The 111,579-nt window shown below is 42.7% G+C and overlaps 1 protein-coding gene and 1 long non-coding RNA gene across 3 annotated transcripts; both read left to right on the forward strand.

The window, feature by feature from the left end:
* The first annotated feature begins 15,690 nt into the window (after positions 1 to 15,690).
* Positions 15,691 to 75,675, forward strand: TNFRSF21 (TNF receptor superfamily member 21). Of its 2 annotated transcripts, XM_037013750.2 has the most exons (7): positions 15,691 to 16,186; positions 34,247 to 34,898; positions 36,311 to 36,802; positions 39,352 to 39,432; positions 55,222 to 55,487; positions 72,735 to 72,963; positions 74,281 to 75,675. In XM_037013750.2, the coding sequence occupies exons 1-7, from the start codon at positions 16,100 to 16,102 to the stop codon at positions 74,508 to 74,510; spliced, it is 2,037 nt and encodes a 678-aa protein (XP_036869645.2). In that variant the 5' UTR covers positions 15,691 to 16,099; the 3' UTR covers positions 74,511 to 75,675. The 2 variants fall into 2 exon arrangements, with proteins under 2 accessions (XP_036869645.2, XP_017501344.3); XM_017645855.3 differs by lacking the exon at positions 39,352 to 39,432 and having other exon boundaries at positions 15,693 to 16,186.
* LOC140846860 (uncharacterized) lies at positions 16,193 to 31,885 on the forward strand. The gene is made up of 3 exons (XR_012126368.1): positions 16,193 to 17,379; positions 18,283 to 18,374; positions 20,764 to 31,885. It is a non-coding gene; the product is annotated as an uncharacterized lncRNA (long non-coding RNA).
* Positions 75,676 to 111,579: the final 35,904 nt, after the last annotated feature.

The following is a 111,579-nucleotide window of genomic DNA, read 5'->3' on the forward strand; positions in this document are numbered from 1 at the left end:
AGATGAGACTTGAACAATGATCACAAATTGGACAGGTGGTGGTAGTAAATTAGAGGCATTCCAGGGTTTAGTTCAGTAGAAGGAATATAGTTGGGACTGGTATTTTATGAGGGCAAATGCCCATTTTCTTTACTCTGAGAATTGCCATGCAGAAATAAGGCACGGAGAGTGAAAGCATCCCAGCGGCCTTCTCCCCTTGGAAACTCTCCTAATGATCTGATGCCACAGAATTTTGCCTAGACAGCCTTTGTGGAGACAGTCCAACCAATGCTATAAAATTCCAACAGCCTCTCCATGATTTTATGAGCAGATGGCACCATTTGGAGCATATTTTAGGACTTAACAGGTTTTGTCCAGGAATTCTTTTATTTTCATTTTCTGTGAATAATTCATATGAGCTTTGACAGCTTACCTTGCTGAAATATTTTCTTTTTAAACTCGCCCTCCCAGGTGGTCTCTACATGACTGAGACACTGGCCAATTTAAACAAATAAATAATAATGTTTATAATAGTAATCCATGTCTAATTTTAGTCACTTACCATATATTACCTCATTTCATCATCATCATTAATTTATGGGGCTCTCAAACACACAGAATAGGACTGACAGGACCAATCACACTCCTTAGTTTGAGGCACATTATCAACAGCACTACCTGCATAGCTCATTTTTAGTTTAATTTTATGCATTTTTTTTGTTATTTTCACTCCCCATACCCAGTGCAATTTGTCATCCTCTCCTACCACACACACCCATGCTCTTGCATTTAATGCATATCATTTCATCATCTGTACCTTTATTCACAAATCTGTGTAACAGTGAACAACATAAAGCATTGTTATGTTCTACATCAGTTGCATTTTGCTCAGCATTTCATTTTGCTTTTTATATTCAATATTATGTTTATGAACTATCTATTTTTGCTTGGTACATAGTTTTTGATAATATGCATATACCACACTATGTTCATCCATTCTCTGTTAATGAACTTTTAAGTTAGTTATAAATCTTCACTCTTACAAGCATTAATAACAATGCTGCTGTGAATCACCTTCCCACTGTTTCTTTGCAAAAGATTTTCTAAGGTATTTACCCAATTTTGGAATGTCCCAGGTTGGGTCATAGGCTAAATGCATACTTAATTTCACTAACTAACACCAAATTGTGCTGCAAAAGCTTATATTTTCACCAATATTATGTGAGGCTTTTTGGTCCCCATTTTTCATTAGCATTTCATAGCAAATAACTTAATTTTTGCCTATAATTGAAAGTAAAGTAGAATCTTATTTTAATGGCATTTTTGAGGCTAGCTCTCCCTTCATGAGCTTATTAGCTTTAAGAGATTTCTCCTTTTGTGAACTGTCTATTCACATCCATTGCCCATTTTTCTATGGGGTTGCCCATCATATTCTTGCAGATATATGGAAATTCCTATATATTGTAGATGTATACCCATTAACGATAGGCAACATTTTATTATCAATATACATTGTAGATATTTTATCTCAGTCTTTCACATGGAAGTCACGAGTTAAGTTCATATATGCCACCTATTCTTGAACAAAGGTCTTTTATCTTAATAGAGTAAAAAAAAAGACAATAAATTTCCCCCTTTATGGTTTTGCAGGTAGGAAAGGTTAAATCAGGAAAAGACAATCCTATCTGGATCAAAAAATGCATTGTGAGAAACATCTGCCCTTGCTGTGAAGAGTTTTTATATGAAGTCCTCTTTGTGATGGAATTCTTAGAGTGAAAATTATGTGGCCAGCTCAGTAAAAGGGAATTTTTCCACGTCTGCTAAGAAGTTTGGGGAATGGTCATGTAAGTACAGGGCTTAAATTCTTATGAGGAGACAGAAAGTGATAAGCACAGAAAGATAAAAAATCATGCCAGGTAGAGAAAAATGCTGATAAAAATAGAAGAGGATGGAGAATAACAAGGATTGCTATTTTAGAAAGAGAAGTTAGAGAGGGCTTCTCTGAGGAGGTGGCAGGTGAGCAGCAGATGCAGCAACGGAGTGGGGACAGAGATTGGCAGGCTGGGAAGACAGCAGGTGCAGAGCCCCTGGGATTTGCTTGCTGAGTTTGAGGAACAGCATGGAAGAATGTGACTAGAGCAGACTGAGCATAGAAGGGAGTGGTGGATTAAGTTGGAGGGGTCTCCAGGGAGGGTTTTATGGGGCTCTTTGTTTATTCTTCTGATAGGGAGACAGAAGCCCCATTCCCCATCTGCACGGGAGAACCCTGCTGCCTTCAGCTCCTCACCTGTCATCTCTGCAGAGAAGCCTTTCGGATCCCTTGGAGGCACACCTGGGCACAGCCTCCTGCATACTCCATGGCTCTGGGAGGACCCCCCCTTGGGCAAGCCATTACTTCTCCAGATCTCCGTGTCTGCATCAAATCAGCTCTGCCTTCCTGTCAGAGCCGAAATGACCCGTCCTTTCCGAGTCCCAATATCTGAGCCACCACCACATGGCAGGTTCTTTTAGAGGATTTTGCTTCTTTCAATTATATCTGAAAAGCAATTGTGCTTTCTTCTCCATTGTCTAGTTTGTTTACTTCTCATATTTTTCCTTTGTTACACGATTCACATCTGGGATGTGGCATATGGGATGAAGAGGGACTCAGAAGTGTAGGAGGGACCAGGGAGAGGTGAGAGGAGAGGCAGGAGGTTGGAAGAAGTTGAGAGCATATGACCCACGGAAGGGTGAAGAAACAAAACGAAACATAACAGGATAGTCTGACCACCGCTGGGAAATCAGCTTCCATCCCATCGCTGCTCATGCCTTTTCTCTGATCCAGAGCTAGAGTGCTGTCCTTGACTGATCCCAACCAGGGGTGGCTCAGACCTGCCTGGATCCCATAGCTGAAGTACTAGAGGAACGGGGAGCTCATCCCTGAGAATGTGAAGAGTGAAAAATGAGCCTCGAGGTTTTGTTCTGTGTTTTTTTTTTGCTTGAAAAGTCTTAATGGTTTATTGATTTTTATGTTGCTCCATAGCTTAGCAGAGGAACTAGTAACTACATAAACGCAGACATTCTGAGCAGTGTTTCTATAAGAAACTAAAAAAAGAGAAGCTGCCAAAGGAACGTTTTAAGCTCCTGATCTGATTTCAGATCTCTTCTAATATTAAATAATTCATTAATGATGAGGGGGAAGACAGCTTTAGACACTACCCTTCTCCCTATGTGTTCTTAATAATTTTGGTGCTTTGCATCATAGGTCTATTTTTAACTTTTTGTAGAACCTCCATACTGTTTTCCATAGTGCCTTCACCAATTTATATTCCCACCAACAGTGCACAAGGGTTTCCTTTTCTCCGCAGCCTCAGTAATACTTATTATCTCTTATCTTTTTGATAATAGCCACTCTAACACTGTGAGGTAATAGCTCATTGTGGTTTTGATTTTCATTTCTCTGATGATTAGTGATGTTAAGAACCTTTTCATGGGCCTGTTGGCCATCTGAATGCCTTCTTTGGAAGAATGTCTATTCAAATTCTCTATCCATTTTTGAATTAGATTTTTTGTTATTGAGTTGTATGAACTCTTTATAAATTTCAGATATCCACCCCTTATCAGATATATGAATTACAAATATTTTCTCTTTTTCAGTAGGTTGCCTTTTCATTCTTTTGATAGTTTCTACTGTACATAAACTTCTTAGTTTGATGTAGTCCCACTTGCATATTTTTGCTTTTATTGCTTTTGTTTTTGGTGTCAATTCCAAAAAATCATTTTCAAGACTGATGTGAAGGAGCTTATTGCCTATACTTCTTTTTAGAAGTTTTATGTTTCAAGTCTTGCATTTAAGTCTTTGATCCATTTTGGGTTAGTTTTTGTGGTGTAAGACAGTGATCCGGTTTCATCCTTTTGCATCCTGTCCAGTGTTCCCAACACCATTTGTTGAAGACACTATACCTCACTGTATATTCTTGGCTCCATTGTCATAAATTAGTTGCCTATATATATATATGCATTAGTTTATTTGTGGGCTCTCTATTCTGTTCCATTGATCTATCTGTCTGTTTTTATGCCATTACCATCCTGTTTTGATTACTATAGCTTTACAGTATAGTTTGAAATCTGGGAGCAGGATACATCCAGCTTTGTTCTTCTTCTCTAAGATTTCTTGGACTATTCAGGGTCTTTTGTGGCTCTCTAGAAATTTTAAGATTACTAATTCTATTTCTGTGAAAAATGCCATTAGTGTTTTGCTAGGGATTGCATTGAATCTATAGATTACACTGGGTAGAATGGACATTTTAACAATATTAATTCTTCCAATCCATAAGCATGGAATATCTTTCCATTTATTTGGGTCTTCTTCAGTTTCTTTCACCAGTAGTTTGTGGTTTTCAGTATATAGATCTTTCACCTCCTTGGTTAAATTCATTCCTAGGTATTTAATTTTTTTAGATGCAATTGTAAATGGGACTGTTTTTTAAATTTCTCTTTCTGATACTTCATTATTAGTATACAGAAATGCAACAGATGTCTGTATATATGGCCCTTAGGTTTTAAATTTGGTCACTATACTGGTCAAAATTGTTCACTGAAGAGGCAAAGCCCAATATTAATAATAACAATAACAACAAAAACAAAGCATAACTTTTTTGGAGGGAGCAGATGTCATCACTCTGATATATCATCAAAAGGGTATACATAGTAGGCCAGTTATATAAGCCTGGGTTCAAGTCTGGATTCTGAAACTTAATAGCTGTGTCACTTTAGGTATATAGTTACTTTCTTCACATCTGAGTTGTTCTCATGTGTAAATGTGGATTAAAATCAAAATGCCTAGCTCACAAATGCCCAAATCCGTGCATCCCACTACGGGGATGTATCTGGCAAGTTGCCTAACCTATAGTGAATGCCCATTCTCCCTCCTTTTTCCTCCCTCCCTTCCTTCTTTCAGATTTTTAAAAGAGCTACATGGCATTCCAAAGATACTTAAAAGGTACAAATATACCAAATGAATTTAATAAAAATGTAGACATTTTCCAAAGGAAATGTTTCAGTGGTTATAACAGGTGTCATATTAAACCGAAAGCAAGAAGAAGTGGGAGAAGAAAAAGAAGAGAAGAAAGGGAAGGAAGGAAGGAAGAAAATAGGAAGGAAAAGCCCAAGTAATTTTCTCCCTTTCCTTCCCCTCTTCTTCTCTCTCTAAACTTTCTTTCCTTTTCGGAATATAAATTTCTAGAAGGCAATTTTCCAAACATATTTTTTTTAACTTAAGTCAATGTATTCCAGAAAAAAGGTTGGATTTACTGCTAATCTTGAATGAGTCAAAAAGACAAATGTTTTCAAGCCTCTGTGTGGAGAGCATTAGTCCAGTGCTGCAAGGTGAAACAAACACGGATAAGGAGGGTCTCTGCTTTCAAGCAGCTTGCACTCGAGCTGGAATACATATTATCATCTGAAAATAACCATAATAACTATAATGCAAATCAGACATTCATGCATAAAGCAAAGCATGTATTTGCCACCAAGTAACTTAATTGTCTTTTTTACACGTGTTTGAGGTTTTCATATCTGAGGAGAATATGAGAATGCAAGGCAAGGTTGCTACTATCAACTCCAATCCTGGTCCAAACCACTGTCTTCTCTAGTCTGGGTTACTTCAGTAACTTCCTAACTGGTCTCCCAGCTTCCCGACGGTCTGTTCTCCACACAACTGCCAGAAGTGATCCAGATGAACACATATCAGATCATGAAACTCTGTTCAATGGCTTCCTAATTCCCTGGGAAAAAACCCAATGTCTTAACCATGAATTGCAAGGCCCTCCAGGGTCTGGTATCTGTTATCTCTCTGACCTCATCTCCTTCCACTCTCAAGAACTTGGGTTTCTTGGGGTTCCTCTAAATCCGCACAGACATTTCCACCCATGGTTTCTGTAGGTGGGCTTTGTCCCAGACACCTGCATGGCTTCCTTCAGCCTTTCTCAGATCTTTATGCAGATATGGCCCTCAGTGATCACCCTATTTAAAATTGCACCTCTCTATTCTTTGTCTTTTCGCTATTATACTGTATAATATCATCAGTTTGCTAGGGCTGCCATAGCAAAGGCCCACAGATTGGGGGCTTGTACAACAGAAATGGATTTTCTCCTAGTTCTGGAGACTAGAAGTCAAGGATGAAGGTGTCCACAGGATTGGTTTCTTCGGAGACCCCTCTCCTTGGCTTAGATGGCTGCTGTCTCCTTGTATTTTCAGATGTCTTCCCTCTACACATGTCTGTGTCTTTGTCTCCTCGTCTTTATAAGGGCACTGGTCATATTGGAGAAGGGCCCACCCTAATAACCCCATTTTAATTTCATTTCCTCTTTGAAGACCCTTCTCCAAAGACAGTCACATCTGAGGTATTAGGGGTTAGCACTTTAACATATGAATTCTTAACTTAAGAATTTATTTTTATCTGTCTCTTAGTAGGTTCTGTGATAGCCAGGGTTATTCTCTGTTTTGTTTATTGCCATGTACTCAGAACTTAGAACAATAGCTGGAACATAGTGGCTTAATCAATATTTGAAATGAATAGATAGTAAAGGAATGGAAAAGAAAGCAAAAGTAATCTTTCCACAGTTTGGATATGTAATGGCTGGGGACAATGTACACAGTGAATTTAGAGAAATATTTCAGCAAGGGTTGACTAGGAAGTGGGAAGATGGATCTCAGATAAAATCTCTGATCTTGGCTGCATTTCTCAAACTGTGTCTTGGACACCAGCAGGTGTCATATCCAGGCAGCTGTGTAGGACTCTGGCTTTATTGCTTGGCTAGACGTGCTAGTATCAGTCACTTGCCTCTCTGAAGTATGTTTCTTCATCTATAAAATACGGTTAAGGATGTTTGCCTCACAGAATTAATATGAGATGGTATTAGTGAAGATGTCTGGCAAATAGTAATCACTCAAATTAGTATTTTCTGATCCATGAAATTTCAAGTTATAACCTGTAGGTGGAGCTCTACAGAGATAACACTCCACCCCCCAGCCCTGGCTTTTTCATCCTTAAATTCTGTTTTCTGCTTTGCAAGTTCCTCTTACTCAGCCCACCAGAAAGGGGAATTTGAAAAAGAAGCAATAGAAATTAGGGTGTGGTTATATTTTTCAAATCACTAATAAAATAATTATTAGGGAAATAGTAATTTCATGCTTTAAATTCTAATTTTTACAATTATTTCCAACAGAAATTGCATAAAATATCAGTTTAGCAACCAATAAAATCATTTGCAATCCTTACTTTTAAGTATAGTAAACAGCTCTTTATTAAAGGAGTTTAAATGATTTATGGGGTAGATATGTAAGTAGAATAGTTTTTCAAGCAACACTGTTCATAAGTCAGTTCTAGAAATGACTGCTTGAAGATACAAAATCCATTGTGCTCATCATTATGAATTTTTTTTTAGCATTAGTTTTAGTACTGTGAGGAGAGATGGCTCAAATCCTAGCAAATTGACAACCACATTGTTGGTTAATCAAAGCCTTCTAGATATTTTAGATATTTCAGTGAAATGATTGTTTTCCAAAAGCAGGTTTGGATTTTCATGTTCCTTGGAAGTGATTCAAATATAAGTAAGTTATTTCACTTGACCCTAAGATGCAGTATATGCAGGATGTCCCCAAAATCTTAATGTTACTTCTAAGCTTTAATTACTTGAAAAGTGTATATGTTACCAACAATGACAACAAATCATGTGAAAGTGTTCTTATTTCAATTTCTTTACCACTCTGCATTTTGGTGAATATTAAATAATTAGTGTTTGATTAAAATTTTTTTTTATTTTGGTCAATGTTTACCATCTTTCATTACAGAGACAAAAATTATAATTAAATGTGTATTACTCCAAAAGAATTTTAAAAATGTAGTAACTGTACAAAAAAGTTAAAAAATTAAACTCACATGATAAGTTTGTAACAGGCATACTTCTGAAAGCATTAAAGCTTAAAACTGTACAAAGACTTTTGGGGCACCCCTCGTAAAACACTCAATATAGTTAAGTGCCATGGGGCGTAAGGTGAGAAAGATTAAATCAGAAGGGGAAATTCCCTCTCAAGAAAAACATTTCTTTTTCCTTTAATCAGTTGCTGTGGGCAGGTAACAAAACTCCAAACATCCATTAAAACCTAAAGGCCATGGAAGGGGTAAGGCACATGTGCATAGGATGGTGAACTGTGGAGCATGAGATTATTTTGCCTTAATTTCCATTGCTTAAATGACTCTGGATTTAGTTTTCTCTTGCTAACGAAGTTGTTTCTCTGCCCACTTGTAAGAAGGTTTTAATGCTGCCCTTATCATTTACAAAAGCTGAAAAAAATGGCTCAAGGAAGGTGCTGGAGTATCTGTTTATCCAAAGGATCTTCTGCAACCAACAGCCTATTATTGTCAGGGAATCTCTTGTGTATTGGCTAAGCAGGTGAGCTATAAAGCCACAAGACTTCGGTTCAAATCCTGTCTCCACCAGGGCCTAGGTATTGTGATGGGTACATTACAAAAATCTCTGTTTGCCCATCTGTAAAATGGGGATTATGACTCCAGTAATACCCTGTAAGTTTGATATGTGGATCAGGTGAAATAATGTATGTAAAGGATTTATATGGTGCCTGGTATATAGTATATATCCAATATATGCTGCTGACTATTAGTGTTACTTTGATTACAGTGTCCTAAACCCTCTCCTTGTTCCCATCATAGGGGAGGCAGTCAGGTTTCTTTATTTGAAGTTGGCAAAAGGAGAAAACTGCTCCTTTGTTCTGCTAAATGCCTAACTGTAAGACAAGGTCCTTAGTGTTAAGACAGAGAGCTACAGGGCATTACATATAAAATAAAAGCTTTCTTCTCTAGGATTTTGCTATGCAAAATAATTTGACATTTTCTTGGGATAGACACCAGAAAAGTTTGGGGAAGTCAGGAATGCTAGAAAGAGGAAAGATGAAAGAAAGAACTCCATAGAGAGGACTGTCCCAAGAAACAAGGGAGGAATCTTCAGGCGAGAAGCAGCTGTTTTGGCCTAGGCTCCCTGTAACAGGCAAATGGATTTTCAGAACAGCAGCATCTCATCTAATTTTGTTTGTGCCCATGATCTTAACTACTACACTGCAGGACCTCCCTCTGTTGGAAACCCAACTCTTTCTTTAGGCCTTCCTAGATGGGCTCCCAGTTGAAATGAATCTTTACTTCCTATACTCTACTACTGCATTATGTTTGCAATATAACAATGATATAACAATATATATTTAACAATTATTCAGTCATTCAACAAACATGCATTGCACAGCTGTGTGTCAGGCCCTAGCTAGATATTTAGGACAGAGTTTCAAAATCTGAATACATCTATATGTTCTCAATAATATGTTTCTCAATAATACTGACATCCCCTTAAAGGCAGAATGCATCTTTATTCACCATTGTATGATTCATAGTGCATAGAATCAGTCCTCAATAAATGTTTGCTGCATTGTATGGAACTAAATAAGAGAGGCAAAATGTTAAGATGAGTCTTGATTGATGATTTCAGCTGGTAAAGATTCCAGGCAAAGAAAATGGGCTAATCAAAACCATTTAGTAAGATGCATGGTAGGCTAACAGTGACAAGTTTTTGTTCTCTGTAGCTAAGGGGGTGGTGGATGATGATGCAGAAGAGAGAGGCTGAGGCTGTATTGTGGAGATCCTTGGAAGCCAAAATGAAAGTTTTATACTTAATGTCTTGATCACTGGGGACCCATGGAGGGTTCTTCAGCAGATCTGAGAAATGCTCAAAGCTGTGATTTGGGAACCATAATTTGGCCATGGTGTATAAAGGTGACAGGGGAGATAGACTAAAGAGAAGTAGCCCACTGACCACACTCATTAATTCAGCCAAGCAAAGATGTAAAAAATGTCAGTTAGATTGTTTGTAGAAAGAAATGGAAAGACAAAGACATGAGAGACCTTGCTGACGTACGGTTCTTAGCAGCAAAACTGATGCTAAGATGCTGAGACAGGAGGTATGTATGCAAAGGTAAAGAAAAGGGTAAGTCAGAGATGGTTTGAGGAACACAGGCTGTGGATGGGGAGAAATGCGGTCTCACTAAAACACAAAACAAGGCAGTGATCAAGAAGAGAGATGTTGGTTTATTTAGGAAAGAAGGGGAGAATGGCAAAGTTTATATGTTTATGTATTTGTATATTTAAGGATGAAGATCCTTGGATAGCATATGGATTGGGAAAACCAGAAAAAAGATATTTAAGATGCAGGGGGAAAACCAGTTACATTCTTAGACACAGGAGCAGTGAACTCAAGATCATAAAAGGAAGCATCAGCCTTGGCAGAAGGACTGGCACTTCAACCACTGAAACAGAAGTAAGGAAAGAGGAGAGAGATGATAATAACTCAGCCTTGTAAGGAAGGAAGTGCAGGAAGCTTACTTTGCAGAACCGTGATCATCAAGATTATCTGTTGGGAGCCAAGGGGCTAAGGGGCCAAGGGGCAGAGGATTTGAGGAAAAAGAAGCAAAAGAAAAAAGCATGATTGCCATCGAACAGTGAAGGCCAAGCCAAGGTGAGACAACGTGGAGTTCTGCGAGACCGGGCGGCACTTCTTCCACAACGTTGATCTGAAAACAGGCAGGGTTTCTGGAAAGGGGATGAAAGCTGTAAGGTGGGGATGGTAGAGAGGGGGATTGTAAGGGTGTGGACTTCTAGGATGACGCTGGGGCAGATGATGTGACCCTGAGAGAAGGGATGGCAGGCTAGGAGAGCAGGGAGAGGAAACTACAGGGCAGGCTCAGCAGGGCTGGAGGAGAGAGAAAAGCACAGGGTCTTTGGTCTGAAAGGGACCATCTTAGAGCTTGAAATGGCAATGTTACATCTTCCTTATCTCTGTGCCTTTGCTTGTGTGGCCTCCCTGGCTTAGAAACCTGACCAGGTTCTTCCACTACAAATTTCCCCCTTTTCAGGGAATAGCCCATTCAGATAGCCAACAATCTTACTTTCTTCTACACATGTATAGCCACACATTTTGGCGCTACATTGCGGTCTGCTCCTGTGTGCTTCCATGTACATTCTTCTCATTTATCTGATTTTATGATAAACTTCCAGAAGGCAGAGAACTAATCCAATATTCTGTCTGTGTACTTGCCACTTGGCATGGTGCTGAGCCAAAGCACACTCTCCATAAATACATGGTGACTGAGTGGATGAAAGGAGATCATTGAGAGAGAGCAAATGAGGGAAGTGGAGAAACCTATGACCTGCTAAATCCCAAACTGGATGAGCAACTCCTGAATAAAAGCTAGTTGTGCTCTATGCTCCCTCCTCAGCTTCTAGTATCTGCTTGGACTTCTTCCTCCCCAAATACTTCCTTCTTCAATCTCCTCTGCCTTCCTCCTGTAAATAGCTTGGACTCCTCATAGCCAGAAAATATGCTATATGAGCAAATCTGAATCCTAGGGCTTCAGTAGCAGAGAGGATCATAAAAGATCACTTAGTCCATATTTATCATTTTGCAAATCAGGAAGTTTAAACGAACCCAAACAGATACAGAGGACTGTGGTGACTTGTCCAAATTGGCAGAGCTGGCTAAAAACAGAGCCAAGACCAGAAATCTCCCATTATACTTTTCTTGACACCATATTGCATCTTATCAGAGTAAGCAATTTTTCTATCCATCTTAATCACAAATTCTAATGTGTCTATGAAGAAATGTCAAACTTTCCAACCTAATGTTTCTTCTCCAGAATAGTTTATAAAAGATTATCCTTGCAAAAGGGGGGATTGGAGAAGGGAAGTTAATTTGAGTACATACTAAGGGGCAAGCACTGTGCTGGGAATTTTATATATTAAATCTCATTTCATCTTCATACCACTGTAAGCTAGTTCTTACTATCTTACAGAGGAAGACACTCAAGAAGATAAAGGTACTTGATCAAACCCACCTGGTAAAGTAGTAGCATAATGGAGATCCCATATCTGGTGGCTCCCCATTGTCTTTTAATTAAACTATTAAATGAGATCTCTTTTCTTGTCAACTCTCGCATGAAGTAAGAAATGATTTAGAGCCCTGAGAGGAAAAGCTTATGGCAACATGAAAAAATTACAGGGTGGATTCCTGAAACACATAAAGGATGAGCAGTTCAAGGTGAGCACCCCTTTCACAGAGCTGAAGGCTCATCCTTCAGACAGTAACTGATCACCTCACTGTTCTTGGGAGTGAGACAAAGGTGTCATACTGTCCGGCCAATGGGTTTCAGCCCTGGGCAAGTTCACTACGGATTCAATGTGACCAAAGAAAATGACAGTAAAACGTTCTTGGGGTGAAAGGGTTATACCCAACTTTATTTCCATGGTGGCAGGTCAGTCATTAAAATCCCATTCACTCAGAGCGAGTGTGCATGCAGCAAGCCAGTCTCTGGGCCCCTCTGTCCTCACAGCTATCCCACACAGCTGTCCTCTGGGCCTCTCTGTACAGGTGTCCCGCACAGCTGTCCTCTGGACCTCTGTCCTCGGCGCTGCCACCACTCCAGCCTCTGCTCTGCTCTCCTGCAGCCTTGCAGCTGTGCCACCGTGTATCCCAGAGCACTGGGCGGAGCTCCTTATATAGAGTCAATAGCAATGTATTGCCCACACGTGTGCAGTGAGCTAGTCAACCAGGGTAAGGTGAGAATCCTTTTTAAACAGGAACTCTCATTTTATCCACACATACCTTCAAACTATTGGTTATTTTATCTTTTAAACCATTCCTCTCTCATTATCCAAAAGAGAAGGAAGCTTCTGGAACAATGCCTGCTTTGCAATTCTATTCCCATTTGATCTTATCCAAGAGTGCCTTCTTTGTAGAATGTCACCATGGAGACTTGATCAATCTCAGGCTCATGCACTTAATCTTGCAATGTGTTGCTGAATGGCTGGTATTCCTTCTTAGGCCAAAGGACAGCAAGTTCTTAAATGATTCTTTTAAAAAAACAGAACTGTGGACAAAATGTTTAATGAGACATGGTACTTGAGTAACACATAGGATTAAACCTGCTATTGTTTGTATAATACAACTCAGGATGTTTGAATTAAGAGGAGGAAAATGAAAAGGTACATCAAATGTGTTACCCATTCCACTGCTTGTCAAATTTTCCAAGTTTATTTCACTCAACAAATACTTATTGAACCAGGTAATATCTCAATTATGGAGATATGGAGTTAATTAAGACATGGACTTTGTCTCCAAATAGCTCAAAATCTGGCTTAGGAGAGAGGTTAACTATAGTAAAATGTTATAAATGCTAAAACAGAGCCAGGTGGGGGGAAAAAACAGAGAAGGGGAAGAACTAAGTCTTTCCAAATGAGGGTAGAGAAGGTGAAGAGGGCTTGGGAAAGGTTTCTTATGTGAGATCCCACTTGAGGGTGGTCTTAAAAGATGGATTCATAGGAATTCAGTAAGTAGAGGAGAAGAAATGAAAACAGCACCTAACAAAGGCTGGGAAGTATGACAGGGACAAGGTAGTTAAGAGATACGATGTAAAACCTGGGGTTTGTAGGGATTGGCAGGCAGTGGTAGTGGAAAATTAAGCTAGATATAGAATGTAAAGACTCGATGGTCCATATTGATGCATGTTTACTCAACCTTGTAGCGGGGGGGAGGGTTGAATCATAAGCAGGGATCAGAATATGAATAGTTTTATTAGGACTTCTTTGAACTTCAAATTGAGAACAATGAGGATCTTTGTTGGGCTTTTGGCAAGGGAAGAATATGATCAGATTTGTGTTCTAAAAGGCTCATTTTCCTAAGGGAGTGAAGAGGAGATTTACTTCAGGCCTGAGAAGTCCAGGCAAAACTGACAGGCAGGGTTGCCAATCATTGCGTCTTTGTAATCATCTAGGCAAAGAGGATTCGTTTGAACTCCCGGAAATAGCTAGAGATAGTCAAGTCCAAACATTACTGTCTCCCCAAAACTCTATGTTTAGTTGTAATGTTTTCTAGAACTTCTTTGAATTTCACCAGAGGTTATATATTATGGCTGTTAAAAAACAAAATTCAATCAAGTAAATTTGAAGATCTAATTGGTTTTATTAAGTGATTCCTGAGTCAGGCAGCATTCCATCTAACAAGCAGAAAAATGCTTCAAGGAGTTGTACAAAATGGAAGGTTTTTAAGTGATTAGCAAAAGAGATTAGGGATTGCTTCTAGAAAGGTCACTTTCCCTTAGGAGGAGCAGGGGTGAGAGGTCTTATGCAGATGACCCCCTAGGAGGTTCTAAACTGATTGGTTTAAAATTCCTCTCCTAGAAGAGGTTGAAACTGCCAATTAGGTTGAGCATTAAGCCCCAGTTTTGTGAAGTGGCCTAGCAGAAGTGACCCCAGGCTGGGCCTATGTTTTTCTTTTTAACATGGCTCTTCCCCCTCCAACACCTGTGGACAATCCTTTTCTTGACTGGCAGATATTTAAAAGAATAGATTGGATTAATCCTCATTTATTTTTAGCATCTTCCAAGTGTGCATAAAGGCCAAAAAGCATAATACATTAATAAGAAAATGAATAGGTGGCCTCTCTGCCTTAGTAGGTTACCTTCAGGAGTACTAGGCATTAAGTCTTGAAGTGGATAATTGAGAAATGTAATGTCTTGAAGGAGAAGGGGTCAAGGAAAGCTAGAATAAGCCCAGCACCGTAGGGCTCACAAATGAGTGGCGTTGGACCTGATGGCAGAGGGGTAATTTCAATATAATATGTCACATACTGCCAGAACCTAGACAATGAACTCACCACATCGGAAGTGATGGCTACAGTCAGGAGAGTCTACCTCCCTTCAGGTGAAACACAGAAAGGGATGCTAGGTCCGCTGTCACATTTAAAAATGTAAGAGATACCAAGCATCCAAGAGAATGCTGTTTCTTCTGAAGCAGTGTGCTAACTTCCCTTTTATCCACCTACATCCCACAGAGGCATTTGGAACTCAACTCAAAAAATTATAACACTTTTTTTTGAGGGGTGGGGAAGGGTGTTTCTTTATCGCTGTGATAATATAATGCAAAACTCAGATATTTTAATTAGGAAAATGTACTTGCCCTCACATTTCAAGGATTTCCAACGCCTCTTGACAACCGTGCATGGACCCAGCTCCACAGATTCCGGGTTTGAGCTCCACAGATTTCGGGTTTGAATTTCCTTAACTGTATTTATAGGTTCACAGGTTTTCAAACTTTGCCCCATATTAGAATCACCTGGGGTACTTTTTTAACACTCTCAACGCCCAGGCCACCCCTGTTTCGATTAAATCCGAATCTCTGGAGTGAATCAGGCATCAATATATGTTTTAAACTCTCCAAGCGATTCTAAAGCGCAGCCAGGTTTAAGAACCAACTTACTGGTCTCTTTTGGCACGCAGTTGACTAATGCTCTAGGGTCGTTGGGTGCTTTTAATCATTGCGTCAATAGAAAGGCGTCTGTCGAAGAAATAATGCCCTCAGGATCATCTTAGAAAAAAGGAGTACCTTTGGGTCCGGGTGTGCGCGCTTTCCCAGCGTTTTCCCCGGATCAACAAACAGCTGCATTTCCTTCAGCGAACGCCAAGGGGCACCCTCTCCCTCCTCGCTCCACCTGGGACGCCTTCCCCTTTCGGCTCGCACAAAGAGCCCGGCCTCCTCCCGGGTGACATCACAAAGGGCCGATTGCCCGCCCCTTCGGCGCCACCACGTGTGTCCTAGCGCTCGGCGGCCACCCGACTCAGTCCCTCGCCGGCCGGTCGGGGCAGCGGAGGAGGTGGCTGGCAGTGGCTGGAGGCTTCGCTATGGGAAGTGGTTCCTTTGCCCTCTCGCGCCCAGCCCTCCTCCCTGGTTCTCCGCAGCCGCTGTTGGAGGAGAGCACCGGGAGGCGTGGGGTGCAGCCGCGGCTGCCTCTCCCGGCCCGGGCGGCCGCGCCGTTGGGCAGGTGCTGAGCGCCCCCCGGAGCCTCCCTGACCGCCTCCCTCCTCTGCCCGGCTGCCCGGCTGCCGCAGTGCACATGGGGTCTTGGAGGTAGATGGGCTCCCGGCCCGGGAGGCGGCGGTGGATGCGGCGCTGGGCAGAAGCAGCCGCCGACTCCAGCAGCCCGGGGGCCGCGTGCCCTGGGCACCCGTGCGAGCCCCGGGCTCAGCCATGGGGACCCCTGCGAGCAGCAGCACCGCCCTCGCCTCCTGCAGCCGTGTCGCCGGAACCACGATGATCGCAGGCTCCCTTCTCCTGGTGAGCGCGCCGGGGGCTAGGGAAGGGCGCTGCTCTCCCGGAGCCGGGAGGGTCCCCGGGCCCGGGCTGCGGGAAGCACGAGGTCTGGCCGGCTGGGTCGGGGGCTTGCTAGCCGGGGACGGCAGTGCAGCGAAGCGCTCGGACCGACTCATCGGAGGGAGCTGCAGGGTCCAGCCGGGACTCCGGAAAGAAGGCGATTTGTTTGCCTTGCAGTCTGGCTGCGCTGGCGCCAGGCGCTGGAGGTGGCCCCCGCGCTGTCCGCGCACTTCAGGGCTTTTCCCCTGGCTCGGCCCGCCTGGTACCCCACTCCCTACGCACCCCACGCTGCACCGGCCGCTGCCCTCCCCGCGTGGTGTGGGGCTGGGCTGCGGCGTGGCGTGGGGGCCGGCGGCGGCCGCTGCTTTGTGGCAGCCGCAGTGTCATGTCGGGATGCTACCGCAGCGGGAGAGGTACCGGCGCGCGCCGGCCTCGGGCCCGCCGCCAGCGCGGCGCACAGCATTCCCGAGTAGGGCGCCGCCGCCCCTCCCCCGCCGCGCCTCCTGGGCCCGGGTGGGTCCGCGTTTCTGCAAGCCGAGCCAAGAACCCGTAGACCCACTCCCTGGCGCCTCCAAAGCGCCGGTTCCCAGCCAGCCAGCGCGCCGACACTTGGGTGGGGGGAGGGAACGAGAGCGCTACATAAAGGAATATGAATTTTCTCCAGTCTTTCCCATCCCTCTTTACCTTTGGCCAGGCTGGTGACCCTGAAGGGTGGGGCAAGTTCCTGTTAAGCCCCCCAGCTGCCTTCACCTCTATGGAGTGCCCTTTACCTAGTCCTCCCTATTTACCTGGTCAAAGCCCAAAACCACCCTTGACCCCAAACTTCCCCCCAACGCCCCTAGATTCCTTAGCCTTCTTTCCAAATTTAGGGGGAGGGGATGAGGTAGGTGGAAGAAAATTTGAGATCGAATCCTTGAGCTACCATAAGATTCCCATGCCTTTTCATCTGCACAGAGGATGAAAATTCTTAGCTAAATACCAAACAAAAACAAAAAACAAGAACCTATTTTCATGGCAGGGCTATGTAAGGGAATGGCTGGCTTGCTGTCTCCCTCCTGAAAAGGGCTGCACGCCCAGCCAGCCAAGATCTCTCAGATCCCGGGCGCCGCCGTTGCTATGGCCTGGGAATTCATCCTACAGCCACTCGGGTTCCCTGGGTGAGTGTGTGTTTTAAGGGGAAGAGAGAGTAAAGTTTGGTGTTAGCATTTATAATGAGGTAACTCCCAGTCTCCCTTAAGAGTCTCTGCCCATTTATAGTAATGACAAAGTCAAGATTGGTACCCTTGAAGCAAATGTGGGGGATGCCGAGAAGTGGGGGTCTCTTCAAACAGTGAGTCTGGACTGACAGTCTTGACGTGTAAAAAAAAACATCCAAGTCCATGGGAACAATGTTGGTCATAACATTTGTGGAGTTAGATCAATCCTTGAGTTTCCTTCTTGGCTTTAGATCTACTACTCTACGCCCCTACATGCCTATCTAGTCCCTCCAGCCATTCTGATTATTTTGCTCTCCATAGAGTCCATTTCTAGATTAAATCTTAAGTCAGTGAGATATTTTCATTTATTTTACCTTTTTAGCGTGAAATGGGGTCATACAGTAAGATCTCTATGTTGGTGAAAGTGTAGGTTGCTTCAGCCAACTAAGCAAGAGCCCAGCTACTTTTCTTAAATCATTAAACTCAGTTTACCTAAAAATTGTTCACTGGATTTGCAACTGAAGACCTGAGAATTTAGGCTTGACTGTCTTTTTAAGAAATGAAATTTATAGTGCAGCTTAGAAGGAATCTCAACATGATAACTAAAAGAGGAGTCTTATTCTCCTGCTAGCTGTAATAGAAAGGCTCTCCTTATTTGTGGAATGGCCTGGGGTTGAGCCCTTTATCCCGAATATACAAGGGGTCACCAGGGGTTTTTGCTGTAACCCCCAGCCAGGGTGGAGTGGCAGTGTCTTTTGTTTTTCCTATCTCTATTCTGCCAGCTCCAGTCCTCAGAGCAGGCATTGTTAACCTATAAAATGATGATCCCATGACATTGTTATAAAGATTTATTTATCCCATTAGGATTCTTGGCCATGTGAAAATGACAGACAGCGGGTACTAGAATGCAGGTGAACATGGCTGGGTGCTCAGAACACTCCCTGGGAAGTGGAGAGGTTAGTGACCCACCCGGTTAGATTAAGACATAAACCCAATAAATGTCCTATTTATTATGGCTTTCATTTACCCCTCTTGCAGATATTTCCCTTTTTGTGTGACAGTATTTGTTATTGTCATCATTGATACTTTTTTCTTGTGATGATAAGCTAACTGTATGAAAGAGAATTTACTATAAGCCTAAGAAAAACTACCTGTACATGATATCTAATATATATGATTATATATATATACATATATGCATATTATATATGTATATATACTTTGTATATAAATTATGTGAAGCAGGTGGTATTATCTCCATTTTACAGAAAGGAAAATGGAGTCTGCAAAATTGTCATTGGTTTGTCCTGGGCCACACAGCTCACAAGTGCTGGCGCTGGGGCTGGAAGCAGGACTGCCTGACTCATCAGCTCACGCTCCCTCTTTTATGCCACACTGCCCGTTTCACAACTCCAAACTGCTAGATGGTGAAGTGTAACAGCAGGGAAGGCTCACTGGAGGAAAGCCCACCGAGCTGGTGGTTTGGTTTGTTGCTGAACTTTAAGAAGAATCACATGATGGGAATTACATTATGAGAATTACAAATGCCTTTGGAAAAAAGCATTCTTGCTGCTTGCACTTCAGTTTCTGGTGCGTCGAGGTGTCTGCATGATACTGGAAGGTAAACCACAGACCGAAAGACACAATAGTACACATTCCAGGCCAAGAGTCTGGAGAGAAGATAAATGAGACCTTTAGGTCTGTGCCAATTTAAGGGCTTGCCCAGTGTGACACAACACACTCAGATGTCTCCTGCCCTTGGGGAGCTTTGACTAGACAGATAGATGATGGCAATGGGGCAGTCAGAAGAGAAGGGAGCCATCATTGATGAGGAAATGAGGTCTGAAATTTTGGAAACCACTCTTCTGTATGTATTGTGTATTCCAGATAGATGGACATTTGCAGGAAAAGTCTGTTCAGCTGGGTTCCCACCCAAGTAGTATTTGTCACTGTCATTGAGACTGGATGTCCACCTTAGTGCTACCTGACCTTCACTTACCAAAGTGAATTATCTAGCATCTTGGCACTTTGCCTCTTTGACCAGGAGGGCACGGAGTGGTCTGGTGGGGGCTGAAGTCCTCAGTGGGTTTGGGGCAAGTTCAGAGAACTTTGGATTAGAGCTGACATTATATCCAAAAGATTTTCTCCTTTCTAAATGCCGTAACTCCACAATCCTAGACTGAAAGCTGAAGGGAAAATAAATAGGGAAGCGACTTTAGTTTTCATGTTAACCTACATTGAGCACCCACTCTGAGAGAGGGACTGTGCTAGGCAGTGGGGAATCCAGGTAGGAATTAGGATTTGGATCTTACCCCATAGGTAGTTTATATGATCTATAGAATGTGCAATTTACATGATACATAAAATGCACATGGCTCTCAGTAGTGCCAATTGGGTTTCATATGCTTATGTGGAATCATGGATGAATGTATTATACTGAAGGTAGTAACACAGAATATGATTGATGTTAAAAATCTTTAAATTACTTGAAGTAACTCTGTTAGTCTGAAAGTAAAAGAAGAAAAATCTTCTGAGTCTTAGAATACCATCTGTTAGCCTCAGTGGGGACAGGGACTACAGTGGGAATACAGACCTGCCCTGGAATGCAGGACTCCTGACTCTCCCATCCCCATTGTCAGAATGTATAGAACAAGACTGAACTTCCTCATCTGAATGGTTTCTAAAGGCATATGGCTGAATTTGCCTCAGGTCCAAAACAAACCAACCTCTGGTGTAAATAAAATACACAAGCGAACTGAATCATCAAGGAAAAAATTCCTTGTAATGGAATGTATACTACCTCATGTTGAGAAAAAAGCTGAGACTAAATAGGCATAGATCCACCAACTGGCCAAATTATATATTTTAGTGTGGCTTAAAGTCTGTCTAGGTGGATATGGTGAGCACAGTTAATGCCATGTTTTCCAGGACTGTTTGCAGAAGGCCCCTTCCCCAGCTGTGTCCTTCCCGGGTAGGGGCAAGTGGGTGTGGGCTGCCTGGCTGGCTCCAGCCAGGTGGTCTGTGTACTTTCCATGCTGTGGATCAGAGCTGAGACATCACAATTTACACTTGACTCCCTCTGTGAAGATGGGAGGGAAAGCCTCTTTGGAGACTCTGTAGACAGGTTGCAAATTGGTTTTGTACTCAGCCTGCCGTTTATGAAGCATGTAAACTATAATTGGCTTAAGTAAACTTTATTATATTATCATTTTTAGTGATGGGAAGTGGTCAGATGCATCATCAGACTATTCAGGGGCCAGTGTGACTTGAGTGACTTCTCGTTGCATAAACGACAGTGCCTGTTTCCAGTAAGCACTGACATCGTGCTGGTGCTCTTCCCCCAAGCAGGCCTGGCAAGTTCCCGTGATGCCAGATCCCTGGCCATTTCCTGGAAAACTGAGGTGCTCCTGTGACAAGAAGAGCCCAGAGTATCTCATCGCCTTTGGGCATGTGCCTGATGACCATGTGGAGAAGATTCGGGCTGGACCGTCAGGCGCAGATAGGTCTTTGATAGAACGAAAACTGATGCCATATTAGGAGTTAACTCAGTCCCCCAAATTGAATCCCTGCTTAGCATTCCGGATGCTGGGTTTTGTTGCCATTGAAATAGCAGCTGCTGAGCATCGATTCTTTAGCAATAGGGCCGAGATCATGAATAAATACTGACTTTGCCCCCAGTGTTTGTATTTGTCAAATACCAAAAAATAAACAGGAATCCTAAACTGGCTTGTGTGCTGCCACCTGGCTTTCCTACCGGCTCCCATGTCCAGCCCGAGTCCAAGAAGAGAGCAGCTGGGCAGAGGTCATGACTCGGAAGGACCCTGCCTGGTGCTGGGGAGTGTGTGCTACACTTGGGGCTGCAAGGGACAGGGGGAGAGGGCTCACTGACATGTAGGCTGTTGATTCAAAACGGGAGGCACCTTTCTTTTCTTGAGGGGTGCTAAAGGCCGCCAGGAATGGTTCCTTGTCCTGGATTCTGACCTTTTTGTTTTTATTTTTGTTTTTGTTTTTTTGAATGTTAGCACCCTGGCCTTCAAGATGAGAGATGCTTGCAGTGGGGGGAAGACTGTGCTCAGAGGAACCTCAGGGTGGGGTTGGGCTGGGGGTAGGTGGTAGTCAGGGTGCTGATAGAGCCCCATGTTTTTACAAGGACTGAAAATTATGGCTAAGGCTTTGTTCTAAACTAAAGAACAAAAAGACATAAAAACAAAAACAAAACGAGGCCTTCGAAAGCTTAGCGAGAGTTATCATCTGATCTTTACGTAATTTTCTATTTGCTCTTCTGCAGCCAGAAATGGTTGGTGGCTCAGTTGCTTGGAGCCGTTTGCAAATCTGTTTTGGGAAGAGGAACACGAGTAAATCAAGTGGATTTAGGAAAGAGGAGGGGAGTTAGTCTGTGGGTCCTGGAACTGAATGAGAACAGCTGTGGATGCAAGAGGCCTGTGTTGCTGAGAGCCCGAGGGGAGGAATCCTGGGGTCTGTTAATATTAATCAATTCACACTGATATTGATACTACTAAGTTCCTGTTTTTGAGTACTTGCCGCTGACATTTTGTTGAAGACCTTCTAGAAGTGATCTCAATCTTACAAGTCCATGAGGTAGTAGCAGTCGCCCTGTTTTACGGAGAAGGGAATGAAGTTCAAGAGGTTATGGTCAAGCTATGGGCACTTAGTTGCTCACCTCTAGGTCCCTGTGGCTTCCTACACTGGTCTTGTTGCCAAGTTGTGAGGAGGGGATGAGTAACGTGAATTTACCAGAGTTTTGTTTTCTGTTTTGAGGGAGTGATTTTACCTGAGAGTTGAACATTTCTCTTTCCATCCACTGAGCGGTTCTGCTCCATGCTGGTGCTTGGAAATTTAGCCCCAATGGCTGATTATAAAGTAAGAGCAACCCGTACGTGTGTGGATTGAGAGGGGCGGGTGTGGAGTCTCTGGCAAGCATTTTCCTATGGCGTGATTCTGACAGGCAATGGTGCCACGGTTAAGATGGAAAGATACTCTTGCAAATTGAAATGTTATAAATAGGGAATTGATGCTTTACTTTCCTGCTACTTGGGTCATTTCAACAAATATTTGCTTAGTGAGTAACAGTGTGACATGGGTTCTGCTTAGCAATGTAATTTCAACTCATCCCAAGAACTAGAGGACCTTTTAGGGTTTTCTTTTGCTGCCAGCCTAATTATTTGCATAGGATTAGTGCGTGGGTTTGCATCATCTGTGATTAGTGTTTCCTTTGTTAACTTTTCATTTCAGGTCTCTTAGAAATGGGGTAAGCTCCATGATTTGCATGGTCCCATAAGTGATGGGTCTGTGTGTGCTTGTCACAGTCACTCACAGTGCTCTCCTAAGCAAGCTTTTAAACATATGTCTTCATAGATTGTAGGTGCTTGGTAGACTAAAACAGGAAAAAGGTGAGAAATTTAAATGTTGGTGCTGGGAAAGAGGTTGGAATTCTGATTTCCTGAAGAACCCTTGTGAGAAAAGCATTATGTGATTTCATCCTAGGTATGGCCTGGTCAGTTTAACCAGGATCAAGTGAGGCAGGAGGGTGGGAAGGGGGAAAAAGATGCAAAGGCAAATGGTGACAGGTTTTCCCAAAGTAATTTATCTGGTTACTGTTCACTCCTTGCTCTTCCTTTACTTCTAGAAGTCCATGGCTCCTGTGTTTCCCTTTGGTTTAAGTCTTGTATAACTGGTCCAGGAATAATACCATGGCTCCTGTGTTTCTCTTTGGTTTAAGTCTTGTATAACTGGTCCAGGAATAATACCATATTGGACTAGGTTGGGCAGTGCTTCTCAGCTCATTTGGGATGCTCATGGCCAATGTTGTTATTCCATTTCAGCTTCTTAAAGACGATGGACAATGTGTTACTCAACTTTGTGTTTCTGACCCAATGCCCTGACACAGAGTAGTTAAGCAATAAATGATTGTTGAATGAATTCCAGAAGGATCCTGCTCTAAAACAACTATTTGTTTATTCTAGACAAGTTAGAGGGTAGTTGGCGTTTGAGCCACATCTCAGGACTTTGAGCCATAACTGTTAATAACTCAGAGTTATTAACAAAGACCATTTTAAACTTCAGCTTAAGTTGGCTGATGAGGAGAGCCTAGCAGATATGGAATTCTCTTTATGTGGCTTCCAGTTCTGTTTTATTCTTTGGCAGTATATAAACATTTATGTATAGTTAGAACTAATGTGTATGTACTTGCTTGTGTTCTGCTTTTCTTTATGTAGCTATTTTCTGTTATTTTAGATTTATTTTCATTTAATAAACATTTATGGGGCATCTATTACATGTCAGGTATTGCTAGACTCTGGGTGTGTGATGATGATAGTAAAAAGCTACTCATGACCTTCCCTTTGGAGTTAATAGTTTATCAGGGAAGACAGAAGGGGTGATGTTTAAGGACTTTCCTTCTTAAGAGCAGTAGGAAGGGTGTGCCAGTAAGAGAGAACAGCATGTGGAATGGCCCAGAGGTAGGAAGGAGCGTGCATGTTCAGAGAATAGGAGAAGGCTATTGTGATGGATACTCAGTGAATAGGGGCAAAGGGAGTGTGTATTAAAGTTGAAAGGACCAGATCCTACACGACCTATCAAGGTGTGAATGTGTCAGGATATCCCTCCGAGTACAGTGGGAAACAAGCATGTAATATGGTCCGAATTAGCTTTTTAAAACCTCACTCGTTCTGTGGAGAATGGATTAGAAAGGGGAAGTGGAGATGCAGGAGCCAGTTGGAGTATTTTGTAGTAGTTCAGGGGAAGGATGAATTCTGGGGTAGTGGCAGTGATAAGGATTGCCAGTTAGATCTGAAAGATTTTGGAGAGAGATTACTGATCTGAGGAGGTAGGAAAGGTTGACGGAAAGCAGTCATTAAGGCTGACTCCCTGGTTCCTGAGTTGAGTCTTCCGTGGTCTGATTATTTTGAAGAGGAGGCATGGGTCAGATTGGGGAATCCAAAGTTTGGGTGTTTATTAGTAAGTCTGAGGATGTTTCTTAGTTCAAGTCTTCATGGTTGCCATCTATTAACAGCCACCTCTCTTCGGGTTGGCACTATGTTGAGCCATCCTGCTGTCGTTGGCCTCATGGGCCATCGTCACTGCTCCCCCGCTGCAGGCAGGCAGCACTAATGAAGTCATCTCTGTTCAGACCACTTGCTCTTTTTTCCTTTTGGGTTGTTCCCAAAAGTGAGGTGTATTTTGAAGTGTAGTCCCCAAAGTGGAACTGCTGGGTCGCAGGAAATGAATGAACAATTTTATGGCTCTTGCTACATATTGCCAGATTGTCTTTAGAAAGACTGAATTTATTTTAGAGCACTACCAGCAGCCTATAAATATGCCCTCTACCCCGCAAGCCTGCCAACATTGGAGTGTATCATTTTAATTTATTTATGCTGCTTTAATATAGATATGTAAAGATCCTTGGTTGTCCAAATTTACATTTCAGTAGCTTCTAGGGATGTCATAAATTTATCCACATGATAATTACCTTTGCAGTTACTGTATGTCATCCTCTGTCTCAACTCTTGAGTGGAATCTGTTAACTTCATTTGCATTAATTCTTTACCTTTTCAGTTTAAAGCTTTTAGTAGCTATACATGGCATGTAATATTACATATTAATAATTTTTTAACATTACTATATTTAATAACAAAATGTAGGTTACTGTTCTTAAACCCATTCTTTTTTGTGTCTGAGAGGATGATTTTTGTTGTCAATTTTGTTTTAGTGTTCAGAAATTGATCTCTTTACAGATGAGCTAATAAGTAAATTCCAATTACTTTAAAGTTTATATTTGATCTTTTAAATGTTGGGTTTGACATTTGTGGATGTCAGTGTCATGTTGGTGGTAAGAATTACATCACAGTATTCTGCAGGACGTTCACACACCGTGTGTAAGGATTGTATGGTCAAGTTTGGGAAATGCTGGCCCCTGGCACATCACCATTTTCTGCAGTCCTGCTGGGCCACCAGGATCCACCACAGGCTAATAGTAATTGTGCCTCTTAAGAGAGGGCTGCAATCAGGAGCATTTCCTAAACTTCTACACCCAAATTGGTAAAGGTTCGCTGTAGAGCTAGATAGTGTTTTTGGCTTTGTGGGTCTCTGTGGAAACTACTCAGCTCTGCCTTTGTATCTGAAAGCAGTTCTAGGCAACACCTAAGAAAATGGATGGATGTGGCTGTGTTCCAATAAGACTTGATTTGTGGACAGTGACATCTGAATTTCAAATAATCTTCATGTGTCACAAAATTGTGTTCTTCTTTTGATTTTTCCCTCTGAAAAAATGTAAAAGCCAATTCCTAGCTTGTTGACGATAAAAAAGCAGGTGGCCGGCCTAAGATTGTTAACCCCTGTTTTAGAACCTAGGATCATTAACATCTTGTGGGACTAGATCAGGGAAACTCTAGGAAGTGCTTATGGAACTCCTCTCCGTTTGTCTGAAACATGCTTGCTCATGGTGAATCCTTCCTCCTCGCTTGAGTTTTCTTGTTTGCTACATACTGTTTATATGTCATCTTTTAACTCATTGCTGTGTGGTCTGTATTTTGTGTGTATTTTTTTTGTTGTGTAGTATGCTCCAAAGTCTAAGAGGGTATGTTTCAGGATTATAGCCTTTTAAAATCTGGAGTCTTTGATACACTTCTCAGGAATTGAATATTTGCATTTTAATTGCGGGGGTGTTTTAAAGTATTTTTCTAATTCATAAGGGAGTGAAGCTAAAATACACTAAAATGGTAAGTAGAAAGAAGCTAAAATGTAGTAAAATGGTTAAAATCACTAGCATTTATGGACAACTCACTTGTGTCTTGCCTGTTTTACCTGCTTCATCTGTTTTAGCAATTAATTCTGAAGACAATCTTAGGACAGTGGGTGTTACCATTATCTCTATTATACTAATGAGGAAACCGAGAGCTGGGTTGCGGCTTGCCAGGATCCCCCAGCTCTAGGGCCTGGTAGGGCTGGGCCTGCCCTGCATACTCCAGGCAAAAATAGGTTTTGTTTATGCTTTCATGCTAGAGTTGCTGCGCTGGTACCGTTGGTACTTTTGCCCTGGTTTAGATGAGGGTTCTCTCCTTCATAGTGAACACAGAGGCATATCCCCCGCTGAACCTTTACCCCGCTGTCCTGTTTATAACACACAGCTTCTCCGTGTAGGCAGGAGTCTTAGCCTGTAGGAGTGGCCCTTGCCGTGGACAGAGGGAGGTGCAGTCTGTGATCTGAGGACTGAATGCTGAGTGCACGCACTCTTCTGCATTGCAGCTCCTGGGGAAGACAGCATCTGGGTTAAGTCATGCCTGTGTTTTTCCTTTTCCAAACGTCCCCCGAGCCTGCCTCTTTCCAGCGCTATAGTCAGCACTTCCCAGCTTTGGCATTTTCTATGTTCTCCAGCTTTTACAAGTCCTTGCTTTTGCCCTAGCAACAGAAGGCTTTTTAAAATCAGCAGATAGGAGGAGACGTAAGTGCAGACCAAATTTATGTAACATAACTAAGAACAGTTTCTGCCTGTGCCTCGTGGAAGCTTTATCCTTGGAGTTTCCCTGTTTGTACATTTTTTTTCCTCCCTTCAAATCTAGAGAGTTTCCAGCAGTCATTGTCTTGCTATTCTGTATTTGTGATGCTCAAATAAAATGGTCAGGAACTCTTGGGGTGCCTTGCTCTGCCTGGCTTTGCCTTTTGATCATCACTTAGCATGTTTTATCGCCACCATCGCAGGAATAACATGCTTGCCTTCTCTGTTATGACTAGCCACAGTAACTGAGATGCCTCCTAAAATATTAGTCTTAGGGTGCATTACCATTTTCCATAGCACACTCGCACAGTCTTCTTGCTTGCCTGTTATAAATAGACCAAAGTTCATCACTGCCTTGAGTTTACTAATTTTCCATTAAAAATCACTGGCGTTTGATAGGGAAAAAGAATGACAGAAGTATGTTCTACGTGTGAACTGAAGGGAATTTTTTTGTCATTTGTTTGAAGGATGAGGTCATGGGGTAAGAACTGTTACAGATGAATAGACCTCACCATTCTGACATGTATGAGCACATCTGGGTACTCCTTGTCTTCCGTCAGGTCCACTCTGTGCCCTAGAGGAGAAGGGGTGACAGCACCAGTGTGATGTCAGTCACCGAGGGGAGTGGAGCCTTCACAGCTGGTCATTTCAAAGCTACCTCTCACCTCTGAAGTTTGCTGTGGCCTGGGGTTTACCCTGTAGTCACTCTTAAGTATTTATAGTGCTCCCGCATCCTATACAGTTTGGGATGGTGCACTGATATTTGTTCATTTACCCGTTGTGGTCACCGAAGTACATGTCCTGGATGAATGAAATTTTCCAAATAACTAAAATTAAAACTAGGATGGAACATAGATAACTTCTGGAGGATCATCTCATCCTCCTCCTTTTTATTCGAAGCATCAAGTTAGAGTCACTTTTTTAATAAAATTTAAAAAATACTTTTAAGTTCTTCATCATGCTTGCGTGTTGTTTTAAACCCCATGCTGAGCATAATTCTTGTAAAACAGTTACTGTTCTGTTAAAACCAAGTCTTGTCCTTTGGGTCTTTGGAGGCAAAATAAACTATTTGCCCTTACACTGAAGGGTGCCAGGCTGCTCTGTCTCTCGAATTATTGTGGCTATGTTGTGGAGGCTTTTTGGTTTTCTCACACTATGCTCATTTCCAGCAACTTCTTCTACCACCAGACTTTAACTTGCTGCTTCTAATAATTGATGGTCTGCAAATCCATTCACTCATTCCATTAACAAACACTTTTCAGATATATCATGAATTGTATACTGTCCGGTAGGGCTTGGATGGCATCCATATATAAGATAGAATCTATCCTTGGCCTCATGAAGCTTGTGGCCCAGAGGGAAAAACACACTGAACAGACAGGTGTATATTTACACCTGTAAATTGTGGTAGTTACTCAGTAAAAAGGGAACGAGGGGAGAATGTGAAACCTGTTTGAAACTGGGGAGAGAAGGGCAGGGGTAGCCTTCGAGGCAGTCCTATCTCTCTGACGGACTTTGAAATTCATCGTAAGTCATGGGGAAGCCATTGAGTTTTAAGGCGGGGATGGAAGGATCAGATTGGTATGGGAGTGGGAGTCAGCAACGGAGGCCATGAACTCAGTGCCATTGCTGGACTCCAGAGGAGGTCTGAGGGCTCCGTCAGTGTGCTTATGGTCCCTGCACATTTTGATTTCTTTTGACTTGCTCAGCTCAGGTTGTTGACTGGCTTTTTTTCTGTAAAAAGACCAGATAGTAAATATTTTCAGTTTGTGGGCCCATATGGTTTCTTTTGCAACTGTACGGTTCGGTTGTTGCAGCATGAAAGCAGCCATAGGCATTACCTAAACAAATGGCTGGGTTTCCATAAAAAATATTTATGAGGACAAGCAGTGGTTGAAATTTAGTTTGCCAACCTCTGGCTCGGAGGGTGCTTTGTTTATATGACTTCTGCCATCTTTATTATTGAGGGTGTTGAGCGAGGGAGGAAATATAATCTGTGTACAGGTTGTTGTCGCTTGCCTTGGGCTACTTATAATCATCATAGGAAGGTAAATATATATACTTACGAGCCTGCCAATTAACTTTACAAGATAATATGTAATTAAGTAACCAAAATGATAAACAGAAACAGGAAATGTGATAAAGAGTTCACTCATCTGCTTGGAATCTGGGTGTCTAGAAATAGTTGTAAAGGCTTCATAGAGAAGGTGGCAAACACAGACACCTTGAAGGCTTGAGGTGAATACAACCCAGTCTCACCTGCTAATTTTATAAGCAAGTAAAACAAGGTCCAACTGATCTTCAGGCAGAGCCTGGACAGTACCACACATCCCCTGTTCTCTAAATCTTTGCCCTAGTATCCTTTCTACTTCAGATCTGGTCCTCCATGCAGGCTGAGAATACGCATTTATGGATTTGTATCAGGAGTAAGGAGGGTGAGAAGTTCCAAGTTACAGGCTGTTAAGGGACTTTGTCCTTGAAGAAAGCAGTTCTCAAAAGATCGAGAACAGCATACTTGTCTCTGTTATTTGGGATGGGAAGGAGAGAAACGAAAATTTGGGGTGTAGAGTGGGAAGGGAAGGGGGGAGTCGAATATAGAAAATGAATGCATATCTTGACATTTGGACAAGGAGGCAATTTACATTCCTCAGTAGGAAGAATCTGTAAATGAAGGCATGTCCATACTGTTGAAACGAACTTGACTGTTGTAAATAATGAAATAGTCTCTGTGTTCTGATAATGGACAGATTTCAGTGATGCAGTAATAGAAGATGAACAAAAGCAAATCACAGAACAGTGATGTTCTGTATGTATGGCCTGTTCCCTTATATATGCAAAACAGAACACAACAGAGAGCGACTGAAACAAGCAGCTTGAAGGACGTACGTGTGTGTTACGTGTAAGCTCAAAAAGGGTCTGGAGAGATGCGCACCCAAATTAACAGCGAATTTCCCATCTGAGGATGGGTGGATTTGAGCAGAGACTTAGTAAACATTTCACTCTATTTTGTAATCATTGAATTATGGCAAGAGTGTTTTTTTTTAAATTAAAATAATAGTGAAAAAAGAACTATTAAAACAGTAAGAAGTACCAGTGTGGGTAAGAGGAGGAGGGAGAGGCTCTGACAGTGGGCTGCCTCCACAGTATTTCTCAGAATCAGAGGTTAGGGCCAGAGGGGTCCTGTTTTGAGGAGTTCAGGGGGGTTCAAACCTGAATCAGGCATCAGAACCACTTGGAAACTTTAAAAATCAAATCAAATGAAGCAAATTCCTGGGCCCATTGCAGACCCACAGTGATCTCAGGTGCAAGGCCAGGGGATGTGAATTTGTTAAAAAGCTTCCCAGGTCATTTTGATGCTGTGTTTAAGGTCTGAGGCTTTGATAAACTTCTGATTTAGTTTCTCTGCTCTGTACAAATGAGAGAATAAAGGACCTTGATGGGGTAGGACCCAGCCTCAGTGAGTTCTAGGTCTCACTCTCTCACATTTTGCAAGGACCGTGTCCTGATTGAAGTGTTATCCCCTAACATTAGCTTTTCGGTATCATCTAAGCTTGCTTTTGCATTTTATAGAGAACGTTTCTTAAATACTGTTTTTGAACTTGATCCCCCTCCTTGATCCACTGCCCATGGCTTTGCCCCCAGAATCATCTTTGGGAGTGATTTTTACGCGGTTTTAATTTTCTTAGAAATCAGAAAGTTGCCATCAGCTTAGTGGGAAAAGCTCTAGTTTTAGGTCACAGGTCTTCAGTTGACTAAAAGGACTTGGAAAATACCTTTTTTAAGGTGCCAGCTGTGTGTCTATTAAGAGAAGGCAGGTTACCCCTGCTTCCTCGCAGCAGGGTTTCAGTGAGAACCAAGTTCCCAGGGAGCAGTTCCTCCAGCTCAGGGGCTCTGATGGGTTTAGCCGTTCACTTTGGGAGTGGAAGAGATATTAGAGGTCCCTTAGCGCCGTGATTTTCAAGCTTGTTTTAGGCATACACCTTCCTTCAAGTGAATTCTTACTTGGAAACCCCCATAGTAAATTGGTCAATCAGAGCTGCTGGTTTGAGGCAGAAATGGAGACTTCGGAGCCTTACCTCCATCTCTGCCCCTAGGCCCTTAGGTGCACCCTTCTGGCCGAAGAACAGCCCTGAGAACAATGTTGTGTCCTGTGTGCTCTTTAGTCCAGTTTGACAATCATTGATTTCTTCCTCTTTGTCCTTCCACGGGTAATTATTCACCAACTCTAGCTGATCTCATCTCAAATCTCTTTGCCTTCTCTTTCTGTGGCCACCACCCTAGTCCAGGTCACCCCCACACGTCCCGCTTGGCCTCCACCTTCTAAGTGGGTTTTCTCATCTACTCTCCCCGCACATCACTTGCACCTTCCACTCTGCAGCCAGATAACTTTTTTTATTTGCAAATGTGATTATATGCCTCTTTATCCCCACCCCCAATATAAACATGTAGTCACTACTCATTACTCCTTAGGATCAAAGTTCAGAGTTTGCCCCATTTAAACTGTGGCCACAGTGTTGCACCCTGAGGTGGAGCCATACAAGCTTTTCGTTCCTGAGCTGACTTTCCTTTCTGCTTCATTTTTGCTCTGGCCTCCCTCTGCCCAGTCCCCCTTCGTTTCTCCCTGCCCAGAGTTAAATTCTGCTTTTCTCTCCTTCAGAACTTCTCCAAAACATTTCTCTTAACAGCCTGAGCTAGGACGCTCCTGTTCAGCCCCCGTCACAGGACTCTGTATTTCTGCTTCTCAGCAGTCACTCTTTTCTAATGAAGTTATTACTGATGCAGTTAGCTCTTGCTGCCCGTCTCCATTAGTAGGTAAACTCCATAAGGGCTGGACTAGAGTTGGCAAGGTTCAGTCATCAGTCTGGGGTGTGGTGCCTTGCTATACACATAGTAGGTTTTCCATGCGTATTTGCCCAGGGCATTTCGGGTATCCAGTTCATGCCCAAATCATCTTTCTGGTATTCAGCCCAGATGAGACTGCCGAGGCATCATTATTTATTAGCTCTGTTTGTGGGGGCTGGAATCGCTTCCTGGAGCATGAGGTAATGTAAGGTCTGTTTTTAGAGCCACATTGTCTAAAGTGGGTTACCTGGTATGATGCAGTTTAAAAAGCCCTGAGCTTTGCTTTAATTAGAAACTCGACCACTTATTCTAAATGAACAAACTCCTGGAAAATCCATTTAATCAGTGGGAAAGAGTGTGAGACAGTGGGGTTTGGAGGTTTTGTGTCTGCTGGGGGGACCTCTGGTAATTCAGAGGACTGATGCAGCACATAGCATCCCCCAGAAGGGTACATGGTGAGATATAGGAAGGTATGGGAAGCTGAGGCCCAGTTCTACATGGGGACATTCGCAGGCTGTGGCCACTCGCTGTGCCTGGTCTGCAGAGCCACCCCCTGGTATGTGTCTGGCTGATTGACCAGCCACCTGCACAGGTAGGGACCACACTCAGAACCCACAGTGCATCCAAGTTCACAGCCATGACCATCTGGCCAGGTTGCGTCTCTGTTCTCTGCTTTCATTTCATTTGCACCAGGGTGATAACCTGCCATATGGGTTGTTTATATATATTTGAAACTTCCAGAATGCTGCAGCTATCTTAAAATGCTTCTGCATTTAGAAACTAGATATGAAAGAACTCAGAGAAATACAGAGCAGAGCCACTTTTGCAACCTGTTGGGTGGGGTTCTTGGTGTGAAGGAGACCATGACAAGATTTGTCCTTGGGACAGCCTTGCTATATGGAACTTGGGCCCCACAAGATGGTGATGGGCAGTCTTCTCTCAATCTGATGTATCAGCTGTGCTTAGGGAAGGGTGGCCAGGGCTAACTTTGCACATAGAAGGACCAAGCAAAGAAAACCTGAAGTAAAAAAGGAAGCTAACACAGAATTTATTTGTTATCAAGCAGGAGATTCTTGTTCTTCAGAATCCAAGGTGAAGTTAAGTTTCTTACCAAGAAAATCAACCACTACTGTTTTTCTTGGTCTTGGGTTAAAGAAAAGATGAATATATTCTGATACGCTGAAAATTTGTTTTCAGTATTGTCATTTAACTAGAGGCAGCTCGGGGATAGCATAGGAACCTCAAGGGAGTTCCTCTGGGTTTAAATAGTGACATTTTGAGGTGGAGGGGGATTGAATCTTGGGTTAAGTTCTAAGGTGCTATGGAGACGGGAACTATGATCACTTTGAAAAAATTCTTGCCTTATTCTCTTGGTTACTGTTACAAACTTAGAAGGAATTTTCCCTGATGGGTATCTGGTAGTTTGAGACAGCCATGATTTTCTTTCTTGACATATAACCTGTCTCCATTTTGTAGAGGGCAATGGAAGGCTTCTTACTGGAACCTCTCCATTTTCATTAATGTAGCCAAGCTCTTTTTAAACATTCATTCTTAAACATTCCAAACCTCCCTGCCCCTTCTCAGAAGGACCTTAGGGTTCAGTACCACATACATAATAATTTCCTTTCTCCCAAGTTTTCATTCTGGGAGCTCATATAAAAATCCTGTCTAGCTGAGTAAATTTTCTATCCCTTGAATTAAATTTATATCTGTTGAATTCTCTCTGGACCCAGCTTTTTGCTCACGTTTCTAGGTGTCCGCACCTCTGCATGCTCCTTCAGAGGCTGAACAATCAGGTTGTACATCTTAAAGCATCAACTCAGTTGTTTAAAGCACATTAAGAATGCCAAGGGTCTGCCTCTGTTTTGCAAACAAAACAAAACCAAAATAAAAAAAACATTTTGCTTTGCACAGACAGCAGCTTTGAAAAAATTGTGCATGTCTATCATTTCACTCCATCTGGGAGGTATAGGATATATAGCAGCTTGAGCATATGCCATCCTTCTTCTCAGTTGCTTTATTCTGGTCTTAAGAAGCAATGACTTAACATTTGGGTCATGGGAAAGAAATCAACTATTCAGCTAGTTATCTTCCTGTATTAGAATTTGACTTCTATATAGCATTTAACATGTGAACTATAAAGTGCTTTCCTATTCATACTGTCAGTTGATTTTTATAATCAATTTGAAAGGTACTGTCTGCTTCATTTTGTAGATGGAAAGAAAGGGGACTGAGGCAAAGGTCAGGCAATGAAATGCAAGCTTCACAGCTAGTAGGTGAGACCCTAGGATGGACATGGGGTCTTTGTTTCTGTCCTGTTGTCTGGCAGTAGCAGTTTAAGAGGACGCGGTACCAGTCAGATCCTTGGTAGGAATGCTGATGGGAGTGTTGAGATGTTTCCATCCTTTCTTCTCTGTGCCTATGTAACACCTTGGTCTGTGTCTCTTCCCCCTCCCCTTTAATTTCTTTCAGCTTGGATTCCTTAGCACCACTACGGCTCAGCCAGAGCAGAGGACCCCGAGTCTCACTGGCAAATACCACCATGTTGACCGTGCCACCGGCCAGGTGCTGACTTGTGACAAGTGTCCAGCAGGAACCTATGTGTCTGAGCACTGTACCAACACAAGCCTGCGTGTCTGCAGCAGTTGCCCTGTGGGGACCTTCACCAGGCATGAGAATGGCATAGAGAAATGCCATGACTGCAGTCAGCCATGCCCGTGGCCCATGATCGAGAGATTACCTTGTGCTGCCTTGACTGACCGAGAATGCACTTGCCCACCTGGCATGTTCCAGTTTAATGCTACCTGCGCCCCCCATACAGTGTGTCCTGTGGGATGGGGTGTGCGGAAGAAAGGGACAGAACTCGAGGACGTGCGGTGTAAGCAGTGTGCTCGGGGTACCTTCTCTGATGTGCCTTCCAGTGTGATGAAATGCAAAGCATACACAGACTGTCTGAGCCGGAGCCTGGTGGTGGTCACGCCGGGGACCAAGGAGGCCGACAACGTCTGTGGCACACTCCCTTCCTCCTCCAGCACGGCCCCGCCTGCCCCCGACACAGCCATCTTTTCACATCCTGAGCACATGGAATCCCCTGAAGTCCCTTCCTCCACTTACGCTTCCAAAGGTAACTTCTCCTCATGAGTTGTTTATCTGAGGAGGCCCAGTGGAGGTGCCAAGAATGGCCTCATACCAGGGATGTCTTCTCCACATTGTCTATTCCAAACTCATATTTCCCATTGAGGAAGGGGCCTCCATTCTGTGGATCATTAAATCTGGCTTCTTTGGACCTATTAGAAACATTTAGTCTCAGTTTTCTATTAGGGGGGATCAAACATCTAAGAACTAGGTCACATCAAGCTAGAAAATAAGAACCAAGAGAAACAAGGACAGTGTGTGGCCTTATGTAAGTCACTTAAACCTCTTCAGGCCTTGGTTTCAGACTTTTCAAATACATGACTGATGCAGACGTTTAAAGTTCCTTCTAGATTGAGAGTTTTCCGACACAAAACCAGCCCTGGATAGACAGAGTCAGGACAGGAAGAAGGAGGAGGGAAGAAAATAACCATGACCTCTGGAAGGCAGGGTGAATATTGGCCCCAAGATGTAGGGCAAAGAAAGGGGAAGAAAGTCAGAGGCTTCAGAAAACAAGCCAAATCTGTATCACCTTAAAAGTAGCTACTAGCATTCACATCTGGAAAATGTAAGTTTTTTTCTTTCCAGTGATTCTAACTTTATATCCTTCGCCAGGTAGCCCAGTTTTCCTCAGAATTCATTTTGAACCTCAGGGAGACTATAAAATCTAGTCTCTATTTTCAAATCCTTTGGGATTTAATTTAATTTGCATGAGATGATAGCTGACTCGAGTGTGCCTTCTAGCACACTCTTGCATGTGGTTGCATTTGACCTTCATGATAACTGTGAGGAAGGCCTTCTTCCAACTGCCGTTTGGAAATGAAGAAGCAGGCGGCCCACCCAAACCTTGTTTATCTGTTAGTAGCAGATACTGAGAAAGTCCTGCCTGATCGTATTCACTCACCTGCCTCCCCAAACCTTTCCCGGGTCAGACGTGGATTTGAGTTTGAGCTCTTTTCCTTAGGCATAGTCTCCGTTTTACCTTTGCCTAGTGAAATAGTCTAAACGTGGGAGAGCAGGAAGGCAGGAATCAAAGGACAAGGAGTTAAATGTGAGCTAGTTCTTGGGATGACCAGAGCAGTCCGGAGTTGAGTCGAGCTGTGAATATACACCTGTCTGCTCAGTGTGTGATGCCAGGAGGAGCTGCTGTGAAGCTCAGATGTTGGAGCTGTCAGGATGCCCTTGGAATGGGCTCAAGGAAGTGAGGTCAGCTCTTAAGCTTAGTTTTTACCTGCCTTCCACATAAAGGGGCCGTTAAGTTACGAAATGTGCAGTCTAATTTATTCTTAAGCTCCAAAGGTCATCTCTTTGATTATCTGGCCTGGTGTAATGATAATTAGGAAGAGGAGGGAATATCTAGATCCCCAAATATAGAAAAGCTCTTCCCCCCCTCCTTTTTTCTAGGCATGAACTCAACAGAATCCAACTCTTCTGCCTCTGTTAGACCAAAGGTACCGAGTGGCATCCAGGAAGGGACAGTCCCTGCCAATGCGAGCTCAGTGAGCAGGGGGGAAGGCGTGAACAGGACCCTCCCAGACCTGCAGGTAGCCCACCAGCAAGGCCCCCACCACAGACACATCCTGAAGCTGCTGCCGTCCATGGAGGCCACCGGGGGCGAGAAGTCCAGCACGCCCCTCAGAGGCATCAAGCGGGGCCACCCCAGGCAGAACCTACACAAGCATTTTGACATCAACGAGCATTTGCCCTGGATGATTGTCCTTTTCCTGCTGCTGGTGCTGGTGGTGATCGTGGTCTGCAGTGTCCGGAAAAGCTCAAGGACTCTGAAGAAGGGGCCGCGGCAGGATCCCAGTGCCATTGTGGAAAAGGCAGGGCTGAAAAAATCTGTGACCCCAATCCAGAACCGGGAGAAGTGGATCTACTACTGCAATGGCCATGGTGAGCCCCCCGCGGTCCTTATGGGTCCCCCTGCCTCTCCTTGCCTAGTCCCTGTCACCTGAAGGAGGGGGAAATGCAGAGTTCCTGGCATCTCTTTCATATCCCAAGTGTTATTTGACCTAGTTGTGTTACAAAAAATGAGTGGTCAGCTTTCAACAGAAAACATTCAGAATGAATGACCACTCTACCCTTTTCTCCCCCGGCACATTTGCAGGAAAATGGCGCACGATCAGAGCTACCTGAAAGTGACCTTCAGGGACTTTGTTCAACCTGGTCCTTTAACACGTGGGGAGATGTAGTTCAGAGAGGTTTGGCTGTGTCCCTGACACAGGCTGGTTGGTTGTTCAGGACAGATGGGACCCGCTTCCTGTCTCCTGACTGTTGGAGCTCTTACTGCTTCTAGACTTGTAGGCTGTGCAGAAAATGAGGAAAAAAAACAACTTGTCTTTCTTGCCTTTTGGAATTTGACTCTGCTTTTAGATTCCTATAGCTGTTTGCATATACACTTTTCTCCTTATATTTTTAGGATCCTATTTCTATCAGGAGGATAGGAAGGTCTTTAAGATTACAGATATCCAAAGCTTAATATATTGGTGATCATTTGAAGCTGGGCCCTACATCTCCCACTTAATCACTGTGTGTGGAAAGAGGTTGGAATATTTCAGTTTTTTCTCTCTTGAAGACAAAAAGGTAGTTTTAGGGAAAAACTAAGTAAATTATGGCAAATCCATATAATGCAATATTTTGTTGTCATTAAAGATTTTATAAAGTTTTTACTATGATATAGGAAGATGTTTGTATTAGGTTATAGGAACAAAACAAAATGGAAGTAGACTCTACACTTTATACAATATAATCCCAGTTCTCTTAAAACCTTGGAATAGACACTGAAAGAAAATATGCTAAAATGACAATGATCTTTCTTCCAGTTTGGTAGGATTTATGTAGGTTTTTTCTCCTCCTTTATTAGTTTTCCCGCCCTTACCCTGAATTTTCTATAATAAGCACATGCTATTTTATAATCAGAAATACAGAGAAAGTTTTTTAAAAATTTATTTTGCATCCCTTTGCTAATTTGGGTGAACGATAAAACCCAGTGAAAATCAGACTGAGGCAGACATCTGACATCAGAGTCTGCATAGACCTGACAACCCTTTGTTGGCAGCCCCGCTGGGAAAGGAGGGCTTCAATCCTCTCCTTTTTCACAAAAGTTTTTTTTATTTGGACATAATGTTAAACTTATGGGAAAATTTACAAGAATAGTACAAATACCTGTATACCTGTGTCTAGATTGACCTGTTGTTAACATTTTGCCCTTTGGCATTATCATTTATTCTCTTTATATAAAAAATACATGTAGATTTTATATTCAATATGTATGATATAGAATAATTTGCCATATATAATATGAAGGAATATATAATATGCAGGGTGTATATAAATATAGCATATGTTGATGGTCCCCAACTTATGAAGGTTTGTCTTATGATTTTTTGGCTTTACTGCAGCGTGAAAGCTATATGCATTCAGTAGAAGCCATCGTTTTCTTCTTTTCCTGTGATATGCTGCTGTCCGACACTGTGCAGTGGCAGTGAGCCACAGCTGGAGTAGCCACAACCAGCATGCGGGTGAACAACTGATACACTTATTACCATTCTGTGCCCATACAGCCACCCTGTTTTCCACTTTCACTGAAAATTAATAAATTAAAGTTACATGAGATACTTGATATTTTGTTATAAAATGGCTTTGTGTTAGCAGACTTTGCTCCACGGTAGGCTAATGTAAGCATTCTGAGCACATTTAAGGCTAAGTTTAAGGTTCGGTAGGTTAGGTGTATTTTTTTTTTAATTGAAGAATAATGGGTTAGGTGTGTTAAATGCATTTTCAACAGGATATTTTTGACTTACAGTGAGTTTATCGGGACATCGTAAATCAAAGATCTGTACACACGTATGTCCATAAAATAATTTTTCTGCATCATTTCATGGCCCTTTATGCCTATATCCTTCAGTGTGTATTTCCTAACAAGGATATTCTCTTAAAAAACATAGTACCATTTTCAACATCAATAAATTTAATATGAATACAGTATTTTAGTTTATTGTCCATATTCCAATGTTGTCAGTTGGCCCCATAAATCCCTTGATAAATAACACACTTTTTTCCTCTGGTCTAGGATCAGTTATTTCATTAAATTGCCCTTTAAGTGACCAATCAGAATACTTGTTCTGATAGATTTAATTAGCAGAAAATTAGCAGAGAACCTCCTGCTGGATTACCTAAATGTTTGAAACTCTCCTTCATTATTCATATTAATAAGAAGCAGCTCCATTCCCTTAGTAGTTAGGTGTATGGGTTAGGTTAAGGTCAGCTGTATTTCTAAATGCTCCTTTGCAGTGTAGTTTTCAAAACTCTTGCGAGCACAGTGAGTTGTACTAGTAAAAACTGGTCCAGCAACAGAACAATTTAATACAATGACCTTAGACATTCTCATGACCACGTTAACCTTGTAAACTATGTCTGTGTCCTCACAATATCCTATTTAGTAAAAAGAATGGAAGTGCCAAATGAAACAGAGCCCAGCCTTACCTTCTGTGAAAGCAGTGTTCCAGCATTCTGTTTCCCAAGTAAGTCACACTAGCCTCCTTCAGGTGTAATTATCTCTTCCAACAGTTGAACCTTTTCCCCCAGGTGTTTGCATTGGCATGTTTATATTTAAGGTGTTTTTCTAGGGAAGGTCTCTTCTTTCCAAATTGCTGTTCTCAAAGGTACAACCAGGTAAAATCTCATTATAAAGCGGGGTTCTGTTTAGTAAAAACCATTCCAGGTGCTCAGAGCACCTTCTAGAAACAATAGCTGGTTGATCTGATTGCGGTGAGTTCTAGGCAGCAGACAATCCTGTATAATAAGATCTTTTTCTGGTCCTGGTCTATTTCGCACTGAACTGGTCATGAGGATAAGGGTGGGAATAAAATTGCCTAGCCTGGGGGTTCTCTAAATACAGAGGTCACAGAGACCTCACCCGCCCCTGCCCATCTGAAGCAGACTATGCCATGTCCCCAGATGCCTTGTAGACCCTCAGCACTCCCAAGCCAGGCTCATGGTTCATGCCCTGCCGGCAAGAGCCTCTTCTTTATTTGGCTCACCTGTGCAGATTTAGGAAAAGCTGAACACCACAGCACTGCAATCCTACTGTCATGGAATCCTAGTGTTGAAAGCACAATGAGACCTTATTGGCTAGGAGGCTGGAAGACTTCGGTATGACGGTACTGGCATCTTTGGACTTCCTTCTTTCTGAAGTTGTGGCCATTTTATGATTGGTAGACTGGGACTGTACTGTGGTTTCCTGTAATACCTCTATTTCAGCAACTAGAATTGAAGATCATTCAGAATTTTTCCAAACAAAAATCCATTTATGAGTTCATTACCAGGTCCAAGTGTCGTCAAGAGACAGGTTTCTTATTAATGCTCTATTTATTGTATTTCTGTCATTTGTAAAAACTTGATTTCTTTTTGTAGTATAACCTCAACATAATGGGGCAGGTTGCTGGGGGGTTGGGTCCAAAATGTTCAATATAATTTAAAATTAAGATTAATGTGGCTTCACATTAATTGAGAGGTTGTATGGGAAACAGTATTTTTTTGTTTGATCTATCTGGTCACAAAAGACACAGAAGTAAAGATAGTGAAACCAGTTCATACACAGCTGACCATGCATTCACTTCCTTATGTCTGTGGAAGATCCAGAACTATAGCCTGGTCCCATCTGAGAACAGGGGGCGGGCATGGCTGAGAACAGGAACCAGTTGCTGTTTTCTCATTGCCATTTCTAATTTGGGCCATCTCTGTTTACCCTTCCTTTTTTTCTTTCTCCCCTCTCCCCCTTCCCCACATCTCTTTTTCCCCTTCTCTTCTTTAGTCTCCCTTCCCTTTATTTGCAAAAAAGGATGAGGTTGGGTTCCCAGCCACCTGCTGACCTGGAGATTTTGAGGGAAGTGTGAAAAGCAGGCGAGGCGTGGAAATTGCCCTGCAACTACTTGTGGAGGAGGCTCTGCAAGGTGATAAAGGGAGTGACAGACCCACAGTATCTCTCTTGCATCATATTTCCTTTTCTTTCAGACTTCAGGCTATAAAGAAAAAAGAGGACTAAAAGCGTGGATTTATCTCGTTTAAGCTGCACCTAGTTCCCAATTAGTGCATGCAGAGTCCTGTGCCATAGGGAGATAGTAAGCATTTCACAGGGATGGCAGTCCCTTCTGGTGCAGACACAGAAAGCATCTCCTTTAAGCTGACTGCAGAAGGGATTGTGAAAGCTGCTGGCACATTTTCTCAAGCAGGCTGATTGGTTAGCTGCAGCAGCAAAAAGGGAAAGATTTCATTGTCTAAAACTAGATTCTAAGATGCAATTTCTTAATTCCTGTAGCTCTCACTGTCACCATTTAACTGTGTGTATGTGGTTTGTCTCCCCATATTGGTTATAATCTCTTAAGAGTAGACACTGGGTTTATTGTGTGTCCCCTATGCCTGGCCACAAGCACAGGGCTCAAGGAGAGGTGGCTAAAGCTGAGCTGCCCCAGCTGGTAGCCACAAGAGCTATTTAATTTGAAACTACAATGAACTGAAGTTAGAAATTCATTTTCTTGGTTGCACCAGCCATAGTTCAAGTGCTCAAGAGCCCGTGTGGGTAATAGTTATGATACTGGACAGGATGGATAGAGAACCTTCCGTCATAAAGAGTTCTCTTGTTTAGTACTGGTCTAGAACACCCATGGACTGACTAGTCTGCTTTTCCTTTTCAAGGCTGGATTAGTTTCAAACCATTGAACTGTTGGATTTTTTCCTTTTGACTTGCAATGATACGTGGTGTTTGAAATTTACATAAATAACTTAAGGAGGGTTCTTTAAACTAAATTGCCATAGATTGCAAGAATTATTTTTTCAGAGCTAAGGGAGGCTTCCATGACAGCAGTGCTTTAAAATATGCAAAAACTGGCTACAGTGTGCAAAAATATGGCAGTTATTCCTCCATCTGCTTTGCTTCTTTAAAGTGGACCAGAACACTTGGGCCCATGGACACTGGCGAGCGGGGTGATGGGAAGAGAGAGAAACCAGTGAATTCAAAGGCCCGGTGCACCTTCGTAAATGCTTAGGTGTTTGGGTTAAGCAAAATGGAAATGGGTTAGTCTTGTGGGTGGCCTTAAGCAGAGCAGTTTGTGGGAGTCACGTGCTTGGGTCAGAGGTGGGAGCAAGGGAGGCAGTGGGGGTGAGTATGTTTGGAAGGAAGGCAGCACCATAGACTAGAAATTACATCCATGAATCTGGGTTCAGTATTCTGGATTTACCATTCCCTAGTCATTGCAGCTAAGACCTGTTAACGTCTCTGGCCTCTGTTTATAAGCTTAGAAAAAAAGGTGCTAAGATAATGCAGTGAAGAGCAAAGGCTGAAGTCTGGTTCCGCTTACTAGCTGTGTGATCAAAGGTGAACTGCTTACCCATTCTGTGTCTCATTTTCCTTACGTATAAAATGAAAATAATGGTAGCAGCGCAGAGTTCATGGTGGGAGTTAAGTGAAAGTGTGTCGAGTGCTTAGCACATTGCTGGCCGCATGGCCAGTGGTCCGAAAGTGCTAGCGGGGGATGACAGAGTGGATGCCTCATCGTCAGCATCACTGCCATCCTTGCCACCTCCAGCCTCCCTAGTCATCTCTTGGCTTGTTTCCTGTTTCACTCTCAGAAATAACCACCATGAAAAAGAAATATTCTGCTCTACTCATGTAGTATCAGAATTACCATCTTAAAAGAGTAGATTAGGAATGTGGTTTCCCTCTGTACCAGGTATGGCTAATTATTAGCTTAATTAACCTACTGTGGTAGACACTGCCCTCTCAAATGGGCAGCAAGTCTCATAGATAATCAGACAGGACTCCCTATTAGCTTTATATTAGCTGTGGATTTACTCTCTTCACAGAGATATTTATCAGTCTGTATACCAGGGGTCAGCAAACTAGGAAATATCTTAGACTTTGAGGGTCACACAGCCTATGCTGCAACTACTCAGCTCTGCTTTCGTAGTAAGAAAACAGCCATGGACAACATGTAAATGGTGGACGAGGCTGTGTTCCAGTAAAACTTTATTTGTAAGAACACGTGGCTTATCCAGCAAGCCCTAGTTTGCTGGCTCCCGATCTACATCATAGAATCGTCATCTCCAGCAGCAGCTTCTCTCTTGCCCCCTGGCAGCTTGGACAGTTTGATCAAGCAGTCTGGTTCTTCTTGGAGACGTTCTCGAATCCTGGCAATCAATACTCAACCTCTTAGCAGTACCATTTCCAGTTTGCCGACGGGGGGGTAAGTCACAAAGCAGGGCCATCAGATATGTGTGGGAGCTAGGAAAAGGTGGCGGTTATCCTTGAATTTGTCCCACACTGTTCTATCTCCTCCTCATAGAGATCACTTTTTACCGGGAGAGCTTGATCGTACCTTGTGGGTCCACCTCACAAGTGTACCTGCCGTGTACGTGACACAACCTGGCAGACCAGAGTCCTAGAGGAGGAGAGGGAGCAGGTTGGGTTCCAACCTGTCCACCTACCTTTCATCTATTTGCTCAGGGAACAAATAGACTTTGAGGGAGAGAAGGGCCAGGAAGAGTAGTAAGCGGACAGATGCAGCCAGCTGCAGACACCAGCCAGCCGCCCCTGCTTTCCTTACAGAGAAACCGAGGGAATGAATTGTTATGTCCAATATCTTCTTAGCTCAGTGCCCATTGGGTGGCACAAGAGGAGAGTTGGGAGGAAGACAGGGCTCAGGATCTGCTCCATGGGGTAAGGCTCTGCGATGTGGTCCTTTTAAGAGGTGTGAGATGGTTCAACAGAGCTAGGGGCTCATTCCTCAAAGGCTGGCTGGCAGGATGACAAAGGAGCTGCAGGCAGAGTAACATTTGGCTGTGAGAGTTAAATTCGGCCCTGGTTCTGTTGCTAAAAAGCTGGATGATACAGCAAAGCACTTCATCTCTTTGAATCTCAACTTTGTCTGTAAAATGAGGAGAGTTGAACCCATCTCAGGAGGGTTACCCGATTTGGATCAGTGTGACTATTTTGCCAAAACTGAGGGTGCTGCTGTCAGGCTGATGTCTGTCCCCGGAAACCCTGCCCTGCTTGGCTCTGCAGCGCGCTGTAGAGTGGAGTATGGTATGCTGCTGCTTAGAGATACAAAGCCAGGCCTAACCCCACACTGGGGTCAGAGAAGGACTGTGTGCTTATTGCTACATGAAAGCGCTTTCCCCTTTGCTTGCAGTAGAGTAAGGTTAGGAAAGCAAAAACTTCCGCTAAAATTGGAGCACATGGTTGGGGTGGACCAAGAGAACCTGAAATAACTGCATGCTTTCAGGGAGAGTATGAGACATTTTTATGGTGGGGTAGAGATTGAGTAGTTATCCCAGAACTAGTATTTAGAGTCTTTCAATCCCTTCAAATATGTTAGAAGTTCTCTTTGTGACTGGGGCTCCCTGAACCATATGAGGCCATGAAGGTCTCTCTCAGCATAAAAACTGTGAAGTGAATGACAGTCTTGAGTAGGGCTTCTCTACTCTTTTGCAGTCAGTCATGATTGAGTGACAGTGTATGCACCAAAGGTAAAGCAGCTGGCTCGGCTTCCTTTCCTTTCTCTCTGCCTCCACAGGAAGGTCAGGGAGTTGAGCTGTAGTGAGGCATTCATGGAGAGCTGAGGTCAGGGCAGAGGGACAATTACATATCTGATTTCCAACTCAAGTAAAAATCCAGTGAAGATACAATTTAATGAGTCATGTAGGACTGTAAAAAAGACTGCAGAGAAAACTTCTGCACCAAGAGCTTTGGCCATAAACCCCTTAAAGTATGAGTGACCAGAGCACAAAGGTCTGGAGAAGAAAATGACAGTGTGGTGGTACATGTAGTCTAAACCTCAGCATTCTGGATGGTAAAAGGAAGGAACTTTGCTCACAGGACCTGCTCCTGTAGCGTGAGGAGCACCTGCCCCGGGTGATGCGCAGCCCAGGGAAGTGGGAGAAGGGAAACCCCTGTACCCAGGGAAAGGAAATCTCAGCAGGGGACCCTTGAAGTGGGGCTGCATTCACCATGAGACGGAAGCCGTGCAAAGGGAAGGGCCTGTGGTGTCTGGTCTTGCTCACCTGTGTATCTGTAATGTTTGCACACATTCTAAACTCCTACCCTTCAGTGATGCAAAAACTGAAACATGAAGTTAAAAACCCACAACCAATCCTCTTCATATCTCAGGCTTGAAATGCAGAGACCAAGTAAAAGTGCAGGCAGCTGCCTTGATAGCTAAACCTCTTATCTGCATACCTTTGTTGTCCCCATCTGCATTTAAAGACTGTCCTTAGGGGGAAACAGTGCTGCTGAAGAACCACAGTACAGTTTGCTTGTGCACTTAAAAGGCTCAGACCCTGTCCTTGAACCAAGGTATATTTGAGATACTGAGTTTCTGGTAATATAATACATTGTTTCTTTCTTCCATCCTCTCCTCTATGCACAACCTACTGCTCAAGCTAAGCAAAATGTTGACACCCTCCACCTTACCTAGCAAACTAGCAAGAGTTTCCCTTCTCATCTGTGGGTTGTGTTTCCATTTTATTCAGTAACAAATTTGTTCTCAGTTCTAGGTCCTTATGAATCCCAACAATGCTGAGATTTCCTTTCTTGAGAGACATGTTTCCTTTCTTCCCGAATTGTTGTTCCTCCTTCAGTATCTGTCAAGGGTGAGTGACCTGGTCTCTAGTGGGGGTTGTAAAGGAAACGCATCTCCCAGATTCATGACTCTGCCGCCTTCACCCTCTTGCTGGGGTAGGCAGTTGGATGCTGTTGAATTGTGATTGCGTTTCCTATTTGGAGATTTCCCCGAGGTTGCGTTGGTTGATTAAGTGACAGACACTGAGTGACTGGAAGCTGGGGCCTGGGTGTATTTGAGCAAAGTCAGTATACTCTTCAATCATGTTTCAGGAATGAATGACTTAAAACATTTCATCTGAATTAGATGGCAGGCTTCAGAAATGAAGAACAAATGAAGTGAGTTAGGAATGTAATAAGAACTTCTCCACTTCATTTTTTTGCTAATGTGATGTTATCAGTATTTGCTGCTACCTGCCAACATAGGCAAGATCATGAGGTGACTTGAGGATACAAAGATGCCTTAGGTGTAATTACTAATACATTTTTCTAACCTTACAAGAAAGGTTTCTGCTACCATTAAATTTTCATTGTTTGCTTTAACAAAGAGTTATATCATTTATACTGAGTGTTGTATCTTGTTCTAAGTATTTTATAAATACTTAGTTTGCATAACCCTATAAAATAGGCCACTATCATCATCATTTTACAGATGGGGCAACTGAGGTACAGAGAGTGACTTGCTCAAGGTCACACAGCTATGAAATGGCAGCGCCAGGTTTTAAATTCGGGCACTAGTCTGATGCTAGATACTGCCTCTTGATTCCTAGAATCTGGATTTACCATCACTTCTCTGATGCTAGAAATTTCTAGGTTTCTGTTGATTTTTTTTTTTACCTGACTCAATCAAAAATTTATTTCCCTTAGCAATAGCTAGCTTGTTCTGAAATAAAACAACTGTGAAATTGTCATCAATGAATTTTCCTCTGCAGAAGTCGCACTGATTTCCTACTTGGCACTTTTTCCTTAGATTGCTTAACATGGAAAAATTCTAAAGCCGGATACCCAATGCCTGAAGGCTCAGAGGGCTGTTTTGCAAAATAAAGCCTGCTACAAATAAGTCAGAGGGGAATGGAGTCCCGGTAATCTGAACTCACATCTGTTGAACTTGGTGGTTTTCTCCACCCCTGACAGCAGCAGCTGTTGCAACTAAAGAAGCCCTCCCTTCTTCCTTTGCCAGAAGCTTCCAGACAGGCATCCTGTCTGCCAGCCCAAATTTCCTATGGGAAGTAGACTTGAAGTATAACACCAGGAAACCTGGCTGAAGGGAGCAGAGTATTCTGTTTCAGAGGCTGCTGTGTCCTTTGCTCTGCCCAGGGGCCAGGGCAGCCCCGCCACCATCATTTTACAGGGGAAGACTAGGTGGCTGTTTTCCACCCACACACCCCAGCCCACTGCCTTTTCCACCTTTGCTTCCAGGAATGCCATTTTCAGCAAACAACCTCTTAGGGTGTTTGGGGATTATAAAGCACACTGAGCTGTTGCAGGAGGAAAGCCTCTTACCTCTACCACCTAAAAAGCATTTTGTGCAGAGAGTCGTCAAAGACAAAGTGGCCTGAGATGTGGTCTTTACCCGCTGGAGTCAGAGGCTTCTCTCCTCCCTGGGCCTGCTCACCGATGACTTCTTCCTCTAGGCTTTAGGGGGAATTAGTATTAATTTCTTTAATGTGCAGATAACCTTTGGACAATGCAGGGGGTAGGTGGGTTCAAGTTTATAAATTAAAAAAACAACAACTCTTACCATACTTCATCATATCTGTGACGCCATTGATTGTGAGACACCATTATTTCGTACACCAAATGCACTTCAACCAAGTATGAAAAGGCATTGATGAAAATGTGCACTCAGATAGCTTAGGATCAATGAAATCTTAGGGTCAGTGACATCTGGTGGTGCTTTAGCCACTGTCTTGCCCCTTTTTCACTGTCTTGACAACATGAGTCTCAGGGCACTGCCCTCTCCCTGTTCTCCTCCTGCTTCTCTGGCTGTTCCTTCTCCATCTTCTTGGCTGGTTCTTGCTCTTCAACTTGACCTCTAAACAGTGGACAGCTGGGGGCTGAGGACCTGCACCCGTTTCCTACCTGGGCACTCTGTCTCTCTCGGTGACCCGGAGCACTGAAGAGCATCTGTCTGCTGGTAATTCCCATGTGCATATGTGCAGCCTGGATCTTGTACCTGAACTCAACGTCAAGTATCCTCCCACCTGCTTCACAGACCCAGATGTGTAGACACCTCACACTTGGGATGTCTTACCCGAATCCCAGACTATCTCCAATCAGTTACCCCCTGCAGAGAATGGCCCCTCCAGCCTTGCAGTGGCTCAGGCCAAAACCTTAAGTCATCCTTGACTTCTTTCCTTTTTCTCATCCCATATTTAGCAAACATTTTAGCAAATCCCATCAGCTCTCCTTTTAAAACATATATAGAAGTTGAGCATTTCCTGTCATGCGCTAACACTACTCTGGCCCAAGTGGTTATCACCTCCTTCCTGGATTATTGCTGTGGCCTCTGCTGGGTTGCTCTACTGCACCTGGGCCCCTTTCAGTTTGTTCTTGAATGGAATGATCCTGTCCAAATGGAAGTAAGGCCATGTCATGCCTCCATTCAAAGTCCTGAGTCACTTTTCATTACATGTAAAGCAACAGCCTAAAGGCCCAATGTGGTCTGTACTCCCCTCCCCACCATTTGTCTCCCAGCCTATGACACCCACCACTCTCTCCCCCTCGCTTACTGGCTCTGGCGACCCCAGCCTCTGTCTCCTCATACAGGCCAACATCCTTCCTGCCTCTGCACCTTCTCTTCCCTCTGCCTGGAACTCCCTTCCCCCACACACCTGCATGGCCTGCTCCCTTACCCCCTTTAGGTCACGTTCAATGTTACCTCCGTGAGGCTGTCTCTTCCACTGGGGCAGAGGGCCCTGTGGCTAAATTCCAGCCCCGTGCCTGGCTCTGTTTTTCTCCTCAGCATGCCCCACTTACGCACACAATGTTCTGTCGGGGCCCCCGCTGTGTCCCCCAATGGGTCAAGCTTCACGAGGAGAGGATTTTGTGTGCTTTGCTCACTGCCGTCCCCCCAGTGCCTTAAATAGTGTCTCGTGCCCAGTAAGTGTCAAGTTCATTTCTGTTGAATGAATAAATGAACTGCTTCAAACACAGAGGTAGATGAGGAAGAAGGGGGCATTTTGGGGGGCTTTGTGTTTTTTGTTTCCCCTGTGGAATGAAGTAAAAGGTCCTTTTCCTCAGCACCAGTGGTGTCTATGCCCTCCACCTGGGAAACTATTCGCTGCTTTGATTGTCTGTCATACACCTGACCCATGAACTTCACGAGGCCCATGCTGGGGTGTTGCAGTGGCCTTTAAGGTTCATCTGAGCTTACAGTGATTGCCCAGTGAACCTTCAACAAGATGGTGATCAATTCTGCTTCAGAAATTACTTTTGGGGGTTGAAACATTTCTTCTAACTTTTGTGCCTCCAGTAGGGAAGGAGTATTTTTATTTAACTCAGGGCCTTCCAAGTTCCCAGCACTGATAAAGCAGTTCCCTGTGGGGTGCACTGGGAGTGGTCCCCGTCAATATACCATTTGTAACCATCCTGTGATATACTGGTTACTACAAAACACATGTACATGTGGGGTTGTTTCTTTTAGGAGCACTTACTCTGTGACCAGCCAGATAGACCATAGGCTGGGCAGCTTATCTCTGTAGGAGGATCTGGCTGCAGTGGGCAGATCTGGAGACAGACCTTTCCTCTGGCCCAGCCTGGACGTGGTGGACCCCTCTCCCTGGGAAGAGGGCACCGGCAGAGGGAGAGGCTTGTGCACAGGACCTGAGTTCCTGCGCCAGGAAACCTGGATTCCATCCACTGGTGAACACACAGTGGGCCTGCCTCTCAGTGTGGAATCTGCAGATCCAGTGAGGCCACATGGCAACAGTGTATGGGCGTGTGGTCACTTAGGTTCTCACTGGCTTAATTTATAGAGATTGATGAGATGATAAATGGTGGGAGGGGGCGGGGTTTAGGCAAGCGGGGAAGGAGGAAAAAGCTCTTAATCATTTATTCATTCACAGATACTGTATTCCTAGTAAATGCTGGGTTCTGGGAGGTGCTGGAAATGATGGTAATCAGAGCAGGCGTGGGCTTGTGCAGAAGGTGATCAGAAAAGGCGTCAATGAGAGCAGGACCATTGTACAGGGAAAACCACCGATTCTAGGCTTTTATTCAAATTTCTGAACTTGACATACATCGATCGCTCTGTATGTACGTTGTGTGTGTCACATGTATCTCACCCTGTTTCTCTAGTTTGTAAGCCTGGGCCAGGATCAGGGCAGTGGTAGAGGGAATATCTGGAGCTCAGGTGCCCTGTCCATCACGTGTTTATCTCGGGAGAGTGGCTGCTGAATAAGCAGAGAACCCACAGAGATATCTGGTGTGTCTATCGTGGGAGGAGGCTGTGTATTAATAGCCTCCATGGGATCTTTATTTGTCTCTCTCCCTTTCTTTCTAGAATAATAATAACTGACATTATCTTTAACAAGTATGGGAGATGCAGTGGGAGTGCTCAGACCTCTCAAATGACAAGAATTTGGTACCATCAAAAGCTTATAAACATAACCACCTCTTTGATGTGCCCATTCTGTGCAAAGCCTGGCTGTGCAGCATGAGCCCCAGAGGGCTGTGTGGTGGGCTACAGACGGCCTTTGTTTCCTCCATCTCTGCCGTCTCTGTCCTTCCCACCTGGCGTGGGGAAGGCTTTAGTGTGGGTTCTTAAAGACAGCATTCATTTCACATATTTAGCTCCAAAAGGAAAGAGCTTTAATACCTTCTCTGATGATGAAGGTCAATTCAGGTTTTTATAAAAAAAGGAGGACCCCTTTTTTGCATACTGGAGCTGACACTGATTTTAAAAAAAAAAAGGAGCCTCAAACTAGGATTGTCACCCTGATAGCATCTAACTCAGGGTTTTACAATCAGTGGAAAATTCCTCTTCTTCCATCAGAATCTGGGTGGTCCCCTCATGCGCCTCTTCTTGGGCCCCTTTGATGACCTGGGCGGTGGCGGCAGTGAACGCCATCATGATACCCTGCCTGCTGCAGGGGTGGCAGCTGCATTTTTTTCTTCCACTTTGGCCTTTCTGAGGATGGTGCCCCTCCTATGAGATGGTGCCCCTTCTGATATGTTCTGAAAGCACAGGAAGCCAGGAGTCTGGTGCTTGTCTTCATTGCTCATCTGTAATCTCAGTGCTCAAATCCATGTCTGCACAGAACTCCAGCCACCTTTCAGGTCCGTTGCGCCAACGACTCATGCTCATGCAGAGGTGGAGGGGACAGGAAAGCAGAAGAACCAGGGTGCTCTCAGCGCTGGGCTTGACAGTTTAATACTTGGTCCCATAAATCACCTTACTCACCCTATAAGATAAGAGGTGGTATTTTTCATTTTACTGATGTGGATGCTGAAATCTTAGAGGTTGTCGTTCACCTGGTACACAACTAACAAGTTGTGGAATTTGAAATCTGTAACTCGTGATTGCTAAGTTTGTGATCTTTCTGCTACCTGCACCTTAAAATTCAAAAACCCAGGGCCAGGACCTCCTTTCTACACACAGTTCCTGGCAAACACAGCCCCTTCTTTATAAAGGCTTGATTCCTTCAATGGCTTCTTTAGAAACTTCATCCCCAGAGCTCCAAGACCTGACATCATAGGAAAAGCAATGTTAAGCTCCACACCCCTGTCGGCACTTCAGTGGGCTGAAGGTTGTGTTGCTTTCCAGACTAAGAAAATGGAGAGTTGGCAATCTTATTCGGTGAAACAATTCAGGTCAATTCAACATCTGTCTCCAGGCTAGATGAAGATTCTTGTAGCTCTGATGGGACAGATGACTGGGACACCGTGCCAACCAGGTCTCTATTTCACTTACTGTCATTTCATATTAAGGTTGAAAATTGGGGTGAGCACTTTGATTGTCCAGTGTGTGCACATATGTGGGTGTGTGTTTCTTTTAACAAAATGCATTTCTTTATCTTTATGCCATTTGATAGTCCAGCTATGGTCTCTAAACTGCTGTAGTTCTGGGGCTTGGTGAACTACAGTGTGTGAGCCATATCTAGCCCACTGCCCGTTTTTGTAAATCAAGTTTTTATTAGAACACAGCCACACTCATTTGCATTATGTCTGGGAGCTTTCACGTTGTAAGAATTGAGGAATTGCATCAGAGACCATGTGGTGCTTAAAGCTGACAATATTTACTGTTGCTCTTTACAGAAAAGTTTGCTGACCTCTCTCCTAAGTTTAAAGAAAAGAAATAAGCTCACAAGCCCTGGAGAAAACTTTCCCAGCATCTCCTTGGTCAGTAATAACATACCAGGATGAAGCACTCACACCATGGCCAACCCTGAGTACATTCATAATTTCAGCAAATAATGATGCTCCTCTATTCCACTACATTTCTTCCCTGGTAACCACAATAGAGGCACCACTAATGAGCCAGCTGACCTTGAACTAGGCACCCACCTTTCTACATAAGATTCCTCACCAATAAAATTAAACACTTAAGTATTTATTATATATATATATTTCCTACAGAAAAACATGTGTATATGTAAACTATATATAAATACATGTCATATGTATGTGTGTTATATATTTATACATGCTAACATGTTTAAAGAGACATTGTCATATATATATGTATATGTTTATATATATAGTTTTAAAAGGAATAATAAACATCAAATAAAGTGATAGAATAAGAAGACCCATTTCCCTACCATCCAGCTTGGCCTCTAGAACCTTGTGGAATACTTTGAAGCCCCTCTGGGCACCCATTCGGTAACGTCCCCTTCCTCCCCCAGGAGCAGCCAGCTCAGTTTGGTTAAATCATCCTATTGCTTTTCCTCTGTGGTTGTATTGGTTAGTTTCCCCTGAACCTTTTTTTTTAATGAACATTTTCAAAGCCCATCAGATTTTGTGTTTCATTGGCATTACTTCCTTTTCTTGGTGATAAACTCTCTGTTTTAAAATGTCATAAGGGCTAGCAGTCCAGCAAACACAGTACTGCCCAGTGATGCTCAGTAAATACTCTTGAAATACTCTGCAGGCCTTTCTTTTCCCTTCGGTGGTGATGGTGCGCTGGGGACAGGGTGCAGCAGACTTATGGGCTAGTTCAGACAGGGCTCCTCTGCTGCTGAGGTTTTGTGATCCTGTGCTGGGCCGAAAGAAAGTTGGTATGTCCAAAGGGAGCCCTTGAGTGTGCCGGCCTCAGATTGGTCAAGTCTGCGAGGAGAGGGGTGATGGGAGGGGGCCCCGGGGATGAGCATTGCTGACCCATTGCGGGCCAGTTTGTGTGAGTTGACTCCATGCTTTCATAGTAAAAGAATAACATTAAACCTGATTTGTGGGCCTTAAATTTAGCTTCCAGTCAATTTTAGTCAAGGGAAATCTCATATCCATTCTTTGTGTTTTTCTTTATTTATTTTGTGGCTGAATAAAAAAGGTATAAAGATTAGGTTTTGGAAGAAGGAGCTGTTCTTAAGCTTATGCCTTTTAAGTTCTGTAATTACTCTGTAAAGGCGTGCATTTGCAACAGGAATGCATTTAGTTGTGAGTTTTAGTGCCCAGTATACAGAGCATTTATAATGATGAGAGTACTTCTAAAAATAAACCAACTCTATAGAAAATGTTAATAAGCTCATCCCTAGGGACCATAGTGAGTATCTCTATTGCACAAATGAGGAAATGGACATGACAGGTAGAGGTTTGCCCAAAGCCACCCTGTCATTGGCATTGTGAAGATTTAAGCAAAGGTCCCACAACAAGAAAAAACAGTCGTGGTTTCATCAAAGACACTGTGGGCCTTAGTAAAATTTACCTAAATTAAGATTAAAGGACTAATAAGCCTTTGGGTATTTGGAAGACATCAACCACAAAGAGCTGGCTTGCTCCTTAAAGTTACCTGCAGTTTTAAATAGGACATGGTTTTTTTTGAGGCGTCTGTTTATTTGAAATCAAAAACTCTACCTCGGTCTAAACATTGCTATGAAAACTGAAAAGCAACTGGTTCACGAATATTTCCCACTGCCAGGGAAAATTGTGTGACAAGTACAGTAATGTCTCAATCTGTGGCAGTTTTACTTTTATAGTTGACAAGAAAGCAGCCTTCTACGAGGAACTTATTTCCGAAAACCGCTTTCAAGGGGTTGAATGGGGATGTGTCTGCAGCTTTCAGGTCATCTGCCTCAACAGGATTGCATGGGAGAGTAAGGATTTGTATGGAGGAACCACAGAGTCCTCCATTTTCAAAGAAACCTCTGGAATTAGTACTGCTCTTTTCTTAGGCAGAAATTGAGAGTGGAGCAAAAAATATTTTCTCCTCCTGGTTAACCTCTAGTTAATTGGAAATTTCTATTAACCATAACAGGAAGCTTCTCTTTATTCACCTCTTTTCCTTTCTTCCCTAAGCTTCACTTGGAAATTTGCCATGCCCCTTTTTCCTTTTTTTTTTTGAGTAGCAAATGCTTTAAAGACATGGTTCACTATAATAACTCTGGCATCTGGGCATGTAAATATGGCTTCATTCAAAGACATGGTATTGACTCAGACAGAGGGCTCACCCACCTGCTGTGATAAACTATCAGAGTCTTTACTATGAGGTTATAAATACATCCCACATATACATTTGGGCAAAGCCAGTGTGTGACTGCAGAGAGAAGGTGCAATAAAGAGGATGACGTCAAAGCCTGCTACTGAGGTCCTCACAGAGGGTCAGTTCCGGGTGCTTATTTGGAGTTTACAGATTATGAAATTTGATTTTGGCATTTTACCCTGCGTTCATCAGATCGGGGGGCTGCAGACCTATACCGGCTGAGTTTACAAGTGACTGATAAGCCAGAGCAACACTCTGTTACATTATCCAGCATTCAACCCAACCCACCCACCTTTGTGATATTGGGCAAATTGCCTAACTTTTCTAAGTGTTTTTTTCTTACCTATGCAATTGGAATGTTGATGCCTTATAAAGATGTTCGATTAATGCCTTAACATAATACATGGGAGATAGTAGCTATTGTTACTATACTGTCATTTGAGTTGTCCCCATTACAACTGAGCAAGTCAATTTAGGAGACTGAATAACAGATCAGAAGTTGCTTGTTGAGAATTAAGAGCATGAGAAGTCAGAAGCTCTGAATACCTCGCCTGGGCTGGAACGGCTGGGCAGGTAGGTGCATCATTAGTCGACATAAAGGCACCACTGCCAGTTGCTGAACCCCCTTTACCTAGACAGTGCTGGATAAACTCCAGCAGGGCAATCTGTGGCTTACCTCTTTCTAATTTTATGAAGTCACCACTTTTTAAATCTATGAGCCTCTAATTTATGTGGTAACAGTTTTTAGCAGTAACAAAGGAATCTGATGACTTTGGGTTTGGATTTCAAAACATCTTTTTAAGGCTATTTATTATACTTCCAGGATCGCTCCTTATTCTGGTTCCAGCTTTACGAAACGAAGCTTGTAGGAGGGTAGCTAACGTTAGTCCACAGCGTGGCCAGCGTGTGCTGAGTGCTTACAGAAGGCAATGCACTCCTTTTAACATATAGCAATGGGAAAACATGCTTCTTTTAGTTCATTAAAACAGAGCAGTTTTATCCAAGACCTTCCTTCATGTGCCTGTTTTTGTTTTTGATTTCACCTTCTCTCTGGTTTAGGCATTGATATCCTGAAGCTCGTAGCAGCCCAAGTGGGAAGCCAGTGGCAGGACATCTATCAGTTCCTGTGCAATGCGAGTGAGCGGGAAGTGGCTGCTTTCTCCAACGGGTACACGGCGGACCACGAGCAGGCCTACGCGGCGCTGCAGCACTGGACCATCCGGGGGCCTGAGGCCAGCCTCGCCCAGTTAATTAGCGCCCTGCGTCAGCACCGGCGCAATGATGTGGTGGAGAAGATTCGAGGGCTAATGGAAGATACAACCCAGGTAACGTAGCCCTAGTTGTCTCTCTCCCACCAACATTTTGGACCCTGTATATCAACTTTTACCAGATATATTTGTTAAGGAAAAATAACTGATACTAGGTATTTAGGTTCACACACGCACACCCTTCTAGGGTAATGGTTTGTGTTTTTTTTTTTTTTTTAGGGCAATGGTTTTTAATGGCTGTCCATTAGAATCATCTAGAGAACTTTAAAAAACATTCTTATATTCAGACCCCAAGCACACGTCATTGGTTGGGTGGCCAATGGGAAGTTACTTCAACTTCCGTTGCTTCTGTTATCTCATTTGTAAGCCAACTTTATAAGGTTAATTAAGACTGGAAATAACGTATATAAAATGTGTGATACATTGAAAGTGTTCTACAAATGACAGTCACGATCCTAATGTAGCTCATTTTACTTAGCCCTTCCTTAATTATAATATGCTTTCCTGAAAGGCCATGAATTAAGTACAGATTTTGGTATTTTTTTTATTTTGGTACCATTAATCTATGATTACATGAGGAACATTATGTTTACTAGACTCCCCCCATCACCAAGGCCCCCCCACATACCTCATGGTTGCATTTCTCACAGACTCTGATTAAAGTTTTGGAATATACTCCCAAAGTAAAGAAAATACTGGGACTGAGACTTGATAAAAAACAATCCACTTAAAATGTAAAGGGGCCTTGCCGTGTGTGTTGTTTTACTACGGTCCAAACTCATTACCTAATAGAGCTAGGAGAGATTATTTTCCCCATCAACTCTAGTTCACTACCATTCTGCATCAAATTTTGTGTAGCCAGAGACTCAATTTCATAAATTAACAAGTCCAAATGCTTTATCCTCTTACAGTAACAGTGTAGTGTTTCTTCACTATGGAAGTAAACGTTTATCAGGTGCATCTTTTATCTTGGATAAAAATTTATAGGTGCTAATTGACTCTGAAGGTGGTCTGTAAAGCTCCTGGCATATTTTTGACTTGTTTGAGATGTGGAATTTCAGGGAAAAAATTTACTAATAGTTGCAGTGGTAAATGTTCAAAGGCACACACCAGTGTCTTGTGACTTTCTGAGAAATGATCTCAGTAAGTATGCCTTACAACTCAAAGTAAAGTTTCAGTAGCTGGATTTTAGGGAAGGAAAAGGAGATGTTTAATCTTCAATTAAATAAAATGGCTACAGGTCAATTAAAGGGAGTCCAGAAGAAGCAAATATTATCTATGCTTCCTTGGCATATTGGCTTTTGAGGACAGAACTGAGAGGGCAAGTAACAGATTTGAATGAGGATTCAGATACTTGAGTATAAGTCACTCGATTTCCTTGATGATGCCTATAAGAAATATAAAATGTGATCAATGCAATGTTAGGATCTGGTTAAATGGAATACTTAACAAAGTGGAAAGATGATCATGATGTATTCTTAAAGGAAAAGAAAGTTTCTTAGAAAAAATGAGTATAAGCATAGCAAACTATAAATATAGGAAAATGAAACAGTGTGAATGTTAATGCCGTGGTTATTAAATCTAGGTGGTAGAATTAGAAGTGATTTTCCTTTCTTGTTTTCTGTAATGAAAACATACTGCTCTTGTGATTTAAAAAGTTTTTTAAAATGACAAGGCTGAAAGGGCAAAAGGAAAGGGTAGGAGGGCTTTGTCTATGCTTAACTGAGGGTGAGCCATCCTTATTGTGATTTAGGGAGAACAAACAGTGGTTTATGTGGCAATCCATTTGCCTTCTTAGGATTGACTGAGGTTTGCAATACTGGGTCATATTTGCCAAATATATTTTGGGGAGGGAAGTGATGGTGGCAGTGATCTGACCATAACAAATGACCTTTGTATGTTTTTTTATTGTTCTGGTGAGTTCCCTGTTTATTAAGCACCTACTTTATTCCAGATACTATTATAGATGCTGGGAAATGTGGGCCCCAAGTCCCCATGAAGAAGACTCCATATCACGGAGAGTGATTCATAACAAGCATCACTGGGTTAATGAATAAGAAAACAAAACGCTTAGTCCCTAAGTGCCACCTCTCATACCCATTAGTACTTTCCTTCCTCTTACCTCCTCTAGGTACAAAAAGATGCTGGTATATGTTTTTGTTATTTAGTTTTTGAGAAACTGGCATCAAAGCATCCTATAGCTTTGTCTCTGGTTCTAGTGTAGCCCATGTGTTATGATGGAGGCTGAGAAGACAATATTAAGCTTGTTTTTTCCATGTGTTGATGATGTCCATTTTTGTCTCACAGCATTCTGGACCCAACTCTGGCTTTAATTTTTTGATAGCCCATGAGCATGGATTTTGGGCTACTGGTTCTTATTAATCACATAGCATGTAATTGTCTATTCATGGTTTATCTCCAAGATTTGCCGAGTCAAACAAGAGAATCAGTGCATAGGGGGCATAATTGAGACTTATTCTTCCCCTTTATGATGGATTTGTATTCTTTGTGTATTGTGGTACTGCCAGGTATATGAGACTTTGCCCCAGGAGTTAATGGACTCTTAATGTGTAAAAATGACTGAGTGTGTGTCTGTTTAAAATGGTTAATGTTTTTTCCTATTCATGGGTCTCAGAGCACCTATGTTATGTTCCACTCAAAGGATTAGCCCTGGTGTGCCTTTTAGTTACCTCTGTCAAGAACATCTGTCTATTATTAATCAGAGTGGCCTGTTAGCTAGTTTTTAATTAAATGCATCCAGAGTCTGACTTCTTCTTTGTTAAAAATGTTTTTTATGCATTAAAAAATTGTGTAGTAAAATTCACTTCTTGATGTACTGTTAAGTTCTTTTTTTAAAAAAACAAGACTTAATTCTTTTGATCAGTTTTAGGTTTAAAACAAAACTGAGAGGGAGGTCAGGGATTAGCCATGCGCCCCCTGCCCTCATATGTGCACAGCGTCCCTCATTATCAATAATGACTCACCAGAAAGGTGAGTCTTTTACCAAGCAAGGGTGAACCTACATTGACACATACTCACCCATAGTCTGTATTTTACCTTAAGGTTCACTCTTGGTGTTGTATATCCTATCAGGTTGGACAAATATAACAAATATGTAATGACATATATCCATTATGATTTCATACCGAATATTTTCAGTGCCCTCAAAATCCTCTGTGCTTTGTCTGTTTATCTGTTCCTCCTCACTCCTGGCAACTCGTAATCTTTTTATTGTCTCCATAGTTCTGCTTCTTTCAGGATGTTGTAATGCAATATGTAGCCTTTCTTTCACTTGATCATATGCATTTAAAGATCTTCCAAGTCTTTTCATGACTTGATAGCTCATATTTTTAGTGCTGAATAATATTCCATTGCCTGGGCATATATACCACCATTTATTTACCCATTCACCTACATGACTCTCTTGGAGTTGTGATGTCCAGTACTCAGAATTTTCTCTCAAGTTCTACATCTAAACTGAACCCAGCCTTCCAGAATCTAGGCATGAGCATTTGGAAGAAGCAGCAAAGTGGTGGGACAATAGTTGGAAGTTACTGGGACTTTGTCAAAGCTCTTTAAAAAACAAAAGAAAACAAAAACCTAATACAGCATTCCCAATTGTATGTTGTTTCCCTTTTCCATCCTTTTACTTGGATTTTTTTCTACGGCTTTACTTAATGGAAGTCTTTTGTAAGTAGCGTATATTTAAGGTTTTTAAAAATCTAGTCTGACAGTATTTGTCATTTAATTAGAGACTTTGAGCATGGTTGCACTTCTAATGTAATTCCTCATAGATTTGGGTTTAAACCTATCATCTTATGGTTTGTTTTGTATTGGCCCTGTCCTCTCTCTTGTTTTTTTCTCTTCTTTCTGGCTTTCTTTTGTATTAATTACTTTTTTTCTTTCACTTTTCCTCTTCTATAAGCTTGTTACACATTTTTTTACTTCCTTTCATGAATATCATAGTAATTATAACACGCACACTTAAATTTTATCAATGTTCATTTTTTGCACAATACAAAAGCCTTAGTGCATTTTTTTACTATTTCCACACAATACAAAAGCCTTAGAGGATTTTAATCCTATTTATCCTTCTCTTTCATTATGTTTTTTGTTATCATGAGTTTTAACACTACACATTTCCCAACCCCAGAAGGCCTAAGAAATATGGTTTTATACAGTCGGGATTTCTGTAGCTTTAACTGCTTATTGACATCTGTTCTTTCCTTGCTGCAGTTTTAGCTTCTACTGAGGTCATTTTTCTTTGGCCTGAGAATACTTAGCTTGGGTTCCCAGCAATGCCGTTTTTCTTTGTCTGGAAAATGCCCTCTAAGTAAATAAATTGCATTATTTGCCCTTTAAATAAATAAATTACTCTGGTTTTGAAGGGTAGCTGGAAAATAGCATTTAAGCTTGACAGTTATTTTCTTCCAGTACTTTTGTGCTTCGGTTTAATTTTCCCTGCTAAACAACAAAGATGATGTGACTTGATATTTAAATCTAGATTATAGCAAATGGTGTGTACAGTATTATATATACCAGGCACCTTGGGCAATGCAAGGATAAGTAAGACAAAAGTCATGCCATCAAGGAATGTGCTTTACTGTTAAATGGAAGAAATGTATACATACTTAGATGATATAAGAGAGTAAATCCACAAAGATGAGAGCGGGGAAAGTGCTGGGTGTACACCTAATCAGCCATTAAGGATCCAAATTGTGAATCAGTTTGTGGCAGAAGATGTGTGCCAGGTGAAATTCCAGTCCTGTCAGTCTGTCACTTAGGGGACGCTATGGTAAATTACTTGGCCTCTCTGCCTCCATTTTCTCCAGAGAAGATGGGAACACCTTAGTGTCTGTCCTGTCCTATGAGCTGTTGTGAGAATTAGGTGTGACCTGTAGTACTAAGCACGCGGTGAAGGTTTTCTGTTCATAATTGCAATTATTCCCAGGCTCTAGAGACAAGAGAGAGAAAAGAATCTTCCAAACTGGCTCCAACTCATACACATAACAGATCCTGAGCACCAAGGGTTACTTAGTGTCGGGGGAGGTACTGCCACTTCCAAGCCTGCTTGAAGTGGATGGTGGAGCGTGAGGGCTGCTCTCTGGGTTCAGTGCCCAAGAACTGGAAATTCCAGCTAGTTGTAAATATTTATTCCTTGCTGCCTGAGCAAGAATGTTCCTAGGCTGGCAGGGAGGTTGTCTCTGGTGAAGAAACAGAGGTGATAAAGTTCCACCTTCTCAATGACTGTCAGAAGAAAGGGAATGAAATTGAACGACTGATTTCTAGGATCCCTTTTATGTTTTTCTCTTCTTTGCTTTCTTCCGTCTTATAAAACTTTGTATATTTAGATATGCTTAACCAGTTCACTCCTTGTCTTTTCTCTCCCTTCCCATCCTGCCTTGGGAGTGTTTTATTTTTCTCTGTAAGAAACCTTGAGCAAATGATTACTCTGACTTAAGAGTTTTCTATTTAAAATGGGAATTCAAGAGGTTGTTGTAATTAAATGAGGTAATGGCTTGTTAAACTGTGGGATGTAAACACGTGAGGTAGTAGAGTGATGCTGACTGGCTTGGTTCAGAAGTAACAGTGATTTGAAGTCCAGCCTTCCCTTAGTGTTTCATTTAGAGAGAGGAAGGGAAAAGCAATTTTCACATTCAAAAAAATGATACTGTTAATTAAAACAACCACAATAATTTGAAATAATATGAAGTGTCATATTAGTTGTCTGTTTTGATCTGAGTTTCACAAATGTGGGGAATTGATGTTGATCAGGCTGGGAAGTTGGGTATCTTACCCTCCTTCCCTCCTTCCCTCCTTCCATGAGATAAAACAGATTAAAACTATCTTGTGATTTAACAGCTAGTGGACCTGAAGCCAGAGTTGTTGTCTCTTCTGTGTAGTAGAATGATTCTTTGTTAGAGATTCGTCATCCTTTCCAGAAACCACTAGGAGACCTACATCCAGGGACAGGCTTCTCTCTCTCTCTCTTTCTCTCTCTCTCTCAATTATCGTAGACTCTGTGTTGGCGACTGGATGGCTTTGCTCTGTATAATCAACTGGGAGAATCTCAACAGTGAAAAGAGGTCGCTACCAATGCTTCTGCTGCAGAGCGACCTCCAGCTGCTGATTTTTTGTTTACCAGCTGCAGGATGCAGCTGTCCTCATCTGTGGTCTGACTGTGACCAGCTATTTGCAGAAATTTAATATAGTGAGGGTGAGTTGAGGCAAATACCAGCTGTACATTTAACTTGGCTTTTTGACTATTCAAATTTGTCTTTGTCTTTAATTTGCCAGTTGGCCTTTTCTTAGAAAATAGGGATTATTGTCCTAGGGCCTTCAGATGCTAGCTAAACTGGAGTATATCTAGCCCCTGCCCTCTGTCTTGGTACCAGTACAGCATAGAGGGTCATTTAAGGTCAAGTTTCTTTGCAGGGTGTGACTGTAGGCTCTGGGAAACTCCTGGGTAGTGAGAAGGGGACATCATATAGAGATTGTTGGCACACAATAGTTTAAGGTGCTCATTGTGTACAAAAAAGTGAAGTCTAAGAATAAGCCTTTAGATTTTTAATGACATTTCAGGCCATTCTACATATTCCAAGGTTTCATTCAGTTAGTCAGCAGCCTTTTGTTGAGCACCAGCTGTGTGCCTGGTATTATGTAAAGAAGAAAGGTGGTCCTTGCCTTTCAGTCACTCACTCACTGAGATGGAGACATGTGTGCAAATAATTATAATTCAACAGATAAGCAAATGTTATAACAGAAGTGTGCACACAGAAGTATAGGTCTCCTTATAACCAGAAAGCAGTGGTATCCAACCCACCAAAAAATACATAAAAAACAAGAGCAGACATGCATTTTTTCATTGAAAGTCATTTTTTTTTTTTAAGAAACTGTAGTTTCTTTCAAGGCTACATTTTGGTCTTCTTCACTGAGACTTTCCCATCTGGTTTCTGCCTGGGGAGACCAACCTGCTTTTTATACTAAAGTCTTCTCAGACATTTGACTCTGCAAAGAATGTGTGTTTTATTCAGAACCTTCTTTTGATTTCAGAAACCATTCACTGTTGTACAGAAATAAGATTCCAATATATTCCATTTCATGTCAAGCACTGGACTTCAGGTTTTGAATCTCTGAGAACTAATAGAAGGGATGACCAATCCAATAATTTGACTTTGACCTCTTGAATTCAAAGCTGTCTTGTAAGGATCTGGTGAGGATTAGAGGTAGAGTATATACTAGAGGTAATGAGCATAAACACCTAGTCCTGAGTTTGACACATAGTCAATAATAAGTCAATAAAGACACATAGACTCAATAAATGTTAGCTAATATTTTCTATGTTGAAATTTGAATTTCACATTCTCCTTTTTTGACTCGAGCAAATGATACCACTCTACTTTCAACAAATGCATGTTAAGGAGAATGGGAACCAGCATTTACTGAGTATCTCTAGTGTCCCACATATTGGATGCTTTACACCTGTGCTTGTCTAGCAAGCTTCATAGTCTTCTAGGGTATAGATAGCTATTAAGAATTAAAATATTTTCTGTACTTTGTTGAATGCCATGTCAGTTGTAAGATGTACCATTATCATATGTGCCACGAAGAAAGCAGTAAAAACACTGCCAATTATAGTTGTAACATACATCCCTATTTCAGACTTGTTAAAATGTAAAACATTTACATTTTGGAATTAATGAAATACAGTAGTTGAACTTGAGATGTACAGGTTACAGAGCAAAGTCTGGGAAACAGATTCTTGGCACCTTCATATTGATGTTCTCTCCCTTCCCAACACAACACACACACCAACATATGCTTTTGTTGTTGTTTAGTAGCATTTAAGGATGAGATGGCTTAACATGAGCAATTTATTTAGCAAACATGAATGGAACACCAGTTATGTTTTGAGAGCTATGTACCAGGCACTGGAGATACTAAATGGAAACACACACACACAAAACAGGAATCATCCCTCAAGATGCTAACAGCTTTAGAGGAGGGATAGGTATATGAGGCTAATATTAGAATATAGCCTGGGAAACTGCTGTAGAGAGGATTTGAAGTGGCTTTTATTTTTCTCCTGAGATACATTGTCTCAGCATTCAAAAAAGGCCAAGTCTATTTGTTGATGACATTTTCCACCATTTTAATCCACACCCTTACTCACTTTCTCAAAAAGTGCTTTGGGAGGAAATCAGAATCAATATTGTGAAAAGAAATTAATTTTTTACATCAATTACCAGTGCTGGATATCATTTTTTCTTTATTTTTTTTTAAGCCCAAAACTCATCTGGATAAAGCTTAATAGCTTCCAGTTTGGGCCTAGCTTGTCCATTCTGTGCTTTGAGACTCTATTGAATTGTTTTAACCCAAGGCCAACAGCGTGTACACTTGCTAACAGGGACTTGCATCATAGTCAGTAGTAGGTTTTATTAGACACCAGTTAATTGCAGCATTATAATCACTCACTCCTCACTGTTTCTTTGGGAGAGACGACTGTCACTCCTGATTCTCCCATTAAAAACTTTTTCACAGAAGGGACTTTGACTTCTCCACATTTTCACTGAGTCAGGTGACAGCTGGAATGACCAACCAGTAAAATGACTTATTGCCAAAAAACGCTAGAAAAACCATGGAGAAATTTTTTTATTTTTATAATCACTATGGTAGTTAAGCCTTTGCTGAGAATAATGTAAAACACGGAAACTATACAAGAAAGATTCACTTATGTAACAATAAAAATACAAGCCAGAAATATGATATGCAAATCAAAAGACTACCTGGAAGAAGTTATTTGCACCATAAGGTTAATTTCCTTAAAAAATGAAGAGCTGTTGCAAATGAATTAAGAGACCAGTGACTCAAAAGAAAAATGGGCAGTCTGTGAACAAGACAGTTGAAAGAAAAGGAAATACAGAAGGCTCTTAAAGGTATACAGATTTTTTTTTTAACCTTGCTTGGAATGAGAAAAATTCAAACTGAAACCTACACTGAGATACAATTTTAACATCTCATCCAGTTTAACCCTGAACTCACGAGAAAGGTCTGATACTATTCCTGTGTTGTGAGGGTATAATAGGGAAAGAGGAACTGCATATGTGATATACATGTGGACATTAGCCCAGTCCCTATAGAGGGCTGGCATTATCTACCACAGTATATATGTATCAGTTGACCACTGCCATTGAACATATTGTAGGAATACGTCCTACATATGTGCCCACAGATGTCCCACATATGTGCAAAATGATGCGAGTACAAGTGGTCATTGTAGCATCATTTGTAATAAGCAAAGAGTGGAAGCAACACAAATACCCTTCAACAGATCACTGGTTCTGTAAGTTATGGAACGTGCAGACAGTGGAACAGTGTGCGCTTGTCAAAAAGAGCGAGTCAGCTTTGTATGTGCGACCCTCAAGAACTGTTTTTAAAGAAAGAAAAGCCAAGAGCAGAACAGGGCACACTTTGTGCCATCATACTGTAAAAACAAAAGGTAAAAAATGGTAGAAAATTAAAAAGAGGCATTGGGATGGGATGGAGAATATATGTGCTGATGTATTAGTGTAAGTACAGACTATCCTGGAAGAGTCCCCAGTGATTGGTAAATTACCACCGGGAGGAGAACCGAGTAGCAGCGACCTGGCAGTCAGAGGTTGAAGTCAGAGGGAGAAGATTCACTGTATACCCTTTTGTACCTTTGGAACTTTGTACCAAGTATATTCCAATTCTAATAGTGTGAATCCAAGTAATGATTTTATTAAATTATACCAACTGAATCAAATTTGCTAAGTTCAAGACACTTGAGTTGCAGAGATGAGCTTGAGCTTGTGTTCCTCAAGGTCATGTGATTCCTACAAAACTACCTTCTGTCCTCCGCGGTGTCCTAAGGCAAGCTTACGACTCGGGCAGCTTTTTTTCATGGGTAGAATTGTCCAAAGGATTTTTTGTGTGAAAGTCTTCCTAATTAGGTCTTATTGAGTAAAATTTAGGGAAACCCATCATTGCCAAGAATATGATCTCCTCCTGTATCCACAGGGCTGAGCTCTTACAAGGCTCATTTGATGTGCATAGGGCTTCTGCTCTGAACCGACAAGGAGGAGCCCACTTACTCACTATCTTCACTGTCTTTTTTTGAGAACTCTAACCAGTGAGTCAGCTCAGGGCTGCAACATTACCGTTGATGTCAGCAGCCTGGACCGTTTGCAGATACATGCACCAGCAGCTGGGTGGGGCACGCCCGCCTTCCTCCCTCCGGAGCCAGCTGGTTCTTACTAGCTTGGCCAGCTTGGTACTGCACTACTGTGGTTTCCTATGCATCCAGGAGAGGAACGGTCTCTTTTGTTTGGGGGCAAAGATTGGCTACAGACACCTTGACTTAAATGGGGTGGATTTGTAGCTTTGGGAATTCAGTTTTGAAATTAACTCTTAGAAATGATCAGAACTAGTGGATGATATATATGTGTGTGTGTGTGTGTGTGTGTGTGTGTGTGTGTGTGTGTGTGTGTGTGCTATATATAAAAGACTATAGCAACTACCTTAATTTGGACTTGGGGTACTTAAGGGAGCAACATAGTATGGCCAGCTAACCGGGGCTAAAGTTTTAAGTATAGTCATAAATGAGGCCACAGTTGAAACAAAATGTTTTAAGATCTAGGTGGGTAAGGGGTGTCTTTTAAAATAATTTCCCAGTGGTCTTGTCATTTTTCAATCCAGTGAATCCCGTGAGCCTCCTGAGGTGGGTGCGTTCACTCTGCAGGCGGTGCTGTTGGCTCCCGGCTCACCTGGGCAGCATGTGACTCCATAGCCACTTAGCTCTGCTTCCTCTGTGGTCTGGTGCAAGGGTTCCCAGGGAAGCTGAACAGGACATCTTGGTGTTGTACTCCTCCTGTCCCTGCTTCCATCCATGACTTCCAGTGACCCCATGGAGATCTAGACAGCATGACTGGTAATGGCCACTTGCCATTTGATTTCGGTTTAAGTGTTAACACTGTTCTTTCTTATGCAGTGAGAGCACCTCCTTGCCTCCCTTTTCTCTGGTCCAGGCTGGACAGAAGAAGAAAGAAGGAAAGATATCAGAAGATTAAACAATTAAAAGTCTAGGAAAAGTTGGGGGAATTTTTGTCTTAAGGGTATTTGGCTCTTAGCCCTTTTTCTATTTATTTTCCTAACTTTTAAAAATGAGACTCATGAAACAAAAGTTGAAAACATAGTACAACAAACGCTCGTACACCTACTGCTTAGATTTAATAATTACTCACATTTTGATATCTCTGCTTCATCTGTATATGTGCCTATATATTTCTAGTCCATAGTTTTTATTTCCAAGAGTTCCCTCCAAATTAGAGTTGATAACCCTTTTTTTAAAGGTTTAGAAATCTGCATCTTCCCATTTCCCTCTTTTTTCTTTTTGTGTGCAAAAAATTTTTGCTGAGTAAATTTGCATTTCCCAAGACCCTTTGCTCTGAGTTTGATTTAACAAGAATTCACACACAGAAGAATAATTAAAGTCATTGTCTCCTATATCTGGACTTTAGAAAAACCTACCTATTTTTCCCTTTTTCGTTGAGGGCCACCAGTATTTGTTTTATCTTTTAAAGGAGACATCATTGTATGTAGGTATTCTGCAGTATCTGTAATTAGGAATTGCATAGATTCAGATAAATTTTGTCAGATAAAGCAGGTACCCTCATTATCATAATGAACCCTCATTTATTCCTGAAATCCGAGAACCAGATAGATTTGGATAGCAGAGCACTCTTTATTATCTGAATTCCTGTCCTCTAAACATAGGGACCACATAGACTCAGATATCAAAAGGTACTCATACGGCAAGGACAACAGGACTTGTTTTTATCTGAGCTCAGTCTTGCATACCTATGTAGACCTATAGGAGGTCATGAAATCTCATTTGATCTTGATATGGGCAGTTGGGAGAGCAAGGGAAACAAGCTTGAGATAATATAATCCTTAAATAGTTGTAGTTGTGCATTTGTTTGTAACTGTAATTCCTTGGAGATAAACCCTCAGTGGAAATTGAGGTTTTTTTTAACAGTCACGGGTCTGTTGATAACAGAAATATTTTCAAATAGAAAACAAAGTTAATGGCTGCAGTTGAAGTGTCTGGTATTTATAGAACCTCTCATTTTTGACTCAGGGCAGTCATCCAGCCCTGGGTGTAAGCTCTGTCATTCAGTTACAGGTCCTTGAGGGGCCAGGGCAGCTCTTGGTGGCCATGTATAAGTGCTTGTATTGAGTTTACAGGTATGTCATTTTCTCTGAACACCTTAAGTCCAGACAGGGAAATGACATGGCTCAGAGAAGAAGGTTGCTTTGAAACCAGACAGACCTGACCTTGAATCCTGGCTTTGTGACCTTGGCACCTTACTTAAACCTCTGAGAGCCTCTGCTCTCTCATCTGTAAAATGGAGCTAATAAGAGCTCTCTTAACAGCAAATGGATTACCTATATTTCATGCAGAATCATTTAGCACAATATTGATAATGGCTTATTTTTTAAAGTCCCTTTCTGTTTAGATCAGCATGTATCTGAGTAACAAGCTGATCAACTCAGATGGAACAGCAGTTAATATGCACCGAATTTAGCAAATGGGCTTTTAGAAACCATTGTTAAAATGATAGAAATTTTCACAAATCTAACAATTCTTCCTTTTTCTAAATGTTGGATGAGGTCTGGAGGGAAAGTTCATTTGAAAAAGTGACCTTTGACTGTAAAGCACTTTGTTCTTGAGCCTGTCAGGTGTATCTGGCCACAGGGGTTGGGGGGAGCGGGAGCCTTGTGGAATCTGACTGGGTAGTGCCAGGAACGAAGTGGTCAGGCTGAACCATTTTAGCATATTGGCAAGCAGCACCCAGACTGGGTGATTAGTGCCTCATTTAGGGGGTCACTGATGCATCGAAGTTGTTAATTAGTTTTATGAAACAGATTGTGCCAACCACAGGGTGATTATAATTGGGTGGTAATTGAAAATAACTCAGTGGTAAACCTTAGTTGAGTGAAGCAGTTGGGGGTAACTAGGAAGGAGAAATGAAGTTGGGGTGGGCTGGTGGAGGGGGGTGACAATAAAATAGCAATAATAAGACAATAAATAAGGTATGATTTGAATAGAGATGACCTAGTCTAAACTCTTCGGTTTAAAAATGAGGAAGCAGGCCTGAGGAGAGAAGTGGTTATTCTAAGGCTGTGCAAACTAGTTAGTGGTGTGTTTCCTTTCTTCCCTTTCAATGATATTCCAGGATTTTCATGACTTTGATTTTTAGGGGTTGATTGTGGGGAACATGAGATGCATGCTGAAAAGATGACAAACAAGGCAATCCCTGTTTGCAGTATACTCAGGAAGGCCACTAGGTCATAGGAGAGAAGAGAAGTAATCTCACAGTCTTGTTTCATTTACATCTCACCCTTGCCAGACGAAGGCTTGGAAGGATTTTCCTTTGGAAGGAATGCTCCCCCATTCCGCGGGGCTAGAGAAACTCTTCAGCCCTCCACAGTGTGTCATCTTAGCAAAGGCCAGTCAGGGAAGTGATTTTTTTTGGTTTGATTTTAAAAGAGGAGAATGATTTTGGAGCTTCAGGTTCAGGTTGTGATTTGGTCAAATACCCAGAGTGTCACTGGCACTTGGGTTTTGGAAATTGGTTGAGGTTGGAGTGGAGGTTTGCACGGACACAGCTGGAAATGGCTCATCCCAGGACAGCGCAAATACAAATTAAATCATTGTTCTCACACACTGCTGCCAACCTCTGTCACCCAGGGTTGTTCAGGCCCACCATTTTCAATAGATACCTTGTTTACATAATCCGTTTGGATGGTTCCTTGTATTCAGTGGTCCTGGTAATCAGAAAGGAGAATGAATGGTCAGGTCAGCCACGAGCTTGAGGTGTGACTCAGCTGATGAGTAAGGTGAACCGTTTATCTCTCTTCCCTTATCAGTTTGGGTTAATAACTACAGTATCTGGGAAGACTAAGGTACTTGCATGGAAACCAGTCGGGAGGACATTTGGGGCTCATTTGACCAGAATGAATTGCATGCTCTTGCAGTTCACACAGTACAACAGTTCTCTTTCTGGCTGCGGGGACACCCTCCCCTCATTATCCCTGTCCCTCCCCTTTTGGTCTGTCTGCCTCCCTTTACCTGATTTCCCAAGCGAGCCTTCCAGGTTAGCGTGGTCACTTCATGGCTGTAAGCAAAAGGAACTGTACTTCTCAGATCTCTCCAAGGGGCCTTCAAGTATCTGGTGGGTCCACTGCCTTCACTGGCCAAGTTTTCCCAAAGGCCTTTCTTCTCAGTCTGAATATTTTGCCTCACTGTGATAATTTGGGGGTGGGAGGGTTGCTCTTTTGGGCCCATGAGCAGTTACCAAAAGTATAGAGAGAAGCTCAGCCAAGTAGATGAGCTTCTAAATATCCTGTTCCTTGAAATAAGAGCTGCTATGGTATAACATTTTCAAGTTAGCAGAAGGAAAATGTACTTCATGTTTTCAAAATGACATTTATTATTTTTCTAATTATAAAAGTTAGTATGTCCCTGTAGAGAATTTGGGAAGCCCAGGGAAGCATAAGGAGTAAGTTACTCACAATCTATTTTGAGAGTCTATTAATAGGTTTACGCTCAAAGCTTTTCCAAGATGATGAGACCCTCTTATGTGGAAATCTGGCTTTCTTGTTTTGAGCATTTGTCTTTTCTTTTAAAAGGTATCTATATCTTGATAAAAACGTTCTTCATTTTCTGTAAACTAAGAACCATGAACTTTCTGAATTAATGAAATAATGAACCTATTCCCCACGCCATGAGGATTCAGTTTAGCATGAGAGATATCACAGGTGATACGATGCTTGAGGTATGTGGTTGCAAACCAGCTCTGATGTATATTGTAAGTAGTTCAGATAAAGGGAAGGAAAAAGTAAGTTACTTCAAGCAATTTCTTTTCTTATAGGGAAAATGTAAATAACTTTATAGAAATCTGGAATGCAACCAGCTACTGTGTATCCTGCATAAAGGGAGGGATACCTATATGTGATAGCTGAGTAGGTTTTTCTAGAAAGATGATTGTCAGATGGTCTCTAGCTTTAGCTGTGGTTGTTAGCTGCATTGTGGTGATGCTAAACCCATTCCTAGGGGGCATTTTCATGTCACTTGGCTCTTTGTTAATTATAGGAGAGCATCACTGTCTTTCCAAATTATGTTTGATATCACGTGCTTAATTTCCACTGATAAGATCCTTTGGCAAAAATAGGGGAAAAATTAAATATTTATAATGTTGAACTGAGTTCAGCAAGTGGGTGGGTGGACTTCTTAGGCTGCAGACATGTGATTGGTGGGTGGGAATTTCTCTTTTAATCAAGAACAGTGTACTATATTGACTGACCATGTCATCCAGTGTCATGTCCCTAAGAACCAGAGTGTATACAAGTGCTCTTTGTCCAATTGAGTGATCAAAAAACATGTACTGGCATGAATGACAATGTGCATTTTCGGGGAGGGAGGGGCACATGCCAAGGCCTATTGAATTAAAACTTTAAATGCATGTACATAAACTTGTTGGTGGATCAGAAGGGGGCTGCTGGGAATGCATGTTATTCAACGTGCTTCCTGCACTGGAAGCAGAAGCAGGGAGTGGGCGGTTGTACAGAGCAAAATGCTGTTGGAACATTAGACATGTGCAGGAATGAGTGGTCTTCAGAATCTTCAGTTAGTTTCCAAAAATTGCTTAGTCCTTAAAAGTTATAAAATAGGCAGTTGTGTGTACTCTGTGCGTTTTACAACTATTCAGTGTAATACTTTGAAATGAGGGTCAATGTCCTCTTGATTGAGGAACTTGAAAATGTTTTGCATGCCATGTGTGAGTCAAGTCCTGAGGGTTCTGAGGGGTGATTAACAGCTCTGGAAAGAGCACACGTCACTCTCTGAACCCTGCCCCATGCGATCAGGCCACCTGGCTCCCAGATTTTCATCCATGCCAGTAAAAAGATAAAAGTCAAGGGACTAGGAAATGCCATGAGTGCCTGCTGGAGTTGTAAAGCATCGTGTCAAATGCCAGAGCCGTACAGAGATACCAGGCTGACCTGAGCTGAGTGCTGGCATCCTCCCAGCAGCTGAGGCCTCTCTGGCCCCAGTCCTTTCACTTGTAAAATGGGTTGATATCACCTATCACTTCCTCCCATCTCCACTGATTACATGTCACCCAGCCACTGCAGCAGCATCCTAACTGGCCTCCTTAAAGTCTGCTCCCGACACATCGGCCCCAGTGGTCCGGAAGCCCACGATCTCCATCTGAAACCATCCTGTTTGTTCCTGTCTTTCTGACCCTCACCCCAGAATGCAAGCTCCAGGTCTCCATTATGTCCTTCAGAGCTGGGGCTCCAGCGGGTAGTCCTGCCAGCTGCTTTTGCCTCTGGTATTCTGTTCTCATTCTTCAAGCAGTTTAATTCCTTGGTTTGAAATGGGAGTCAGGAAACCTGGAGTCTAGTCTGAGTTCTGCCACTTACTGGTTGGGAGCCCTCAATCAAGACAGGCACTTCACCTCTCTAGGCCTCATTTTCCCTATTTGCAAACAGAGGGTGTCTTGGGCCACTAGGGTTGCCATAGTAAAGCATCGCTGACTGGGAAGTTTAAAAACAGATACCTCTTTTCTCACAACTCTAGAAGTTTGAGGTAAAGGGCCAGCAGGGTTGGTTTCTCCTGAGGCCTTGCTCCTCAGCTTGTCACCGTTGGCCACCACCTCCCTGGTCTTCATGCGGTGTTCCCCATGTGTCGGTGTCCTAATCTCTGCTCTTAAGGTCACCAGTCAGAATTGGATTAGGACCCAATTGTACCTTCATTACCTCCTTAAAGGGCCTGTCTGCAAATATAGTCATATTCTCAGGTACAGGGAGTGACAACTTCAACATATGAACTTTGGGGAGACAATTCAAAATTCTCTACAATTTGTATTTTAAGTGGGAGCTCTTTCTTCTTCAGTGCCTTTCCACTACTGTGAAGTAATAGCTTGGTGAATATGCTTCCTAATTTTTAATGCTCATACTTATCCTCAAATGTGTTTTTGAAGGTATAAAAGTGTGTGTGTGTGTGTGTGTGTGTGTGTGTGTGTGTGCGCGCGTGCATGCACGTATCTAGCAATAATATAAGTTATGCACTGTCAGAATAGGAGAACTTGCTCATAAAATATTAATGGAACAAACAATGCCATCTGACAATGGGTTTTAATTTCATTTTTTCTCTTAATGCTTAATGTAATCCTTAAGCGTATAATAAAAAGAATTTTTTTTTGTTCTCTCCCACAGCTGGAATCTGACAAACTGGCTCTCCCCATGAGCCCCAGCCCCCTGAGCCCCAGCCCGGTCCCCAGCCCCAACACCAAACTTGAGAATGCCACTCTCCTGACGGTGGAGCCCTCCCCGCTGGATAAGAACAAGGGCTTCTTCGTGGACGAGTCTGAGCCCCTTCTTCGCTGTGACTCCACATCCAGTGGCTCCTCGGCGCTGAGCAGGACCGGCTCCTTTATTACCAAAGGTACAGACAGCAGCAGGAATCCTAGAAACCATCTTTAAGCCACACAGCCCCACCCCACCCCACACCCACCCACCCGAAAGAGCCCTGGGCTTTCTCCTTCACTGGTTCCCCAGTCCAGTAGAAGCTGAGTCGTTTGAATGACCTGTTTGGGATGACCTGTCCTGGACTCCAAGATGAGGGTGGCCTGGGAGAAGCCACGTCATTAGCCCGGTAGGGACGTGCCTAGAAAATCTTTGCAGCCCCATCTTCCTGCCGAGAGCCTGCACCACACAGTGTATTGGTTTTCCTTTATCCTCACAATGCTATTGAATGTGTGTTTCTGAAGAAGTCTAATAAAATGTAGTCTGGCAGGTTTTTTGGAAATAATTTACCAGGCTATCAGAGTCCAAGGATTTAAACTATAACTTATCTTGAGAGTCAGAAGTATAGGTTTAGTGACTCTAAACTCACTTTGTTAAGTTTGGTTGCAAATAACAATGTTTTCAACATTATGGATTGGTAGTTTCAGTAAATAATCCACCACTTTCAGTTAAAAATTGAAAAAACAAAGGGTAAGGGGTTGGCATGCACTCTCTATTGGTGGCAGGTTTTTGTTGGAAATTTTCTAGTTTGGGTAACTCTAGTTAAATATTTTAGCGAAACGGTTGTATTTCATGTCTAGTTAATTTTATGTATTTATAAAAAATGTTTTATTTTGCATGTTTAGATTTTGTGTACTTTCAATATATATATTTATTTAAAAGGTTTCTATTTTATGCTCCATATTATATTTTAGAAAAAGCTTTTTATAACAGTAACAAAAGTTACAAGCCTGTAACCCATAACCCAAGGAGCAATATTTTCTTATTTATGTGCTTTTGCTCTTAGAAAGCCAGATAAACAGATTACTTTGACATGGAATTTTTGAGGGGTAAAGAGTGGGCTGATATCTTTGTTTAGAAAGCACATTGCAGATGGGGAAAGCAGTAACGTGTTTTTGGGTTTTTTTTTAAGTTTCTTCAAATGGTTTGTCATTTTCCTGAGTTTTAAAATGATCTAGAAGTCATTTATGTTTAAGTGAAAGTTATGTTACTACCACATCACCAACCCATTCAAACACATCCTTGTCTGTTCTCTATTAGTCAAATCTTGTTTGTCATCTTATGTGCAGTATAAGTAAAAACTATGTGGTTTAAACTCTGCCAGCGGTACACTCAACCCCTGGGGAGGGGATGGGGAGAGGCAGGGGAGAAGCCAGCGGGGAGGGTGGTGGTAGCTCTCCTCTGCCCCCCGGTACCCTTCCTTTATAGCTGTCTCTTCCCATCCCCTTCCGTGCAGAAAAGAAGGACACAGTGTTGCGGCAGGTACGCCTGGACCCCTGCGACTTGCAGCCTATTTTTGATGATATGCTCCATATTCTGAACCCTGAGGAGCTGCGGGTGATTGAAGAGATTCCTCAGGCTGAGGACAAGCTGGACCGCCTGTTTGAGATTATTGGCGTCAAGAGCCAGGAAGCCAGCCAGACCCTCTTGGACTCTGTTTATAGCCATCTTCCCGACCTATTGTAGAACGCGAGGGATACTGCACTCTGGAAGTTACTCAATTTAGTGGCTGATTGGTTGGTTTTGTTCTGTTGTGTGTGTATGTGTGTGTGTGTGTGTGTGTGTATGTGTATGTAACAGAGTATATGGCCAGTGTTTTGAGTTTTCTTTTTTTTTTAACCCTCTCGGGAAGTTCGTTTATAAGCCTTTTCAAGGTGTAACTTGCAGAATACCCACCACTAAAGTTTTTTAGGTTCCATAGTTTCTCTGTTTGATCTGCCTTCTTCTGCATTTTCAAAATTGTTCTGTGCACTTTAAATTCACTAAATGTACCACAAATGCCATGTGGCTTTTCCTGCACACCGAGTTGCGAGGCTCTTAACTTCTTACAAGCATAATCGCATCTTGTGACTACTGTTAGCAGCCTCCATGTCTCGTCCACAACCGCTTGTTTATTACTGTTTTGATTACTATTTGTCATTTATGAATTTTTCTCAAGGGTTAAAGAAATGGAAGACCCTGTTGCGTTACTGTAATGCAATTAGATTTTTAGTCCTCTTTTTAATAAGCCTTGTCGTCTGGTTCATATTCACGGCTTGAAGTGTGACCACACTGGGCTGATGGCACATTTTTTCCCCCAAACAGCACATCAAGTGCTTATCACTCATTCTCCTCTTAACGCTACTATGCTCTAGGCTGGAGACCTGAAATCCTCAAGCCATCAGGACTTGCTATTTAAGTGGCTTGACAGCTGGGCCACCAAAGAACTCCATCTTTTAGGGATTGAGCTGTACTGGAACATATTACTACACTTTGGAATGTCACAACTGAGTGCCAGTGGCACCTTTTCCATAGGGGATTTGCCCTGCTTTGCTTTAAAAGATGTGTCTTTTTTTATACACACATAGTCGTCAGGTCTTTTGCCCTCAAGGTCTTGATCTTGGTGGGTTTCCTTCATTGTTCAGTCAGTTGCATTAAAAATGGCTGCAGCTGTAAGAACTCTTGTCTGATATATTTGCAACTCTGCTCCCATTTATAAACGTGCTCTCTAATGCTCAGTTGCCAGATTCTAATACAAAGGTGGTGTGGACTCCCTCTATGTGGGCAGGATTTGTGGGTTGTGGTGAGGAAATGATATCAGAAAAATGCCTTCAAGTGTACTAATTTATTAATAAATATAAGGTGTTTGTTACTTGACTAGTTTGAGTGTATTTAATCCTTGCCTTGTACATGTGCTCAAGCTATAACTCGTTGGTGAGTCTCTTGGAAAAACATAAGTATTCTAAAATCCTCAGTCTTTTCTAATTTGTAAATCATGTAAATTAGCAAAGATTTGTGTCTGGAAGAGTACCTGGAGATTCATAGGGATAGACTGGAAACTGAGGATGTCCAAACATTTCTTAGTCTTTTGGGGTAAATCTGAGGCTCCTATTTTTGAGATTGTCCCTGTTTTAAGAAAGGAGAATTTGGAGGTGGAGAGGTACAAGTATTGACTCATCCTTAGAATATATTCTTCTTACTCCTTTCCATCTAGGAAATTGACCACTCACAGGTCTACACAAGTCAATAGGCTTCTATATGGAACCTCATGGCCCCTAAATAACTTAAGGGGCTTTCTTGGCATAGGCAGGGTAAAGTCTTCTGTTGGTGGAAAATATTATTACACTATATTATATATGCTATATTATAAATTATGTATTTCATCACATTTCCCCTTTGGCTTGGGTACCCTGGCTGTACAGAATTCCAATAGTCAGGACTTTCAATAGCCAGCAGTAATTTTGAGTTCCTCTTTCAGTGAGAAACTAGAAGTAGACACCCTGTCTGAGCACTTTGACACCCGCTGGTGTTAAGGGGGTTTTATGGTTTCATCCACTTCCATGTGGCTGGTTTCTAGAGAGCCACCCTGGTATTTGGTTTTCTGGTTCTCAGACCAGGTTTCCCTTCTTCTTTTGTCGACAGAAGACAGAAACTTCACAAAAGAAAAGCAGATTAGAATGGGTCACAGGTGGTGGTGGAGGAGACAGATTCTGTTTTTCTTAGAGGATTTAAGGGCTGCCACTTACTTTATATGGGGGTTGAAAACAAAATGAATGGATGAATTTGTGTTCATAGTTAATGAAGTTTGTAAATTATTCATAGCTTAGGGTGCTTTCATTCATTAACCATTTACACAACTTTATGCTTTACAGAAGTGCTTTTTATGTGATCTTATTCAGTCCTCACAACCATCCTTTAACATAGGTACTATTATTGTGGTCCATTTTATAGATGAAGAATAGGCTTACAAAGACTAGGAGCTTGTCTAAGGGCCTACAGCAGAGCTGTAGAGATCAGACCTGGATTGAAATCCAAGACTGTTTATTTAGGACCAGTGACCAGAACTCCTTTATGGTGCTCCAGCAGTGGACACAGAGAGCATGGTGATGAAATGTATGTGGGTTACAAGGGAAGCCCTATATGTAAGTTCAATAAATGTGGAAGCATAGGAATTAAGTGGCATCTCTTGATGATCCCAGACGGACGTAAGAGCACATTATTAAAAAATACAGTGCTGTGGTCAGAGTGGATGACAGTCTTTGTATACAGTGTTGCTCACTTTGGATGTTTTCTCTGATTTGAGCTGCCTTCCCTTTAGGGGTGTGCTGAACTGGAAGTTTTCCAATGTGGGGTTGGAGGGTGGTATTCACCGGAAGGACAAGAAATAGAATCAGGAGCAATTCTTGAGCAATCTAAACTTGCCGGTGAAGACCATGTATACAAAAGAAAGACTGTCCCAGTTATTTGAAGGGCTAAGGAAAAGACAATTTATTTTTCTTTAGTGTGTAATACTGTTTCCTGTAGGCTAAATTCAGAGGAGCTTTTAAACAATGAGATGGGACTGCTTTTCCAAGGAGAGAATAGTTCTTCCTCTGGGGAAAACTTGAATATGCTTCTGTGGTTCCCAAGCTTTTAAGTAAGTAAGAGTCACCCGGGATCGAGCAGTCTGCTATACAGGCCGATGCCCAGAAAGTACAATTCAGGAGGTCTGTGGTGAAGTACAGCATGAGCCTCTCACCACTTCTCTGGAAGGTCTTGTTGGGCCACACTTTGAGAAAAGTACTAGATCCTTCTCACTGTGGCCTGAAGACCAGCAGAACCACGCACCTGGAGCCTTGTTAGAAATGCATAATCTGAGGCCACTTTGCTGTCAGGCTCCTTAAACTTTAATGAGCACATTAAACACTTGGGGATCTTGTTAAAATGCAGATTCTGTTTCAGTTATTGAGGGTAGGATATCAGGGTGATGTAGGTGATGCTGGTTTCCAGGTCATACTGAGGTAGCTTGAGTTTATACCTTAGTTTCATGCAAAGAAGAGCGCTATTCTGAGAGAAGGTCACACCACTTCCACGTGAAAGAAGTAAGCAAATCTTGATGATCCAAAGAGATTTCTTGCATGAGGCAATCCTAGTCAAAATCTACAGCAGGGGTCCTCAATGCTGGCAGCACAGTGGAATTAGCAGGGGAGCTTTGAGTAACCCAGTGCCCTTAAGGTTAAACCCCAGACCAGTTACATGAGCGTCTCTGAGGTTGGTATCCAGGCATCAGGATTTCTTCCACTGAATTAAGAGCTCATGAAGAGAGTACTTCTCAAACTTCACCCCAGATCTGATGGGGCAACATCTTAAAGCATAAATACACTGATGAATCCACAGGTAACTAATCAGTTTGTCATGGCTGGGAGCATAATGTATAAGGTATGATTAATTAAGAGTATTTGGGAAGTGATGTGATTAAGGTATGATTTCCAAGAATGTTTGGGAAGTGATGTTATTCTGATTTACGTTTCTCTATGTATTTGATTAAAGATTTGCCAATTTTCAAAGAAATAAAGTAAGATATAATGAGTCATAAAACTACACTGACTATATCAGAATCTCAGACTTTGGTAGCACCTGGGGCATTAGAGCATTAATCTCATTGTATAGGTCCATAGATGCAACAGGTACCTATCCTGAACTTTGACTTGAGAAAAGTAAAGGTGACCTCTTGTGTAGCACCACTCTGACACTTATCTTTGTAAGGAATCTTGGACTTTTGTCTTAAGACAGCCTGTAGTTTTCAGGTGGGAAGTTAGGCCCATACCTCCTAGTTAATGGCAGAGCCCGGTTGCCACAGTCCCCACCAGCCCTCTTACATTATTCCAAGATACTTCTTAGGCTTCTTTTCTTGAAAGTGAGTAGAAAATGAAATTAATGACTTGAGCAAGAATTGTTTGAATTAGAAATCTTGAAAAAATTTAATCTATGTGACTTCGAGGAGTTGCATATGTGAAACACATTTAAATGCTGGATTCTTATTATTTCCAAAATACAGATATTCATAAAAAATTTTACGGGGATATATAACACACATGTCAGTAGATGCGTCTGGGGAGGGGATAAGCCATCCAGGGGACCGGACGAGGAGAGGAAGGATATATTCTTTGTATGATTTTTACTTTAGAGACTTATGGGTTTTGCACCTTTGTATATACTGTTGAACTTAAAGAATTATAAACAGAAGCCATTTTTAGAATATTTTCATGACATCCAGGGAGTGTACCCTGATGAAGAGCAAGATAAGAGTTGCATGAACCAGACTTAAAATGTTGCTAGTATTTTATTAAAATCTGCAAAGGGACTCAGCAGCCTCTTGCCCTGTTCCCTAGGAGAAGTGGCTTCACCACCCCCAATAATGTTTTGATCCTTTTCCTGGACTTGGCTCCCAAACAAATGTAAATGTGATGTGAAGTTCAACTGGAGAGAACTTAAACTTGGAAATTTCGAGCGGTGGAGCATAGCAGCTATTTTTTGGCCAATCTTTTTATACTTTTCAAACACTGGAATCATATCATTAATATCTCCATGAGGAAAAAGGCCTTAGATTTCTCAAGAGTCTTTCAGTGATTCTTCGCTTCCCAAAAGAGATGCTTCTGCTCCACACTGGCACTGTCTTGTTTTCGCTCACCCGCTGCTTCATCCAAAGCAAAACGCTAACCAGGAAATCTCATGGCAGGAGGAAGAGGGGGCACAAAGGTGGCTCGTTTCCAATTCCTATGATAATAGTTTCTCATTCTCTCTAGAAACTTCAAAGAGCCAATTTCACACCACGTTTTCATCCACTTTTTTGAAATACAGTGTACCCACCAACGGAAATACTCATTTTATCACTCCACTCATCCATCCAAGACACATGTGAGCACCTCCCATGGGCCAGGCATTTTGCTAGTAGGTAGAAATGCAAAGAAAATTCCATACAAGATTGTCACGCCTGTGAAGCACCAGGCATTTATCTGTCCACTGTTGTATCCTCAGCACCTAGAACAGTGTCTGGAGCATGTAATCAAATGTGTCTAAGTGACAATAAATACACAGAGGGTATTAGGACCGCCAGAAACCATATATGAATCAAGGGAAAATAGCACAAAGTTTCCTAGTGTCAGCTTTCCTTCTTAATTTCAAAAAAATTGTACTTTTCAAAGAAAAGCAAAGGGCTGAGAGTTGCAGTTCCATGCATTTCAAAGCTTTGGGGAATCAGATAGATTGAAAAAAGGAGGAAGCCCAGAAGGAAAACATAAGTATATTGTACACATCATGTAAGCCAGTAGCTCCTATCACTTACACATTCACGAACCATCGTGATGAGACATGAGGCCGAGCCACGTGACTGCTTCACCCATACCACATATTCAGAGGACAGAATGTACATATCCATTCATGGATCCCTCCTTCTGCTTTAAAATATCTGAAGGACTTGACATTATTTACTCTTTAGTCTTAACTTGGATCTTTTGGTATAGGAAGTGTCCACCTTTTGCTCATGAGAACACTGAGGCACAGCCAGCCTGTGCCTTCCCTCGAGTTACACAGCCAGTAAGTGGGAGAGGCAGGTAGGCTGTCACAGAATTCAGTGAGCCCAAATCACGAATCAGGGGGACCGGATTTGTGCCCTCCTGGAGCCTCCCACCTGGACTCCCCCTCTCCCCCTCCCTTGAATATGACAGTGTTCCTTAGGAGCATGTTAGAGGGCCTGGAAAGCCCTGTCATGAAGTAACCTGTTTAACATTGTTTAATATAGCATTTCCCAAATTCACATGATCAGGAAATACACATATATACACTTCTCAATCAATTTGTTCATTTTTTACAAATGTCTATTGTCTCCTGGAATAGTACTTTCTACAGAGCAGAGTCTAGAAGACACTGAGATAGATCACAACATTGTGGCATCCTAGAAACAACACTGACTTTGGGGTCAGAGGTCCCGGGCCCAGCTGCTGTTGGTTAAGGAAGGGAAGGTCTGAGTGCATTTGAGCCATCAGAGTCAGGTAATAATATCCTAGTGGCTAAAGAGGCCCTGAGAGTTCCAAGGAAGCAAGAGGCATAAGACAGACACTGTTACCATGGTCAGGTCAACCTCCAGGTTAGAGACCAGGGTTTGGACATATAAGAAAGAAAACTGATGCCAGAGAAAGGCAATTAGAAAGTATAATGTGGTGCTGATAACTGAGGCAAGGCTTTGGCAGGGCCAGAGATTTTTCTCCTTGGTCAGCCACCAAGTCCAAGGTCATCAGTGGAGCTTCAGGCCCAGCAGGGTCTGGGACAGACTAGGGAACTGTGGGATTAGGAGGCCAGGCTGAGCTGTCAGGACAGAGCCTGAGGGTCTACGTGGGGAATCCAGATGGGAGATGCATAGGGGTAGGGTTCAGAGGATATGTGTCCCAGAGATTTAGAATTTGCAGAGCACGGATGATTTTCAAGGTCTCACAGTTAAAAATCCAGAGGTGGCTCTGAGCAGGAGTAGCGTGGGAAGTCAGCCAGCGCCCAGACAGCAGGAAGTTAGTATCTGGGAAGCTAGCAGTATGTGTTGGACAAGCAGTGCCTGAAAGATTGGAAATAGGGATTAAAATCCCGAAGAGTGATGGTCAGTGGGGAGGGGAGAATTAAAGATAGGGTTTTAGGCTCTAAGTATTCCCCCCAAATAACCCTTCTTTTCTAAGATCAGATTTATCCCTGGAGTTGGGGGCACAATTGAGCTTATAGATGAAGCTGAGAGGTGGATAGATGGCAGGATGATGTAACTGGGCATAGAAAACCATGGGCCATAAATAAGGAAAATATAGGTGAGTGGGTCCCCGACTCAAATGGCAAACAAAGGAAGAAAAATAAAGTCAGGTCTGGATGCAGGGGAACTGGCATTGTCCTGGAACAAGATTCTTGGTGGACCCTGAATCTAAATCTTATAAAATATGAAACGAGATCTTGACATGGTCAAACGCTTCCTTCCGCAATCCAAGCTGGTCATTGAGTCATCTTTCTGAAGTTTGGCTATCTTTATTTTAGAAAAAAGTAATTATACATTTAGTAGCTCCTAATGTCTGTGCCCAAAGATAGGGGTATTATGTAAATAGAAGAAACATTAGTGGTCACTTAATCACACTTCTCACCCTGAAGCTCTATCGCATACTTCACGGCAATTCAAATTCATGACCCCTGAAACTTAAAAACATTCCTTTTGCCCCAGAGCTCTGAAATCAGTCAAGTGCAACACTCATGAGCAAAGTGTGGAATTTTCACTGCCAAGCAAATTTGGGCAGTGAAGATAGCCAGAATAGACAACTCCACGGCAATGATCATCTACACACCAATTCAGCAGGCAATTGGCAACTCTAGATTTCATTTTGAGTTCCACAAATCTAGCTCAAAGTCTCAGCTGTGTGATTAAACAGCTCTTATGCTATGATGTGAACATTTCCAAATAGAGTTCCACAGGTGCACTGCAGATACTGTCAATCTAATAAAACAACCACAACAAAAATAGTTTATCTGCATTATCACCCTTCCATCTCAATTAGCATTTGTTTGTTGTACCAAATGAAGGAAATCTATAAAAATAATAAGGTCTGGTCTAGTTTCTGTTTTGAAAATATTTTCAGGGAAAACAAATGTTTGCAAACTAAATAAATATGCATGCTTGGATAATATGCTTAATCCGATAGGCAGGTTTGGTGTCAAGGAAAAATCTTTGGAGGAGGTATCAGTCTTCAGTAAACTACGAAAAAGAGATGCTAGAACTGGGAGGAAATGTTCTCAACGCAGTAGATGTTGAAGTGCTCTGGTGAATCCAAGTGTTTGGGGAATGCATTATAGCTGCATTTTTACCGTATGAGACTTCCCCTGCCCTATCACCCTACTCCAACCAGTCCCCACCCTGATCCAATCAGTACTGTGCTCCAAGGACTGGGCTGTGCTTAATTCTTTATCTGTAACTCTCACTATTCTACCTACTGCAATGTAAAGATCCAGCAATATTGTACATTTTGCAGTTCCCCAGCTGGCCCCTAATTTCCTTCTCAGCCCATTGCCAGGGCTGGCTCCTCTGCTGAGAATGACCTTCCTGCATCCTCAGCTGTCTCCCACCTCCTCCTTTACTGGCTGACTTATTCTAACTCTGCAAGGCTAAGCTGCCCTCACCACCTTCCTGCCACCTCTCAGCCTCCAATGCTCTGCTAGGTGTTCCCCTCTCCTTTTTATTTTGTTCACAGTATGCCAGGAGCTGTGCCCAGGAAATGTTGATAGGATTAACGAGAGAAAGTTAGGAAGTTATTAGGAGGTTAAGAGACTGGTTAGGGAGGACGCAGGACATTCAGAGGAAAAGGAAGTAGGAGAGTAAGCCAGGTGTCAGATGGAGCCCTGGAGCAAACGACATTAAATCCACTAAGAAGAAAAGGTGGCTGTTGCTAACCAGGTGTTTCTAATTCAGAGTTGATGAGGCAAGCCCAAGTGAGGCCACGGAAGCTGCAGATTACAGGGCGACGCTCGTGACAACAGTGACAGTGTATAAACGGTGTAAATATAAAGTCGAGAAGCAGTGAAAGAGGAGAATCCCTCACTTTCCGCCCATCCTGGCGGCCAGGTATCTCGCTTTCCTCTTTGCCCCATCCCTTGTTTTAGGAAAAATATGTAAAAGGTAAGTGTCCTTTCGCCCTTTCTTTTTGAAATAGCCTCATCATGAAATGATATGATGTTTTGGGTTTGCTTCAGAATAATTTGAGTTTGGGCCAGGGAGCGAGTGGCATATGCATGAAACAAGTCCGACTGTGAGTTATTATTGAATCTGGGTGATAAGTTGTAGGGTTTATTGAACTTTTGTATTTTTGTAAATTATTCATAACAAAAATACAAAATAAATCCTCATTAAGAACCATGAGTTCTGCTCTGGCTAAATAATTAACCAGGCTAAATTAAATACTAACTGAATGTTTATACATACGTTCAACAAAATTCAATTCACATGTGAAATGTGTCAAGCTATTTACTGTGATAAATGCGACTGTCCCTGTGTTTCTTGCTTCCTTCTCCACTTGAATCTAGGTTGTCCAGAACACTGACTCAATTCACGGATGATTTGTTTTGGGGGAGATGGTGAGGGTTATCAGTGGTCCCATGACTGAGAAGTGAGGGTAAACTTCTCCTTTCACTGGATTTCACTGAGAGCCTCTTACTTACTAAATATCCACCAGATATGGGGACACTTATCACTGTCATGTTATATCCCTTATATGGTTTTACTCATCGACTATCCTTAGATAGGGAAGTTAAGGCACAGAGAGTTTAAGTAAATTGTCCAATACCACACAGGAAGCAATGGGTAGATTAAAGATTTAAACTTTAGGGTATCAGACCCCAAACCCTCTTCATTCAATCGCTAAGAAATGCCCACGTTAACTCCTAAAATGCTGTGGTTCCACATCTACTTCATTCATTCTCACACCTTCCCACCTGCTCTCAAACACTGGCTTTAGGGAAAGCTTTCTCCATCCCCTTTTTCCCATTTTAGAAGTTAATTTCTTTTTCTCTCTCTTAGGCTAAATATGATTATCCTTAGTCCTCAGATGATATTTTCTCCCATAGCTGTATTATTTTTGGTGCTGGGCTCTTGGACATTGCCCATGTGGGACGTGGTGATATGAGGACCAAGGAAAAAGAGGAGAAGGGGGTAGATGAGTCAGCATCTGTCTTAAGAGTTACTGACACCACTTCTTTTCTCTGGAGTCAATTCACCAAAGAGTTAGAACAGACTGGTGACAGTAATAGCTAACACTTAGTGACTGCTCAGGGGATTCTGATGCTAAGCACTTTATAGCAGTTTTCTTACTAAACTTTTAGAACAACCCAGTGGGGTAGGCATTATTATCTCTATTTTATAGAGGAAGAATTGAGGCTAATAAGACTTAAGGACTTGACTCTGGTTACGCAGCTAGTGGGCAGCAGGGAAGGATTTGCCCTAGGGCTGCCATGTACTGCTGGGCAGGGTAGGGGCACCTCTTTCTGATGGGCACAAAGGTGCCATACAGCCTAGTGGTGGCTGTGTGGGAACCCAGGACCAGCTGATTTGGGAGTGAGAGCATCAGATCTTGATTCTGCTGCCCGGGAATAAGCCTGGGCCTCCACGGGGCACATATTCTCCACTCCCTGGTGTACAGGGATAGTTACAGAGATGACATTTTGAGAAGAGGAGACATCAGTGTGAATCAGTAAAGGAGAAGATTCACGGAAGAAGTAAGCCTGAGCCGCACCTTAGTGGGTAGGCAGGTCATTTCTAGTCAGAGGGAGGAAACAGGATTTCCTGGGAAAGAGAGGAGGGGAAAAGCTGCAGGGTGTTAGGAATGAGCCAGGGAGAGATGGGAAGAGAGAGGAGGCGGTTCCTGTTCAAGCAGGTGTGCAGGCCAAAACTTCTCCCCTCTCCTTGTAAAAGAATCCGAATAATCCTTTGATCATGGGATGTCATGTCTAAAGCCCACTCTGCTTTTTTTCTGTCCCTTACCCTTTTCTCCCCACCTGGGAAACTTTAAAGATGATTTAAAGGAAAAAGCGTTGTCTTACTGTGCATATCCTTGGAGTGTTATTCTAGCTAATGGAACAAAAGTAGCTAAACATGGGACACAAAAACCTGTACATGCATATTTATAACAACACTTTCCACAGTCATCAAAAAGTGGAAGCAACCCGAATGCCCATCAATGGATGAGTGGGTAAATGAGATGTGGTCCATCCACACAGTGGGACATCATTCAGCCATAAAAAGGAATGAAGCCCTGACACACGCTATAATGTGGATGAACCTCAAAACCATGATGTTGAGTGAAAGAAGCCAGACAAAAAAGGCCACATAGTCTTTTATTCCATTTATATGGAATCGTCCAGAGCAGGCACATCCATAGAGACAGAAAGCAGATCGGTGGGTGCCGGGGGCTGTGGAGGTGAGACGGCAGGGGATGACTGCCTGTGGGGACGGGATCTCCTTTTGGAGTGATGGGCATGTTCTGGAACTAGACAGATCACACATGGTGAATATACCAATACTAGATTGCACTGAATTGTTCACTGTATATGAACAAATTGTATGGCATGCAAATTATATCTCAATAAAGGTTCTACATATAAAAAAATTAATAAATAAAAATAAAGCAGGTGTGCAGGTGAGGGGAGGGACCTGAGGATGGGGCGTGAGGCAGGCTGCATGGGGGGCCTAGTGTGGGGCAGAGCAGTTCAGGCATGAAGCAGCAAGCAGGGCAGAGCTGGGAGAGTGATCTGCTCCAGGGAGGGCTGAGATGAAAGCATTTTTCAGGAGGATTAGGCTGGCTGAGGCACAAGGTGTCTTCGGTCATAGGCAGGTTCAGACCGAAGGTTGATGATAAGTCCTGAGGAAATTGTCCTGTTCTGAGCTTTGGCCCAGCCCCGGTCTCCCGGTTGCAGTATGGCAGCCTCCTTAGGAAGGCTGGAATTATCTGGGGGACCTGCCTGTGTGTCTCTGGGCCTCATCCTACCACCAGCTTTGGTGCTATGCTGTTTTCTTACCTTACCTTTCTAGGTAATATAACCAAAGGGCTCAGCAGGGTGGGGTTTTCAGAGGCAACTCTGAGAACGTGCCTGGTCTGGCTCTCCTCCCCTGCAGAGGGGAGAAGGCATTGCTCACCTCCACACCAGCCAGGAGTCTCTGCCATCCCATGTCCATGGCTGACCTGGGGTTCTCTGTGGCTCACCTCATGTTCCCCTCCTTGTGTCATCCTTTCGCCCACCTGTTCATTAATTGCACTTACTTAAACCTTCTCCAACCCTCCCTGCTCCTTGGAGTGGAGCCTCTGAGGAGAAATTCCCCAGCCAGCCCCGGCAGTACAGTTTGGAAAGACACTGTGTGCTGCCAAGCCCAGGAGCACTTAATGAGAGGTGAGCCTCACTATTCCTCCTCGCTCACTGGTCGTGTTTGACAGGTAAAAACGGAGGTTCCCGCCAGGCATTGGTGCCCCACCCCATGGCAGGCCTGGCCCAAGGGCTGCACCGCCTCCAGGCCCCACATCTCCATGGGTGAGTGGGGGCCTTAGGCTTCTTGCTCTCCTTTCCAGCTCCAGCCTGCAGGATCCCCTGAGGACCTTCCCTTTACCAGTGTGCTGGTGGGGGTGGAACCGTGGCTCTAGCCACAGCGATGGCTGCCAGTGGGAGCACACGAAAGCAGCCACCGTGGAGGAACCGCTCCTGTAGGCAAAGGTCACACACATGCTCACACACACACACACACACACACACACACACACACACACACACACACACACACACCTTTGCTCCCAAGGACTTGGACCCTGCCCTCGCCAGAGGATTAATTTGCATTACATTTTCCCCAGAAGCCTCAGTGAATGTATGATTTCCTGGCCCTTCTCACTAAAATCTTCCTGTATGTGTGTAGCCCCTTGTTTGAGATGAAGCTAAGTGAGATTCTACATGTTTAATGTGCTCATGTCACCCCTACTTCACACCATTTCCCTGGTCCCTCTGCTCTGCCCCAAGTCCTTGAATTGCCAGACCTCTTCTCTGCTATTCTTGTCCCACAATAGCAACAGGCAATGCAGTGGATACCCCAGGGTGCGTGAGGCCCTGGCATGACCCATGTGCTGTCCCAGACCAGGGTTTCAGCTGGAAGGAAGATTTTAGTCTGGTTAAGGGAGACAGGTAACCAGCCCTATAGAAGGGTTTATGTGGTAGCTCCCCATAGGGGGAGAGGCTGTCAGTGCCACAAAAGCCCTCCTTTAGGTTGAGGAGGTGACAGGTTTGGGGAATGTGTCCAGAGGATGGGCCTGTAGTGGAGATGTGAGGGACTGGGAAGGTTTGGCAAGTGGAGTGGACACGGGGACAGTTCCCAGGAGAACCTGAGCCAATACAGATGAGAGATGGAGGGGGTCCGTGACAAGCCCAGACCTGCCTGTTTGAGGCAGAGGTTCACGGGCTGAGGGAGATGATGTTGGGGAAAGGAGGCCTCAGTCAAGCACCCTGGGGATGAGATGAACATCTGGCACCTGGAAAGACAGGCCCAGGGTGTGTGCATAGCTTCTGAGGTTTTCATGGGAAGGTCAGTCCATTGTAGTGACTTGGTCATGAGTTACAGCCCTGCAGAGGAATCCTAAGACTGCTTTGAGGAAATGAGCATGGACAAAAAATCAGTTTGTTTTTTCAGCCAGTATCTTTGTAGATACTAGATTTCTAGAGTTAAGGTTGGCCTTCCACTGTTCATTGCACTCCCATAGTTGCTTAAGGCGGTCCCTCACAAACGTTGAACATGGAATCCTTGTAGGCAGAACAAACTGCTAGCCATATCAGGTGTGTCTGTGTGTGTGTAAGGAAGAGAAAGACTGATAAAGAGATGAGAGGAGGCAGGAGAGAAAAGACAGTGCAGTGTCTTACTGTTGGTGCTCATGAAAATTAGAGCTTCATAAATGCCTCTGTACTGAACCAACGGACAGAGCGGAATTAAAGAGTTGTCCTGGGGTCATCCTGTACTCCCTTCTGGTTTGGTGGACTCTTTCACTAACCTGGTCACCTCCACAGCGACAGAAATGTTGGCAAAATGAGGGAGCAGCTTGTAAGTCAGTTTCTTTGGGGACAGTTCCGCTCTTCCTTGTTTGTAGGTTCTGTAGTTGTTCCTAGTCTTGGATTTATTAACTTTGCTTCACACCAAGGCTATTAGCAGTACCCATAACCTCGGGTCAGCCTGATACGTGCAGGGACCCTTGAGGGTATGACTGGATCCACTTTAAACTACCCCCACTGCTGAAGTCACACAAAGGTACCTTGAGTTTGAGGCAGCACTGCCATGGTCTGTGATGGATAGAAAGTGACACGTGCCATCTTTCCCCAAAAAATGAGATTTGACTCCTGTTAAACAAGCAACCGCTTAACCAAATACATGCTAAGGGAATGTCTGTATGTCAGTTAGTATTTGGAGGCAGCTGTTGTCCTTTGATAGCCCAGAAATTTTAACTGTGACTTCAGCTTGGACATCTTGCTCCAGAATCACTTGGTTTCTCTTAACTACTTTTGTCTCTTTCTCTGAAAACCAAAAAAATAGTTCTGATCTAAGTGTTCATGGGGCAAGTAGAGAATGTGGATAAGGACGAATTAGTAAAGAGATTCTTTCAGTTATTAAGTTCTCCAGTGGTTTTGGACAGCATGGATACTTTCTTCTTTCATTGCAAAGGCATGAAACACCAGGAGAAAAGAATAGAGATTTATGTTGCAATCACCTGCATATCCCCTATCCAGCTTTGTCAGATATTAACATTTTGCCATTGTTGCTTCAGAATTTTGTTTTTCAAAGAAACAGAACTTTGTACTTTAATCTGAATCTTAGAATGTGACCTAAGGATGAGTTGGCTATGACTGTGCACTTTCTTTAAGATGCAGTGAAAGGTGGGGCTTTCAGAGGGAGGACGTGGCAAAAGTTCCAGGTTCTATTGCAGAAGGACTATGAAATATGCTTAACAGCAATTCTAAAATATTTTAAAACTGAACTTTATCCACTGTACTAATTAAATAGAGTTTAAGTGAATCTTAATTTCTCCAACTACTAAAATATTTGGAATTTTTTGAGTCTTTCTGTCTATAACATAAATTCATCCATCATTCTAACTAATGGCCTTGCCCTCCAAGGTCATCAGGCACTTAGAATTTTAAAAAGAAGACTTACTTTGCTTTAAGGCCTTAGAAACCCAGAAGTTCAAAGCCACTTTTGTGTTTCGTCTTGGCTTAACAATTTCCTAGGTTCTTGGGAAAGGGAGATATATATGTGAATATTAACTCAACCTTGTTAGTGAGTCGCTCAAGCACTCTGAGATTAAAAGTTGAGTGGGTTGTTGCAGTTGAATCAAAAAGTTTGTAGACCATCCGTTCATATAGAAAGCCAATCTAATAATGAGTTATAGAATTTAGAATACATAAAGCATGTGAATGATGCTGGAAATATTTTGAGATGTTAAAGGTGACTCTAACAAATCCCAAGATCTTCCATTCTCCTTATAGGTTAAGCAATTAAAAATGATTGTATCCAAAGACAAAGCTCATGTCATACATAGCATGTGTTTGCTTCAGTGCAATATAGAAAACAGTTCAGTCCACTTTGGATGACAGCAGTGCCCAGAGCACTTAGTCCATCATCAAGTGTGTAGTCAAGGAGACAGATGTGTACAACTAGGTAGATTACAAGGTAGTAAGAGGTAAATGCTATAACAGACATGTAAAGGAAGTTCCATGTGATCAGTGAGATGGGGAAGTTTGCTAAGTCAGCAACATTTATGTGGCAAGTATTGAATAATTCATTCTAACTACCAGGAGTGCAGGGAAGCTTAGGATATGATGGTATTTGATTTGATCTTTAAAAATAGCTAGGACTTTAATAGGAAGAGAACTGGGGGTGATGGTATAGGCAAAATAGGGAAGCAGGAGAGGAGGAAACAGGTACAGAATGAGCAAACAGCATAAGGATTGAATTTCCATAAAGATCTGCCTAGAATTCCAGTCTTTAATTCTCACCTCCCATTCACTTCTCTCTGCACTCTCATCTAGCCTTTGTCTACCTCATTCGCTCGATGGGCTTCTAGCCAGGTCAGCCATGATTTCCCCATTCTAGATCCAATGGACACTCTTCAGTCCTCATCTTATTTGATCTCTTGGCAATGAATTCTGTTGTCCATTCTTGCCTTCTCCACTCACCTCTTGGCTTCTGCAATACCTTGTTTTCCTCCTTTTTCTCTGATCTCTATTCTCCATTTTCTTTTCTCTCAGCCTCCCTTCTTGCATACAAAGTCTCTATGCATACATTTTCTTCTGTCTTAGTAGCAGCTCCCCTTCCTGCATTATATCTGAATAATTCTTAACTTAGTTTTAGCTCTCAGCTCAGGAAAAGTTCCCTATCTCCCTACTCCCTAGATTTTGCCCTGTGCTGTTAGAAGCTTCTAGATGAATGCTCATAGTACCCAGCCATCCTCCTAGATTAGTACTGACCATGCTTTGTTTTCATTGCTGTGTCATCTAACTAAACCCAGAAGTCATGTTCACCATTGTATTCCCAACACAGGACAGTATTGGGCTAATACCAAGTACTTAATAAAAACTTCTTGAAGGAATGAATGAATGGCGTATTCAGATAGAATTAAGAAATCTGGGCTAGTTAAATTAGGGTGGATATAGAAAAGGTGAGGGAATAAAGTAGGTTGCAAGAGAATCTCAGTTCTCAAAGTAAAAAGTGTGACTCCATTCTACAAACAAAAGTGAGAGACCTGAGCCAGAAAAGGACATATTCTAACGTTAGTCTTCTAGTCTGTTCTGTTAACTGGGATAGTGTGACCCATGACTGAGGCGCACAGGATAGTCTGGTTGAGCAACCATAAGAATGGAAAGATGGTGATCAAATGAAGAAGCGTGGTGAGCAAAGGTATGTTGGGGGACAATGAAAAAGAGGAAGGCACTGGCAGTAACTCCGAGCGTTCTTTCTACAGCACTGCCAGGCCCTGGGACGAGGGGTGCAGAGGGAGAGCCGGGTTCACAAGGAAGAGAGTGAGCTCAGTTTTTGATATAGTTTGTTTTGATGTGGGATATTTTGGTAGGTAATTGGAAATTTCAGCCTGTAGTTCAGAGAAGTCTTGAGCAAGTGATGTGGATTTGAGAGACATTTGAAAAGAGATCATGTTTGAAGAGGTCACCAGGGAGAACAGGGAAAGGGCAAAGAGTCAAGGGCTGCATGTGGGACCTGGAGGAAGCACCACCTTTTTGGTGGAGGAACACAAAGCCAGTAGAAAACAAACGAAGACCCTTTGCAAGAAGGAAAGGGCAAGCACATTGAAATACTATTGTGGTGAGAATCCTCAGAATGTAGAAAGGTAACTTGAGAGTTGGCAGATAGCAGGGTGAAGATGGAGAGAAGGTGGTAACCTGATACAGATTGCAGGAGAGAAGAAATGATTGAGTTTAGGAGGTGGAAAGTAACGCAAAGACTACCTGGAAGCAACAGCAGGGTGGAGGGTATGAAAAATGTGCCCTCTTCTTGATTATAAGATACAGGAGAAATGAGGAAGAGAGAGAACACTAATTGAGAAGCTGAAAAGCTAAGTAAAATAGTTCCTCCCTTACCCCCAAGGAAGTGAAAGGGGGAGGGAAAGGTGAAGGTGTTCAGGCCTAATGTCCAAAATGAAAGGGAATTTGGACAATGGAATGAGAGTTCCTAAGGTTACAGTAGCAAGGTGCAACCAGTCAATGCATTTCTACTGAGTCAGGTTAACCTGACATCATTGCATCTCATCAACTATCTGCCTAGGTATGTAAACTATGGGTCTGTTAACTTTTATCATAGTTAATTATGTGTTTCATAAAGATAATCATTAATTAGTCATTAACATTCCCCCTTCCTGATTTTTATTCTTGCAGGGAACCCCCCTCCTTTCATTATTTTCTTTAAATGAACTCTTTGTTGTCTTATCCTTATTCTAAACAATAACATCAATCACTGGTTCATGCTTATATTTTTATCCACTGTAAATTAAATATATAACTGTTAAAACACAAAAGGCTTATACAGGTAGAGCATGAGATCTGGCACCTGGCATCTTGAATTTTATCTCTACCACTTACTAGCGGTGTGACCTTGGGCAAGTCACCCTCTCTGGGACTCAGTTTTCTCTTACAGGAGATGAGGGTATTGCTGGATGCTGTAGTCCATTATGGCCTCCTCCTCTCAAACTTCTTAGTCTCCCCATCTTTCTTTCTGTACAGCTTTATTTGTCCCTTGCCATATACTACCTTCACTCTTTTTCACTCCAGGACAATTACTGAGCACTTTCTGTGTGCCAGTTGCTGAGGGTGCGTGATGATAAAGACCGAGGCCCTGCTCCAGGGGCCCAGAGCCTACCTTAGAAGGTAGGGACAGAGCGGCCATCTGAGCACGACAGTACAGATAGTGCCTTTGGGTGGTCTTATAGCTGGGGTCTAAGCAGGGTGTGGAGCTTTCATCAGGATAGCTGAGGTTTTTCTAGGAATAGGGAGATGATTTGGAGGAAAAGGGGCCATGCTCTCTCTGTCTGAATATGGTCACCTTCAGAATTGTCATGGCGCCAAAGGGTGTGATTTTTATCATGCTAATGAGCATACAAGGAACATTGGGGTAACTTAGGTTATTTTTGCCTTGCATTCCTAATCTAGTTGGTCTGAACTGGTTAGAAACTGCATTCTGTTTTGCTATCAGTTATTTTCCTAGAATCTAGCTGGTTTGTCTCTGCTTGACCTGTTCTGCCAGCTGGCCACACACACTGGCCTCAGGCTTTTCTTGACTCCGGGCTCTTTTCCTGAACTACCCTGCCTATGTCAGCTTGATGTCTCCTCCTAGAAAATGGGGGTGATGAAATCAGCCTTGCAGAGTGTGAGGTCGAGTAATAAATGTGCCTCATGTAGTGTCTGATATACATATAGCAAAGTGGTGACGATGGTTTGGGGTTTAATGGGCTGAATCCCAGGTTGGTCCCTGAACGTCCTTGTGGACCAAACACCTCCCCAAATAGACAAAAGTTGTCTCAGACTGTGTGCCTTCTTGCACTTATCAAGAGCTATGCTTTCAGCATAGAAACCCTCACATTCTTATTCTTATGTGCTCTCTCCTCCCAGGGCCTGAGGCTATCATTGCCTTGTTGTAACTCCAAGGCATACCTGGATTCATTGACCAGAGAGAAACTAGTTAGATTTGGGAAAGTGGAGACTAGGGAAGGGGAAGGGACAGAAGAGAAGAGCTAGTGCCCTGAGAGCAATGATTTGGTCGATAGAAGGAATGTGCCTATCTGTAGACAGATTAGCCTTTTTAGCAATCCTTTCCTGCCTGCCTGGATTTACCAGAGCAGTGAGATCTTGGTCCATGTTTCACATCTCAGCCCAAAGAGTTTCAAGAAAAACACTCTTTCCTTAGCTTTGGTAGGTAAAGGAAACAGACACAGTGCTTTCTATCAATGGACTGGATTGTTACTATCCTTCTCCCTACATATAGAAACTGTCACAAAAAAAAATTGAAGCAAGTAAATTTGAAGATGTAATTGGTTTCATTAAGCGATTCATGAGTGGAGCAGCATCCCATCTAGCAATTAAGTTGGGCATGAAGTCTCAGTTTTGTGACTTAGCCTAGAAGTGACCACATGTTGCGCCTGTGTTTCTTTTTAACAAAAGTTTCCAAGTGCTGAGTGAGCCCTCTTGGTTGGAGAAGCCACAAGCTTCAAAAGCAGTCCACCACAGTCTTTCAGCAATTTGGTATTTGTTGAATTGAATCTGGGAAACTCCAAGGAGCCCCATATCCAGTCCAAGCTCAGGGCAAGTCTTGGATTTTAAACAAAGAGGGTGAAACCTCTGGAGTCTGTGGACTGCCTGGTTAACCAGATAAAATCTTGGAGGTAGAATCAAAAGGGAAATTTCCAAGGGGATTTCAAAGTTTTGACTATAAACAGAAGAGGCGCCTGTAGCTGAATTTAAACTTTCCTTTAACTCCCAGACTGTGTGTTGCCTTTTGATAAACATCAGCTACTTCTCCGACTTATCTCTGAAGAACAAAGAGCCTGCCAAAGGTCTTGATTGCCTGAATTCTAAGAGAAAGGGGAAGTGATGGCTGCTTTTTATAGCGTTCAGGAGCTGGAGTTCAACAAATATTGAATAAATCAATTTTCTTTTTATTTTGTATATCAGGGCTGTACATGATAAAGCCAAATCAGTACTAATCAGCAGTACTTAATTATGAACTAGATTCAAATTGAGATCTGAGCATTACTGGGCATATAAAGAACTATGTCTTTTCATACATGTCATCACATTTAATCATATTAATCTTACAACAAATTAATGAGGTAGGCATTATTAATTCCATTCCAGAAATGAAGCAACTGAGATTCAAGGTCACCTACTATCTTATTCTAACTCTAAACACGAGAAAATACTTTTAAAAAAAAAGATACTGTTTTCATATAGTGAAACTCAGATATTATGAGCAAATGCAGAAAAATGTACAAGGAACCTATTTTTGAAGTTACAGATTAAGGATAGTGAGGTGAGCTGTAAACCAGTTGAGGCCATCAGCTATGTCTTGTGTTTTCTCCCCAGATCCCAATATGAAGAGAGATTTAATAAGTGTTTGTGGAATTTCCTTAGATAAATGTATACTTTCGCAGGAAATGGGAAGAGGTGTTAAGACCATCTGCCCCAGTGGTTCCCAAACATGAGCACGTAGCATCAGAATCCTCTGGAGGGTTTTTTGAAACACAGGTTGCTGTGCCCCAGCCTCCCAGAGTTTCTGGAAAGCAAGATCTTAGAATTTGCATTTCTAACAGGTGCCCGGGTGAGGCTGATCTTGCTGGTTCAGAGGCCACACACGGAGAATCACCCATCTGCAACAACAGTAATGAACATCTATTCAGGGCTTATAATGTGGCACCGGGCTAAGTGCATCTAAAATTCCATTAGATCATTTCATCTTGACCATAAGTCGAAGAAAGGTGGTATTATTAGCACCCATTTTACTTATAAGAAAAATGGGAGAAGTATTTTGTCCAACTTCACCCACCTAACAAGTGGTGCAACCAGGGTCATGAGCTCGGGCAGTCTGTTGCCTGACCCGGCACCATCAAGTTCCGTTTCAGCACCTCGCAGAGGGAGCCGCCCCTTGCATCTATCCAGAGGAGGAGGCAAGGCTCACAAGAAGTGACCGGTCAAAGTCATGCAATGACTGGGAGGGAGAGTGTGACGGTGACACAGGTGTCCCAGTCCAGCGTCTGTCAGGCCCCCTTCTCTTGACAGTGGGCACTAATTGCAGCAAGGGCTCTAGGCCCTTTTCCAGTTGGGGTTCTCAGGGCCACCCCCTTCTCATCAGTTTGGCTGCTACAGATGTCCTTATGATTCTGATATCTTCACAGCTTCCCTATTTCTACTATTTCATCCGACAGAGGGAGGTGGTGGGTGTCATGAAGGAGAGAGTAGGGGTGGTGGGTGAGTCTCAGGGCTGGAGACTAAGTCCCGGAAAGGAAAGGGGTGAATTACACTGAAGGATGGCTTGTGAGTTGGTGGAAGGAATTGTCTCCATAACTCCTCCGTTATGTCTCAAGTGACACTTAGACAATCCAGCTCTTAGGGACTTTAGGTCACTGTGTTGACCTCCAAGTCTCCCAGGGATGCTGGGAAGGAAGACTGAGAACGTTTGGTTAACAGAAGGTTAGGCCTGGGAGGGTTCATAAGATCCTAAATTCAGTCCCCCAGAGGCTCTCTCCTTAGATGTGCTGCACCCATTGCCCCAGGGTGTGTCCTCTCCCGGGCCAGCTGTTGGACAAATGCTTACAAAGAGGCAGCACACGGAAGTGGACAGGGCCCTGGCCTCGGCCCAAGTCCCTCCTTGCCACTGGCAGCTTCAGGAACTTGAGCAGGACCATTATCTGTCAGAGATGACCTCCTCATTTATCAAAGGGGGTGTAGAAAAAAGAATAGGAGCCTCCCCCAAATGTCCACATCCCAGTCTCTGGAACCTGTGAATATGTTACCTAAAATGGCAAAGTGGGATTTGCAGATGTAATGAGGGGTCTTGAGACAGGTAGGTTATCCTCTATTATCCAGGTTGTCCCTGTGTGATCACAAGGGTCCTTCTAAGTGAAAGAGAAAGGCAGCAGAGCCAGAGGGGGAGAAGATGTGAGCCCAGAGGCAGAGGTCCGACTGATGATTGCCGGATTTGAGGATAGAAGCCTAAGAATGCAGGCAGCCTCTGAAAGCTGGGAAGGCGAGGAACTGAATCTCCCCCAGAGCCTCCAGAAGCCCAGCTCTGCCAACACCTTGATTTTAGCCTCTCAGCACCCATTTCAGACCTCTGACCTTCAGAGCTATAAGGTAATATATTCTTTGGTTGTCATAAGCCAGTAAGTCTTGTTACAGTAGGAGTAGGAAACTAACACAGGCAGCAGGTAACAACTGCCCTTCCCTACCCTCTTGGGCTGCTGTGAGAGTCAAATGGGATCATTTATGTGGTGCTACTTTAGATACATAACCGGCTATCCAAATACAGGTTTCCCCACTATCTGAAAGTGGTGTTCCTATGAAGACTCTCATAAGCTGAAATGGTATAAAGCAAAGAATTACCACTAATTTACAAGGAAAAAAATTTTAAGAGTTCCCAGACTCAAAAAATGACCTCTCTTAGGCTTTTCTGATACTTCAGGACACATCTTGCTGCATGGATGCACAAAATAAATTGAGATAAAACACAGATGCTCACAGACAGAGTTCAGAGCTTGGGTGGTTTGATGGTGAGATGCTGAGTGTGGTTCCCAGAAAGGAGGCTAGTGGGGCCACTCGCTGCTCAGGAGGTGCCCCGTCGCTGCAACAGCTCACTGCAAACAACTGCTGAACGCTATTTTCGATTTCTGTCTTTTTTCATAAAAGCAAAAATCCTCTTCATATCTCTTTCTGTTTTGGAAAATGGGCACTAATGTAAGTCTTTTGTAAAAGTGAAATGATTAACTCCCACCAACACCCATTTCAACCTACAACATGAAATCACTGGACCAAGAGTTGGGAAAAGACACATAGACTAGGTCTCACCACCACAAGGCAGCTCCAACACACCACTGCGTGAGCTCAAACCCAGCCCACCCCAAAACTGCATGGAACATGCTTTTTCTGGTGGGCTTGCAACATAGTCCTCATAGGGGAAGACAAGAACATTACTGTGAGCCCAGAAGTACTACCAGGAAACCAACCTTCTTTGAGAATCTGCACTGGGTTAGTTTGTAATTTTCTGAGTGGTTGTATATGGTCATTGTCTGCCTTGAAAAAGGACAGGTCAAGAGGCAAGGAGGTTGAAAGGTTAAAAATTTCCAGTTACAAGATAAATAAATCCTGCGGATATAATGTGCAGCATGGTGGCTATAGTTAATAATGCCATATTGCATATTTGAATGTCGAAGAAAGTAGATCTTAAAATTCTTATCACAAGAAAAATATTGTAACTATTTGAGGTGATAGATATTAACTAAACTTCCTGTGTGATTGTTTTCCAATATATACGTTTATCAGATCATTATGTTGTACACCTTGGACTAATACAATGTTATAGATCAGTAATATCTCAATGAAACAGGAAAAAAAAGAGTGAATGGAATCCTTCCCTAGCATTGGGAAGAATTCAAGTTTAGTTGAAGAAAAAGTTTCCTAAATACAAGGACTGTCCCTACCAAGACATGTTCCTATAGTGAAACCAAACTTTGGGACCTGGGAAACAGGTTCTCTTGGAGTGTGTCTCCTTGCTTGAGGGGCAGGGAGGGTCCACCTAGAAAATATAAACTGGACACATTGTGTTGCAGCATGGGCTCATTAAAAGGGGTAATAATAATCACATGGTCTCTGTCCTCAAGGAGCTCATGGTCTAGTCCAGTATTTCTTACACATAATCACTTGCGTCTCATACTTACGTCTTCTGTATAATCTTGTATCACCTACCCTTATTTTCAAGTTGAAAAATTTAAATACAAAGTACCAGAACTGGATTTGGTTGGTTATAACAGAAACCCAACCACTGTGGCTTAACCAAACAAGGGGATTGTTTTTTATGTCCTAAAGAGATCACAGTTAGAAAGTCTTAGGCAAGGACTGCTGGTCAAGGACATAGCCTCCCTCTTCCTTCTTCTTCTCCTATCCTTAGTATTGTCGTGGTCCAAGTTGTCTGTACCTGGTCCAGCCATTTCACCTGGTTTCTGGACCCAAGATGGGGGATTTTTCAGCTGTCTGATCCTTTTTTTTCAGGAAAGCAATATTTTTCCCCAAATCCCCACCCAGTAGACTCTGCTTACATCTCATTGGTAAGAACTGGGTCACATGCCACCCATACCTGCAAGGGAGTCTGCGGAGATGAACACTTTGAACTGGGAACATTGCTACCTGAACAAAACTTGGGTCCTGTGAATAGAGGAAAAGCTAGTCTAGGACATTGGCAATATTGATCACAATATCTCCGTCTCATTTAATATCTGTTTGATCATGTACTTATTTGACCATTTGGACTTACTGGGCCAGTTGGGCTAATACATGTTAAAATACAAAGCAAAAAAATTAAAACATAAAATGCATAGTATACAAAATTTAAGTGTCAGACTTTGGAAATTGGACAGTTACTACCAGTGGTTTTCTGGATTGTTTTATTGGGATGAAGACTTTGCTGAATTCCCTTTTTCAGCCACATGACTAGCTCAGGCTCTGCATGAAAGATGATTTCAAGGGCATGTGGTAGAAACTGGCTCAGGGAGCTGGTATTAAATTTTTTAAAATTATTTACAATATAATGCACAGATCTTAAGTGCACCTTTTGATACCCTCTGAAACTAACACCTCAATCAAGACCTGACTATTTGATCATGGCAGAAAATTACCTTGTGCCCCTTTCTACCTTTCTTCTACCTGGGGTTAACAATTATTCTGATTTCTATCCCCATAAATTAGCTTTGCTAAACAGGTGTCTTTGAGTTGCATTCAGAGTGGTCAGGGTAAAAACATTTGAAGTGAGTTTAACAGAATTAAAGAAGAAATTTGCCCACTTTTCAAATATGTACAGTACCTGGCACATAGCAGATACTGACAAACAGCAGTTGCCTTCATTGTATTGGTGGCCAGTGATGTCCTTTCTCCGGCCAGCACCCTGCCTACCGGAGCCGATTTCCTAAAGGGCCCTTCTCCCTGTGCACACCATGCATAAAGTTCTTCATATGTTGAGGTTGTGGGCCTGATCATTATGGGTGAATTCCCTAACTCTTTCTGAGCTTCAGATGAATGAGTAAGTGGGCAAATGCCTGTGTAGTGGGTGGTTTGCTCTTTGGGTGGGAAACTCCATGAGCATGCAGCCCGTGAGACTGCTCTCAATGAGTCATTGGTAACAAGCAGATAAGACACGTGCACATTTGTCCACTTTTCCTGCCCTGGGCCCTTCCCACCCCTACTCCGGAGTCTGCCCAGACTCCCCCCTCCACAGGTGGAACTGGGTGAGAAGACACAGTTTTGCAACCAAGATAAGGTTAACATGAGCGTTGCCAGGACCCAGCTACTCATCAGCAAAGCATTTTCTGAGTCAGCACAATCACGCGGGAGCTTGTGAAACTGCTCTCTTGTCTCTGACTTACAATGGAGATGCATACTTTTGTAGCTTTTTGTGGGCAAAAACCAGTGCAAAATAAATGTGGCGCCTGGGACACTGATCTCCAGCTGAAGCTAAATGCATCTTTGGCCGACAAAATGCCACAGGCCTGCTTGGTTCCCAGCGACACTACATTACACAAGCTGGGGGTATCCACACGGTGTGTAGGCCTTGGAGCAGGGGTTGGGGTGGGGGCAGCATCTGGCCACCCCACCAGCTGTGTGGCTATGCCCCTTCCCTCACCATCAGTCCCAAAGGGTTCTGGAATCCCTCTGCTAGTTTTGGCTTGGGCATGCAGAGTCCTAGGAGGCTTGTAGCTTTCCTTGTACTGATTTATTCTTAATTAAGCCCATAGGACTTAGCCTGGTATTCTGGTCCCTGGACAGTCTGTTCCCAACCAACCGTTGTCACTGGCTTCTACGCTGGGCAGACCCCGCTCTTCTCTAAACGAGTGGAATGTGATAGGTATGGACTCTAGAGACAGAAAAAATTGGGTTCTAATCTAGCTGAATTCCTTAATCTTAGCTAGACTGAGCTGTAACTATTCTCCCCTCCCCTGTGCCCTTGCTCTCACCATTACCTTGGCCTGAGCTGCTGTCTCTGCTCCTTCACATACACAGAGGCAAAACAATGTGATCTTTTCTTCCATGTTATCTCAGCATTCCATCTGTTTGTCATTCCTCATATCTTGATTTTAATTGCTCTTAAAGCTCTGTCTCTTCTGCATTTCTACCTTGAGTCTCTGACAAAAAGCCTATTACACCACAGGATTGTCAGATAAAATATAAGACACCCAGTTAAATTTGAATTTCAGATAAACAATGAGTAAATTTATTTAGTATAGGTACAGCCCAAATATGGCATGGGAAATACTTATATTACAAAATTTATCATTTATCTGAAATTAAGATGTAACTGAGTACCTCGTATTTTGTGTGTGTGTGTACATATGCATGTGTGAAACGTGCACATGTGGCCACCCTTCACATCTGACTTTTTAAAACAGACAGTGGTATACCTATCTGGCTCCTTCACTGGATCGCATGTCATGTGACAGTAGCCACTTTTTTTTCGTTTCTTCTCAAAACAATGTGGTTACTACATTTACCCATATTATCAAGTCCCCACCCATACCCCAATGCAGTCACTGTCCGTCAGTGTAGTAAGATGCCACAGAGTCATTATTTGCCTTCTCTAGGCTGCACTGTTCTCCCCGTGATCCGCCACACCATGTGTAGTAAACACAGTACCCCTCAATCCCCTTCTCCCTCCCTCCCCACCCTCCCTCCGACCCCTCCTCCCCTTTGGTCTCTGAGTCTGCTGCTATTTTGTTCCTTCAGTTTTGCTTTGTTGTTATACTCCACAAATGAGGGAAATCATTTGGCACTTGTCTTTCTCTGCCTGGCTTATTTCACTGAGCATAATGTCTTCCAGCTCCATCCATGTTGTTGCAAATGGTAGGATTTGTTTCTTTGTTATGGCTGAATAGTATTCCATTGTGTATATGTGCCACCTCTTCTTTATACATTCATCTACTGATGGACACTTAGGTTGCGTCTTTATCTTGGCTATTGTAAAAAGTGCTGCAATGAACATAGGGGTGCATATGTCTTTTTGAATCTGAGAAGTTGTATTCTTTGGGTATATTCCAAGGAGTGGGATTCCGGGGTCAAATGGTATTTCTATTTTTAGTTTCTTGAGGAACCTCCATATTGCTTTCCACAATGGTTGAACTAGCTTACATTTCCACCAGCAGTGTAGGAGGGTTCCCCTTTCTCTGCATCCTCACCAGCATTTGTTGTTCTTAGTCTTTTCCATGCTGGCCATTCTAACTGGTGAGGTGATTATCCCATTGTGGTTTTAATTTGCATTTCCCTGATGATTAGTGATGTGGAGTATCTTTTCGTGTGTCCGTTGGCCATCTAAATTTCTTCTTTGGAGAATTGTCTCTTCATATCCTCTGCCCATTTTTTAATCAGGTTATTTGCTTTTTGGGTGTTGAGGCATGTGAGTTCTTTCTGTATTTTGGATGGTAACCCCTTGCGGATCTGTCACTTACAGATATATTCTCCCATATTATAGGAGGCCTTTCTGACAGTAGCCACTTTGTCACATTCATCTTTGGATCCCCTAGTGTTTCTGCCTCAAAGCATTTGCTTGGTTAATCCTGGCTGCCTAGTAAAGGGATTGTCACACTGGCTGGTATGAGCACAGAGCCCAGTTCCTAAGAGCCTCAGCTTTGGAATGACATGGACCAGTGTGGGGCTCCCGGCACCAGGCTACCTACACTGACTGATGTGCCTTAACATGCTCCCTCACTCTCAAAGGGTGTTCATCTGTCAGATGGAAGAAGAAGGGCACACCTATTCGGTAGCGACTGTCTGCCTGTGAAGAGGAAAGTCATCAAATGACTCTATTGACCTGTGAGCCAGGCCGGGCAGTCAGGTCTCCTCCCCGCTCCCCCTGCCCCGGCCTGGGAGGGTGGCTCTGCCTGCCTTCCCAAGGACACAGCCTTGAGAGAGTGATATGGTTCTGAGACTATCTGGATGGTGTACATGACTGAACCCAATTACACCTTCTTTAAAACTTCAGATTTGGTGGGCAGGCATGAGATCTACTTGTCTTGTGGCTGCTCAAGGCAAACCTTGCGTGGAAGTTCCCTTTGCTTTACTAAACCTGTCATTGACCTAGAGATTCTGATCTGATTATTTTTGGAGAATCATTGCAACTATAGCGCTCTGCCATTATCCTGTATCTTCACGCCACAGACTGTTTGTCTGTCTTCAGGCCAGGATGAGCGCAGACTAAAGCTGTAGGATTTGTTTTCTGAGATCAGCTGAGTTTGTCTCCTTTTTTGTTTCCATTTCAGTCTAAGGATTTTGCTGTTTGTATCCCTCTTACCCTCTTCTTTTGCCCTCAATATACCTTAGAAAGTCTTCCCCAGAAAGGGAACTGTCATGTGCCATTAACTGTTTACATCTGAAGTTGATCTCTGTTTCGATACCATTGGCCTACTTATTGAGACTATGATCTTTGACCAGTTTCATTTTTGGGGAATCTCAGTTTTGTACATTGCTAAACCAGGATTAATAAAATCTACTATTCATGATTTCCATATATGCTCTTCTAGGTACCAAGTCTCGTTTAATTACCACAAATCTGGTGTCTAGAATTGTGGTGGGATTTAGCAAGTACTTGTAAATATCGGTGGAATATTGACTCTTGAGTGAACATGGGAGTCAGATACGCTGGGTTCTGAGTTTCTGCTGCATCCCTTTTAAGCTGTGTGACCTTGAGCAATTTGCATACCTTCTCTGAACCTTCATTTCTACATTTGTAAAATAACAACAATAATAAACAACCCAATATGGTTTTTTAAAGATGGAATGGGATTTACACATAAAGAAATAAGTTCATTGAACGATATGTAGAAGATCCTTATAAGTACTGATGAAGATGACAATACCACCTAGAAATATTGATTTCCACAATATTGTTGTTCCCAAAATTAAGAGTTACTTACTTAAAAAAAAATAAAAGCTCTGAAGCTCCAATAAGGCAGATTAGTGAAGTAGAAGTCTGTTCACTTCTATATAGTTTGTCCACTTTCCTATAAATTTTCATTCTGTTGTGGGTTTCTAAAACAAACAAGTAAATTCAATTCATGCTCAGGCATGAGTGATTTCAGGAGTTATTCACAGGGAGGGTAGGTGGGTAGGATTCACTGGCACATTCAACACTTGTGCATTTCATTGTGTGTAAATAATACCGTAAGAAAGGAACTGTATACAAATACTGAAGTCTAGTTAATGATACACACGCTGCAGCGTTTGGGGGTGAAGGGTACTGATGCCTGCAACTTACTCCAAAATGCGTAAAAAATATAACGCACCGATGGATGGACAGATGTCTTGACATGTGATAAAGCAAATGCAGCAGAAATGCTGGTTGTAGCATCTAGGGATTAGAGGAGGTCGCTGCACATGTCTATCAACATTCCTGGATGTTTGACTTTTTCCTTACAGATGTTGGGAGAAAAAAGAAAGTTGGGGTCCCTAGCAAAAGGCAACACCTAAACCCAAGGAGGATTCATTCATGCTGGATTTCAGGCGTGTGGTAATTGTTTAGTATCTGTGATATAGGGAGACCTCCCTGATTCTCCCTGAATTATAGCCCATAGGAAACCTGCAATACTACTTCTGTAGGATGCCAACCCAGATAAAGAAAACCAAGGATGGCAGTGGAAAAATATCAATGAAAAGAACCTCTGAAGACTGGCAGACAGAAGCAGGCTGTGCTTAGGAACTTTGGGGAAAACTAAGTTATTAGAATCCTAGGCATCCAGGGCTGCGGAGAGCACATGAGACTTTCAGACCTTGTATTATACCTATTATTTATCAGGTGGGTAAGAAAGATCATGAATAATTGACCATTTGGTAGAGGATTATGAACAAAAGTACGTGAAGGCCGTTTCTTTGAAAAGGTATTTATGACCCTAACTTGGGTTTTGTGATAGTAGTTTTTTCCTTGAGGAAAGACATCATAAGAAAGGATCTGATAAGTTTGAGAATTTGTGTCAACTTCCTTTAAGTTAGAATGGTTTGTAAATTTAGTTACAGGGCAAAGATAGTTTTAGGTTTATATGCATGTAAATAATCAAGAACATACCCTGGTAGCCTAAGGAAACACGAACATCTTCTCTTGGCCTTAGGAGGTTCAGGATGGGGCTTGGGATGACATTAAAAAGAAGATGGGAAGAAGCACCCATCTGAACAAAAGGGCCATGGTATCATTAGTTTATTCAAGTAGCAGTTGTGAGGTGGATTTATTAGACTTTTTTTTTCCATTTGCACAAATAGAAACAACCAGAAGGTTTATTAAAAGCAAATGCATTAAATATCAACTCTGAAAACTGGAAACAATGAGCATTAAAACACACAAAAAAGAAGAAAGTGGACAGGAGTCCAGAGAGAGTACCGTGGCGAACTGCAGGGATCCTAGCCCAGCCCCAGCAGGTACAATCAGTCCCTAGGGAAGAGAACAAAGTATACTCACTTTTTAACTATTTGCTCAAGAAACAGAACCAGCTTCCTGCCTGGTTCTTGGAGGCCCCCTTGATGATCCCAGGACTCCTAACCGCAAAGCCCTGGGCTTGTTTTTTCTTAGAGCACGTTGTGGCTAGCAAGATGATGCCACTCTACACTGTGAAGTGCTCAGGGCCCTGCTAGTACAGTAAGCAATGCTGTGTATAGTACAAAAGGCACCCTTTAGGGGGATGAATTACAAATCTGTGCCCCTTCCTCTGGGCTGGCACAAGATTTGGGGAGTGTAGTGGTGACTGGATTTAACTCGCATCTCTCCTTCAGCCATGCACACACTCTGTAACTGTACATGGTGACCTTGGAAAGCTTCTTAATTGCTCAACTACAGGTGTATCCCCCTCTCACCAATGAGGAAGCTAAGTCCTAGAAGACTAAAACATCTTATTTAAGGCTACAACCCACATAATAGACTTCTCTTAGAAGACAAACCATTCCCAAAGGGAGCCTTCCTCAGTACCTGCTACATGCAAAGCAGTCTGCCAGGCCCTAGGGTGTGGGCAGCATAAATGCTTAGATGTTTCCGATCTAATTTTGAAGGTAGGCAGTGCATGTCTATGCTTCCTGAGTACTGTAGACAGAGTGGCAGGAGCACAAGAGAGAATGAACAATCCCCCTTTTCTGGCACAGTTAGAGAAGGTTGCCCAGAGAAGGGAGATTGAGTTGAGTGAAGAAAGCATAGGCCTTAGAAAACCAGAGAAGACCAGGCAGGACTGCAAGGGGAGAAAACAGTGTGAGCAATGATGCGGAGAGAGGGTCCACCTCAGTGACGCCTATCTCCCCAGGGCCTCATGTCACCCACTCTCTCTCTCTCCTGTTCTCAAGAGGCCCTCTGACATGTGTCTTTACTCTAGGCCACAATGCTGTCTTCAACAGAACTTACCCATGTCTCACATACCCTAGGTCTGCTTTCTGAAGTATGGAAGCTAGATAATCCAGGGGTAAGTACTAGTATAATAACCTAACTGTATACCAGAGGTACGTTTTATGAGGAATTTCTGGACATATCACCAGAACACATTTCTAAAACGTTTGATATTAAAGCAGGGAAGAAGAGTTTATATTTGATACCTGTAATTATGCAATGACTTTTCCCCAAACTCAGCAGCTTTAAACAACAAACATCTCTCACACAGCTTCTCAGGGTCAGGAATTCAGGAGCAGCTTAGCTGGGTCAGTCTCCTGAGGCATCTTTCATGAGGTTGCAATTGAGAAATTGGCCAGGGCGGTGTCATCTGTCTTGACAGGGGCTGAAGGATCGTTGCTGAGCTCACTCACGTGGCTGCTGGCAGGAGGCCTCGGTTTTATGGGTCTCTGCTCTAGCGTGTGTTCTCACCAGATGGCAGCTGGCTTCCCCCCGAATGAGTGGTTGAAGAAAGAGTAAGTGGGAAGCTCAGTGCCTTTTACAATGTAATCTCAGACAACACATCATTTCTGCTGTATTTTATCGGTCACTCAGACCATCTCTGATACCAAGTGGAAGGGAATGATACAAAGATATGAATAACAGAAGATAGGGACCATGGGGGATCATCTCAAATGCTGGTACCATTGAATTCATATTTCAGGGAGACTACAACTTTCAAAACATATACTAGAGGTCATATGGTGACCTGGACATCCTAAAAATGTTCTTCCTTAAAATACCTACAAATTTTGAAGAAAATATTTTTTAAAAATCTATAAGAATGTATCACTCTGCTGACTGGAAAATCAGAGGCAAAATAAACAAATGAATGAGGAAGCAGGAATCCAGGGAGATAAGTGCGTCTTTAAGCTGAAGGCAGCCCTGGGGGCATCTGTCTACCCTCAAGTGACCCAGAGAATTTTAATATGTGCATAACAAACATGAGGCCAAGTCTCAGGGAATATCAAAGACCTTCTTATAAATTACCTTGGGCCCCAAAGGGTATCTCCTCAAGGATACTTGAAGGTAGTCCTCCATTTCTCTACGGATGAGTATGGGGAGGAAATTTGGCTGTTTTAACCCTAGCTCTGGAGAGCCTGAGGATTTATGACCTCAGGCTAACCTTGATGCAGGCTTGCAGCCAAGTCCACACTCTCAATGTCGTTTGCAAAACCCTAGTTGATCATTTGTTTTAATGTGGCCCAGAGTTGGTAATACTCTCAGTCTGGAAACAAATCAAACCCTTACTAAAGGAATCACCTTGACTACAGGCCTCAGGGATTCCCAGATATGAAATTCCATTGAACTGGCATTCACAATTAAAAAAAGAACCACAGTACGTACGCTTGAGGAAACAGGCATCATTAGAACCCACAAAAACTACAGGTAACAGGTACAGCCCGACAAACATTTCAGAAAGTCATTATTGATTATGGAATAAGTGTAAGTATATTTGATATACTTAACAAAGAAAAGATTTACCAAATGGATGAGTAAGAAATAAACGACTATGAAAAAAAAAAAGACTAGGCTTATTTGACAACCAAACAGAACCTCCAGAAAGGAAAATTAGATTGAATAAAAATAAAAAATTGTTGCATTTTAAAGGGTGCATTCACAATCTGGTCCTTTAGAGAAAAACAATGCCAGTCCCTGCTGTAGAGGCACATGCACAGGAGACCCGTGGGCAGCCGGAGGGGTCAGCCTGAGGTTGAAGATGCAGGGAGATGCCCAATAGGCAGGGCTGACCACTGTAGAGTGGGGAGCCGCCCCTGGACAGAAGCTTGGCCCTCACAGTAGAAAGGAGGCTGGTTTTCAAAGCAGCTGGAAATATACCTTGAAGGACCCTAGAGGAAGGTTGGAACCCAGAGGCCTTGTCTTCTTGACTTTATGTGTGGGCTGCGGGAAGTACATCTTAGCTGTCCTGGAGCTTCAAGAGTTTAATGCATGAGTGTGGGGAGGTCTGGGGCAGAAAGATATTATTGGTCCATACATGTAATTACTAAGCAATTGTGGATGGTGGTCTGCAAATAGTATAAATTAGGAAGGAAAGGGAGAAAGGGGGTTTCTTTGCCTGAATCGTGCGTCTCAGTTCCATATCCTCAGGTGCTCTCTGATTGTCATAGGTAGATCAAGGCCGGGTGCTTTTTTATGGCCACTGACTCTGACCAGGTGGGCCTCAAAACTCTATTTCTGAATACCAGTGTTGACGTGATTACCCTGGGGCTAGTGAGAGGGCAAGGAGGCTGGCAAGAAGCCCTGAGATGCCCCCTGGGTGGTATAACCTGCAGGAAGCCAATAATGGAGGTGATTTGGGGACAGCCAAACAAAAGGCTCTCTATGCCGCAGGGTTTTCCACTGAAGATGGACACAACGCCTGTCCTGTCCAAGGATCCCTTCGTGTTTGTGTTCATCCCTCCCCTGTCCTTCAGAATGGGTCAACAAGGACAGAATTGAAAAACAAGGAACTTGGCTGTGAGCAACCATTTTCTGAGCTTCTGTTATATGCCAGGTGCTTTACACATCAATCTGACAGAGTAAATATTAGCTTCCCTATTCTGTAGATGAGGAAACGGAGGCCCAGATAGAAGCATTAAGAACTGTGTTCAAGGCCACAGAGTGAGTTCGCAGTGAACCCAGGTCTCACTCTAATAGGTAGGCAGGTAGGCCTCATTCCCACACTTAGCTCTTTCTTCCCTACCAACCAGGGACAGCCAAGAGCCACACGGAGGAGGTAACCCTGCTTCTCTGGGAAGAACAGAAAGGAAAACAGAAACTTAAGCCCTGCTTCCCTGACTCCCCTCATGCCTTTGTCTGACATCCAGGGTCACTCTGCTAAGCAGAGTACTTGGCCTCCAAACGTCGTTAGTGACCCTATCATGGCTCTTTTTGGCTGACATGTCACCTCCATCCTCAGTGTAACAAATGAATGAAATGAGAAGAAAAAAAAAGTTCTGTTATCTGGAAATTGTTACGGTGATAAGTGGTCACATGCTGGGAGTGGAGAGTGCAGACAGTCCACTGAGATTTTCTGCTGGGATAGATGAACTAGGTGGTTAGCTGTGGGGAAAGCCAGGAGCACCTAACCCTGACACTGAAGGGGTCGATCACCAGCACAGAATGGGAGGAGCGTTTTGTAGGAGGAACTGAGAGTCCATCAACATGAAAACTCTTAGGTAAGGCGGCCAGTGTGTGGGGACAGACTTACAGGCTTCCTGGTTGTCTTGAAAGCTGGGCCTCAGTCTCACCTTCTACTGGAGGCACCAAAACCACAATGAGAATTCTAGTGAAGGGGGGAGGGCAGGGAGAGGGAGAACACTGTGACAGTTAATTTTATGCATCAGCTTGACTGGGCCAGAGATTCCTGGGTATCTGGTTAAATATTATTCTGGGTGTGTCTGTGAGGGTGTTTCTAAATGATATAAACATTTGAATTGATAAACTGAGTAGGGTAGATTGCCCTCCCCCTTGTGGGTGGGCCTCATCCAATCCACTGGAGGCCTGAATAGAACAAAAAGATGGAGTAGGGGAGGCTTCATGCTGTCTCTGACTGACCGTCTTGGAGCTGGGACACTGGACTCCTGCCTTCAGACTAGGATTCCGACTAGAAGTGTATCCTTGGTTCTCCTGTGTTGCCAGCTCACCAACTGTAGATAATGGGCCTTCTCAACTGCCCTAATTGTGAGAGCCAGTTCCTTATAATAAATCTCTTTTTATGCATATTACATGTGTGTGTATGAATATATATGTATATATGACCATACACAATATCAACTTAAAAATGGAATGAAGAGTTGAACCTTAAGACCATAACCATAAAACTCCTAGAAGAAAACATAGTGGGTAAGCTTCTTGACACTGGTCTTGGGTTTGACACCAAAAACAAAGGCAACAAAAGCAAAAATAATCAAGTGGGACTCCAGCAAGCCAAAAAGCTGCAGCACAGCAAAGGAACCATCAATAAAATGAAAAGGCAACCTGTAGAATGGGAGAAAAATGTTTGCGAATCACATATCTGATAAATGTTAAAATCCAAAAAAAAAACCCCATGAGATACAAGAGAAAGTGCTCCACATCACTAATCATCAGGGAAATGCAAATCTAAACCACAGTGAGATGTCACCTCACACCACTTGTTAGGATGGCTGCCAGTAAAAAGGTAAGAAAGAAAGTGCAGCAAGGATGTAGAGAAAAGGAAACCCTCATGGACTGTTGGTGGGTATGAAAATTGGTGCAGCCACTATGGAAACAAAATGGAGATTCCTCAAAAAATTAAAAATAGAAGTACTATAAAATCCAGCAATCCCACTTCTGGGTATATATACCAAGTAAACAAAAACACTCTTTCAAAGAGATATCTGCACACTCATGTCTATTGCTGTATTATTTACAATAGCCAAGACATGGAAACCACCTAAGTGTTCATCTATGGATGAATGGATAAAGACAGTGTTGTATATATCAATGGATCAGACAGTCATGAAAAAGAAGGAAATCATGCCAGTTATAATATGGACATTGAAGGCATTATGCTCAGTGAAATAAGTCACACAGAGAAAGAGAAATACTGTATGATTTTACATAACTGTGGAATCTGAAAAAACTGACCTTCCAGACATGAGGACAGGTTAGTGGTTGTCTGAGTTGGGGGGAGGTGAGAGGTGGAGGTTAAATGGATGAAGGTGGTCCAAAGGTACAAGCTTCCAGTTATAAGTTCTGGGGTTGTAATGCATTACATGGTGACTGTAGTTAACAATACTATATTGGATATGTGAAAGTTGCTAAGAGAGTAAATCTTAAAAGTTCCATCATGAGAAAAAAAAATTTGTAACTGTGTGGTGATCAATGTTAACTAAACTTATTGCAAGAATTTATAATTTAATGTATATAATGTATAATAACTTACACATTATGTAAATTATATACATATACATATGTCAAATCACTATGGTCTGTATCTTAAACAAATACCATGTTACATCAATTACATCTATATTATACTACACACACACACACACACACATAGTTGTGCATACAGACAGCCCTGGGAAAGACCAGGAAGAAAGAAGCAACTCTTGGCTCCACAAGTTGAAACCTGGTAATTTAATGGCAAGTGCTGGAAGTAATGGACACAGGACCAGCTTCATGGGTATACAGCCTGTGCTGTAGGCTCTGCACTCCAGAGTATCTACACTTGGCTTAGTGCCCTGCTGTTGCAGTCTTGAAGTCATTAATAAGTTTTGAACCTGGGGCCTCACATTTTCATGTCGGAAATTGCATGACCAGCTCTGAATGGACAGGCATGGTTGTGTTCCTTGTAAAATGTTAGTGATTGGGGTGTGACAGTGATGACTGTTGCAACATAAAAGCCCAGACAGTGTTCCCCAAATTCCCCCAAGTTTCCGCCACCCATGACTAAGGAGGTACTCAGATTTCTGCTTAAACAGTTACACTAAGGAAAGGGGGTAAGTGCTGATTACATAAAATGGAAGCGGCTTGCCTCATTCTGGGCCCTCAGGCTAAGTTTCATGACCTTTTGTAACAAAGACTCTTCCTCCC

This window comes from Manis javanica, chromosome 16 (genome assembly GCF_040802235.1).
Source record: "Manis javanica isolate MJ-LG chromosome 16, MJ_LKY, whole genome shotgun sequence".
NCBI classification, from domain to species: Eukaryota; Metazoa; Chordata; class Mammalia; order Pholidota; family Manidae; genus Manis; species Manis javanica.

Bases quoted from the DNA above. Each gene is read 5' to 3' on its own strand.
- TNFRSF21 (XM_037013750.2), top strand. From the start codon at position 16,100: ATGGGGACCCCTGCGAGCAGCAGCACCGCCCTCGCCTCCTGCAGCCGT. The intron at 16,187-34,246 runs GTGAGCGCGCCG...AATTTCTTTCAG, and splicing joins TCGCAGGCTCCCTTCTCCTG to CTTGGATTCCTTAGCACCAC. The intron at 34,899-36,310 runs GTAACTTCTCCT...CCTTTTTTCTAG, and splicing joins CTCCACTTACGCTTCCAAAG to GCATGAACTCAACAGAATCC.